General features: G+C 43.3%; 1 protein-coding gene across 2 annotated transcripts; it reads left to right on the top strand.

Moving 5' to 3' along the window:
* Positions 1-32702: 32702 nt before the first annotated feature.
* Positions 32703-115955, top strand: LOC144685740 (protein FAM53A-like). Of its 2 annotated transcripts, XM_078550569.1 has the most exons (4): positions 32703-32968; positions 48899-48956; positions 63268-64088; positions 114526-115955. In XM_078550569.1, exons 1-4 carry the CDS (start codon positions 32891-32893, stop codon positions 114784-114786), a joined length of 1218 nt encoding a protein of 405 aa, XP_078406695.1. In that variant the 5' UTR covers positions 32703-32890; the 3' UTR covers positions 114787-115955. The 2 variants fall into 2 exon arrangements, with proteins under 2 accessions (XP_078406695.1, XP_078406696.1); XM_078550570.1 differs by lacking the exon at positions 48899-48956.
* The last annotated feature ends 15606 nt before the right edge of the window (positions 115956-131561 follow it).

Genomic DNA, 131561 nt, shown 5'->3' with positions numbered 1-131561 from the left:
GCCTCTCCCTCTCTTTCTCTGTCACCCTCTCCCTCTCTTTCTCTGTCACCCTCTCCCTCTCTTTCTCTGTCACCCTCTCCCTCTCTTTCTCTGTCACCCTCTCTCTCTCTGTCACCCTCTCTCCCTCTCTGTCACTCTCCCTCTCTGTCACTCTCCCTCTCTGTCACTCTCCCTCTCTGTCACTCTCCCTCTCTGTCTCCCTCTTTCCCTCTCCCTCTCCCTCTCTCTCTGTCACCCTCTCCCTCTCTCTCTGTCACCCTCTCTCTCTGTCACCATCTCCCTCTCTCTCTCTGTCACCCTCTCCCTCCCTCTCTCCCTCTGTCACCCTCTCCCTCCCTCTCTCCCTCTGTCACCCTCTCCCTCCCTCTCTCCCTCTGTCACCCTCTCCCTCTCTCTCCGTCACCCTCTCCCTCTCTGTCACCCTCTCCCTCTCTCTCTCTGTCACCCTCTCCCTCTCTCTCTCTCTGTCACCCTCTCTCTTTCTGTCACCCTCTCTGTCACCCTCTCCCTCTTTCTGTCTCTGTCACCCTCTCCCCCTCTCTCTCTCTCTCTGTCACCCTCTCTCTTTCTGTCACCCTCTCTGTCACCCTCTCCCTCTCTCTGTCTCTGTCTCCCTCTCTCTCTCTCTCACCTTCTCCCTATCTCTCTCGCTGTCACCCTCTCCCTCTCTGTCACCTTCTCCCTCTCTCTCTCTGTCACCCTCTCGCTCTCTCTCTGTCACCCTCTCCCCCTCTCTCTGTCACCCTCTCCCTCTCTCACTGTCACCTTTTCCCTCCCTCTCTCTCTCTGTCACCTTTTCCCTCCCTCTCTCTCTCTGTCACCTTTTCCCTCCCTCTCTCCCTCTGTCACCCTCTCCCTCTCTCTCTCTGTCACCCTCTCTCTCTCTGTTACCCTCTCCCTCTCTCTCTCTCTGTCACCCTCTCCCTCACTATCTCTGTCACCCTCTCCCTCTCTCTCTCTGTCACCCTCCCTCTCTGTCACCCTCTCCCTCACCCTCTCCCTCTCCTTCACTGTCACCCTCTCCCTCTCCTTCACTGTCACCCTCTCCCTCTCCTCTCTCTGTCACCCTCTCCCTCTCTCTCTGTCTCCCTCTCCCTCTCTCCCCCTCTCCCCATCTCCCTCTCTCCCTCTCTTCCTTTCCCCCCTCTCTGTCTCTCCTTCCCCCCTCTCTGTCTCTCCTTCCCCCCTCTCTGTCTCTCCTTCCCCCCTCTCTGTCTCTCCTTCCCCCCTCTCTGTCTCTCCTTCCCCCATCTCTGTCTCTCCTTCCCCCATCTCTGTCTCTCCTTCCCCCATCTCTGTCTCTCCTTCCCCCATCTCTGTCTCTCCTTCCCCCATCTCTGTCTCTCCTTCCCCCATCTCTGTCTCTCCTTCCCCCATCTCTGTCTCTCCTTCCCCCATCTCTGTCTCTCCTTCCCCCATCTCTGTCTCTCCTTCCCCCATCTCTGTCTCTCCTTCCCCCATCTCTGTCTCTCCTTCCCCCATCTCTGTCTCTCCTTCCCCCATCTCTGTCTCTCCTTCCCCCATCTCTGTCTCTCCTTCCCCCATCTCTGTCTCTCCTTCCCCCATCTCTGTCTCTCCTTCCCCCATCTCTGTCTCTCCTTCCCCCATCTCTGTCTCTCCTTCCCCCATCTCTGTCTCTCCTTCCCCCATCTCTGTCTCTCCTTCCCCCATCTCTGTCTCTCCTTCCCCCATCTCTGTCTCTCCTTCCCCCATCTCTGTCTCTCCTTCCCCCATCTCTGTCTCTCCTTCCCCCATCTCTGTCTCTCCTTCCCCCATCTCTGTCTCTCCTTCCCCCATCTCTGTCTCTCCTTCCCCCATCTCTGTCTCTCCTTCCCCCATCTCTGTCTCTCCTTCCCCCATCTCTGTCTCTCCTTCCCCCATCTCTGTCTCTCCTTCCCCCATCTCTGTCTCTCCTTCCCCCATCTCTGTCTCTCCTTCCCCCCCCCGTCTCTCCTTCCCCGCCTCTATCTCTCCTCCCCCCCTCTCTGTCTCTCCTTTCCCACCTCTGTGTCTCCTTCCCCTCTCTCCATTCCTCCCTCCTCCCCTCCCCCCTCTCTGTCCCTCCCTCCCTGCTCCCCTCCCCCCTCCCTCTCTCCCGCCCTTTCCCCCCTCCCCCCTCTCCGTCTCCCCTCCCCCCTCGCCATCTCCCCCTCCCCTCCGTCTCTCCCTCCCCTCCCCGTGTCCCCCACTATCCACCTCCCCGTGTCTTCCTCTCCCCCGCTCTGTCACTGTCTCCCTTCCTCCCTCTCTGTCTCTCTCTTTGTTTCCCACTCCCCTTGTCTCTCTCCCCCTCCCCGTCCTCTCCCTCCCCCCTCCCTGTTCTCATTCTCTCTCTCCCTCTCTGTCGCCCCCTCCCCCTCTTCCATGTGAATGTAGCTTTTTTTACTGTTACAGTATTGACCAATATGGTGCAAAGGCAGTAATATGGCGAAATGCTTCAGCCATCATGTCTTTGAATTGTGGAACAGATGTGCGGCTAAGTTGCCTACCCTTGTTCTTCTGTCTTTCATTTATATTCTCCCTCACGCTCACTGGCTCATACACTTGTACTTGCTCGCGCTCTGTTGTTCTTTAAGGAGTGAAGTTAGGAAACACTTCTACATGCAATTGATTATAAAAGTTTGGAACTCTCTTCTGCAAGCACAAGTGGCTAAATGACCTCCTTCTGTTCATATTTTTGTTTGCTCACTCTCGTGCACTAGTTTTTGTTCTCTCATACTATCATTCTCATCTTCTTGCGCTCGTGCCTTCCCTTCATATTACCTAACTTAGCTCAGAAACTCATTGTGGGTAGAAACAGGTCATCTATTCTGTTCTGTGAAGGTGCCACTGGTATGCATCCCACCTTCAATATAGCGTATTTTGTGTGTTTTCTTTTATTTTACTTGGGAAAATTTAGAACGCTTTTCTAAATCTTGGAATCTGTTTACATTCAATTACATTTATTCCAGTCCTGAATGTTGTGCATATTGGGTATTGTCATGGATATCCACAGCAAACATTGTGCTTTGCTGATGATGGGGCATATTTTATTCAAGCTGATTCAACTCTTATTAAGGATCCTGTAAGAGGTGGAGGAATAAAACAATCGGTCTAATAAAGTGGTGGCATGCATTAGGCAAAAAATATGCTGTGAGATAGAAAGGCATGATGTAAGGTTCCTGATTATTTGTGTGATCTGTTCCCAACCTCATTTGTACAATGATGATATGTGAAGTGCTGGTACTTTGAGTGTGGAGTTGAAAGAAGTGATTGTTGAGGGAATCTCCATTTGGTTCCCATTTATCTACCTCATCTCCTGAAGGTGCTGAGTTGGTCTCTGATGCAGTTCCGCGTGAGTCCTCCCATATCTCTATGCCCATTCTTCATGTGCCAGTTTTAGTAGGCTATTCCAGCAAGGAAGGGGATGGACAAGAGAGGGAGTCATCTGAGCCTGATGTGTGGCAGGAGTCACAATGATGACCCTGGACAATTTTAGTTCTAACTTGAAGCTATAATTGTGCCATACCTGAGATCAGGTAACTTGGAACAGACCAGAAAGGGAAATTGGAATATTTCTGGACAGTGTAGCTCCAATTTAGGGGAGGCGGTTGTGTAGCGGTATTGTCACTGGACTGGTAATCAAAAGACCCAGGTTCGAATCCCACCACGACAGATGGTGAAATTTGAATTCAATAAACATCTGGAATTTTTAAAAAAGTCTAATGATGACCATAAAACCATTGCCGATTGTCGTAAAAACCCATCTGGTTCACTAATGTGTCATTCCTGGTCTGGCCCATGTGACACCAGACGCACAGCAATGTGGTTGACTCTTAAATGCTCTCTGAACAAGGGCAATTAGGGATGGGCAATAAATGCTGGCCTAGCCAGTGATGCCCACATCCCATGAATGAATTTTTTAAAAAATTCCGTACTGGGTGCCATGCTCTCCATGGATCCACGTATTGTGTTGGATGAGGCCTGAGAATGACTTGCCCACCTGTTGATGATGACTAAACCCCAATGAGAAAGGGAAAGTGGCAAGAAGGAAACTTAATGCCGGTATTATGAGAGGGGGAGAAAACTTTCTCTTTCTAATGCAATTAAATGCCCTAAGGAAAGGTTAAAAATCCAAAGGTGACCTTTATCAATGTTTTTAATATGTTATGATTATGCTTTGATCATCCTTGTTGGTGATATCGTTCTCCCATACTACTAAAGGGTGAATCACCTTTTCTGCTCCTGCTAGTCAATATGATAAATAGCACCATGGCTTTGTAAGTGAGGTTTCTGTGTAAGGTGCTATTGCATTGTGCCATGGATGCATATCTGCAGGGAGTATTTATTGTTATTTTATGGTCCAAGTCTTACTATGAGGGTGGTGTAATCCTTTCCCTGTAACAAGGACTTTAAAGGGTGTGTGGTGAGGGGACATTCAGGATCATAGGGCAGGGCATTCTTCAGCACCTCCTGGACACCATTCACAGAAGCTTGTTGGCAGCTGGCTAAGATGGGCAGGAAGGAAGTGGGCGGGAGATGCGTAGTTGTGAAAAAGCTAATTTTAAGAATAGAGCATTGTATCCCTTTCGTACATTGGCTAAAGGGAAACAATACATTCTATTCTTAAATCTTCCTCCTTCAGGTACCATGCTCTTAAGAGGGTGACCATGGACTTCCATTGGATTGGTCCATGTTTGTGCTTGGCAAAATACTGCAGTGGTTTGACATTGCCTTCTACAGTATGGCTGACCAGGAAACTCTGCTGCTCTGCCTGTGATCAGGTGCATTGGAAGGATTTATAGGCTGACTATCAACTTGTTTTGCCACATTACAAAAGCACCTTCTGTGGCCACCAAGTCCTGAGGTGGGATTTGAACCTGGAGCTCCTTGTCCAGGGGTAGGGACGCTACCAGCACAAGATCTGCAATTTTAAAATCAAAGCCAGATAATTCAAATTCCCAGATAATTGTCGTTTTTGGATGTAATAAATGACAGGTTTCAGGAGGTATCTTTTATTCAGGATTAGTTTATTGAGGCCCTGACCTCATGGATGAGAGGAATAGAAATGCACTTCAATAAACTGGCATATTAAAAGAAAAACTTGCATTTATATAGTGCCTTTCATGCCAACTGGGCATCCCAAAGCATTTACAGCCAATGGAGTATTTTTTTTTTGAAGTGCAGTCACTTTTAAGAAATGCAGCAGCCAGTTGTGCACAACAAGCTCTCACAAATAGCAGTGTGATAATGACCAGATAATCTGTTTTTGTGATGTTGATTGAGGAATCAATATTGGCCAGGACACCAGGGATAACTCCCCTGCTCTTCTTTGAATAATTCCATGGAATCTTGCATCCGCCCAAGAGGGCAGATAGGACTTCAGTTTAATGTCTCATCCGATTGACGGCCCCTCCGACAGTGCAGCACTACATTGGAGTCCCAGCCTTGATTTTTGTGCTCAAGCCCTGGAGTGGGACTTGAACCCATAACCTTCTGACTCAGGTGAGTGTGCTACCAACTGAGCCACAGCTAACACTGTTGAAGAGAACAATCTTATTTTCTGGAAGGAGGAAGCACTTTAGGTGATTTTCCCCACTGCACTCCCCCAGAAAAACAGGAAATATTAGAGACATTTTGAAAATCTGCAATGTGCCTGAAAATGCTATTTGTAATGCCACCCCTTCCATTGTGATCCAGTGACTCACTGAACCGTAAAGACCAGGGACGATGCAAATCCTGCTCATACTGAATTCACTGATCTTAGCCAGAGTAGGGAGGTATACAACAGTTGTTCTCAGCACCATTGGCTTAGGGAATTAAAGTTTGGTATGTGTTTTCCTGCTGGAAGACCACGTGCAGATGTGGGTGAGGACCTGATCGAGCTGAGGCTTGACATGCCCACGCTGTGTCAAATAGGTAGCTGCCATTCACTCTCGAGGCTCATGTGGATAATGGTCACTTTACAACATACCAGTGAGCACCTGAGTTCAGCGTGCTTAGTGCCAGGCAGGAGTTGGTCCTTGAGGAGCCTGCAAACTACTTGTATTGCCACAATGTAAAATAATTTTAGGGCTATGCTTTTCAGAAAGCCTTGACTTGGCTTGCACTGACTGGTTACCAATCAATCATAGGTGATCCAGCTAAGTTGCAGAAAGGGTAAAATTAGCTTTCATTCGAGGCAGTTTTCAAGAGTCGCTACGTTTTTCATTTTGTGGCAAGTTGATGGTTGAATATTTTTGACCTGTTCCATTCAGCCCATTGGTTCCTTGATTTGCCAATACTTCTCTTTTCTGTCCACCTTCCGTCTCCAGATTTGCTGGTCTGCTTTTAATTTGTGGCCCTGGCTCAATGCTGCATATGACAGCAGTGCCTGACGTTGTCAGTAATGGTCATATAGGTAGTAGGTGTAAAACGCGGCATGTATGTGAATCAAAGTTTTTTATTAAAATATGGATTTTCATAAACTTCATTTAACAGAAATTTATACTGTTCAACTGGCCTACTTAGAAACTTTTTATTTCGAATTTAGAATGATTCTCTGAGTCAACACGAGCACTTTAAGCTTCATTTGATAAAGAATTGCTGATACTTGTTTAGCTCTAAACTTTCCTTTTCACCACTTGCCCTCCCTCTCCCTTTCTTGCTCTTCTTCAGCCCACCCCACAATCAAAATGTATGGCTTAACTCTTCATGGCTGTGGTCAAATTCAAGGGTTCACATGAGGCCCTAATCCAGGGAAGTAAAATGCAATTGTTTGCATTTTTCAACTCAGCTTGGTCACTGCCTCATTAATTGTGCTCAGCTGTTGGTTATTTATGCAGCAAGTCCCTGTTTGAAGTTGTTCTGCTTTAATGTTGGTCAGCTAATGCAGTTCATATTCCTGTTTAGTGTTGGGGGTTTCATTTTAAAGTTGTTTCATGCCAGACTTGATGTAGGGCCACGTGACCCGATCGGCACCATTTTGCAGCGGCCTCTGCTGCTACTTGACCCACTGGTTCACAGCCTCTGACCCTCTGTCTCGCTGCCGACCCTCCAGTTTGCCGACTCTGCAGCTCCCTAACCCTCCCTCTTGTCACCTCTCCAGCTTGCGGCTTACCTCCTGCAAGTTGAAGCCGCTCTTCCTGCCTCTCGCTGCTCACCTCTAGAGTCCTTGCTCACAGCGAGGGTTCGGCAGAGGGAAGCCACGACCAGGGAGCGGCAGTGACCACAACTGTGAAGGTTGGTGCTAAGAGGGAGGGTCAGGAAGTGGACTGTGTGGTAAACAGGAGGTTCAATGAGCAGGATTGGTGACGAGCAGTGAACAGGAGCTATGTAGAAAGTTAGCATATTTTTATTTTAAAATTTATTTGTTGTATATTAAATTTATTGTTATTTCATTTACAAATATAATTTATAAATATAGTAATTTAGAAGTGTAGAGTATTTCAGCTTGCAGGGTATAATGTTTTAATTTTTTTCTGATTAGCAAGGCCCTTTGAATCTAACCAGTTCTTTTACATCAGTTTTAATGGGAAAATGTGATTCACTTAAAGTTGTTTCACTTAAAGTCGTACTTTTCAGGAAAGCAGCAACAACTTTAAGTGAGGACTTACTGTGCTGTAAACCAGTTGCTTTATGTGAGACTAGGTGAGGAAGGACATAGGGGAAGCGCCATTTTGTTTAGACTGAATGTGCACTGATCTTGTGATATGGTGACTGCCACTGGAAAGGGTGAGGACAGAAATGCTGCTTGCAATACACGTTCTAAATGGGACGAGTAGTATGTTGGGTGTTCCCTCTGTAAGCAAAGCATCAGTGGGTTAAAACAGAGTAGTAAAATGACAGCATTTAATTAGGACTAACAACATTGCTGTCCATATTTGAAAGTAATTTACAAAATATTGGAAGGAGAAAGATGAGCTAATGTTTTTTGAGTGGGTTTCTTAATCAGAAGCAGTATTTTCTGATTTTGATTTTCCAACATTAGCTGTTGCTAATTTAGATCTGTGATTTCTATGACACTGTAATTGGATGGGTTCTTTAACTACCTAACCACTTCATAACCCTATGGATTGCTTGAAACCTGGATCCTTATAATGAAGTTGAAGTGTTGCCTTGATCTGTGTTATGACCGAGAATCTTTGGTATATCACTTTAAACGTTACCGCAGTCCCAAAACTTGAGGCTGATACAAGATTCCACAGAACCACTGGTGCTCGATATTGGAGTGCAAGCGCTGCCTTCGCAAACTTTAAACTTGTGAAATATTCCCAGGTTGTATTTTTTAGGGTTGGATTTTCATTTTCTTTTCTTCCCTGGCGTGACTTCAACTGTAAATAGGACTGATTTTCCTGGGAACTGTATTTTTCCTCCTCGTTGTTCTAGCTCTGTGCCAATGACTATATGCAAGAGCAGCTTGTGAGTGCACAGCTCGAGTGTTGGGACTTGTTCACACAGCCTTTGCTCTCCGACAATCAATCTTTATGACTGCAACAGAAAGCTTGGACTTGAGCGCAGGAAAGATATGTGTATGCAGACATTTTTCAATCTGCCAGATTAGTAGTAATTGCCTTCGTACTATTTACTGTTGGACCCTGCTTTGTGCTTAGCAGGGCTGTGCATGTTGGAGATTGTTGACAGATTGTTTTTTCAGATTGCCTGTTTTATGGCACTCTCCTCTTTATACTGTACTTGGAATCATGGTCTAAAGTGCGTACAGTAATCAATGGGGTTAAAAGATAAATTCTCTAATTCTGGTTAAAGCCCTCTCTCTTTTTAATATTAAAAACAGTTTACTGTGACAGAAGTATGAAAGGATATATGTTTTTCTTCTTCCCACCTCCAAATAAGCATTCTCTCCAATTTAGATTAAACTTAACCCCGAAACTGTACCATTCAGTGTATTTGTAACCATTTTTCGGACAAGTGTTAAAATGTTATAGTTGTAATGCCTTAAACTGGCAAAAAGCCAGTTGCTGCATAATTTAGTCCAAAATCCTATTTGAATATTTGCTGTTTTTACTCATTCTCCCTCCTTTTAGCCCCCTTCTTCACCCCCTTACCCCCCCCCCCCGCCCCATCCCCCCACCTCAATCTGACAATGTACCCATGGAGGAGGGGTTTAGATGCATTCAGCAACGTATGATCAATTTAGGAAGCAATACGTTTCCTACTGTTGTGGCCTTCAGCCTTCAGAAGCAACCTGAATTGACTTTAAAACTGCACTGTGGCTGTTGAATGATCTGTTGGTCAGGCCTGGCATGTTCTGGTGATGTCTTGCAGCTACTGACCTGACTCTGACTTAGCCAAATAAACTCTGCCAGGCAATTGTCTTGCTATGGGTTCCAGAGAGTAGCATTTTCTGGCCATTTTGTCTGCTTGTCTGTTTTGGTTTGTTGATGGAAGAAATAGAGAACTGCTTAATGGCCAAAGGGCTACATTATAAGCAAGTTGTGCACTTTTGGACTTTCACTATAGCTGAATGTCTGTCAGTGCACTTCTATTGCTGCTGCAAAACCATATTCATATCTGTTGTCTAGTTTCCTGTTCATTACCACTAGTTGTTTGCATGTTAGCTTCTCTGGTGAGCTGGCTTGGGGGACTTAATGGTGCATTGAGCTGGGTTAGAATTCAACTACAATGGTGAGATCACAGTCTTCTCTATTTTTGGCTGTAAGTCAGTCCAAAGTGTAACGGGCAAGTGTACATGTGTGTGAGCATATGAAGAGCACTCTCTTCCCAGTTTTCTCATGGAGGCTATCTTGGGGAAAATTTGTCTTGTGAAACCACTTTGACTGGAAATAGTTGTGCCATATTGAAAGGCCCCTTGTATTCTGAAACCATCTTATTTACTTTGTGGTGACACTGAAGTGAATGTATGTTGTAACATTGTGCAGGTACATTTGCTTAAACTTTGCATTTGCAATTCAACTCTTTTTTGCCTACAGAGCATCCCTGTCATTGGTGGGGCTGGTGTGCGGGGAGAGAAAAGGCATTAGGATTTCTAAATTTGCTGGAAGATTTGTGTTCAGCCAATCCAAAACCAGAATAATGGAAGCCATCCATTGCAGTTGCATCCGTTTGTTTTTGTGTTGCTTTGTCTCCAGGGCACTCTTTAGAAAACCCGCTCAATAACCTTAGTGCCGAAAGCGACACCTATGCTGCCTCATTCACATTACAGGTCTGCTTTTTGAGATCTGTGAGATGGTTTTTCATGCCTCCAAAGACAGCAGCTTTCAGTCTGAGAAGACTAATGTTGGCTGGGTTGTGGGAAATAAGCACTAATTCACACAGCAACTGTTAGTTTTTAGAATGTCTTCTGTTGAGGTGCAGTCTAGAAAACTTTAGCTATCTAACCTTTGTTGTAACTCATCGTGGATGGAAGTGGACAATGTGGCAGATGCGGAATTTTATTTTTTTATTTGCTCATGGGATGTGGGTGGTGCTGGCACATCCTGCATTTATTACCTCCTTATTTCCCTTGAGAAGATGATGATGAGCTGGCATCTTGAGCTTCTGCAGTCTGTTTGGTGTATGTACATGCAAAATGTTTTTGATTAGGGAGTTCCAGGATGCAAGGCAATTAGGGATAGGCAATAAATGTTGGCCTAGCCAGTGACACCCACATCCTGTAAAAGAATTAAAAATTTTCATCTAGTTGCAACGAAGGACTTGTAGGTAGCGGTGTTCCCATGTACCGGCTGACCTCATCCTGGTTGGGAAGGTGCTGTCAAAGAAACCTTGGCAAATTGCTACAGTGAATCTTGTAGATGAAACACACTTTGTTTGTGTCAGTGGTGGATGTTTTAAGGTGGTGGATGTGGTGCCAATCAAGCATTTCCTATATGGTGTTGAGCTTCTTGTGTTGTTGGAGGATGCTGATGGTAGGGAGTTCAATGATGGTGATGAATGTTGGCAGTCATGGGGTGGTGATTAGGCACTCTCCTCTTTTGGGGATGGTCATTCCCTGGCACTTCTGTGGTATGGTTCTTGCTACTTCTCAGCTCAAGCCTGAATGTTGTCCAAGTCATGCTGCATGAGGATATGGTCTGCTTTGTTGTGGGGAGTTGCGAATAGAACTCCAATCGCCAGTGAACACCCTCACTTCTGACCTTATGATCGAGGGAATGTCATTGAATAAGCAGCTGAAGATGATTGAGATTAGGACATCACTTCCTGAGGAACTCCTGCGGCAGTCTCCCAGGATTGAACTGATTTGCCATAACCAACTTCCTTTGTGCTAAGTATGAGTCCAACAAGTGGAGAGTTTTCCCCCAATTAATTTTGATGATGACAATAGCAATGGGAAGCCAATGTGATTGGGTATGAGTTCAGCTCAGGATTGAATGTGATGTCAAAGCCCAATGCAGTAGCTCAAGTCCTGTGTGCCAAGCAGTCAGTTGAACTGAGATTTTGTTATTGATTTTAGATTGAATGTTAAGCGTCCAACAACAAGTTATACATTAGAAATAGCTGTCCCGTCGTAGGTTTGGAGTTTTGAAAGGATGTGGGTTATTGCTGCTGTTATCATTACCTTGGGATTGTGCTGATGTGACATTGCTGTCAGTACTTTAACTGAATATTGTACCATATAAACTTATTATTATATCCAGATATGACAAAATTACGCTCTAGTTGAATTAATTTCCTGCTTCATACCATTTGTCTAGTTTACTGTCATGTCTACTTCAGAGGCAGGAGTTGCTTTCTGTTAAGAGGAAATTTGCAGCTGAGACGGCCTTCTCTAGGCTAGATTATTAGGTTTGTCTTTATTCCTCCCAAACTAATCATCCTTCTGCAATCATTAATCTGGAATGGAGGCCTAGGCAGGAGGCTTTTGTGTTCAACTGAGGGGTTTCTGTATTGGGGAAAGGAACATTTTACACTCTGAATTCAATTATTGTGGTTGACTACTTCGAGTTTAGTATTGAGTTGGATATAGAATACAGCTGCAGGTATGCTTTCCAAGCAATGTTCTATAACCCCAAGCTCAAAACAGTCACCTTGCTGCCTCCCCCACCCCGCCACTCAACTGAAGTGATATTTCTATTTCCCACATATTAACCCTAAAGCTTTCCCAAGTGACACTTCCAGTTTGTGTTACGTTATAGGCAGTTGCAACCTCATTTCACCCGAATCTCCTTGACAAACTATCCCTTCAATCTGGACGGGATTCTGATTGAAGTGAGTGTGTGCCAACCCACTTCAGTGGCCAGTCCTGCTGTAATTGTAATTGAGTCTCGACTGGATTCATGAGGAGAATTGACTTTTGGCTCGGTTGTGTCACATGGGAGATGAGTTTTGGATGGGAATAAAACACAAAATGACCAAAATTGTACTACAGTTGGACTGTTTCTTTGTGGGGGTTGGGTGGAAAACTTACTTGCTAACACGACTCATGAGCTCACTCATTACAAATTGCTGTAGGCACTTTTATTTCCTTTCAGTTTAGTCTTTATTGCTATTTACAAAGCTGAGAAACTATTACTGAATTTAAGTGTAACTATGGTCATATTAGTCCATTGAGGATTTTTTTATAATTGGCTCCATGAGTAACTAAGCCAATGTAAATGTTAAGATAGCCAGGCTCCAGTTTATATATTCAAGTTTTCAGTGCCCATCACTTTCAGTTGTTTACAGTCTTATCCTTCTGGAGAGGTTTTTGAGGTGACAAGAATATTACCTGAGCTGTTGGCAATCTAGAGAGACATGTAAAAAAAAATGATTGACCTCTTGAGATGTTTAGACCACTTCTCCATAGGAAGAACTGAGCAATGGATTGAAGAAGATAAGCCAGGTTAGCAACTAAAAATTACAATCATTTTGCACATTACCTGTGAGCTACACCACAGGAAATCAGATAGTTAAAACTATAAAACTTACTTTTTGAAGGCAGTAAACCATTTTTGAAAAGAAGTGCTGCACTGTGGAAAAAGTTTCAATTTTCATGTGTAAAACAATCTCCACTACCTCTACTGGGAATCCTTTGTTTTTCAGCCGTCTGAGAAAGTTTACTCTGCACATTTGGCCGCAATCCATTCAGTAAAACGGCCACTAGTGAGGTTTGCATTTTCAAACTAAGGTCATTCAGTTAAATGGCAACTTGAGGGGTGAAAGTAGCAGGGCTTTTAATAACAAAATGTTGAAGGGTCGTGTGGACCCGAAACGTCGACTCTTCTCCACCGACGCTGCCAGACCTGCTGAGTTTTTCCAGGTAATTCTGTTTTTGTTTAGGGCTTTTAATATCTTTGTGAAAAAAAGTTTCTAAATGCTCATGGAACACATTCGGCCTGTTCGGACTGATCGCCAGGTGTTTTATTCCATTACTTGGTGTTATATTTATACTATGCTCTTGGGCAAATTCTGAATGTGTTAACTTGTGCTAGGACACAGTCACAGATTCCAGCAGTGCTTGGTTACCTTAAATCTAGTTAGTATGGCTTTTTATTATATGGGGCATTGTATTTACTGATTGAGACTTGAAAGAAGCTCCTGATAGCATGCATGATTTTGAAACAGTACTTTGCAGACATATTCCTATGGTGATTTCTTCCTTTTTTTGTGTTTTGTCAATGCCAGTATACTTGCATTTTCGAGCAGGAGCATCAGAATGGTAATTAGGAAAGGAACTCTATGCCTTGGTTTTCCTTTTGTCTAATTTGGGAATGTTGACCAATTGTAATACACTTTTCCCCCCACCCCACCACTGCTCCACCTGAAACTGATTGTATGCACGATTGTGAAATTTTTTTGCAAATTGCGGAATTGACTTTTTACTTGTGGCTGGGGTGGGGAATTTTTTGACTACTTTAAATCAAGGATTGACATTGAAATTCTTTTCTCTCTTTTTCTTTCTCTTTCCTTTCCCTTCCTTCCTTTCTTCCTTTCCCTTCCTTCCTTTCTTCCTTTCCCTTCCTTCCTTTCTCCCTTCCCTTCCTTTCTCCCTTCCCTTCCCTTCCTTTCTCCCTTCCCTTCCCCTCCTTTCTCCCTTCCCTTCCCTTCCTTTCTCCCTTCCCTTCCCTTGTCAGAAGAAAACCTCAAAATGATGAGCACAATTTTGACATTCTCAAATAGCTGCACTGCTATACACGTGACATCAGGTCAAGCATAGGCAAAGGAAACCTCCTTGATTACCACCCACTGTAGCTGGTAGCTGATTACCACCTACCACCGCGCTCCCCACTACCTCAGCTAATGAATCAGTACTCTTCCATGTTGAACGCCAATTGGAAGAAGCACTGAGGGTGGCAAGAGCACAGAATGTACTCTGGGTGGGGGACTTCAATGTCCTTCACCATGAGTGGCTCAGCAGCACCACTACTGACTGAGGTGGCCAAGTCCTAAAGGATATAGCTGCTAAACTGGGCCTGTGGCAGGTGGTGAGGGAACCAACAAGAGGGAAAAACCTACTTGAGCTTGTCCTCACCAATCTACTGTTGCAGATGCATCAGTCCCTGACGGTATTGGTAGGAGTGACCACCACATGGTCCTTGTGGAGACAAAGTCCCGTCTTCACATTGAGGATATCCTCCATCTTGTGTGGCACTACCACTGTGTTAAATAGGACAGGATATAATTCGAACAGATCTAGCAATTCAAAATTGGGCATCCATGTTGCACTCAGGGCCATCAGCAGCAGCAGATTTGTGTTTAGCCTCATGACTCGGCATATCCCCCACTCCACCATTACCATCAAGTTCACAGATCAACCCTGGTTCAGTGAATTGTGCAGGAGAGCATGCCAGGAGCAACACCAGGCATACCTAAAAATGAGATGTCAACCTGGTGAAGCTACAGTGCAGGTCTACTTGCATACCAAACAGCAGAAGTAGCATGCGATAGACAGCTAAGCGATCCCACAACTAATAGACCAGATCAAAGCTCTGCAGTCCTGCAACATCTAGTTGTGTATGGTAATGGATAATTGTACTTCTAACTGGAGGAGGAGGCTCCACAAATATTGCCATACTCAGTGGGGGAGCCCAGCACATCAGTGCAGAAGCTGAAGTATTTGCAGGCATCTTCAGCCAGAAATGCCGAGTGGATGATCCATCTTGGCCTCCTCCTGACATCCAAGTTACAGTTCCCAGTCTTCAACCAATTCGATTCACTCACGTGATATCAACAAACAGCTGAAAGCACTGGATACTGCAAAGTCTATGGGTCCTGACAACATTCCAGCAATAGTACTGAAGACCTGTGCTCCAGAACTAGCTGTGCCCTGAGCCAAGCTGTTCCAGTACAGCTACAACGCAGGCATCTATCTGGCAATGTGGAAAATTGCCCAGGTATGTCTATACACAAAAAGCAGGACAAATCCAGCCCGACCAATTACTGCCCCATCAGTCTACTCTCCATCATCTGTAAAGTGATGGAAGGAGTCATTGATATTGCTATGAAGATGCACTTAGCAATAACCTGCTCACTGACGCTCAGTTTGGGTTCCACCAGGGCCATTCAGCTCCTGACCTCATTACAGCCTTTGTTCAAACATGGACGAAAGATCTAAACTCCAGAGGGGAGGTGTGAGTGACTGCCCTTGACATCAAGGCAGCATTTGATGGTGTGGCATCAAACAGCCCCAACAAAACAAGTCAATAGGAATCAGGAATGCGCTTCTCAAGGACAATTAGGGATAGGCAATACATGCTGGCCTAGCAAGCGATGCCCACATCCCGTGAACTACTTTTTTTTAAAAAGGAGAAAACTCTCCGATGGCTGGAATCACACCTAGAAGAAAGAAAGATGGTCGTGATTCTTGGAGGTCAATCTTCTTAGTCCCAGGACACCGCTGCAGGAGTTCCTCAGGATAGTGTTCTAGGTCCAGCCATCTCCAGCTGTGTCATCAATGACCTTCCCTCCATCGTAAGGTCAGAAGTGGTGAGGTTCACTGCACAACATTCAGCGCGACGAATCAGACACTGTAGCAGTATGTGTCCATATGCAGTAAAACCTGGATGACATTCAGGCTTGGGCTGGTAAGTAGCAAGTAACATTTCATGCCACATAAGTGCCAGGCAATGATCATTTCCAAGAGAGGATCTAACCACTCATTCAATGGCATTGCCATTGCCAAATCCCCCACTATCAACATCCTGGGGGGTTACCATTGACCAGAAACTGAACTGGACCAGCCATATAAATACAAGAGCAGGTCAGAGGCTAGGAATCCTGCGGCAAGTAACTCACCTTTTGACTCCCCATCTATCAGGCACAAGTTGGGAGTGTGATGGAATACTCTCCACTTGCCCGGATGAGTGCAGCTCCAACAACACTCAAGAAGCTTGACACTATCCAGGACAAAGCAGCCCGCTTCATTGGCACCCCACCAACCATCTTAAACGTTCACTGCCTCCACCACCAATGTACAGTGGGAGCAATGTGTGCCATGTAAAAGATGCACTGCAGCAATTCAGTAAGGCTGCTTCAACAGCATCTTTCAAACCGATGACCTCTATAACCTAGAAGGACAAGGACAGCAGATGCATGGGAACACCACCAACTGCAACTTCCCCTCCAAGCTACTCACCATTCCTGACTTGGAACTACATAACTGTTCCTTAACAGTTGTTGGGTCAAATCCTGGAACTCCCTGTCAGCACTGTGGATGTACTTACACCACATGGACTACAGTGGTTCAAGGTGGCGGCTCACCACCACCTTTTTTGAGGGCAGTTAAGGATGGGCAATAAATGCTGGTCCAGCCAGTGGTGCTCATGCCCTGTGAAAGAATAAAAAAGAAAATTACAGAATGGAACTGTCCGGCACGAAAGGGGAGAAGACTACTTTAAGATCTTCCCCATCTTTTTTGAATTGACAACATACACTTGCAACCTTCAGAACCATAATAGTTTAGATTTACAGCAATGACTGCCATTTACTGTAAGACTTTTTTATTTGTTCTCTTGATTGTACCTGTTCTAGTTATCCTGGCTGAACTCTGGTACTACAGATAATCTGTCGTTCGTTTTGAGTCAGCAGTGTTGTAGGTGCTTTCTGCATTGCATTTATCCTGAAGAATTATATCTCTGACTGGTGCGTGTGTTCTGTATTTGTACAAACATACGTTCACCATAGAATCTCACTTATCAGCTGCAAATTGCTTTTTGATAAATTATCAGTCCTATAGTGGAAACATTGTCACAAGTCAAGACTGACTGTCTGCATCTACACTGGTTGGCAAGTGCACAAACAGGATAATGGAACATAAAACGTACTACATATCTGTGTCACTGCAGAGCTGTAGTGTTTAAACTACAGTTGTAAAGTTAGTTTTACTTTCTGTAGTTTGTACTTTTGAAACCTTTTAGAAGTGCATAGATGTCACAACAAGGAAACAGGCCATTCGGCCCAATCAGTCTGTGACTTTTACTGTTCTTTGTATTTTCTCTTAGTTACCAAGTGTAGTGTCCAGGCCTCGACAACGCTGAAGAAACCACGCATGTTGTTGCTGTCCACGAGTTGTTGGATTGCCTGCGCTCATTCTATCAACCATTTTTTTTATGTCGCAGGTTTTATACTGTACCACTGCTTTTTTCTTGAGTTTCCAGTCAATGAAAGCTCTGTGCTTATGCTCAACTGGCTTAAGCTTGAATCTCTTGGTCGGTTTCGTCAAAGTAGTCTCAATGTTTTTCGCGCAGGTGCTGGTAATGGTAGACTTTAGGTTTGACCAGGCACTCTGGAGGTTGAGAGGTTTGCAATGAGGTGCTGACTGAGAAGGGATCTTTGGTGGGATCTTTGAGGTATTCCAAGTTAATTTTCTTACGACATTGCGTCTGTTGCCTCTGCTGTTTGGGGCCAGGCTGATTGAGATGTTAGATCGGATAAGGTGGTGATCAGTCCAGGAGTTGTCAGTATCTATTGTGGCCTGGGTGATGTGGGCATCTCTGTGGTCTCTTGTTTTAACAATGACCTCAACAAGTGGCCATGTTTGGATTGTGGGTGTTGTCTTGAGGTCTTCTGCTTAGGGTGTGTGTTCTAGAATTTTATCAAGAGGTGGACTCATAAGCGCATGTGAATTAGGAGCAGGAGCAAGCCATTCAGCCCCTCGAGCCTGCTGTGCCATTCAGTAAGATCATGGCTGATCTGATTGTGGCCTCAGCTCCACATTCCACCTACCCCGATAATCTTTGACTCTCCTGTTAGTCAAGAATCTATCTACCTCTGCCTTAAAAATATTCATTGACCCTGCCTCCAATGCTCTCTGGGGAGGAGAGTCCCAAAGATTCACGACCCTCCGAGAAAAAATTCTTCTCCGTCGTAAATGGCAGACCCCTTATTTCTAAACTATGTTCCCACTTCTAGTCTGTCCCACAAGGGGAAACATTCTTTCAGCATCCATCCTGTCAAGTCCTCTCAGGATCTTATATCTTTCAATAAGATCACCTCATTTTTCTAGACTTCAATGTATAAAGGCTCAGTCTTTCCAACCTTTCCTCATAAGATAACTTCGCCCATTTCAGGTATCAGTTGAGTGAACCTTCTCTGAATGTCTTCTGATGCATGTGTATCCTTTCTTAAATGAGGAGACCAAAACTGTACACAGTACTCTAGATGTGATCTCACCAATGCCTTGTACAACTGTAGCAAAACATCCCTACTTTTATTTTCCAATCCTCTTGCAATAAATGATCACATTCCATTTGCCTTCCTAATCACTTGCTGCACCTGCATACTAAATTTCTGTGATTCATGTGCCAGGACACTCAGATCCCTCTGTACCATAGAGTTCTGCAATCTCTCTTCATTTAAATAATATGCTGCTTTTCTGTATTTCCTGCCAAAGTGGAAAAGTTCACGTTTTCCGAAATTATATTCCATCTGCCAATTTTTTGTCCACTGACTATCTATATCCCTTTGCAGGCTCCTGATGTCCTCTTCACAACATACTTCCCTGCCTGTCTTTGTGTCAGCAGCAAATTTAACAACCATACATTCGGTTCCTTCATCCAGGTCATTGGTATAGATTGTAAAAAGTTAAGGTCCCAACAATGATCCTTGTAGCATTCCACTCGTCACATCTTGCCAACCCGAAAAAGACCTATTTATCTCTACTTTCTGCTTCCTGTTAGCTAACCAATCCTCTATCCATGCTAATAGGTTACCCCTACACCATGAGCTCTTACTTTCCCATGGTAACCTTTTGACGTGGCACCTTGGCAACTTGATTGGAGTTTGCTTTCCTTACTCCTTCCTTGCCTATCACATCCTCCCAGAGATTCGTCTCTCCCCTGACTCTGTTATTGAAATCTCCGAGGAGGATCAGTTTGTTGCCTGTTGGGACTCTGGTTAGGAATTGCTCAAGGTTAGTGTAGAATCCTTCCTTGGTCTTGTCTGTTACCTCAAATGTAGGCGTGTATTCATTAGAGTGAACCAGGCAGTCATGAGGTGCTCGCTTATCCCACAAAGGTTCCAAGCACCTGAGGGCCCACCCCACCCCACTAAGATCCAAGCAAGGACAGCTCATTAAGAACAGGGAGGCTATCAGTGCTTACTAGAGAGAATGTTTTGAAGACCTCCTCAGCCAAGCCTGTCTTAAACTTGAACGTCCTCAACTCTATTCCACAATACCCTGTACAGCTCGATCTTTGCGCTACCCCAGTCAGAAGAAAAGTTGAAAAAGCGATTCGATAGCTGAACAAAATGAACCCCCTGGAGCAGATAAACATGCAGATATACAATCTCTCCAACTTCCCAGGATGAAGAACTGTAGCTATGAGGATAGGTTAGAGAGGTTGGGACTGTTTTCCTTGGAGGAAAAAAGGCTGAGAGGAGACTTGATAGAGATATTCAAGATCCTGAGGGGTATGGGCAAGGTACAGATTCAAAATAATTGGCAAAAGGAATAAATGTGATGTGAGGAAAATTTTTTTCACCCAGAGGGTAGTTGGAGTCTGGAACAAACTTCCAGAAAGGGTGCTGAAGGCAGGTTCGATTGAGTTATTCGAAAGGGAATTGGATTGCTACGTGGAAAGAGAGAATGTGCAAGATTACGGGGATAAGGCAGGGGGGTGCGACTAAGTGGAATGTTCTTTTAGGGAGCCAGTGCAGACTTAATGAGCTGAATGGCCTCCTGCACTGTAAAGATACTGTATTTGAGGACCAGAATCTGGAACCTGAGACTTAAGGTCCTGGTTTACCGGGCAGCAGTGATCACTGCGCTCCTATATGCTTTGGAGATTTTGCCAACCTACAGCAGGCACCTCAAAGCACTGGAGAAACAGCACCTGTGGTGTCTTCACAAGATTCTCCAAATCTGGTAGCAAGAAAGACAGTCCGACAACAGTGTCCTCTCCCAAGCCAACTTGCCCAGCATCAAGGTACTAATCACTCAAAACCAGCTCCGTTGGGTGGGACAGGTTCTTTTGCCTAACACCAGACTCCCAAAGCAACTATTCTACTCCGAGCTCGGTCACAGCAGGAGACTCCCAGGAGGACAGCAGAAATGCTTTAGGGATGTCCTCAAAACATTCCAGAAGAGGTCAAATATACCTTCCAATTCATGGGAGATCCTAGCTTGTGACTGGTCAAAATTGAGAAGGCTTAATTCAGGAAGACTGAGAGACTTCAGGAACGTTCAAAGGCGAAGACATGGCAATGGAGGGAGCACACACAATTGTTGCAGTGTAGAAGGAGGCCATTCAGCCCATCATGTCTGCACCAGGTCTCCGAATGAGCAATTCCCTTAGTGCCATTCTCCAGCCTTCTCCCCGTAACCCTGCACATTCTTCCTTTTCAGACAACAGTCTTAATTCCCTTTTGAATGCTTCAATTGAACCTGCCTCCACCACACTCTCAGACAGTGCGTTCCAGACCTTAAGCACTCACTGCATGAAATAGATTTTTCTCATATTGCTTTTTTGTTTCTTTTACCAGTTACTTTAAATCTGTGCCCCCTCGTTTTTGTTTCTATTCATGAGTGGGAACAGTTTCTCCTTATCTACCCTGTCCTGACCCCTCATTATTTTGAATACCTGTTTGAAATCTCTCAGCCATCTTCTCTCCAAGGAAACAGTCCCAACTTCTCCAATTTAACTTCATAACTAAAGTTCCTCATCTCTGGAACCATGCCCGTGAATCTTTTTTCTGCACTCTCTCCAGTGCCTTCACATCCTTCTTAAAGTGCAGCGCCCAGAACTGGATGCATAGCTGAGGCCAAGCTAGTGTTTTATACAAGTTCAACAACCTCCTTGCTCTTATACTGTATGCCCCTATTAATAAAACCTAGGATACTGTATGCTTTATTAACTGTGCTGTCAACCTGTTCTGCCATCTTCAATTACTTGTGCACGTATACACCCAGGTCTCTCTGCTCCTGCATCCCTTTTAGAGCTGTATCCTTTTTTATATTGTCTCTCCACGTTCTTACCAAAATGAATCATTTCATATTTTCCTGCATTGAACTTCATCTGCCACCTGTCTGCCCACACCACCAACCTGTCTATGTCCCTTTGAAGTTCTGCACTATCCTCCTCATTGTTCACAATGCTTCCAAGTTTTGTATCATCTGCAAACTTTGAAATTGTGCACTGTACACCAAGGTCTAGGTCGTTAACATGTATCAGAAAAAGCAAGACTCCCAACACTGACCCGTGGGGAACTCCACTACGAACTTTCCTCCAGTCTGGAAAAATGTCCCTTTAACCACCACTCTATGTTTCCTGTCACTCAGCCAATTTTGTATCCCTGTTGCTACTGTCTCTTTTATTCTATGAGCTATATCTTTGCTCGCAAGTCTGTTATGCGGCATCAACTTCCAAACAACCCACCCACTCTATCCTTCGAGCACTACCTGTCCCGCGTGTGGCAGAGTCTGCAGATCACACATTGGACTCATCAGCCATCCCTGACCCATCGAATCAGTGAAAGCAAGTCATTCTCAATCCTGAGGATTGCCTAAGAAGAAGTGGAGGTTAGAAGGCAGCAGATAATGTGGTCAGATTAGGGATTTAGGAACAGAGAAGAGTTGCAGTGCAAGAATGCCGCTGGATCAGACTGTAGAGCTAAAATGCAAAAGAGTGCCACTGTTGGTAGGAGTTGGTAAGTGCAACATAACTAATTTATGTGGGCAGTTTCAATTAAATGTGGATGTAAAAATTTATAATATGGGGGAAAAGGTTGACACAAGTGAGTCCAAAAAAAAACTGACAGTAGGAATTGATTTTGTAGACAGGAAATGCACCCAGCTGTATTTTCTCTCCCAGTCAATGCTGATATATCTAATTATCAATCAAATGAATATAACATTCCTAGCCATGAAGTGTTGAAACAGAAATTACACCATGTTGTATACTACACTGAGTAAAAACTCACCATGTGGATTTACTGTAAGCAGCCATTATTAAACTAACTTTAATTACACCTCTACAGCAGAAAGGGCAATATAACAAAATATTCAGATACACACCATAAATCGATCCAGAATCATTCACGCTGTCTTAAACATCATTTATTTGAATGGGCACTTGAGGGCTAGGTTTTTGGAGCAGGGAAATGAGAATTGCTCTACAGAAAACTGGCATGGACTGAATGGGCTGAATGGTCTCTTCCTGTGCATTACAACCTCAAGATGGCTATATTCTAGTGAAGGGGTTAAATGGCATCAGCCACATGCAATGCTTTTTAAAAAGTGTGGTAGTTGGAAAGATTAATTAGTTTTAAATCCGAATTGTTCTTTGCAAATACGATTCCCTCTTAGTCCAGTGAGAAGATGATAGGTAAGGATAGGGGGAGGGGGTGGTGGTGGTGTGCAGTTGGTAGAGAATGTTCTGAGAATGGGAAGCTCCTTCCTTCATGGTGAAACATTATTGAAAGGCCATTTTCCCCAGGCCACATTTGAACAGCTCTCAGCAGCACGTGTCTTATTAGCAGAGACTATGATGGGTCACCCATGGTCCCCTTAAATCAACATGTGTCATGTGCGGCAACCTCACTATTGTAAAGAGGGCAATTTTTTTTTTCAACTTGTCCATGCTGGCACACTGCATTTGAGCTTCATGAGTAAGTGGGTGTTAGGTTTGTACTACTGCTTTGCTCTCAGTGACCCAATGGTCTCAGCTGTTAGAGATACTGAGCAGAGCGATACAAGGAGGGGTGGGAAAATATGGATTGTGCAAGTCAATAGGGTGCCTTTGTCCACCCCTATTAACTAGTTTGAATGACATTGGTGGAAGGTTGGAGCAGATCTGCAGCTTGCCTGCTAGCGATGAAAGAGCTCTTTTTTGGGTCTTGAGGCAGAAGCAGTGTTTATAATATTTGGGCTTTGAAGGTTCAGTGGGTTGGCAGCCGTTGCTGAATCCAAACTTTTTTCAGTTTGGCCTCCTTGACAATGTAGTTTCCATACCACCCAATGTTCCACTATACGAGCACTTCATGGACTAGGCTAGATCAAATGTGGGGCTATAGGTCACTATCCTTTCAATTTGACAGTTCAACTGTTCGATATTGATGCAGGAGGAAGATAAAACTGGCTGTGCCATTCAGAATCTGAATGGGGTAATGTAATGAACTATTTATTTTTCTCCACTTCATGTTTGTATATTCTGCTATTTTATAATAAAGACCTAAGTTTTATCCACAGTGGCAAATAGTGGTTGCTTTTGATGTATTTCCAGTGTTGCTGGATAACCTGTAAAAGAACTCTCTCCACTGCAAGAGATAGCTAACCTCTTTTAGTGTGCAAGGTCAAAAAGATTCAAACGTACATCCTAATACAATTTGAAGAGCTTCCCCAATCCTTAAAATAGCATTACTGTGCTGCTTTTGGGCTGTCAAATTACAGCTTTATTTTGTCCATCTTCAGTATTGAGATGTGTCATTTGTGTTCTCCTGGTTTTTGCAGGGCATGTTGGGAGCAAAAGGACGTAGATGGAGACCTGTTATATTGTGACCTTAAAGCAATCAAATGTGTACTTGGACTGTAACTTGTACAGTATAACCAAGGATCCCTGTGGTACTTGTACTAGATGATTGGTTTTGGTAGGAGGCAGAAGTGACTGGCTATCTTTTGGCAGAGCAGCACACAGCTACAGCTCTGCATTGCTTGTCTCTGTGTCTTTCTCTTTCATTGGCAGGGGTGGGAACGAGCTCCCACAGCAGGAATCTTGAGTTTCATTTATTGGGCTTCTGAATTGCTTGCTACAATTGTAATCATTGTGTAATGTACCATGTTGTGTAATACAGAGGGTTTCAAACTTCCCTTGTATAGGAAAACCCCAGTTAAAATTTGACATACTCCTGGGGCACCCTATGGTAACTTTTAAAAGGCAAACTAACGAGAGGAAAATAGTGTTATTGCAGAAAATTTGCCCAATTGGTGTACTGGAACAGAGCTAACATTCAATAGAAGTTAACAAATACTTGGGGGGGGAAACAAAAGTCAGCATTTGATGACCAAAGGCTGACCCAAATCTGACAGGTTCAAGGATTCTCCTCCAGTTGTGAGTATAACATAGGTCATATAGGTAGATGGAGTCATCTTGTGATCCTTTGCTGAAACAATGGTCCTTACATTTTGCCTTTAAATCAATAAACAGCTTTAGTTGTGAAGTTTTATTGATTAAAAGTGAAATCATTCAAAATAGGAAGGTATGCCTTTATATTTTTCAATGTCCTGAACCCCTGGTTTTTCCATCCAGGTGAATGTCACTTGAATCCATGATGATGTGGATATTAAAACAAATTATTTTGTGAAGTATTCAATAAAATTCTCTTTTTAAAACTGTCAGGAAAATAACCTTCCATAGCAGGTAGGTAGACTGGCCTATAGTTAGGCGGTGGCACCTTGGTTATTCATTATACTATCCACCAGCTGAGCCACTTGTTCTAAATAATGACCAGTGAGGTACCGCACCAAGATTGATCTTTGTTTAACCAATTCTACCCACAACTTTGTCAGTGTGATAACTGGACTGTTTTGTTTGGTCAAAGAAGTTTTGTTGTATGACTGGCGACTACTTTGTGTACTCGCTGTAGGGTCCACCCATGCTTCTCCAGAATGGCTGATGAAAAGTGCATACATTTCTTCATGCAGTAGCTGTGAGAAAGGCTGTTGTACAAACTGTAGTTAACTTCACAACTGAAAATGGAACTGCAAGCAGCTTAGTGCTTCATTTGCCTGGCAAGCTGCTTGGAGTGTGTGGCTGTGGACTGGTTTTTAATATCTCCTTAGAATCTCAAGCCTTAGCAAAATTAACTTCTGGTCGTTGTTTGTTTACATCTGTGTATGTCTTGTTTTACTAAGTCCTGCGCAACATCAATCAAGTAGCTTTGTTATTTTTTTCAATTTTGATGTTTTTTTAGGTGGGGGATGTTGGTCCTGGTCAATGTATTTGCTATTTTAGGCATTTGGCATCAACCTTGTGCACACCAGATTAATTGTAGCACAGTCTGCTGCAGAATAAAGCTATTTTTCACACTGTCTTAGAAATGTGGATCAGACCTAATTTCAGGAGAGTATCCCCTACTGCAGTGATTGCCATTTCCATTTCCGACATCAGCCACATGTGTGGTGGTAGATGAAGGGCTAGTTTTGGGTCAATTTATACAAGGGCTAGGTCGGCACTACCTCCTCTCTTTATGTAGGAGCAAACAAAGAGAGAGAGAAGACTGCCATTTCACAGACTGCATTTGAACCCAGTACAGAAAGAGACCATTCTTCTCTGCTGGCTCTTTACTAGAGGAAACTGAATAATTCCTTTTCAATTCCCACAACTCTATTTTCCTCCGGTTCAAGAGTTTATCTACACTTCCTTTTCAAAGCTGTATTGGCCTCTGCCTCAACTGCTCCCAATAGTAAACCTTTACTTGCTCGAGCAACTCTTTGTGCAAAGACGTTTGTCCTAACCATTTTAATTTACTGATCACTTGTCATTGACTCTCTAGTTAGAGGAGATAATCCTTCCATATTGATCTTATCAGAACCCTTCATAATAAAATCTTCGTTATATCTCGATGACTTCCTCCGCTGCTGCGAGGGGCAGGAAGGGTAGGAACTCCAGGGCCAGAATTTTACATCCTGCGGGCGGGCAAGCCTCCCAACGTCATCACACACTTGCATGCTATTTTGCTCGGCGGGTGTGTGCAAAAGTTGGAAGAGCGTCCGCCGATAATTAAGCGAACAATTAAGCTCATTAATGGCCCGATTGTAAGCGTTTTTTTTTTGAGGCCCGTCCAACCTTATGGTTGGCAGATGGGCCAATTGGCCAGGCGGGCTTTGCATTTTTGATGAAACCTCATGCAAGGGTGGAATGAAATCTCCGTTAGGATTTAAAATAAAGAGAAATATCTGGGGACTTTTTTTCAGTGTTTGATAGTGCTGCATGGACATATTTTGCAGCATTATTTTATTATTTGAAGGTCTGCAGCTCCCTGAGGCATCTGTCTGTCTTCAAGGAGCTCAGGGGAAGTGCTCACCAGCACCCGCAGTGACAACGGTGCCCGCTCTCTTCCCGCCCCCACTGGCAGTCCTGAGCCTTTCTCTGGGTACGTTTCACACTGGATGGCTGTCAGTTGACCAGCCAGTGTGGAATCGGGGTCAGGGTACGGTTTCCCATCTGCTCCCAGGCCCACCAATTGTGTGCACCCGATGAGCGCAAAATTCAGGCCCAGATCTCAGGTTTATCATAACTATAGTTTCTCAACCCTGGCATCATCCTTGTGTAAATGCATTATTTTCCTTCTCAATGACTGATGATTTTAATGCCCTTCCTATAAGGTGGGGTACCCACAACTACATATAGCACTCTAACTTACCCATTGCGTAGTATATATTTAACATTGTCCTTTTGCTTTTATATCTTATTCCTATTTATAAAAACTGAAGATGATATTGTCATGACTTTATCTACCTGAACACTGGTTGCTAAAACCCTCCTTTCATTAAGAATAATGATGCATTATGCAGTGCCATACCTAAAATAACTAATGATGATTTGAATTAATTTCTTCAAATTATACTTCAAATTATAGCATATGTTCAGAACTGATTGCAGGGATGTTAGGGGCAAAGTTGCTTGCAGCAGAGCCATCATCTAATTAGCATGTGCCAAATTGGATAGCCCTATGTTAGCCCAGGGTACCATGCCCTTGTCCTCCTGTTTGGAAATTCTAGAACCCTTGAAAGAAGATCTCCCTTTGTGGAAAAAAGTTATGCCACATATGAAAGTTTTTTTTTGTGATTCCTTTTTTTAATCCTGACCCACTAACCACTGTTGAGGTGCCCTGGCAAGTATTTGAGCCTGGGCATATACATCCTCTGTTTAACATGTTAGTGCTTTGCTCTAACTGTTTTGAAAAAAAAAAAATCCCTACTTTTGGTCAAGCTTCTGGCCCTACAGCTCCAGCAGCACAAATGTTAACTTACCTGCTCCCAGCCCTTTGTGAATGCCATTTTTCAGCCAACTCCCAAAGGCTGCAACCGGAGTTCCAGTAACCACTCCTTCTTTCGCGCAGGTTTCAGTGCAGGCATGTGAGCACAAGCATGCATGACCATCTCTTAAGTGTAGGGTCAAGGGTTCGTGTCCTGAAAGATGCACGTCATTTCAGCACTAAGATTCAAACCTGTTTACCTACAGGACTGAGAGGATGATCCATTGAAGTAATAGTGCATCAAGAAAGCAAAACTGCTAAATGATTACAATATTATGCCTACACTTGATTGGTGCATGCACAATCCTGCTATTAGCTCTGTAACTGCATTGGATCTGCAAGTGATGTCAAGGTCATCAGTAATAAACTCCTCCAGGAGTAAGGCTGACTCTAGAGTGACAGTTACTTGTGTATGATTCCCTCAAGTTGAAATGTTTTATCTCGCTGCATGATGACCTGACCAATCATCACACTCAAAAAGGAGTTTTGTTTTTATCTCTCAGAACTGTTAGTTGTGACTGCCATTACATATATCTTTTTTAACTAATGCTGCATTTAAATGCTGCAATTGATACTATTTTTAATTGAAGGCACTTAGGTGAAGGACCATAGCCTATAGTATAAGGGCATCATGAGGATTTTAAAAATGTAGGTGATGAGATAAATCATCATTGGTCCGAGAGTGTATATTGACAAGAGAACCTGACATGTGTAGAATATGAACCACATGAATATAGACTATTTTGTGTACAGTCAGGATCAGCCTATTGGTTAAATAGTGTAGACAACCGTTTCCTGGATTGTGCTCAAGTTTTGAGCACCTTAGCACTGAAATAACAAGCAATCCCCTGAGCAACACCACTTCAGCCTTCCACAGTTAATGAGGTGCTGTGACTGTGCCTGTGTGCGAACTCTCAAAATGGAAGTTGTTGCTGGACTCCTGTTACATGCCTGTAGCAGCTGGCTGGAAATTGGCATTAGCTTAGGCTTGGGAGTAGGATGCCCAACAGATGCTAAACAATCTTCTACCTTTCAACATTTAAGAAAAAAGCAATAGCAGTAAAGTGTACTAAACTCCGTGATAGTAATATGGTGAATTGCCATTATAACCTGACTGATTTTAGAAGATTAAAAGCCGTTATTGGGCTTGTGGGTTAATATGTGAAGAAAATAGTTTAGCATCTCAAATTTGAGATGATGCATGGCAACTATCTCATGGATTGAGCAACACTGTGGTATTAATTGTGTTGTTGCATGATTCCTATTATCCAGTCCATTGAATATCATGGTTCAGGAACTATTTTGTTATACAAATATATGCTTGGCATTGACGCCAGCCTGCTTTCTCTTCGATCATGACTGGTAGTAACCTCTCAATACAATGATCTTTTAAATGCCCTTGGTGCACAGTACTCCATTTGCTAGGGACAAGTGGGTCTTATGTAATTATTCAGATCTTCACTGTGCGGTGTTACGCAGAAAGCGTAAAGAGCTTGGCGTAGCCGCACTCAGCTACGTGACTGAGTTAAATCTGGTCCTTTTTCTGCTTTGGACAGGCATGCTCTCCAGGTTGTAAAAGCAGTTTTACTATTTAAAGCAGCTTTTAATGCAACTGTGTAACTCTTTGCACTTCCAGATACTATTTAACCTGCCAGTTTGACCATTCTTATGTATCTCTTACTACTACTTAATGTGGCCGTTCCATAAATGAAATATGCAGTTTTAATTTGGAGGACAAGAAGAATTCATTGTGGTCCAACTGGTTAGCTGGCCTTGGTTTTAAAACATACCCTACTTCTGACTCCTATCCCTGTGAAAAACCCTGTCTCACTTTTCCAAAAAAAGCATAGTAGAGATGGTTAGTTAACAGCCATCACCCTGCTTGTCAGTTCACTTTGCTCCAACTGTTCAATTTTTCCTCTTCTAAGTTTGAGTCCATGTCCTCTTGTGGTTATGTCACTCAACTTATTGGACTTGTATGTTTTTTACACTAATAAACTTTAACCATGTTGCTGTTAAGCTTCCCTTCCTCCAGTATAACCAAGAGTGTGGTGGCGTTTCTAGATGATTACTAGGAGAGTTTACTGTCACATTTTCTAACCTTAGATCTGCAGTCTTGGTGAATGTTGATTGCCATTTCCATTATCTTGTTGAAGCTTTTGTGTCAGGTGTCTTTTGAGGGCCAGTTATTCAAAGGCCTCATTATACTCAAATAAAGACCACGTTCCAACAATACAGCGATATTTATTTAATTTTAAACATAAACTTCCTCTTGAATAGGAGAAGTTTTTTATTTGCTGGGATTTGGTACTGAAGTGCATTTTTACACTTGTTTGTTTTGCAGAATGCAGATGTCATCCTCTGTCTCTAACCCAGGTACAGTATTGCTGTGCATACTGCATACTGTTCTTGGAATGTTGGTGAGCTTGGCATTCACCGCCTATTCCTGCAGAACTGATAGGGCTCATTGGGCCACATCAGAGGGCATCAACAGTCATCACATTATGTGGACTAATCATGTGCAGGCCAGGCTGAGCCCCCTTCCCTGAAGAAAGTTACTGAGCTAGCTATGTTTTTACAGTAATCTTATGTTTTTTTTCTCTCTGTCTGCTGCTAGGTGACTTCAGTTCTGGTGTGCTTGAGCTTTCTGTTTGGGGAAGAATGTGGGTAACTGGGACAGATGGGGCTGAGATTTTTCGAACCGCATTTTGAAATTCCTAATTGACATCAGTGTTACTGCCTTCATTTCCTGGGCTCAAGTTTGAATTCAGTCCAGATTTGGTCTGATCTAGATGAAAGTGTGTACACTTTTGGGGATAGGGGAAAGGAATAATTAAAAACAAAACACAAATTATGATTCTGCCTTCTCCAACCAGAGCAGAAGATTTATTCATCCAGTTCAGCTGCTGGAGTTGATTTCATATTGCATTTAAGGGAGATTGGGCGATGAGGTGGGTTAAACACTGCCTTTTCAGTTTTGGAACCTGGGCTCCAATCCAGATCTATCTGACAGGTATGAGTTGTACTGTGAAATGTATTTGAGCAATCTTAACCGAGCTGATGATGGATATGGGCCCAGAGCACAGAACCTGACATTTATTGGCAATCTGCCTCAGGCCACTGGAAAGTTGGTGTGGAAAATGGAACAATTTCACACTTAATGCAATGAGGGTTTGGCCCTGTTGGGACTGGGGATGACTGTTAGAGTGCCAGGCACTTTGGACTGCATTTAACCATATTGTAGCTGCCATGGAAAACTAAATGCTGACACATGATACAACAAATGGGGATATGCTCCATTCTCCAGCACTAATATCCTTGAGCGGAGTAAAAAACATGCATTTAAAAAAATTAAGTTTTAAAAAAAAGGATAGCATTGGTAAACTGGTGCATTTGGCTAAATTATGGCCAGGATTGAACACTGAAGTCAGCCTCCTGCACCCTATGCATGAGAGCTTTGCTTTGAGGGCAATGTTAGGAAGCTGATTCCCAAAAAGGAACCTACTCCTCCTTGCTCTAAATACTCTAGCATCTACATTAAATTGAGGAAAATAAATTTGAGGGGTGAGCTAGCTGCACACATTATAAATTCAGTGCGGTTAGAAATTTTATTTTTTAATAAATGGAGTGGATCTTCAAAGTGCCTTCAATATGAGGTGTTTGCATTGATACTGTATTTATTCAGTTATATGTAACTTATAGCAAATTTTCAGAACATGATCCAAATAATCAAATAAAATGTAAATATGACCTATTTGAATAAAACTGGTTGAAAATTTAACTGGTTATTCAACTGTCACTTGAGATTTGAAAGAGCTGTCCCTCTGGTATGATTATTTTGGATTTATATTAGTTTGTTCTCTGTTTTACAAGTGCACAATAGAATTCATAGATTCAATATTTGTGGGAGAACAGTTGTGGCTTTCAGGCCAACCTGTGTTGCAACTTCTGGTTCTACTGTAGTCGGTGCCTCTTTGTTAAGAACACGGAAGGCTGCTGTAGCTGCACCTCTCGATTAAGCTAGACGCTCAATGGCACTCTGTTCCTTGGATGTGGAAGCACAAGTTCAGTGTAATGAGGGAGGGAAAAGCCAAGGGGAACTCAACCAGTTGTGTACACTGCATACCGTTCTTGGAATGTTCGTGAGCTTGGCATTTACTGCCTATTCCTGCAGAACTGATATGGTTCGTTGGGTCACATAAGAGGGCATTAAAAGATCACATTATGTGGACTAATCATGTGCAGGCCAGGCTGAGTTCCCTTCCCCGAAGGACGTTACTGAGCCAGTTGCGTTTCTACAGTAATCTTATTTTTTTTCCCTCTCTGTCTGCTGCTAAATGCATACAAATGAGCAGATTTCACAGCTTGCCACTGTAGGATTTCTAGTTCAGTACCGTAACCACTACACTTTTGTGTCCGTTGAACTCCTTTAGGTTAGGCAGTCTTAAATTAGTTCCTTTCCTGTTTGAAATACTGAACTCCATTTAAAGTAATAGAGTTGCTTCAGTATTCACTCAACCCCTTCTTGGTGTCAACAGTGGCTCAGCGATAGCACTCGTGAGTCAGAAGAACTTGGGTTCCAGTCCTATGGACACAAAAGTGTAGTGGTTATAGTACTGAACTAGAAATACCATGGTGGCAAGTTATGAACCCTGGCCATTTGTATGTGTCTAGCACCAGAGAGAGAGAAAAAATTACTGTAAAAACACAACTGACTCAGTAATGTCTAGTTACATGAGCATATAATCTAGATTGACACTAGAGTGTGGTGTTGGAAGTGCTGTCTTTCGGATTAATCCAAAGCTCTTTTTGCCCTCATGGGATATAAAAGATCCCAGGACACTAGTTGAAGAAGAACAGGGCAATTTTGGTGTCTTATTTATCTCTCAACCAATTTCACTAAAACAAGTTATCTGACCACATATCTTTGCTGTTTGCCACCATCCCATCTGATTTGGTGTCTAATAATTCTGTACAATTTCTTCAAGTCTTCATATGCTTCTGGCATCAGAGTGCGTGTCATGAGAGCTGAAGTGGCTTGGTTCCCACATTTCCCTGTGTGTAGCATTGATGGTTTTTTTATAATAAAATGTAATGCTTAAGGTGCTAAACAATGCAAGTTATTTGTTTCTGTAACTAATGCAGTTGGGAGTGGCTGGGAACCCAATGGCAGAACTCTGAAGGCACAATGTTTCAATAACCAGAAGGCCATATGGGATGAACCATCTGACTTTGTGTCTGTTGCTTTTCATCTTTCTACGCTCCTACCACCAAAGACCTGAAGAGACCTCAGAACTTATGATATTGTCAGTTGCTCTTTGAATGTTGTTTAAATTTTAGAAATTGATGTGAATATGTGCCCTCTCCTCCTTTACACAGGGCAATTGAGAGAATGGATTAAGAAAGTACCATTGTGTCTTGCATCACAAGTCTAAGATCACTACCTCCCAATGAACCCAGCCACACTGGAACAAGGAACATGGCAGAGTGAAGGGACGAGCGTTGTGAAGGGAAGAGCTTGGTCGCTTTTTCACAGCACAAGCGAAAAGGCAGGAAGGTTACCATGGTAACTGTCATCACGGAGCAGTTACAGAAACAGAGTTTGGACGACCTGGCTTGTAAGGTCTTTAATATTAACCTGGTAAGAGAACCAACAGCTCCAGCCTTGTATTTTGTCAATGTGATGTGTCCATTTTTTTCATTAGCGTTGCTTTAACCTGTAGTCAAACCTACCTGTTTTGAGAATCTTGTACCTCTCCATAGGTAAATACTGAGTATAAACCTTGACAGCAGACATCCAGACCATTGAACACAACCAGTTGATGCTGATAGTGTTCAGAGAGCTGCTTGCCTGTTCAACTTAAAATAGAAAACATTTTTTGAATTTACTTGCAATACAAAGTTACTAGAACTGAACCTGTGAACCGGTCTGTAATTGCCTATGGTGGAGAGCAGTGAAAGACCAGTCTCTCCAAAGTGATCTCATTTTGGAGTTCCTGTGCACCATTCTGCAGCCAGGCGAATCTGTTCACCTTTGGTAACTCCCATTGTCCATGGTGAGGCACATGGAAGACCTGTGTTTCTTACAGGCCTCTGAAGCTTGGTCTATTAGGTTGGAGAGGAGTGGAATTAATTTATCTGCCTTTTTGTTTTCTAAATTCCTCTCACTCTATGCATTCTATCCTGTTGTCTTGTCCTCTAGTATTCACACATTCTGTGTGTATTGCATGTGGTTTTCCACATACATGCATTCTTGTGTGTGCTGTGGTCCTAGATAATGAGTCAGCTTCCTTCTGGTAATCTTTACTTCTGAAGTAGTGAAATTGGGAGGCTTGAAGTATTTTAATATACAACAGTTATTTTGACAACTTGCTCTCTGTTTAGTAAAACTGGCAGGCAGTTGACCATGTATGGCAGTGGTTTTGACATTTCATCTGTGGGATATTTTTGGCATGGCCTACTACAGATATTGATGCCTAAAAGTACTCCTGGGGACGTTTGTCCTAACTTCTCTAGTGTTGACTATTCATCATAAAAGAGTGCCATTGTTGCAGAATGCATGTTCAAATTCATATAAGCAACATAAATTGAACTAGGACGTCAGTAATTAAATACAGAAATCTGATTGGTTCCTTTACAGTCCCTCTTTAAAACTAGCCTCGTTAAATCTTTCCTTCCTTCCTTCCATTAATAAGCTTTTCAATAATGGCAACTGTTTAACTTCTCACTGAGGCTTGAATTCTTGTCTTCAGTGCTTGGTGAAGCACTTTCACTGAGGAAAAATCTTGGCCTGGGCTGCAAGGTCCCATATGTAGTGATGATTTCTTATCCATGTGGTAAGTGTGTATTGGTTTAAACACCATGATTCTGCATTAGGCTTTTGCTGTTTGATTTTTTTTTAAGATGAATCTTGTGTTTATGAAGGTCAGTTTCTGGTAGTGAAACGCTTTTCCGCATCTTGCATTCAACATTTCATGGGTCTAAAGTGAGTTAACTGAAGATAATGCTTCCTTTGAACTGTTCCAGTGTGAATTTCTTTTGCAATTTAATGTTCATCAATATTCAACTGTAGGCAGTTATATCATGTGGATCTGCACCAATTAATTCAAACCTGGTTTGACACCACCTTGTTGCCACTTATTTATGACTAGAACTTTACTGTAAATAAACAAGTTAAATTCTCCATATTAGATGGTATTGAGTCAGTTTTACTGGCAGTTTGGGGATTGTATGTAGTGATTGCTTTCATCTTTGAGAAAAAATGCACCTGCCATATTGATGGGCAAAAGGGCAAAGATCCCCTACCTAGTGACTGACATGCTGTCTTTTGCCTTTATTACACAAGATTCTTAGATATTTTTATAATGACACCGTGTCAATTTTTCTATCTAAAAATGGTAAATTAGTCTTATAGTAAAATTTAGTACAGGAGACTTTTATCCTATTCTTGCCTACAGTGGAGCCTGGGTTATCCAATGCCTGATTACCGCTTGCTGTACAAATTTAAAGATAGGATTTCTTTGAAAGAATAGTAAAATGTTCAAGTTGTAGTGCTATTGTCATTTGATTTTTTATTGATTGGATCAACCAATTGCATGATTGCTGAAAATTGGGCATTGCAAAAAATAATCCTTAAATGCTGCTCCTCCATTCTCTTAACTGGAAGTGGAGAGTGGACAGTAGCAAGTGTCCTGACTCCCTTCCTTTTGTTCTGGCTGGCGGAAGAGAAGACTTCTTTAGACTGTCTCCACTTTCTGTAGTCAAAGGGTTAGTAGACTGCATAATGACATAACATTATTGCCCTGCCTTCTCTAGGCCTGAGGAAGGTGGATCAATGTTGTTCACCACCAAACTGTCTCCTCTTGCTGCACCACTTTCGCTTGCTGTGAAATAAGGTATCTTAACAATTCATATACGGCTTCATCTTACCATGGTGCCTTTGAAAAGGTCATAGCACTTAGGGGCGTGTGCAAAAGTTCAAATCAAAAGGGGGTACCGTTACACCCCGAGGTGATGCAATCAAAAGTGGCATGGGGTCCACCTTTGGAGCACCGCTAAACAGGAGAAGATGACATAGGCACGATAGAGTTTGCTACTATTGAACATGTGCATCAATGACTGACATGGACAAGAATAGCAATTTATGCTTTATTAGCAGCTCAAATATTTGGAAGTCGTTGTGTGCTCAGGGTAACAGCAGAGTTAAATGCTTTTGATGAGTTTCTACCAGCAAATAAACCTGCATTGATAAATGACAAACTGAGCAATCAGTGTCCATTGATGTTGGTATTTGGGACATCAAAAGCAGTGGATGTTAACCCCTTGAGGGTTTTTAATAATTTTTTTAAAATGAAAAAGCAGCCTGATTTTAAGTTAATGTTAATTTCCTATTCAAAATGCTGCAATTAAGATCTGTGCAAAAATGGTATTGCCTATTGTGGATTATAGTTTACTTATTTGTATCTTCTCTTCCTCTGTCAACTCGTTTTTTTTAAAAGCAAAGTAAAAACAAACCTAATTGTTTGACTGGGTGTAACCCTGTAATTAAACCCCCCCCACCCCGCCCCAGCCAAAGCCAAATTCCAAGATGTGGTTTAACTCAACTTGACTACTAAAAGCACACACATTGTCTTTTAACTGAGCAAAATTGTAAAAAAAAAAAATTTGTCTCTCATCCCCGTGTCAGATAGTATGATCCTCCCCTCTGAGCGAGAAATATTAAATCCAGTTAATTGATTTTAATTCATTTGGCCTGTCCATATAAGTGCGCTTTTTTTCTTTGACTTACTGAGTCTACCTCTGTTCCACCCCCTCAATGTTTGAGTCAGCCTTGTCTTTTGCACTGACTTGCTAGGCTCCATTGTCATTGAAGGTATGAATGATTGTTGACCCTCAGATTAGTTGTTTAATTGTTCACCATTCACGTCTGGTTGGGGCAGGACTGCAGAGCTTTGATCTGATCCCTTGGCTGAGGGATTGCTTAGCTCTGACTATAGCATGCTGCTTTTGCTGCTCCTGCTGTTTAGCATGCATGTAGTCATATGTTGTAGCTTGAACAGACTGGCATCTTATTTTTAGACATGCCTGGTGATGCTACTGGTTTGCTTTCTTACATTCCTCATTGAACCAGAGTTGATTCCCTAATACTAAAGTGAGAGATATGGCAGGCCATGAGGTTAAAGGTTGTGATTGAACACAACCCTGCTGCTGATGATGGTCCACAGCACCTCTTGGATGCCCAGTTTTGAGCTGCTAGATCTGTTCTGAATCTATCTCATTTAGCATAGTGACCCACTATGGAGGGTGTCCTTGGTGTGAAGACAGGATTTTATCTCTGCAAAGACTGTGTGCGGTGGTTACCCCTATCGTACTGTCAAGGACTGATGCATCTGCAACAGGTAGTTTGTGGAGGTGAGGTCAAGCACATTTTTCCCTCATTGGTTTTTTCAGTACCTGCTGCAGGTCCAGTCTGGAGACATCTCCTTCAGTACTTGGCCAGATAGGTCAGTTATGGTGCTGGGGAGACTTCAGAAGTTGTTAAACATATCTTGACAGCTACCTTTCTCAAAAGGTCACCGTCGAACAGGAGATTTAGCATGGAATCAGCTGCACCACTGCAGCCTTCAAAAAATTGCACAGCCGGGTCTTCAACAACAGAGATCTCCATAAAAGGGCAAAGACTTTAATCTACAAGACAGTCGTTGTCACTGCCCCCCTATATGGAAGTGAGGCTTGGGTCACTTACCAAAGGTACCACCGACGCTGAAAAATTTTTCCACCAGCAGGTCTCCGCAGAATAATCAAAGTCAAATGAAAAGACAGGTGAACAAACTCCAGCATCCTCACCAAAGCCAATTCCTCTAGCATCTCAACCATGACACTGCAACAACATGCCAAATAACCGGCTTTCGAAGCAGAAGCTTTTTTCACATCCTTTTTAAGGATGGCACCTTATTTCAAGGAGAACAGAGAATTCCTTTTAAGATCATTCAAAGCTTCATTGGAAAGGGGACAAATTAACATTGGTGCGTGATGGGAACTTGATACAAACTGCACCATGTGGCACCACCTCACCCACTAGGCCACAACACACTGAAAAACTGACTGCATAAACTTTGCTGTGGAGAAGTGACAAAAGCAGAAGGAGAGAGCACAGAACCCTGACTTGGGAAACTGTTGTCCTCTCTACCCAAAGACCTGTGGCTCCAGGATGGCTTTCTGAGTCACCTGAGAACACACAAATCATGAAGCCTGGCAGACGTTACCCTTGTTTCGAAGGACTGACAATGATGATGAGTGGTGCTACCGGTCAGTCTTGATGGTGAACATTGAAGTTCCCCACCCAGAGTACATTCTGTGCCCTTGCTCCTTTCTGCTTCATCCAAGTTGTGTTCAACATGGCAGAACACTGACTCATTCATTGAAGGAGGGTGGTCGGTGATAATCAGCAGGCAGTTTCCCTGCCCATGAGACCTTATCGAGCCTGGAGTCAATGTTAAAGTCTCGCCGAGCCACTCCCTCCTCACTGTACACCACTGTGTTGCTACCTCTGGTGGGTCTATCCTGCTGGTGGGACAGAACAATTCCAGGGCTAGCAATGAGTCTATGATATTAGCTGACTTCAAGGTATGATTCGCTGAGTATGACCACGTCGGGTTGCTGTTTGACTCAAGTGTGAGAGAGCTCCCCCAGTTTTGGCACAAGTCTCCAGATATTAATGAGGAGGACGCCACAAGATTGAATGGGCAGTGTGTGCTTTTGTTGTTTCCAGTGCCTAAAATGATGCTGGGTGACCTGTCCAATTTTGTTATTTGATACAATTGAGTTTGATATAACTGGCTTGCTAGACCATTTCAGAGGGCAGTTATTCCAGGACCTGTGCCACTAAGCTACCACTTTTATCCCACTGTTAAATGTTTTTCTTTGGTACTTACATAAATTTGATTCAAAGTCTCCAAGGTACAATACTGAATTGTATCCAACTATTAAGATATTTTGGTTGATCCGTTAATTTATCTGGCTTTTCCAGATCTCATTGTGGTCAACACCAGGCAACCAAGAAGCAACCTCAGAGGCTGTCTGTTTCAGGACAAACACAAATATAAATCTGTGACGTTTTCAGGTCGTACAGTTATACCAGTGGTCAATCCTACTACCATTGTGGCCTTATGATGTAAAGATAAGGGAGGCAAGAAAAGAGCTTCAGTACACAAGAGTTAAGGCAGTATTTGGAATTTTATTCTCTGCATGGAGACTATAGTTGTGAGGTGTGCCATAGGCACTGACCCATGGTATATCTTGCTTGTGTCAAAAGCAATCTTAAATGCTGCTGCAGTTGGGTCAGCTTGTCTGTGCCAAGGAATCAATTCACAATCACTGCTTTTGTTCATTGGTCAGTATACTTCTACCCCAACAGTACTGCTATTTGCTAAATTTACCTTGGGTTTAGAGAGCATTTCCATAAAGAATGGCTGCATTTGGCTTCCCATATTCAGAACACGATGAATAAATCTAGCAAGGTCAAGAAAGTTCAAGTCAGTCAGTGATGTATATGCACTTGTGCCTCTGGGTGTTGAGGAAATGCTGGCTTGCCGTAGTTCTGGCCTAGATTGGCTCAGAGAGCCCTTGGTGTTTAGCATTCATCAACACTAATTATTTGTAAAATGAGGGTAGATTACACCTGATCTCTCCCGAGCTATCTGGTGGTTTTTGACAGTGACCCCTAAGCTTATGGGTCCTTGGACAGTTCTGCACCCAACCTACTTCTCTGTTAGCTACCAGATTATACTCATTTGAGGGGCATTTGGAGGTGTCCAAAACCATTACAAAAAATAAGCACCTTGAAATAAGCTTGGATTTATACCCCCAGCAACCCCCCCCGCATTCCTAATTGGTTCTAGTCTATCATTTTCACTGGAAGTTCCTGTGTTGTAAGAGTGGCCGAGTTACTACTATTCTTGATAGAGTTGATTTGCAGACACTTATTGAGTGGAAACATTCAGGTTATTTACAATATACTGAGCAGCAACTACACCTGTGCTTTCAACTCCAACTCTATATTTACACTAACTGCTAGAGGTAGCCCGCACTACTCTCCTATTGGTTACTACAGATCATGTAATCTCTCCTTAACATATTCTTAAGGGTACTTTACACACTAAATTAAAACATAGTTACTACATTCCTCCCACTTTAACTCAGCTATACATATTATATTGACAAGTACAAATTTTTCAAGACAACATAATATTAACACTGGGTAAGGAATTTACAAGTTCAGTGTTTCAGGTGGTTTCCTGATACGTGTGGAACGTCACAGCTCCACAACTTCAGATTCTTTGTCAGGAACCTCTTTTTCCGGAGTGACCTGAACATCAGGTGCTTCAGTGGGCACTTACAGTCCTGTATCCTCAACTCTTACAGGAATATCAGACATGTCTGTCCTGGGTTGAGTATCCTCAACAGGGAACACAGACCAGGTCATGGCCACTGGCAGAACCAAATGTTGATGATTTGTCTCTCTCTCTTCCTTGTTTCCGGATGATCTGGTCTTCCACCTCCACGTGGTAAGATAGAGGTCCAGTCAACGCATTTATTTCATCCAGTAACCACTTTGGTCCTTCTTCGAAGTTTTTCTTGTGCTATGGTCTTCATTCAGGAAATTCCTGGATGGGCATTGTGTAGTTCAATTAAAAGCGGCTCTCCCACGATAAATTTCCTCTTGCGACTATGCCAGTTGTGTCTGGTTTTCTGGCTACTTTGACTCCTTTCCTCCTTCCCCACTAAATTCGGCATTATTAAGCTCAATCTCGAGATGGCATTTCAACAATAATTCCACAGGTGTGACACCTGTTGTTGTATGAGGGGTAGTCCTGTAAAAGAAAGTGTGCTAGCTTGGTTGCCAAGGAATCGCCAGTTAGCTTTTTCATGCCTGCCTTGAACGTTTGAACTGCCCTTTTGGCCAGTGCATTTGAGGAAGGGCGGTACGGTGCAGTTTTTACATGAGTAATATCGTAGAGGCTGATAAACCATTGAAACTCAGCACTCGTAAATGCTGTGCTGTTATTGGAAACGACTACTTCTGGTAGACTGTGAATGGCAAAACGTTGATGTAGTTTCTCAATTGTAGCAGCCGGCGTTGGTGACTTCACCTCATATATGTCCAGTCACTTTGAATGGGCATTGACAATGAGCAGAAACATTGACTACGTTGGATCTTTCCTGGGAACAATGTGTAACTGCACCCAGGATCTACCTGGCCACTCCCATGGGTGTAACGGAGCTGTCACTGGCAACTTTTGCAGTTGCTGACATTGCGCACAGTGATTTACTAAACTCTCTATTTCGCCATCCATTCCACACCATAGATAGTTGCGTGCTATGGTCTTCTTTCGGGAAATTCCTGGATGGGCACTGTGTAGTTCAATTAAAAGTGGCTCCCTTCCCTTTGGAGGAATTATCACTCGTGCTCCCCACAATAAGGTGCCACCCTGGCTGGCTATTTCATGTCTTCTGCTGAAGGACGGTTTCATTTCATCAGATACAGGCTCCTGTGACCAACCTTGCAGCACTTGTTCTTGTACTTGAGATAGGCCTGGGTCCCGACTTGTCCAGTCTCTGATCAGTTGAGCACATACCGGCGTGGAATCGGTAAGAAATTTGACAGTAAAACAAGTTCCTGTGGAACTGGGACGTGTTCATCCCTTCCTTGTAAAGGCAAATGACTAAGGGCATCAGCATTTGCGATTTGATTTCCAGACCTATGTACGAAGGTGTATTCATATGCTGCCAGAATTAAAACCCTATTAGTATTTCTGTATCTTCTTTCTAGCGCAGACTTTAATCTCAGCCTTCTTCTTGACTTCACTATTGACTAGACTTCTCTCAGATGCAAGCTCAACTTGTCTGAGCTCAGTGTCTGAGTCTCCCAAAATTTCATTATCTGTCTGCTTCTTGGAAAATTCTGAGACTTTTGCTTCCAAAGCCTCTTTGGCTTCATTTAACTGATTCTTCAGCTCTTCTGTCTCTTTTTTGTACTTGTTTGCTGCCTCCTGGAAAATTGAACATTGTTGTGTCTTCTCTGGCAACTCATTCTTCAGTTTGTTCAGAGAAGTGCTGAATTCTTTCTGTTTCTCTTCATGCTTCTCCAGACGCACAATCTCTGACCTGAGGGAACCTTGCAGACTATGAAGGTCTTTTAACAGGGTTTCTTTTTCCCTGCGAAGGTTGCTCACCTCGTCCCGAACTCTGTCATCAAGCAGGGTATCTTCGAGTTTCTTCTGCTGTTCTTCCAGTTTTTAGATTAAGACAGCCTGCATTTCTTCAGGTTGTTGAGTCCTTATACGCTTCTTTTTCAAAACAGGAATGCTCTCAGCTTCCTTTTGGAATCCCAGTTGCCAATCAAGGTTGATTTCCCTTACCAATTTTGCCCTAGAAGGCTTGGTCCTCTGCCTCTCAATACCAACACTGGTAACTTTGCCAATTGGCTTCCATAATGGACAGTTACTCTGCTTATGTCTTTTATTTGAATGTCTTCTCCCATTATACGCTTTATGCTTGGCAGCTGTTTCTTCTAAACTTAATTCATCATTATCTTGATATCTTAAGGTATGTTCCCCAATTACTGTAGTGGAAGCTCCTGTGTCCAATTCCATTCTAACAATGAAAGCCATTTACTTTCACTGTGACAAATATAGGTTTTGTCTTTTCAACTTTTAGATTAAACAATGAGTAACTGTCTGAATTTGTTGTTTCAGGCTCTTCTACATTGTAGATTTCATTGGGCTTCTTCTTTTGTTTACAAGCCTGTTTGAGTCTTTCCTTGCACTGCCTCAACATATGTCCATTTCTGTGACAGTAGTAGCATTCGATTTTTTTAAACTGCCAATCACTAAAAGACTGCTTGTTTCCGCCTCTATTAAAATTATTCTTCGATTTTGCTGCTGAGTTATTTTTCTTTATTTTTCGGCTAGCGGGGGCTGTTTCCCACTTCTCGGTGGGGGCTTTTGAATCTCTTACTGCGCTTTCCATGGACAGCGCTATCTTTAACGCCTTCCTGAAATCCAAATTCACTTCGAACAATGATCTTTTCTGAAAAGAGTCCTCATTCACACCACACGCTAAACAATCTCTGAGCACATTGTTCCGAGTCATACCAAACTCTCAAAGTTCCGTTAGCTGTTTCAAATTTGCCACGTAGGTTGCAATTGTCTCACCCGGGGCTCTATTTTGCGAATTAAGCCTGAACCTCTGCATTGTAACTGAGGGCTCTGGTTGAAAATGACCCTTAACAAGGCCCACCAATTCACCAAAATGTTTTGAATCTGAGGCGCTGGGTGCCATCAAACTTCGAATCAGGCTGTAGGTTTTGCTCCCGCAAGTACTTAAGAGGATCGCTCTCCTTCCCCCGTAACCTTGTTCGCTTGGAGAAAAAACATGAGGCGCTCTTTGTATTGAGACCAATCGCCTGTGGCTGGATCAAAAGGATCAATTTTCCCAAGTTGTGGCATTTTGAAAGGCGATTACTATTTCAGTTCTAACGGAGCTTGCTACTTACAATCACTGGGTGAGGTACAGTGCCAATTTCTTTCTAACTTGATTTATTTTCAATCCTGTTTTATCCTCGTCGCCAATAGTAAGGGTGGCCAAGTTGCTACTATCCTTGATAGAGTTGATCTGCAGACACTTCCTGGGTGGAAACATTAAGTTTGTTTACAATATACTCAGCAGCAACTACAAGTGTGCTTTCAACTCCAACTCTATCTCTACACTAACTGCTAGAGGTAGCTTGCGCTACACTCCTATTGGCTACTACAGACCATGTGACCTCCTTAATAAGTATTATTCTTAAAGGTACATTACACACTAAAAAACATAATTACTACATCCTGTCACTGAGATACCTTCAAGTTTTCTTCTGGGGAGTAATATTTGAGGAAAAGCTGCATCTTTCCCTAGTCTATATGCTGGGTAACCAAACAGAACAGTATTGCATGACCAACTGAACTGAGAGTAACCATTGCCTTGACAGAATCAGTAAATTTTACAATTCTGCTGATTCCTGTGCAGAATATAAGTCCATAAGCAAAGAGACAGTAAGGCAGGGGTGTAGTGCTGTCAGAGCGCACCGAACGCCACTCCGGCACCTCCTATTTAAGTCACTTTAACCCTGACTATCGCCTGGGTTTACAGCGATTTAATCAAATTTGGCTTGTAATCAAGGGATTCCGAAAATGTTCCCATTGTTTTGGACGTCACATTCTGTGATTCCTCTCATGAGAACTACAAAATCAGCAACCTCAGCCGTGACAATGACAGCAGCTCTGTGCTCTTCCTACTCACCCTAATCAGGAGTTATATGATGACACAAGACAGGCCAGACACTGAAGAAATAAATGACCATTTCCCCATGATACGAGTGCAGGCTTCTCTGGAATCCTTGGAGGATTTCTGGATTGAAGAATGGGAGGACATCTCCTAAATCATTTTTGCTTTTGGGGAGGTTTTGCATGGGATAAACCTTGCACTGGAGAGCAGAGCTATTTTGGAAGCCCATATCGAAATCAAGCACCCACTCTGCCATAGACAATGCATCTCAATTCAACCCCAGTTACAGAAGGTTGCATTTGTATTGCAGTTCTTCTCCGTTCCAAACTCTTGTAGTCACTCCGAGTGGGGATGTCAGGTTTAATCCCAAATTGGAAGTGGCTGAGTGCTGCAGGTGGATTACTACGTCCCAGACTTGGGGTTGCCTAAACTTAATCCACCTGGAACATTCAAGTCGCCAAAGACCTTCAAGGGAGGCCAATTCCTCCCTCCTAAACCAGGGCCGTGAGGCTAGTTGTGACTCCTCTTTTCTCTACCTGGCTGAGGTTGACTAACATACCTGACATTGATCTTTAGACCTTCCTGGCTTTGAACCCAGATGTTAGAAGTAAAAGACCTACTGTACTCAGCAATTGAGCCTCCATGTTTTAAGCCATTGCTTGGTGTGGACCTATTCTCTGATCTTATGACTTGGGAGCTAAGCCACTTTGCAGTGGAAGAGGCTCTATGAACAAATATGTCATTGCCAGTGTATCTAAGACCACTTTAATATGAGGATCCCTCTCTCCTTTGGCTTGCACTCTATATTCTTATGTTCTTATGCTGACCTTGTCACTTGCAGAGCATCTTTTCACTGCCAGTAACCAGTAGTCAATGGTATAGCCAAGGTTTCTAGGTAAGCACCATTTTGGTAAGTTAAGTTTTCTGGAATTCATGTTTTTAATAGGCTTGAATTAAACAATTCAAACTGTTGCATAATGAAATTTTAGCTATGCTAAAGACTAATGATTCAAAATAACGCATGGTTCGAACTAAAATGCCTACCTGCACTAATATTTTTCACTTTAAAAGCATAGTTTTACTGACTTTTGGTGACTCAAGTGATTATTACATAGGCAAACAACATAATAGTAGATTTAGAAATGATATGGCTAACACATTTTCTGAGAGCTCCGCCACCTCAAGATTAGACGCTACACCCCTGCAGTAAGGTGTGCTTTAGAATGTACCTATTTTCTTGCAGTGGTTGAAAACGGGACTGATCTAATATTGTGGGAGAAGCTGGAAAATCTGAATCAGTTGTCAGAAGATGTGCTGTTAAACTGATCTCAGATGGGAAGCTGTCTTCTGGATCTTGCATGGACAGAACAGATTTTTTAAGCCCAAGATTCTTTGATTGGATCCTTTTGGAATAGTAATTGAGCTAGGCAAATTATTAGCTCCAAAATGAGCAGGGTCCATGCAAGTGTACAGTGGGATGCTCATTTTTACGTTGATTTTGAATTGGTGTAGAAAGTACACGCATGGAAAATAAATCCAGATTCATCCAAGCAAGAGTGCAAACTAATGGACAGGTTGAATCTGTTAACTTATCAATAAGGATGTCATGATGCTACAATGAGATGCCACTGGCTTTGCCACTGCACAACTCCAAGCAGTTGCTAAAACAGTGAGAATATTTTTGATTCCAGTTATTGACTCTGAGCAAAGCTGAAATGAAGGATACTCCCACAGCAGGGAGCAACAATTCAGAACAGGAACTTGGCAGTGAGATTGCTGGCTTTTGGTCTATTTCCCTCCCCACTGGGCCCTATGGAGTTACAGCAACAATTGCTACAACTATGGTTGGCTATTAAAAGAAAAATCCTTCTTAAATTGCCCTCCCCCAACTTGGTCGTTTTGCTCAGTCAATAGACTATACCAAAGCAAGCCAAAAGATGGTGGAAATCTGAAATAAAAAGAAAAAGTCTGTACCCATGGTGAGAGAAGCAGAGTTGGTTTCAGGTTGATACCTTTCATCAGAATTATGTCAAGGGCCTGCTCATCTGCAGCCTTTTTGAGTTGTTGCCAGGTTCCCTAGGCATCATGTACTAAATTGTCCCCTTGCCCTTTGTAGACATTCACAGAACCCTATGTTATTGTACTCTCGCACAGAGCAAAGTCTCGGCAGTTATTCATTTTTTATGGTTCAAGAAGCCAGGACAAAGCAGCAGATAACTAACTGACTGGTTGAATAAATTCTACACTGCTAATGCCTTTCAGGACAGGAGCCCAGATGGGCAGATCAAGGACCGTTCTATGAATTCCATGGCTGCTTCCCGGCCATTTGTCAGGCAGGTTCCATTTGACCAGTTATGCTGCCAGATTAGAGCTGGATATACAATGTAGCATAAGCTTGTTCTCTAATGTGTGTAAGAACAGCACGATGTGCCAGCCTGCTCCAGACAGGCCCTATCTCAACCCTAAGGTTCCAGTCCATGTCCAGAACCTGCCAGCAGCAGATAAGTTCACTTATCTCAGTAGCAAGCTCCTTTGAGCTTTCTTTATCGATGACGAGACAAATGCAAGAATTGCCATAACAAGTGTAGCCTTTACCAGACTGATGTTCAAAGTCTGCCAATGAAGAGGGGTAAGTCTGTCTACCAAACAAAATCCATAAAACAAAAGTCCTGCTTATTCTGCTCTACATAAGCGAGACTTGGACTGTGTACCAGCGTCATGCCAGGAAGCTCAATCACTTTCACTTGAGCTGCCTTTGGAATCTGACAGTCAGCTGGCTGGACAAAATAAGAGACACTGAGGTGCTCACCCAACCTGGTATGCTAAATATCTATGCCATATTGAGACAATCACAACTGAGTTGGGTTGGTTATGTAGCCAGAATGCCTGACATTTGCTCACCAAGCGAATCTTCCATGGAGAGCTTGAGTTTCTGGTGAGCTATCATTGCAGTCAAAGGAAGCGCTTCACGTAGGAGTTTTGATATTGACCCCCAAGTCCTGGGAAAAGCTCGCCCAGGATCGCTGTACCTGGCAAAGCCAAATAAAAAGGTTGCGGCCTCCTTCGAAAGCAAGCGCATAACAGTGGCAGAAACAGGATGCAGGAGAGGAAACCCTAAGCCAGAAACCTGATCAAAACTCAATCGTCTGCAGTATCCTATCCTGTTTGCAGCAGAACCTTCCGGGTACAGATCGGCCTTGGCAGTCACCCACGTACCTGGAACCCTACCAACACCCCAGGTAACGGACATGGTCATCTTCGGCTTGAACAATGAACAACAATAGACATTCACAGAACCCTAAGCTATTGTATTCTCACATAGAGCAATGTAGGAAGTCTTGGCAGCTATTCATTTCTTATGGTGCAAGGAGCCAGGACAAAGCAGCAGATGACTGACTGACTGGTTAAATACATTCTACACTGCTACTACTATGCGAGAACAGAAGCCTAGGTGGGCAGATTAAGGATCATTCTATAAATTCCATGGCTGCTTCCTGGACATTCTCTGTGAGGTTACATTTCACCAGTTATGCTGCATAGGTCAATCCTTGCAGATTTATTAAATGTTACAGTCTATCATTATTACAGTAACATCAGTAGGTGGACATGGTACTTAGCGATTTTGATACTGATTGAGAGTTCAAATCCTACAATGGTAAATTGTGAGATTGAATTCATGTGGCTGGTAATTGGTTAGCTAACATCAGAAAATGAACTATGAATGTTGTTGGATTGTTGTAAAACATCAACTTGTTCACTAATGCTCTTCAGGGATGGAAAGCTGACACCTCCTACATGGCCTACATATGATTTGAGTTGTACACTGCTGGACTACCAATGCTCAGTAAATTTTGGATTGGGAGTATCAGCCTCATTTCAAAGACTCTGTTCAGCTAAGGGCCTCCTTCTAAATATGTACTACTTTGGGATTATGTGGAATACTTGCTCCAGTTGTTTTCGTTATTCAAATAATATGTATCCTCCGTACATTGCAGTTCCACACTTAAGCCCCTTGCAAGGGATTAGGTGGTTGTTTTTTTTGGTAGCAAAGATGGGGCAGAGAGATTCATGTAAAGTAATTAGTTTTAGTTCAGAATACAAGGATGTGTTGGTGTATTTCTTGCCCTTGGCATACAGTGGGAGTAGAAGACCACATACAACTTCTAAGCACCATCCTGACATTTTTTATGTGCATCCTCAGCACACGATTTTCCCAGAACCCATCTAGGCTACTTCTGTGTATTGTAGTGGATGCCAGTTATTTGAAAAACAGAGTTTTGGCTGGTTGTTAAGCTATCTCATCCTAGTCAGTAACTTTTTTTTTGATTCTTTACTACTCCCTTGTCACAAAATGGTTACAGCACAGGAGGCCATTCGGCCCGTTGTCTGTACTGGCTCTTTGAAGAAGCAATTCCCGTACCTTCTCCCCATAGTCCTGCACATTTTTCTTTTCAGATAATAATCCAATTCCCTTTTCAATGCCTCAATTGGACCTGCCTCCAACACCCTTTCTGGCAATGCATTCCCGATCCTAACCACTCACTGCGTGAAAAAGTTTTTCCTCATGTTGCTATTTCTTCTTTTGCCATTCACCTTAAACCTGTGCCCCCTTGTTCTTGATCCTTTGACCAATGGGAACAGGTTGCCCCTATCTACTCTGTCCAGATTCCTCATAATCTTGAATACCTCTGTCAACTTTCTTAACAGCACTGTGGGTGTACCTACAGCACATGGACTGCAGCAGTTCAAGAAGGCAGCTCACCACCACCTTCGCCTAGCCAGCAGAGCCTACATCCCATGAATGAATTTTTAAAAATCTCTTCTCAACCTCCTCTTCTCCAACAAGTCCCAATTTCTCCAACCTACCTATGTAACTGAAGTTGCTCATCCCTGGAACCATTCTAATGAATCCTTTCTGCACTCTCTCTAATGCCTTCACATCCTTCCTAAAATGTGGTCCCCAGAACTGGACACAATACTCCAATTGAGGGCGAACCAGCATTTTTAATGAGTTTAACATAACCGTCATTGCTTTTGTACTGTGTTTCTATTAATAAAGCCTCGGGTACTGTATGCTTTATTAACCACACTCAACCTGCCCTGTCACCTTCAATGGTTTTTGCACAAATACACCTCTGCTCCTGCACCCCCTTTAGAATTATACCCTTTATTTTATATTGATTTATATTTATTTTATATTGTAACAGATACTTAGATCTATCTACCTTCATCTTTGATCTTTCAGCCCCTGCCTGAGAATACAAACAAAGGTGGTTGCTGGAATCCGTACCGGTTCATACCAGGTAGGTGCACTAACTTGACTGTCTGCTACCTGGCCTATATTTGTAGAGCTACATGGTAATGCATGAAAAGGTTGTTCTTCAATGCTTCCTTTCAGAACTGAAACAGACATGTTACTTGAGTGAAGATGCTGTTTAATCTGAGGAACAGAATGGGCCACTATTGCATTGTGATCATAGGTGCATGTAATTATTTTCAGTTTACACCAGATTTGCTTCTCCTAATCTGGCTATGACTCACTTTACAGTACTTCAGTGTTGAAGCCTATGCGACTGGTTGAGGCCCATGGTAGTGCAAAGCAGCACTAATGTTAGAAACTGAAAAGAAATGAATAGGGAAGTAGTGATTAGATAATGCCAAGCTTCAGTCTTAAAAGCCTATTAGCTGTAAGAGAAAGCAAAGAGAAAAGCAGGGAGTTCCATGGTTTTAGATACTAGGAAAGAATTGGAGTGGGACAGGCTAGGCTGTGCATGTCTTGCATGTGCATGGTCTTTTTACAGGTGTCAACCGATGCCACTCTTCAGCTGGCATCAAGATGGCATACATCCATCTAGCACCACAGTGGTAGGGCCAAGATGAGGAATACTGGATGAAACCTGGTGGGGGTGTTGGGGGGAGGTGAAACTGAGGTCGCTGTTCCATTGTGCCATGGGCTAGTTTTGTCCAGTTCTGTCCAGTGGTGTGGAAAATTCTCCTCCCGTCCTTAACTGCCCCAATCCCCAACTACATACAAGGTTAAAGTGCAACATGAAAAAAATTCCGTAGAATTAGGCCCCTGGTTTCAATTCAAGCTGTGCTCCAAAATTAGGATAGGGGTTTTCTTTTTTAACCTGCTACCTCTTCATGGAAGACCAGTAGGCAGTGTTGCACTAGTTTGCTTGGTGAGCATGTCTTAATAATTTCCTTTCTTGAGTTGCAGAACTTATACAGGGAATAAAATATAACTTTTTAAAAATTCTTCATGGGATGTGGGTGTCACAGGCTAGGCCAGCTTTTATTGCCCATCACTAATCAATATTTATTGCCCATCCTCATCAAGCCTCCTTAGACAGCACCTTCCAAACCCATGACCGCTATCACCTAGAAGGACAAGGGCAGCAGACACCTGGGAATGCCACCACCTGGAAGTTCCCCTCCAAGTCACTCACCATCCTGACATGGAAATATATCGTTGTTCCTTCACTGTCGCTGGGTCAAAATCCTGGAACTCCCTCCCTAACAGCACTGTAGATGTACCTACACCACATAGACTGCAGCGGTTCAATAAGACAGCTCACCACCACCTTCTCAAGGGCAATTAGGGGATGGGCAATAAATGCTGGCCTAGTCAGTGACGCCCACGGCTCATGAATGATTTTTTTAAAATTGCACATGAGATTGCACATTATTTTTTAAATTGCACATGAGATTGCACATTATTGCCCATCAATATGTGGGCCTTCTTAAGCCGCTGCAGTCCATGTGGTGTACGAACACCCACAGTGCTGTTAGGGAGGATGTTCCAGGGTTGTGACCCAGCGACAATGAAGGAACAGCAATATAGGTGTGTGGCTTGGTGGGGAACTTGCAGGTGGTGTTCCCATGCAACTGCTGCCCTTGTCCTTTTAGGTGGTAGAGGTCGCAGGTTTGGACGGTGCTCTCCTAAGAACCTTGGTGAGTTGATGTAATGCACCTTGTAGATGGTACTCACAGCTGCCATTGTGCATGTGGAGGGAGTGAATGGAGTGAATTGTGGTGGATGGAATACCAATCAAGTGGGCTTGTTTGTCCTGGATGGTGTCGAGCTTCTTGATTGTGGGAGTTGCACTCATCCAGGCAAGTGTCAAGGATTCCACACTCCTGACTTGTGCTTTGTAGATGGTGGACAGGCTTTGGGGAGTCAGGATGCCGTAGCACACAATAGCTGACAAGTCATGGTCAGATTTTTAAAATTCTTTTGTCATAAACCTTTTACTTTTGTACCTTGTACATGCAGGGGTACGATGAAGGCTGCAGACTTTTAACATGGGGAAGGGAATTGTATCGTCTGTATATGTGTATTGACCTCTGAATTCAATGTAATGTCAGTCACAGTTGCTGATCTTGGCTCTGAAGAAGGGTCATACAGACTTGAAACGTTAACTCTGTTTCTCTCTCCACAGATGCTGTCAGACCTACTGAGTTTTTCCAGCATTTTCTGTTTTTATTGCTGATCTTGGCCTGGTTGACTAACATTGTGTTCTTGCTAGACACCAGGTTCCTTCATAGATTATCTGCAGAGTACACTATGCTTTGTTATGTAATAGTCTTTGCACACCTTAGTCTTTTGTTTCTGTTTCTCTTAATGCTTTAAAGTTGCTTCTAAGAGAAACCGTAGGAGCAGGCATCTTGTGCAGAATTCCTCAGGCAGTCATGTGTTAAATCGTAATGGAGTAGTAGGAGGGAATTGGAACTTATTATCCATGTGCTGAGTTATCAGCTTTGAACTTCCAAGCTTTAAAGTAGAAAATATGAAAACATTGGAATGAGAGTCCAGAGACATTATTACATATGCAGTTGTCTCCCTTTTAGGAAACTTCCATTTGAGATCCATATAAATTTCTCTTGCTGGCAAGGCAGATGGAAAGGGAGATGATGCTTTTTCTTCAGTCGCAGATGAACCTATTCAGCTGGCTCTTAAAATGACTGTCAGACTCTGTCTTTAGGTTATATTGAACCTTTTAATTTTTAAACCCTGTTCTTACGTTTTTTTTTGTCTTTTCCTAATATTTTGACTTTTTTAAATGTTACACCTTGATGATGATGGTATTGGGATATCAGATGGAGATAATTACTGGGCCCATCAATGGTTCTTGCAGGGTATCCTGGGAGTGTGTGTGTTGTTTCAGGTGCCTCATTGTTGGGTTTGTTAACTCTGCTTTATTCCCTAATTCTTGGCAGGATTTTTAGGTCGGCATGCGGGCGCAATCGGCAGGCTGGGGAACGGACCGCTGCCCATGATCGCCCGACCACGATTTTACACTGGCTGGCCAATCAATAGCCAGCCAGCATGAAGCACATGCAGAAATGCTCAGCGCTGCCGGGGTGGGGGCGGGAGGAGGGCGGGTGCTGACGAAGCGCAGGCGAGCGCTGATTGAAAGCTCCCTGAAGATTTTATAATTACAATAAAAATGTCCACGCATCAGAATCAGTCACCTGAACGTATACTTGATGAAAATTCTGCCCATACATTTTTATTTTTTTAATTTAAATTTTTTTTAATCCTGCCCTTAGATGAAGTTTCATCAAAAATACTGCCTGGCAAATTCGCCCGACCACCAACCGTGTGGTTGGACGGACCACAAAAATGCGGGGACAGTTGGAACCTTAACAACTTAAATAGTCGCGCGAGTGTCGGAAGCACGCCCGCTGACCAAAACATCGCACAAGCGCGGGATGATGTCGGGACACTCGCCCAATGTCATCACGTGTGATTTCACGTCTGATTGGGTGGGTGCGCACCCACATGCGGACCTGAATATTCTGCCCTTGGATGCGAGCAGCAGTTGCTATTTTAGCATTTTTAAAATTTAGGGTAATAGTTAATGCTATTTCTTCACTCCTGTGTATTCTTAAATCAAAAAGTGATTGTTGGGTGCTGATGGGCAGTGTACTAGGTTAGACAGTGGCCTTTCATCTCTGTTACTTTGACTTCAATCCAGCTAATATTAGATAGAATCAGCCTTGTTTATTTGCCTAGCTGTGAGGATCCAATGTCTCAATTTAGTTCTTGGTGGCCATAGTCTTTCAGTGCAAAACTGTCCCTGACTAGCCATACTTGCAATCTCTCAGTAAGGTTAGCAATATGAGGAATGGAAAATAACACACTGGTGCATTAGGGATTGCTTCTGAATTTGAGAATGGGGTACAGCATTGTTTACCTGACCTGAAAGTAGACAATGAGAAAACTCTGAAGCTATAAATAGACAGTGCTGTAAAGCATTGCTTGATCTCTAGGCAGCATGAATAAATTGTCATATAACTCCAACTGGGATATAGTGTTGGTCAGTAGTGTGGTCAGTCACTGATGGCAGTGCATTTGTGCATCTTAAGCTGAGTTATGTATGCTGCTTGGCAAAGTTGCTGGTAGCTACTGTCTGCTTGGATTTAACCCCGTGGTTGGGTTGTCTATTGACCAACTAATGATTCTACCTTCAGTTGTTTGTGGAGGGGTGGGGGGCAGGAGGGCGAGTGGTTGATGAAGCTAAGTAGGGTCAAGTTATTTTGTTCCAGATAACTCTACAGGCCAAAGCCCTAATCAGCAGTGTGACCCCAGTTGGATAAGCTGTAACAAGCTTCAGTGCCCTGTTTTGTAGTTTCCGCTGGCCAAACATTACAGACATGTTGGGTTCTTAATTCTTGGCTCTAGCCAACCTGTACCTGTTTTCTGGCCTTATCTGTGACTATGGGAAGAGAGAGTGTGTTCCTCATCAGGTCATCAGAAGCTACAATTTGTGAATTTCTCACTAATTTTGAATAGAAACTAATAAGAATGGTGATGGCTTCCAGAAGTAGCTAACAACTGGCTGCCACAACAAAGCATGGGTTACTGAATCTCATCCTTCACATCCTGTCCCGGATGTGTTGATATCCCAGCTAATATCAGTGGAAAGCCCTTGGTTCATTTTCCATTGTGTCGGAGTTAGCTGATCTTAGCTAGGCTAACAATATGTACATTACAATTACATCTGGGACGGGACAGGCTGAGAATCTGTAACCCCTGCTTTTTTGAGTCAACCAGTTGTTAGTTACTTCTGGAAGCCATCACCAGCTAAACCATTGGGAGAGCAATGGGAGAGTCTTATTAATTAAGATTTTCTTGACTTGTATTTGAGAAAACAAGCAAACACCTTTTATTACTTGTGAAATGCTGATTTACTATCCCATTCTTCTTTACCCCTATCCCTCAGAGCACAACAGGCCAGAGGATGCCAAACAAGTTATGCTGCGTTCCAGCATTTATGCTGATCCAATCACTGGTTTATGTTTATCTGATTAATCTGTGTGTTACAGACTTGTGTAAAGAAGGTGTAGCACCAGTGTGACTTCCTGTCTTTGGAGCAAGCAAGGTAGTTTTAGATTATGGAGACATTGGTGTTTAAAATTCACGGTCTGTCACTGTGCTGAATAATGTGAAGGAGGAGGGTGAACAGGCAGGGTTTTTTATCATCCCACGAGAAGAGGATTTCCCTCACCTTTATCCTAGCTCTTATTGAGGAATTCTAACTGGGAAACTATCCTACTAAAAGCCTGAATAATTGATATGAACATATAAAAGAGGAACAGAAACAGGCCATTCAGCCCCTCGTGCGAGCTATTCAATAAGATCATGGCCGATCTGTTTGTGTTTTGTATTCCACATTCCCCATCTACCCCAGATAATTTTAGATTCTTGTTAGGCAAGGGAATAATTCTACCTCTGTCTTAAAAATATTCAATGACTCCGCCTCCACCACTTTCTGAGGCAGAGAATTCCAAAGTTACATGACTGTGAGAGAAAAAAATTCTCCTCATCTATTCTAAAATTTTAAAACAATGCCCCCTAGTTCTGGACTCACGCACAAGAGGAAACATCCTTTCCACGCCCACCTTGTCAAGGCCATCCAGGATCTTAAATACTTCAATCAAGTCACCCCTCACTCCACTGGATACAAGCCCAGTCTGGCCAACCTTTCTTCATAAGACAACCCACTCATTCCAGCTATCAATGTAGTAAACCTCCTCTGAACTGCCTCCAATGCATTTACTTAAATAAAAAAATCAAAGCTGCACACAGTATTTGAGATGTGGTCTCATCAATGCCCTTTATAACTGAAGCATAACATCCTTACTTTTATGTTCAATTCCTCCCATAATAAAGGATAGCATTCCATTAACCTTCTTAATTACTTGCTGTACCTGCATGCTAACTTTTTGTGACTTATGCACTAGAACACCTAGATCCCTCTGCACCTTGGAACCCTGCAGTCATTCTCCATTTAATACTCTGCTTGTTTATTCTTCCTACCAATTTAGATGTGAAAACAAGTAGTCACATCAAGTGTTATCTATGGAAATGAATGCATATTGGATGAAGTGAAAGCTCTAACTTTGTGTAAAGTAATATACTTGCAAACATGTTTTTGATAGCAAGTGCACACATAGCAAAATTTTGAAGAACAATTAGCTTAAACTGAAAAGATCATCCACTCTAGTTTATGACCCCCCTCTGAATGGGTGATGCTAAACTGTAATTGCTGCTGTTGGGGCTGTTAAGACATTAAACCTGTGAAATATTGACTTGATCTTGCCATTGCACACACTCTTCAAACTCTTGGCTTTATTGGACAACTGGTTGGTAAAGATGCCTTGTGCAGAGGAAGTTTTCCTAGAACTGTAGACATGTTTAGAATTTGAGCTCAAGTGAGTGAAATCCCAATAGTACTGGATGTAAGGTCTGTCATTCAAAGAATAGAGAAACACATCATGTTCCTTCTGCTGAACAGATTAGCTGCAATTCAAGCAGAATGCTCCACAAATAGGTGGATTAAATAGTGTCAGACATCCTTGTAGTATCATACACATTGCTGATGTAACAACTTTGTGCACATTAACACTCTCCTTAAAGTCTTCAATAAGCAAATTTGCAGTCCTGCAGTAGGGGTGACTGTCTTTCCCATAATTTGCAATAAAGACATTGTACAGTGGAAAGCCTCACTTGAAAAGTCTGGGTGTACAGAAGGTAAAATCCTTCAGGTGATACCTAGCAGATACAATGTTCAAGGAGTCCCTGTTTATGCTTTGTCTTGTATTGTGAAAATTAAGACTGACAGCATGATTACCTGTTGTTAACAATGAGGCTTATTGGCCCTTCGCATGATTTATGGAATTCAATATGAGTCAACTAGCAGGGATGCAATAAGGTGGCTTGGCTATCTGCCTTCATAAGTTATCTCTTTCCTGCTGTCATACACCAGCTGAACTGAATGAAAATGATTTTTTACCAGGTTTCTGCTATCCTGCCAAAGTATAAAGAGAGGTAACCCTATTCTCATCTCTCCATCCCCTGAATACTGCATTAACCAAGAAGAAAGAGTAAACCTGAATTTGTAGAGGGCCTTTTCACGGCTAGAGGACATCCCAAAACACACTGCAGCCAATGAAGTATAATCGCTGTTGTAATGTAGGAAATGTGGCAGCCATTTTGCACATAGCAAGGTTCCACAAACAGCAGTCTGATACTGATCTTATCAACCTAGATAATTAGTCAAGTATCTGGACTGGGACATGCACTCAGAACCATAGTGCTACCACTAAGCCAAGACTTGACACCCTTACAGACCAGTAGGACAGACAAAGCAATCTTTAATTTCTATCTCTTTCCCACCTCCCTCCAACAAAAAGAGGCAATTGATCCTCCCCAACTACAATAGCTAATTAACCTGGCTCACTTGATAAGAGGTCAGTACCATATATTTTGCTCCTAAGTAGTCCCCAGTCCTCAGACTTTCTCCCTCTCTTTGGTTTCTCGAGGAATTGGCTGGAATTGCAATCCAAAATGTGTGTATGGATGGAGGTTGTGGAATTGGCAGGGACTGGGTTTTAATGGGACACAAACCCCAACAACGTTCTACTTTGTATACAATACTTTTTAAAAGGTGAAGAGCTCAAACAGCCAGACTTAGCAAATTCTACTTTTCAACTAATTGAAGCTTCCAGTATGACACATCACAAATTAAAACAAACTATACACCTGGATTGGATCACATTTCACTGCAACCTTTGCTCAGTATAAAAGTGAAAGTATAAAGTCAAATTTTTGATAAAGTTCCTTGGGAAGCTGTGCCAAGAGCAAATAGGTCTAGGCTTTCTTCATTTCAAGCTAATTAGAGCTTTGGAAGTGACTGTTGGAGGTATATAAAATGGCTTGGGGTGGGGGGTTGGCGGGGGGTGGGGGGGGGGGGCGGGGGTGCGCAACCCAATTATTTGTTCTGATTTTTCTCCCTTTCTTTCATGAAAGCAGCAACTCTTGTACTCTGGAGGAAGTGGACACCCACCTTCCATCCCACTTCAATTCCTAGTTTTTGTGCACACAGTGAGTTATGCAGAGTGAGTGCTGGGGTAACTTGAATCTGATCAATTTGGAAAGGGGTCATAATGGAAGAACCTGACTCACTATTTAAAAACTTTCAGCAATATAGTGATCAGGAATGGGAGCCATAATAATTTTTCTTCTTAAACTGGAGGTGCCGAAGCCAATTGTTTGCACCCAAAAAGTGACTAGCAATGAAACCTAAAGCTGTGCAAGAGCAATTTTACATTTTAGTCTTTTGAAATTATATAACAGATCTAGAAATTGATATATTGCCTCTTCAGGGAAACTAATATGGAATCGGGGAAAGGGACTAGCCAAAATTAATGTAAGCCAATTAGCAGTAGTGAAGAAAATAACGCCAATTGAGTCACAAAACCTCGGGCCAGATGGATCCCATCTCGGGGTTTTGAAGGAAATAGGTTAGAACATTACAGATTCCCTAGTTATGACCTTACAAAGTTCTCTTGATTCAGAAACTGCTCCATTAAGTTGGAAAATTGCACAGTTAAGAAAGGTGAGAGAAGGAAACAATGAATTCTAGAAATCAGTTGACAGAAAATTAGCTTCTATAATTAAGAGTGGAATGACTGAACACATTGAATTTTCAGCTGGTCAGAGAGAGCCAGTGTAGGTTTGTAAAGTGTAGGTCATGCCTGACAAACCTGATCGTTTTTGGAGAGAGGATTGAGGTATTGGGCAGAGGGGAATATCTATGGATGTTATTTATATGGACAACCAGAAGATTTTTGATAAAAGTACTCAAAAGGTCTAAAGTTGAAGCACATAAGATTGAGGGCAAATTATTGACTCAGAAGATTTGCTAAGCAGCAAGAGAGAGAATGAGGATAATGGGCAGATAGTTGGTGTAATTCTTGCTGCAGTCTCTAATTGCTGTTCAGAGGAATTTCAAAGTGAATCACAAGAAGTTAACATGCAGGTGCAGTAAGCAATTGGGAAGGTGAAGAGTATGTTAGCCTTTTATTGCAAGGGGATTGGAGTATAAGGATAAGGAAGACCTGCACAGTTGTATAGGACTTTGGTGAGACTGCACCTGGAGTAATATGTACAATTTTGGTCCAGCCTTTAGAGGGGATGTAACAGAGATTCACCATCTCGCTTTCAGATGGCTGTCCCATGAGGGGAAATAGTAGAAACTGAGTAGCTTCTTTAATAGTGACCTTCCCTCCGTCATAAGGTCAGAAGTGGGATGTGCAATCATCAGCGAACAATGTTCAGCACCATTCGTGACTCCTCGGATACTGAAACAGTCTATGTCCAAATGCAGTAAGACCTGGACAACATCCAGGCTTGGGCTGACAAGTGACAAGTAACATTTGGGCCATACAAGTTCCAGGCAATGACCATCTAAGACAAGAGAGAATCCAACAATCGCCCCTTGACATTCAATGGCATTACTATCGCTGAATCCCCCACTATCAACATCCTGGGGGTTACCATTGACCAGAAACTGAACTGGACTAGCCACATAAATACTGTGGCTACAAGAGCAGATCAGAGGCTAGGAATCCTGCGGCGAATAACTCACCTCCTGACTCCCCAAAGCCTATCCACCATCTACAAGGCACAAGCCAGGAGTGTGATGGAATACTCTCCACTTGCCTGGATGAGTGCAGCTCCAACAACACTCAAGTTTGACACCATCCAGAACAAAGCGACCCGCTTAATTAGCACCCCTTCCACAAACATTCACTCCCCCCACCACCGACTAACAGTGGCAGCAGTGTGTACCATCTACAAGATACACTGCAGAAACTCACCAAGGCTCCTTAGGCAGCATCTTACAAACCCATTACTGCTGCCATTTAGAAGGACAAGGGCAGCAGATACATGGGAACACTGCCACCAAATTCCCCTCCAAGCCACTCACCATCCTGACTTGGAAGTATATCATTGTACCTTCACTGTCACTGGGTCAAAATCCTGGAACTCCTTCCCTTACAGCACTGTGGGTGTACCTACACCATGTGGACTGCAGTGGTTCAAGAAGGCAGCTCACTACCATCTTCTCAAGGGCAATTAAGGATGGGCAATAAACGATGGCCTAGCCAGTGATGCTCACATCTCCAAAATGAATTTTAAATAAATTCTCTGCAACTTGGAGGAATGAGAGGTGATCTTTTAAAACATAACATTCTTAAGAGGGGTTTGCAGGGCGAGAGGTTTTTTTCTGCCTGCTGCAGAGTATGGAATTAGGAGTCATTGTCTCAGGTTAAGGGACCTCATCATTTAGGATTGAGATGAGGAGAAATTTCTTCACTGAGGCTTGTGAATCTTTGGAATTTTCCACTCCAGACGGCTTTGAATGCTTACTCCATGGGTATATTCAAGGCTGAGATCAACAGATTTTTGGGCAGTTAGGGAGCTGAGGGATATGGGGATTAGATGGGAAAGTGAAGTTGATATAAAAGCGGAGCCATAATCTTACTAGCTAGGGAGCAGGCCCATTGGGGTTTATGGTTTACTACTCCTATTTCTTACGTGCTTTAATTGGCAGGATGTGACTAGTACTGCCCACAGGGATCTGTTTTGAAGCCTCAACCATTCATTGTATTTATTAAGGACTTAAATGACGGAATAGCGATCCACATATCCAAGTTTCCTGATGACAGTAAGATGGGCAGTATTGTAAGCTGTGTAGGTGGAATCATAAAATTACAAAGAGCTATTAATAGATTAAGTGAATAGGCAAAACTATAGCAAATTGATTTCAATTTAGGCAAGTGTGAGATCACCACTTTTTTGGCTTAAAACAAAGATCAGAGTACTTTCTAAATGGTGTAAAGCTAGAAACTGGAGGTTCAAAAGAGACTTGGGAGTCCAGGTACATAAGTCTTTAAAATGTCATCAACAGGTACATAAGTTAATCAAAAAGACTAATGGAATGCTGGCCTTTATACCTAGAGAACTATAATACAAGGGGATACAAGTTATGTTATAGTTGTAGAAAGGCCTAGCTGAACAATACCGTGAGTTCTGTGAGTAGTTCTGAGCACCACACCTTAGGAAGGATATATTGTTCTTGGAGGGAGTGCAGTGTAGACGTACTAGAATGATACCTGGACTCCAAGGGTCAAATTACGAGAGATTACACAAACTAGGGTTGTATTCACTGGAATTTAGAAGATTAAGGGGTGATTTGATCAAACTTTTCAAGATATTAAGGAAAACCAATAGAGTAGATAGAAATTATGTCGGCTGTTGGGGAATCTAGGACCAAGGGACATAGCTTAAAAATTAGATCCAGGCCTTTCTGGAGTAAATTTAGGAAATACTTCTACATGCAAAGGATGGTAGAAGTTTGGAATTCTTCTGCAAATGGTGGTTGATGCTCGGTTGATTATTAATTCTAAATCTGAAACTAAAACTTTCTTTTAACCAATGGCATTAGAGTGGCGGATAACACAAAGTTTACTGTACTTGACTTTTAGTATTATGTTAATTGATTTCCCAAATTTTGTAATGCAATAGCAATCAGATTTTAATAGAATGGTTGCTAAAAACAAAGCATAAAAACACTGGGCGTGGGGGTGACTCAATAAAATTATACTGCATTCTTTCATTCATGAAAACGTCAAATGTCATTGGAAGCTTTGAAACATAAGATGGTGGCAGTGAATACTTTCCCATAGCATTGATCACAAATCAGTCCCAACCTTCATGCATATATTTGGCATTGGAGCACTTCCAAATTGGGTGTGTTGAGATTAGCTGACATTTATTAACCAATTCATCACTAAGTGGTTGTCGTCAATGGGACTAAATGAGGATTAGCTTCCTGCAGGCCAAAGTGTCTTTATTCAAAAATGAATCTGCTTTGGTTTTCTTCTCTCCTTTCTTGAAGCCACTGACAACTTATTGGGATTTGGCTCCACAGGCAGTCAGCACCCACCAGTACCTCACCCAAGTGGTCAGTCTTCATATGTGAAGTGTTTGTGAGCTTTTTAACCACAGTGGCATCACAAGAGTCCAACCCTGCCCTTGTCAGATGTCCACATGAATCCAGTTTCCAATGAGATTCCCTGTTTAGCCATCGGGAGAAGAAATCCTAGTTATTTTATATTTGTGAGCTTAGAGGCTAATTGCATTGGAGGGAGCAAGCAGTTTGATGCATTATAACCTGTTTCCCTTTGTAAGTTAAAGGCCAAGAATAGTTTGGGGTGAAAATTATTTTCAGACAGCAGTGCTGTAAGACAGTGCTCTTCAGAGCAAGTGTTCTAGTGGGAAGAGGCCACTTGTGGGCATCCTACATATCAGCTGAGGTTCCTGCACAAATGACACAGCACAGAAAACAGATATTGTGTTTCACAACCTGTGGTTTGTTGTTTGTTTCCTTTCAATATCTACAAACAATGAAATAATTCTCTAATTTTGTCCTCTTGCCATAAATATGCATTTTCCTTTGCATTTTTAAAATCAGTTAGGATATCATAAAACATGTTTCTGCAATGCAATCAAATTTGCTGTCTTAAAATTCCATGGGTGGGCTTATTCTCTGTTGAGATGCTGTGGATTGTTCATGAATGATTGCTACTTTTCTTTCATCTGTTCTGTTACCTTGCCCTCCCATCCATCCATACAGGATGCCACGGCCAGGTTGGCAGAATGGTGAAGATATTTAAGAGAACCCCACCCCCCCCCCCCCCCCCCCCCCCCTGCCAAATACATAACTCAGCTCCCCAATCTGTCATGTTCCTGCACACAGTGGTGATGGCTGCTGGAGAAAGAGTGGAGTCGATTTGAAAGTCAATTTCTATGGCACCTGGCAACCAGGGTGGCCATTGGTCTGGTTTTCAGTTGGTCTGTCCCCTGCCCAGTACTGGATGCCTTTATGCCTGGTATTTTTATTCTTGGATCGCTACCAATGCCCAGATCCATGGACACTTGGTCCTGGACCTTGTTACTGGCCCACAAGCAGTGAGCTTGCCTCACCGGCTGCCATTCCAATCCCAGCCCCCTGTCTGACCTGCATAATATCCTGAACGTGGACTCTCCATGATGACGAGCTGCATGCTCCCTCGATGCTGAAGAGCAAGGCAGCAAGTCAGGACAACAAGGGCGGTCAGCACAGAAGGGGAACCCAAGGCACACAGATTTGGGTTGTAGGATGCCAACCATGTTTTGTCCTAGAGAATTTAACCTGGGACGACAACTGGCTTTAATTCGCTACCTCCATAGATAGACTGGTTTAGGGTAAAGAGAACTTTGCAACTGCATGGTACCTCTATTGGACATTAAGTCCCCCAAAAATACCCCAACGTAGAAAATTAATACACTCTCTAACTGATCTATAGCCCAACACTGCAATTTACCGAAACTTCTCAGTAGTTGGATTTGTAGTTTTTTAAAAAAATTTTGAATTGCCTGAGCTTGCATCAGTCATGTGACTGGTGTGTTTCCGACACTTTATTTATAATAGTATTCTTGAGCTCTGTCAGTGGCCATCCTACTGGCGACCACTTCCCCCGATGATACCATTCACTCCCAGCCACCTTACTCATTTCCTACCATTCACTTAGTTATCAAAGTCAACGCACTGACCAAATTCTCAAACACAACGATTCCCTTCTGCATGACTACATCATTTCAGTGGGAGGACTGTTTGATTATCAATTGCTATTGCTACATGGCTATCACTGTAATGTTTCATATTAATTTCCTAGCTTAGTTACAAAACATGCTTACACATTCTTCCAAAACTTACTGCAGTTATGTTTTCAGCACAATTTATTAGTGCTATGTTAATTTCCTGAAAGTTGATCTTTGCTGGGCAGTCCAGGAAAATGGGAGAGGGGGGAGGATGATGGTGAGAGGTGAATTAAAATGCTCCCTCAACCACTCTCATCCAGTTTGTACACAGTAAGTCAAACAGACAATGTGGCTCCAGGTTCTTTTCCCAGTCCAAGCTGCATGAACTGAGTTCAACTGGAAAAGTAGTTGAGATGCTACAGTTGGTCACAGTGTTGGGTAAAGGAAAACTTAGCTTCGGTTTCTGCTCCCAACTGCTGTCCAGTGATCCTTGCCCAGCAATATGGATGTTTGATCATGATGTGATTCAACTTGGTCATCTTTTATTGATGCAACTCCCATGGAAACATTAGCCCACTAAGTCTTCAGGAGAAGTCAATGCTGAAATGTTTTTTTGATGCTTTAATGCTATATTTGTATTACTGAATGTCTTTTCCTTCTCTATGCCTTTGCAGAAGAAAGGAAGTGGAATGTATTTGACACTTCAAATGCTGAATTACCAATGAATATGGGTTTCCCTTCACTCACAAGCTACAACCTAAACAGCATCAACTCCTCCAGTCAGAACAAATCCTTGTGGACAGGTCAGACAACAAGTACATGGATGGGTCATGTGACGAGCACGTCGGTGGGGAATTTAAGTGACTTGCAGTTCTCTGAGAGTTTTGCCTCACTGCCAGATCCACCCACCAAAAGGCACTGTCGATCACTCTCTGTGCCAGAAGATCTGTCACGTTGCAGGTCTCTGTGGAAGCCAGTGGGCTCCAAGGTGTGGACTCCTGTTAAACGGCGCTGCAACAGTGGTGGTAATGCAAGTGCACAGCTCGGTAACTCGACTCAGCGCCCCACCAGCCTTGGCCTCCAGCAGCTTCCCAACTCCGGCCATTATTCAAACACCAGCAGCTTCACATTTTCCAGTCTCACGACATCTCCCGAATCCCCATTGCCATGGATGCTGTCGCCAAACAACCATTCCACAGATATTGGTGAGAGAACTTTTTTGGGCGTGCAGTGCATTTTGCCTGAGCAATGCACGTTCATCCCTCAAAGGCGCTTCTCGCTCTCACCGGTGCACATTCGGGAGGCAGCAAGATGTCTGCTGTCAGCCAAAAGCACACCCTCCTCCACTCCAGAGATGAACCGACGGCAGCAGGGCCTGTTACGGAGTCATTCCCAGCCCTGCGACTTAAACGAACGCAAGTGTGGTGTAAAACGGAGGCATGATGAGGATGTCCGATGGACAAGGCCTACCTTGGACTTCTTCAAAATGAGTCAGGTATGTGCTAGTGGTTAGGAACCAATTGATCTGTTAATCCACAGTAAAGCAACACACAATGTGACTACACCCCACAGTGTTAAGGACCTGGGTTCAGGCCTGGAATAAGTAAATTTAAAAATGAGAAAATTACCTCCGCCCTGATATTATATAGCAAATTTCTAATAGCAACGGTCAAAATCAAGATTTCAGAGTCATCGTGCCACTCAACAACTTCTGATCTTAATGGATTCTGGTGATTTTGAACATTATCGATTATATGTCACCAAACTGACAACGCTAAAGCTTATACATTTTGTAAACTGCCTTCAAAAGATGCTTCCTGCGCATCTAAGTTGAGAAAGTAAAGGAGGAGGGAGGTGAAATAGATTCAGTAGTCCATCTCCTATTCCGTCCATTATTAATTTTGGTCAAAGTGGCTGGTGTTAATTTTAAGCACTGTAATAGGAAAGCTGGTTGCAAACTGAATCTATCAAAGCCTCACATCAGCCTGCCTAAAGCAAAGTGCTTGTAGAGTTTGAATACTAACAAGTAGATCTTCCAAAGTGTTATTCACTGGTAGTTTAGAGCCTGGAGTAGCTCAGATGTCTTTTCACAGTTTTCATTTCTTCCCCTGTCTTTCTCTCCATCCTTTTCCATATTGTAGAGACTTAACTGTTCCCCTATTCTTCTTTGCTTTCCATTATGTGCAGGAAGTGCCAAGCGGATGCTGGAAAGCCCTACAGGGGAAGGTGATGGCGTAGTGGTATTGTTGCTGGACTAATAATCCAGAGACCCAGGGTAATACTCTGGGGACCCGGGTTCAAATCCCTCCATGGCAGATGGTGGAATTTGAATTCAATAAACATTGGAATTAAAAACCTATAATGACCATGAAACCATTGTCAATTGTAAAAACCCATCTGTCGTCCTTACCAGGTCTCTAGACACACAATGTGGTTGACTCTTAAATGCCATCTGAAGTGGCCAAAATTGGGAGAGCTGTTTCACAGACATAGTCATCCTCACGGAATCATACCTTACAGATAATGTCCCAGACACCATCCCTGGATATGACGGCACAGTCAGGAGGGAGTTGACTGTACAATATTGACACTGGACCCCATGAAGTCTCATGGCATCAGGTCAAACGTGGGCAAGGAAACCTCCTGCTGATTACCACTTACTGCCTTCCCTCAGCTGATGAATCAGAGACCTCAATGCTCATCACCACCAATAGTGGTTCGGTAGCACCACTACTGAATGAGTCCTAAAGGACATAGCTGCTAGACTGGCTCTGCGGCAAGAGGCAAGAAAGAAAAATATACTTGATCTCATCCTCACCAACCTGCCTGCCACAGGCCATGCCTGCCATGACAGTCTCGGTAGGAGTGACCACCGCACTGCCTTTGTGGAGATGAAGTCACGCCTTCATATTGAAGATACCCTACATTATGTTATGTGATACTACCACAGTGCTAAATGAGTGCTAATTTCGAACAGATCTAGCAACTCAAGACTGGGCATCCATTAGGCGCTGTGGGCCATCAGCAGCAGCAGAATTGTACTCGAACACAACCTGTAACCTCATGGCCCAGCATATCCCCCACTCTACCATTACCATTAAGCCAGGGGATCAACCTTGGTTCAATGAAGAGTGCAGGAGGGCATGACAGGAGCAGTACCAGGCATACCTAAAAATGAGGTGAAAACCTGGTGAAGCTATAAAACAGGACTACTTGCGTGCCAAACAGTATAAGCAGCAAGTGATCAACAGAGCTAAGCGATCCAACAGACCAAATCTAAGCTCTGCAGTCCTGCCACATTCAGTCATGAATGGTGTTGGCCAATTAAACAACTCACTGGAGGAGGAGGCTCCACAAATATCCCCATCTTCAATGATGGAGGAACCCAGCACGTTAAAAGATAAGGCTGAAGGATTTGCTACAATCTTCAGCCAGAAAGTGACGAGTGGATGATCCAGCTTGCCTCCTCTGGAGGCCCCCAACGTCACGGATGCCAGTCTTCAGCCAATTTGGTTTATTCCATGTGATATCAAGAAACAGCTGAAGGCACTGGATACTGCAAAGGCTATGGGCCCTGACAATATTCCGGCAATAGTACTGAAGACTTGTGCCCCAGAACTTGCCATACCCCTAGCCAAGCGGTTCCAGTACAGCTACAACACTGGCATCTGCTCGGCTATGTGGAAAATTGCCCAGGTATGTCCTGTACACAAAAAGCAGGACAAATCGAACCTGGCCAATTACTGCCCCATCAGTCTACTCTCGATCATCAGTAAAGTAATGGAAGGGGTCATCAACAGTGCTATCAAGCACTTGCTTAGCAATAACCTGCTCACCGACACCCAGAGCTGACATCATTACAGCCTTGATTCAAACATGGACAAAAGAGCTGAACTCGTGAGGTGAGAGTGAGTGCCCTTGACATCAAGGCCGCATTTGACGGTGTGTGGCATCAAGGAGCCCTAGCAAAACTGGAGTCAATGGGAATTGGGGAAAACTCTCTGCTGGTCGGAGTCATACTTAGCACAATGGAAGATGGTTGTGGTTGTTGGAGGTCAGTCGTCTCAGCTCCAGGATATAATGCAGGAGTTCCTCAGGGTAGTGTCCTCGGCCTAACCGTCTTCAGCTGCTTCATCAGTAACCTTCCTTCCATCATAAGGTCAGAAGTGGGGATGTTCGCTGATGATTGCACAATGCTCAGCACCATTCGCAACGACTCAGGTACTGAAACAGTCCATGTCCAAATGCAGCAACACCTGGACAATATTCAGGCTTGGGCTGACAAGTGACAAATAACATTGGCGCAACACAAGTTCTGGCAATAACTACCTCCAACAAGAGAGAATCTAACCATCACCCCTTGACGTTCAATGGCATTACCATTGCTGAATTCCCCACTATCAACATCCTGGGTGTTACTATTGACCAGAAACTGAACTGGACTAGCCATACAAATACTGTGGCTACAAGAGCAGGTCAGAGGCTAGGAATCGTGCGACATGTAACTCACCACCTGACTCCCTGAAGCCTGTCCACCATCTACAAGGCACAAGTCAGAGGTGTGATGGAATACTCCCCACTTGCCTGGATAAGTGCAACTCCCACAACACTCAAGAAACTTGACACCATCCAGGACAAAGCAGCCCACTTGATTGGCACCGCATCTGCAAACATTCGCTCCCTCCACCTCTGATGCACAGTAGCAGCAGTGTGTACCATCTACAAGATGCACTGCAGAAATTCACCAAGGCTCCTTCAACAGCACCTTCCAAACCCATGACCACTACCATCTAGAAGGACATTGGCAGCAGATTGATGGGAACACCACCACCTGTAAGTTGCCCTCCAAGTAGCTCACCATCCTGACTTGGAAATATATCGCCGTTCCTTCATAGATCGCTGGGTCAAAATCCTGGAACTCTCTTCTCAACAGCACTGTGAGTGTACCTACACCACATAGACTGCAGCGGTTCAAGAAGGCAGTTCACTACCACCTTCTCAAGGGCAACTAGGGATGGGCAATAAATGCTGGCCCAGCCAGCGAACCCCACATCCTGTGAATGAATAAAAAAAAGTGTACCTTGAATTCCAGAAAGTTTTTGAGTGCCATCTAAAAAGGCTACTACTGTACACAAGCTCAAGACAATGTGTATCCTAGGTTTTGAGTTAGAGGTGAATATGAAATTAGCTCAGAGATAGGAAGCAGTGGGTACTGGCAGAAGGGGTGATGTTCAGATGGGGAGATGTACTCAGTGGTGTACCTTGAGGATTGCTGCTGGAGTTGCTGCTGTTGATCTACATAAATGACAAACAAATCTCAAAATTCTATCCATTGCTTAGAAAGTGAACTTGCGGCATTGTGAAAATGAAGAAGTCAATGTGTTTTAAGTACTTGAAATGCATTTAGAATTGTGCCCAATAATTTTAAGCATTGTAATCTTGGGTTGTTTCTATGTAGATTGTGAGCAGTGGTTTACTTCGGCTGAATCTGCGCTTTCAACAGGGAAATAAATTGTTGCTGTAATATGATGCTCATGTGGTTTTGTTTGCAAGGGAATATGCTATATAAAGATTACCTTGACCAATACAAAACCATACTAAGCAGCAAACAAATTCCTCCATTTATGTTTGCAATGAAGAAGCTCCATTCCTTTAAGCCAATTCTAGCAGTATGTCTAAATACACAAGTGACTTGCATTTATATAGAGATCACCACAGATTAGCTTTATAAATCTCTAATTGCCATTTGAAACTTGTTTTTAAAAAGAAACAGAAAATCCTTTGCAGATAATGTATAATAAAGTGTGTAAGTGGTATTTTTAAGACACTGGCACAGTTAAGTCATGAAATTAAACCATGAAGCTTCTGCGAGAGCTCTTGAGGATCTGTATCGGTTAGTGGTGCAATTACAATTAATTTCCTTTTAGAACAACAAACAAGTCCTCCAAAATAGCTTGTGTGATGCATGGCTACGGAAATGAGGATGCTGTGGTGTTATGGTGGATATCCTGTACTACATGCCCTGTTTGGTAGTGTTTGGTTCTATGGTACTGGTAGTAATGCCAGGGCTGACAAAATAATTGTACAACCAAGCCTTAGTTCTAACTTACCCAAACCCAGGTTTACTTGGCATGGATAACACATTGTCAGAAACCAAGACCTTGCTGCCTGACTCCTTACTTATAACTCCAGTCACTCTTATGCCTCTTCTTCCACCAATCCTGTCCACAGTCTTATTGTAGTTCAGCTACTTAATGGATTAGCACTTAATAAAAGCTTTGAACTGTTGCACAATACTCGACGTGTCCTGACTTGGGCCATTACTTTTCATAAGTAATGGTAAAGTAGTTTGTATATAAAATGTTGCCATGGACATTGATTCATAACTACTTATTTGTATAGAATGTTGCCGCTGGGTCTCCAGTAGTGGTTCCTGGTTTAATTTACTTCACAGTACTTCTCAGTAAGTTCAGTCAACTTATGTAGGTGGGCTATTACAACTTGATCTTCCCATGCACCAGCTGCCCTTGTCCTTCCCTCAGTGAATTGCATCATCTCCCAAGTTCTCTAAATCATACACCATCCAACTTAGGAATATACCCCTGGCCCTTCATCGTATCGTCACTTGGTCAAAATCCTGAAACTCGCTAGTTAACAGCAGTATTATGGGTGTACCTTCATTACACAGAATGCAGGAGTTCAAGAAAAGGGCTCACCACCATCTTCTCATGGACCATTAGGGATAGGCAGTTAATACTGGCCTTGCCTTTGATGCCCACGCCCTGAAGAATTTCTTTTAAAATACGATTCTTGGGATAATGATTCAGATTCCCAATCTCAACAACTTGCATTTATATAGCACGTTTAACATAGTAAAGCATCCCAAGGCACTTCACAGGAGCATTGACAAACAAAATATATCAAGCCACATAAGGAAATATTAGGGCAAATGATTTGTCAGCTGTTGCTCAGCTCTCTTGCCTCTGAGTCATAAGATATGGATTCAAGCCCATTCCAGGGCTGGAGCACAAAAATCAAGGCTAATACTCTAGTGTGGTACTGAGGGAATGCTGCACTGCTAGTGATGATGACTTTAAACCAAGTCCCCATCTGCCTGCTGCAGTGGACGTAAAAGGACCCATGGCACTATTTTGAAGAAGAGCAGGGGAGTTATCCCCAGTGTCCTGGCCAATATTTATCCCTCAATCAATGTCACAAAAACAGATCATCATCTGATCGCGAACTGAGAATTCGCACAAGTAGACCATTTGGCCCCTCAGTGGTCATTAACACATTGCTGCTTGTGAGAGTTTGATGCATATTGGCTGCTGGGTTTCCTACCTTACAATGATGATGACAACGCTTCAAAAAGTACTTCTTTGGCTGTAAAGCACTTTGAGATGCCCAGTGATTGTGAAAAGTGCTATATAATACAAGATTTCCTTTTCTTTCCTTTTTATAACCAAAAGCTTGGTCAAAGAGGTAGGCTGTAAAGAGTGGCTTAAAGAGGAAATGGAGGCAGAGTTTAGGGAGGGAATTCCAGAGCTTAAGAGTCTTGCCAGCTGAAGGCACCATTAAGATCAGGGATGCTTCAGAGGTGAGAATTGTAGGAGTGCAGATATCTCTGAAGGTTGTACGGCTGGAGGAGATTGCAGAGAGGGGGAGTGGTGAGGACATCAAGGAATTCTCTGTATAATCATTGAAAAGGCTAATGGATGACCATCACACAAGCAACTTATTGTGATTATTCATTTCATGAAATGTTGCTGTTCACTCAGAGTCTGAGTTGCTGTGGCAACATGCATTTTTACATTTTGTAGTCTGGAGCTATGGACAATGATGGTAGAGGCTCCAACTTTCTTTCCACATAGCTGACCAGGAACCTCTCCTGCTCTTACCGCCTGCCATTGGCTTGTGTTGGGTTTGATTTGCAGGTGGATTATCAACCTGTTTGGCCATGTTACGAATGCACCTTCCTTGGCCATCAAGTCCTGAGGTGGGGCTTGAACCTGGAGCTTCTGGTTCAAAGGCAGGGATGCTACCCACTGCGCCACAAGACCACCTCATTATTAAATGGGAGATACTGAAAATGTAAAGTGTGCAGATGGGGATGCATATTAAAGGGGCAGCCTACTTACAAAAGTAGGAGCACCCTGGACTTCAGTGCATGAGGTGAAATGAATCAGGGGTCCAAGGGTACCTGGCCAACTTTGCCCTCTAATTTGAGAAAATGACTTGCACCTGGAAAATCTGCTGATTTGGTCCAGTGCAAAGGCATGCCACTACTTTTGGAGGAGGAAATGGAAATACCAGCATACCACAGCACCTGTCTCCTAGCCTACATGTGGACAGCCACTACTTGCATGTCTAATCATAGTGCTGTGATCATCTGTGATTGAGGCTTGGTGCTCTCCCAGCTGGAAGTAGGTAAATGGCAAGTATTACCAATGGTGAGTAGCCGTAGCCAGAAGAACCATTCACATTCTTGTTGAAAGGAAGTGTGTACCCAGTCTATGTTTTTAAATTGAGATGAGTTTTCTCATTCAGCCACATTATTAATTCTTTGAATATTTTTGTAATCTCTTTTTAACCTAATTTTATAAGTGGTTCTTTGCATGCTATTTCCACCCACCCTCTCTGATAATGCCAAATATATTTAAAAGTTACAAACAGGAAGCCAATGCCTCTCTGTTTCATGCACCCACTTCCCTTAATTAGAAGAGAACTTATTCTACTCGTCACTTTTTTTTTCCATTATCATAAATTTTGACTTGTACATTATGTAAGGTACCAGAATTGCAGTGTGAAAAGCCAGCAGCTTGGAGACAACTGAGCTGAAACCACAGGTCTTCAACGCTTGTGTGAAAGCGATGAGCTTCACTGAGTTATTCACAAACCCACAGACTTGAGTCTTCTGAGTTGAAGCTCACTTCCGAACCATTTTGTCGTATGAGAGGCTGTGTTTAGGCAATTCTGTATGATCATACTGGCTCATGTAGGTATATTCAAAACTCTATTAATGAGAAGAAAACTTCTGTCTATGTAGATGTTGAGAGCAGAATGCCACCTGTATCGCCGGTCACACATGATGATTAATGTGCTGTGTTCCGTTATGTAAACAGCTTTGAACTAAACACAGGTTGTTTAAAAGATATCACATTCCTTCTCAAACCCCACCATCTTTTTCCCTCCCACCACACCAAAAAAACCCGGTTTCTGATGTGTTATTATTATCCTGAGGGGTCTTGACAGGGTGGATGTGGAGAGTGTTTCCTCTTGTGGGAGAATCTAGAACTAAGGGTCACTGTTTAAAAATAAGGGCTCGCCCATTTAAGACAGAGATTGGAGAATTTTTTCTGAGAGTTGTGAGTCTTTAGAACTCTTTCGCAAAAGGTGGTTGAGGCAGAGTCTTTGAATATCTTTAAGGTAGAGGTAGATAGATTCTTGATAAGCAAGGGGTGAAAGGTTATCGGGGTAAACAGGAATGTGGAGTTGAGGTTAAAATTAGATTAGCCATGATCTTATTGAATGGTGGAGCGGGCTTGAGGGACCAAGTGGCCAACTTATGCAGCTAATTCGCATGTTTGTATTATTGTAGCTGAATCGGGGTGGAGATTTTTATTTTGAAGTATAAAAGATAAACTAAAAGCAATATTTTCTCTTTGTTGATTTTTTTTTCATTTTAACTCTGACAAAACACCAAATCTGTGCCTAGTGCACAAAGCTTCAAATTGAAGCTAAGTCTTAATGCTGAACATGAGTTGAAGTAGGGGAGTGCTGAATTATACAGGACTGAAAGGTGCTCAAGAGAAGAGGCATAGAGTTTGTTTGCAAAGACACGTTCCTTTCAAAAACAGCTAAAAAATGGTCAAGAGGCGAAAGAAATTGGGAAACTGCATTTTTTTTTTGATTTGGACACCTTGTTAAAAAAAAAACTTCAGGAATGCAGCCATCTGCTTAAAAAGCCCAAATTATTATTGTGTCTGTCCTGACTGGAACAATTTATTTCAGTCTGAACCTGATCTGAACAAACATCACAAAATCCTTGGCCAATAATTGAAGGATACCAATCCAAAGAATGAAGACTGCACAAGGTGGATAATCTGTTTTCCCTATCATGGGAGTGAGTGGGAGGTGATTTGCTTCAACTGCTTTGCACAGTACTTGATTTAGTAACTAAGTTCTGATAAGGGCTTTGGCATTATTTAGCTTGGAAGAAACCAGATTCCTTCATAATTGATGTGGTTGTGGTTCACTGTTCTTAAACTTCTGATTCAGTCTGCAGTAATGACTCTAAAGACAAAATTACTTGTACTAATTATTCCAAAAATATACAAACAGTTTTGGAACCTGGCCTGAATCTTGGTGTGACATGCTTGGCTGTAGTACGGTTTCTATAGGGTAGACTTTCTTGCTTTTCTTGAGATATTAGTAAAGTGTCACCCTCTCATTAACCCATGGATGCTTTGAAATCTGGTGATGCACCAATGTGCAGAATTCAGCCCTCCTTTCAGAAACACAAGTTCACGATTCCACATATTGCAAGGTGGGTGAATGTGGTGGATAACTGGAACTTAGGTGTGCTTGTACTCTTACTGGCTCCTGTGATTTCCTGAAAGTTGCTGATTTTAGTTATGCCAGCAGGAGGGGGCAAAATGGAAGAAGAAACTTGGGTGAATGCTGCGGTGAATGCCTTGATACTGTATGTCTATTGCTTGCACTTTGGGCTGTGTGTGGCTCCAGAAAGAAAGGGAGAAAATTAACTGATCCGTCTTTGGGCAGTGTGCCTGTTAATAAATACCATTGTTGTTCTTCATTCTTCCCTGAAGAATCCTCTGTCTTCGCTGCTCTTTCTGAATCAGCACTTTGACACTCTTGTATGAGGAAAAAAATTAGAAATGGTACTCTCAAGTCTCTGATGGGCCAGATCAATTTACTGTATTCTCTGTTTTGCATGCTCTCTCGCGCGCTGTCTCACACACACATTCACACGTATACATACGTACGTTCTCATTTCATTCGTGCTTTTTGGTTATTTTGAGTTGCTAAAAGAATTTACATTAAAGGATTAAATTCAAAGAGTCAGGAGTGGCCTTTCCTCAGTGAGCCATACTGTCTCAACTTGGCTCTGGTCTCTGAGTTTAATGCTAATCGAATGTCTTGACAGTAGAAGTACCACAGTTAGCTTCTGTCCCTGGTTTGGTAAGGAAAAATCTGCCAGGGTTTCCAATGGATGGAAAATTTCACTGACACTGTCCTCTTTTGTGTCATCATAACTTTGAGAGCTGGTCATTCAGGCTAATGAACCAAGTGGAAGTGTGATGTCACGAAGACCACATTTTCAGGTGTGCTGCAATGGAGTCAGACCAAATTAAATAACATACTAGAACGAGAGTCATACGGACTCGAAACGTTAACTGTATTCCTCTCCGCTGAGTTTTTCCAGGTATTTTTGTTTTTATTTCAGATTTCCAGCATCCGCAGTTTTTTGCTTTTAAATAACATACTATATTGACTGTGATCTCTTCAATTTAGGTGCTTGTTATAAATAGCCTTGCCTTTGTAGTTTCTCGAATATCAAGTGATTCATGAGTAATTCATTTCCTTAGTATTTTCATGTTTGGAACTGGCCAAGTGAGGTGACCAGGAAGAGTTGCAATAAATATCATCCTTTTTGTGTGTCTGTTCCCCCCCCCCCCCCCCCCCAGCACCGTTTGTCTGACAAGCGACACAGTTCAGCTAATCTACAATCCAGTCCAATGTTGCTCTGTGTTGCTGATGTACTGTGAGTAGCACAGGCAAGGCCATCATTTATTGCTCATCTCTAATTGTGCTTGAGAAGGTGCTGGTGAGACTCTTCCTTGAAGCGCTGCAGTCTATATGGCGTAACTACACCCACAGCGCTGTTAGAGAGGGAGTTCCAGGATTTTGACCCAGTGATAATCATTCCAAAGCAGGATGGCATGTGACTTGGAAGAGAACTTGAAGCTGCCCTTATTCTTCTCGGTGTAGAGGTTGCAGGTTTGACAGATGCTGTCGAAGGAGCCTTGGAGTTGCTGCAGTGCATTTTATAGATTTTGTTGATGGGGTACACTGCTGGCACTGTGTCGGTGATGGAGGGAGCAAATGTTTAAAGTGGTGGATGGGGTGCCAATCAGGTGTGCTGCTTTGTCCTGGACAGTGTCGACCTCGAGTGTTGTTAAAGCTGCAGTCGTCCAGGCAAGAGGCTGGATGCACCTGCTGACACCTTGCAGAATGTTGGACGGACTCTGAGGAGTCAGAAGCTGAGTTCCTCAAAACAGCATTCCAATCCTCTGACCAGCTCTTGTAGCTAGTCCATTTAATGGTGACTTCCCAGGATGGCGATGGTAAATTTGTTGAATGTTGAGGGGAAGGTGGTTAGACTCACTCATTTCATTGTCTGGCTCTGATGTAGTGCAAATGTTACTTGTTATTTATCAACCCAAGCCTGAATGTTATTTGCCATTTATCAACCCAAGCCCGAATGTTGTCAAGTCTTGCTGCGTGTGAACACAGACGCTTCATTATGTGAGAAATTGCAAATGGAACTGAACTCTGCAATCATCAGCAAACATTCCCACTTAGGACCTTATGATGAAGGCAACATCATTGATGAAGTATCTGAAGATGGTTGAGCCTAGGACACTGCCCTGAGGAACTCCTGCAACGATATCCTGGGGCTGAGATGATTGGCCTCCAACAACTGGGTATAACTCCAACCAGTGAAGAGTATTCCCCTAATTTCTGCTGACTTCAAATTTATGATGGCTCCTTGATGCCACACTTCATCAAATATCAAATGCTGTCTTGAGTCATGGGCAGTCATTGGCACCATACCTCACTTAGGCCGTGCCACTGGAATTCCTGTCCTAAACCTCTCCGTCTCTCAACTTCCCCTTCTTCTTTAAGACACCCCTTAAAACTTATCTATTTGTCCAAAGTTTTTGGTCATCTGTTCTAATATCTCATTATGTAGGTCGGTGAGGAATTTTGTTTTATAATGTTCCTGTGAATCATCTTGGGAAATTTTATTATGTTAAAATACAAATTGATGTTGTTGAATTCAGCTCATTAGTCCATGTTTGGACCAAGGCTGGCATAAGGCCTGGAGCCTAGTAGTCCTGACGGAACCCAAACTTAGCAACTTTAAATCTGTGTCCTCTGGTTCTCTTCTGCAAATGGAAAAAGTTTCTCTCTAGTCTGTCTAAATCCCTCATGATTTTGGACGCCTCTATCAAATCTCCTTCCAACCTTCTCAGCTCTAAGGAAAATGGCCGCAGCTTCTCCAATCTATCCAAATAACTCAAGTCTCCCATTCCTGGAGCCATTCCAGTAAATTTCTCCTGCACCCCCTCTAGAAGCCTTTACATGCTTCCTGTTGGTTCAACATTCCATTTGTTGCCGAACCAGTTTTGTAAAAATTCATCATAACTCCCTTGCTTTTGTACTTTGCACCTCTATTTATAAAGTCTGGAATTCTATATGCTTTTTTAGGGGGAGGTGATGGTGTAGTGGTATTGTCGCTGGGCTAGTAATCCAGAGACCCGGGGTAATGCTCTGGCGACCTGAGTTTGAATCCCGCCCCAGCAGATGGTGGAATTTGAATTCAATAAAAATCTGGAATTAAATGTCTAATGATGACCATGAAACCATTGTCAATTGTTGCAACAACCCATCTGGTTCACTAATGTCCTTTAGGGAAGGAAATCTGTCGTCCTTACCTGGCCTGGCCAACATGTAACTCCAGGCCCACAGCAATGTGGTTGACTCTTAAATGCCCTCTGAAATGGCCTAGCAAGCCACTCAGTTGTAACAAACCGCTACTGACAAAAAAGACCACCCAACAATGACCGGGGCAGCAGAAACGACAATGGCAATCTCAGCCCTGTTGACCCTGTAAAGTCCTCCTTCCTAACATCTGGGGGCTAGTGCCAAAATTGGGAGAGCTGTCTCACAGACAAGTCAAGCAACAGCCTGACATAGTCATCCTCACAGAATCATACCTTACAGTCAGGAGGGAGTTGCTCAGAGAGTCCTCAACATCAACTCTGGAGCCCATGAAGTCTCATGGCATCAGGTCAAACATGGGCAAGGAAACCTCCTGCTGATTACCACGTACCGCCCTCCCTCAGCTGATGAATCAGTGCTCCTCCATGTTGAACATCACTTGGAGGAAGCACTAAGGGTGGCAAGGGCGCAGAATGTACTTGGCTCGGTAGCACCACTACTGACCGAGCTGGCCGAGTCCTAAATGACATAGCTGCTAGGCGGGGTCTGCAGCAGGTGGTGAGGGAACCAACAAGAGGGAAAAACATACTTGACTTCATCCTCACCAACCTGCCTGCCGCAGATGCACCTGTCTGTGACAGTAGGAGTGACCACCGCACAGTCATTGTGGAGATGAAATCCTGCTTTCACATTGAGGATACCCTGCATCGTGTTTTGTGGCACTACCACAGTGCTAAATGGGATAGATTTCGAACAGATCTAGCAACTCAAGTCTGGGCATCCATGAGGCGCTGTGGGCCAACAGCAGCAGCAGAATTGTACTCGAACGCAATCTGTAACCTCATGGCCTGGCATATCCCTCACTACCATCACAATCAAACCAGGTGATCAACCTTGGTTCAATGAAGAGTGCAGGAGGGCATGCCAGGAGTAGCACAAGGCATACCAAAAAATTAGCTGTCAACCTGGTGAAGCTATGACACAGGACTACTTGTGTGCCAAACAGCGTAAGCAACAAGTGATAGACAGAGCTAAGCAATCCCACAACCAACAGATCAGGTCTAAGCTCTGCAGTCCTGCCACATCCAGTCATGAATGGTGGTGGACAATTAAACAACTCACTGGAGGAGGAGGCTCCACAAATATCCCCATCCTCAATGACGGAGGAGCCCAGAACATCAGTGCAAAAGATAAGGCTGAAGCATACGCAACAATCTTCAGCCAGAAGTGCCGAGTGGATGATCCATCTCTGCCTCCTCCAGAGGTCCCCAGCATCACAGATGCCAGTCCACTCTTCAGCCAATTCAATTCACTCCATGTGATATCAAGAAACGGCTGTAGGCACTGGATACTGCAAAGGTTAATATTCCGGCAATAGCACTGAAGATTTGTGCTCCAGAACTTGCCGCGGCCCTAGCCAAGCTGTCCCAGCACAGCTACAACACTGGCATCTACCCAGCTATGTGGAAAATTGCCCAGGTATGTCCTGTACACAAAAAGCAGGACAAATCCAACTTGGCCAATTACCGCCCCATCAGTCTACTCTCGATCATCAGTAAAGAAATGGATGGGGTCATCAACAATGCTATCAAGCGGCACTTGCTTAGCAATAACCTAATGATGCCCAGTTTTGGTTCTGCCAGGGCCATTCAGCTCCTGACCTCATTACAGCCTTGGTACAAAAGAACTGAACTCCCGAGGTGAGGTGAGAATGACTGGCCTTGACATCAAGGCAGCATTTGACCGAGTGTGGCATCAAGGAGCCCTAGCAAAACTGGAGTCAATGGGAATCAGGGGGAAGACTCTGCTGGTTGGAGTCATACCTAGCACAAAGGAAGATGGTTGTGATTATTGGAGGTCAGTCATCTCAGCTCTAGGACGTCACTGCAGGAGTTCCTCAGGGTAGTGTCCTAGGCCCAACCATCTTCAGCTACTTCATCAATGACCTTCCTTCCATAATAAGGTCAGAAGTGGGGATATTCGCTGATGATTGCACGATGTTCAGCACCACTTGCAACTCCTCAGATACTGAAGCAGTCCATGTCCGAATGCAGCAAGGCCTGGACAATATCCAAGCTTGGGCTGACAAGTGGCAAGTAATATTCGTGCAACACAAGTGTCAGGCAATGACCATCTCCAACAAGAGAGAATCCAACCATCGCCCCTTGATGTTCAGTGGCATTACCATCAGTGAATTCCCCCACTATCGACATCCTGGGGGTTACCATTGACCAGAAACTGAACTGGACTAGCCACAAAACTACTGTGGCTACAAGAACAGGTCAGAGGCTAGGAATCGTGTGACAAGTAACTCAACTCCTGACTCCCCAAAGCCGGTCCATCATCTACAAGGCACAAGTCAGGAGTGTGATGGAATACTCCCCACTTGCCTGGATGAGTGCAGCTCCCACAACACTGAAGAAGCTGGGCACCGTCCAGGAAAAAGCAGTCTGCTTGATTGGCACCACATCCACAAACATTCTCTCCCTCCACTACCGACACACAGTAGCAGCAGTGTGTACCATCTACAAGATGCACTGCAGGAATTCACCAAGGCTCCTTAGACAGCACTTTCCAAACCCACGACCACTACCACCGAGAAGGACAAGGGCAGCAGATAGATGGGAATGCCACCGCCTGGAAGTTCCCCTCCAAGTCACTCACCATCCTGACTTGGAAATATATCACCGTTCCTTCACTGTCGCTGGGTCTAAATCCTGGAACTCCCTTCCTAACAGCATCGTGGGTGTACCTACACCGTATGGACTGCAGCGGTTCAAGAAGGCAGCTCACCACCACCACCTCAAGGGCAACTAGGGATGGGCAATAAATGCTGGCCCAGCCAGCGAAGCCCACATCCCATCAATGAATTTTTTTTTAAAAACTGCTTTCTCAACCTACCCTACCACCTTCATTGACTTGTGCACATATACCCCCACATCTGTCTGTTCCTGTATATAATGCGCTGTATAGCCAAATCAGTTATTAATATATATCACAAAAAGCTGTGGTTCTAGCACCGACCCCTGGGGGACCCCACTGCTTATTCATCCAGTCTGAAAACAACTGTCCGCCACTACCCTCTGTTTCCTGTCACCCAATTTTGTATCCAAGGTCCGGTTGTCTCTTTTATTCCATGGGCTTCAACTTTGCTGACAAGCCTGTTATATGGTGTTTTATCAAACATTTTTTGGAAGTCCACATGCACCACATCAACCACATTGCTCTCATCAACCCCTTTTGCCTCAGCAAAAAACTCAAGCTGGTTAACTACTATTTGCATTCAATGAATCCTTGCTGACCTCCCTTAATCCACATTTGTCCCAGATTATCATTTCCAAAAGCCTTCCCAGGAACAAGGTTAAATTATAAAGTGTCTGTAGTTGCTGAATTTATCTTATTCCCTTTTTTGAACAAGGGCATAACCTTTCTAATTTTCCAATCCTCTGGCATTACTCTTGTAATTTAACGGGATTGGATGATTATGGCCAGTACCTCTGCAATTTCCAACCTTCCCCCAGCAACCTTGCATGCACCCCATCTGGACCTAGTGACTTATCTACTTTTAAGTACAGGTAGTCTCTCCAATATCTCATCAATTTTTAGCCCATGTGGTATCTCAACTACCTCCTTGAACTTTGACTTTGGCAGCATGTTCCTTGGAAAAGACAGATGTGAAGCGCTCATTTATTATCTCAGCAATGCCTCCATGCGAAGGTCTTTTTGGCTCCTAATTAACTCACTCTCCTCTTACTAATCATCTCCTACCCGTATGCCCATTAATAGTTCTGTATCCCATGCACCCAGCTGTTCCTTGATGTCACATGGAACTGCATGAAAACTGGCTTCTTTAATGGTGGGCATCTCAGGTGGAGATAGATCATCCACTTGATACTTGTGACTGATGATAGTTGTGAACCTTTCAGTCTTGTCTACTGCATTCAAGTGCTGTACTCTAAACCCACCTGCCCCCACCCCCCGCCACATCCTCATTGATTGCAATGAGCTTCCTCCTCAGATTACTTGGTTAATTGTCCTCCACCATTCATGTCTGGATGTGGTATGGTTGCAGACTTTGATCTGATGATTGTGGAATCACTTAGCTCTTGTGCATAGCATGCTGCTTCTGCTGTTTAGCATCCATATTGTCCTGTGTTGTAGCTTCATCTGGTTGGCACCTCATTTTTCAGTGTGCCTGGTGTAACTTCTGACATGATCTTCTGCAACCCCTGCATTAAACCAGGGTTGATTTACTGGCTTGATGGTAATGGTAGAGTGAGGGATATGCTGGGCCATGAGATTACAGATTGTGGTTGAATACAGTTCTACTATTGATAGTCCACAGTACCTCATGGGTGTCCAGATTTGAGCTTTTAGGTCTATAGTTGGGTTAAAATCCAAAAGGACTGCCATTAGAGTGCAGGCAGATATAAAGTGAAATTTCAATTTCACTCCACACAAGCTTTGGTTCATCACTCCATGAGAGGCAGTAATAGTTAGCTCAGTGAAATTTGGGATTTTTTGATAGTATTTTGGTACTTGGTATTTGGCACTTTTTGGAAACTCCCAGTATTTTCCCCCCTCGTCCCCTGAAGCAATTGACTGGCTGGGTTGCAGAATCGTAGGCACCAATAGTCCTTAATCTCTTACTCCAAGTTGCTATTGTATGCAGACCCAGACACTGAATGTCAGTGAACTGATTCATCATGAGCGACAGCACAACAAAACTTGTCCTCGCCTGATTTAGGCAAAGCACTCTCACAGGGCAACAATCAGAAGTGGTGACCTTGGCTATTCCATGATTTTCCATTCTAGGCTCTACCACTAAATTGTAGCACTTCAGTTGGTGCATCCTGAATGAGATCAGCTATCACGGTCCAGTGATATCCAGCATGATCTTATTTTTTTTAACAGCCCAGGGGGTCTAGTATTTAGGTTGAAGAGTTGTTGGGTGAGATTGGATAAGCAATGGAACTGCTCTCAGGCTCTCATTTGGTCTGTTTTCTAATCGAAATGGAAAGCAATGTGACAACCAAACAGTCGGGATTGTTTGAGGACAAGATGCGGAGAAACAGCAGGAGACTGTGCAGGGCTTCTCATGCCATCACAGCATTTGTGATAAATGGTAAAATGAACAGAAGAACTGGAAATGCATAGCATCAGTGAAGAGCAAAGACAAAGTGTGATGTTTTGACTGTGTAACCTTGAACAGTACACAGCTGTCAGAACATGCCTTTGTCTTTATCGATACTGACTGACCTGTTATGTATTTCCAGCTTTCTTGTTTTTACAGCTTTCTTGTTTTTACATAAGATGATAACATCAGTAGTCTACCAGGTTTCACATTCTGGCTCAATTCTCTTTGCAAATTGCTCTGTCTTGTGCTTCCCTTTCCAGTTCTCCTCATGATCTCCCATTCTTCAGGGAGTCTGGAAGCCTCGTTCTTTTTCTCTATCATTTTCTTCCAGAAAATCTAAGATATATGGTCCTCATCTAGCCAACTTGGTGGGGTAACCTCTACTGGCATTCAAATATAGCACTGTCCAGCTGAGCTACCCATAGCAGAAATCCCATGTTTACTGTGTTAAGTGCATTCTGCCCCACAAGCCTACTATACTTACCTCTCAAGTCAATCTGAGCATTATATTTTTTAATCTGAGGACCAGCAATTGAAGGACTATTTGAATGAAATCCATTATCACAGTTCCTGTCCGAGCACAAATCCAGAAAGGCCTGATGAGTGAGCAACTCTAGTTTTTGAAAGTTACTTTGCTGATCCTGGTTTAATATTCAACTGGCTGCACTGAAGAAAACAGGTTTCCTGACATCTTGTTTCAGTGATAGCTGTATGCGGTTTTTTTGGCAGCCCTTTCAGTTTGCCCACAATCAACATGCAGTGTGCATGCAACACACTGGACGAGTTACATAAGCTTTTGGTGCTGCTGGGCTGCTGCCATGGATGGAATATGCTTGAAAAATCAGGCAGCAAGTAACAATCTACTAGCCTCATTCTTCAAGGATATTTGGGACAGCACAGCTGTTTTAGTCTGTTACCAATGTACTGGCACCACAATAAAGGACTGATTGCAAAATGCCTATGCAGCCCCACAAGTTTGCAGAAAGTAATTGATTCCTGTTTGTGGAAATTTGGATGCAAGCAGAAGATTACGCAAGTGGCTATCAGTGTGAATGCCTGTGGCATGTTAGTTTACTGAAACTATGTAGCACAAGTTTTCATTTATAGTGACCGAGGATCAAACTGAGGCATAATTTTGGGATGAATGACCTTGAGCCATTCTTTGGCCACCATTTTTATCTTCCATATACCACGTAGATTCCTTAACAATGGCACCTTACCCAGCATGGGGAATCAAACCATTGATGGTGTGCAGCACATTGGTACTGCATTTGTAGCATATCATCCTTAATTCGCCAACTCCTTCACTCCATTAGGTAGAAGCCTCGGAAGCAATTATCTCCTTGGAGCAGACGTTCTCAGGAAGACACTTGATCCTCATGCATCACTTTGCACAGCAACAAAAGCTGGGCATCATTTAGACAGAGGATCCTCCATGACGTCCTGTTCCATTAAGCAATATGTCGACTCATATGCAGTGGTTCAAGAAGGCAACTCACCACCACCTTCTCAAGGGCAACTAGGGATGGGCAATAAATGCTGGCCTAGCCAACAAAGCCCACATCCCGTGAATGAATTAAAAAAAAAAATTTCCCCAAACCAAATATTAAAATTTGCATGAAAGCTAGTTGTCTCCTCCTCAAATTCCTTTCATTCTGAACCCTTTTACTAATGATAATGGAAAATCTTCCACATGCTTACTTTCAAAAACCAAAATGGTGTTTAAAATCTCAAGCAGATAAAATTTTAACCTTTGATCAGCTCAGCTAATTTGAATTGCTTACCACAAAGATCTTTGACAAGCACTTCTGTTGTATTCAGCCTGTATATAAAGTTTCATTGAAATATTCTTCGTGTGTCTGTCTTTTCCCTCCTCTCCCTCCCCCTCCCCACCACCAAGACTCTTTCTTTCCATAGTTATCATTTCAGCATTGAACAACCCCTTTGTAATATAGGACACTAATTACAGATTTTTTTGATGCTGCTTTCTCTGGAGAAACAGCAGGCTAATTATCGGTCCCTCTCACTAAGAACGTTGCTTTTGTAAAGCTTCGAGTATCTGGAGTCTTTTGGAGACATCTGCTTGCAATGCTTAAGTTGAAAAGCCTTATGAATTCAGCGAGTCTGTTTCTGCACCATGTGTAATTAGAATTTGAAAACTTGCCACAGAAGCAACGAGCCAAGAGATATTTCTACACAACGCAAGATTCCTCCTTGTGAACAGGTTCTGGGATCCTATTCAGATGCTTATTTATATTGTAGCAATCGGGCCTGAAGATATGCACTTTTCTTTATGTTCAATTTTACTTTCCAGCTGGTCTTCATATACATAGGAATATTGACTGAAAGTGTTGGTACCCTTACTGTCTTACTGTACCCCACTCGATGTTAATACTAAAACAGCTACGTTGAGTTTAAAGCTACTCTTTTCCTTTCAAACACAGTAATGTTTTGGGGCCATGAAAGTTGTAAAATGCGCCTACTCTGATACTCATTCTTTCTTCCTTGCCCAGTTTGAATCTTTTGAATCTAAAGATCAGTCTTTTTTGATGATCTCATTTACAATTTTCCCCATTTAACCAGGAGCAACAGTGTACTGCTGTGGAGAGATCATCAGCAGCCTACTCCTGTACTCTGCTTAAAGTTGAGGGGATGGCAGTTCCATTGGGAGGTGCTTCCCTTGCTATGATGCCAGTTACTTTGGATCTGCAGCCCTTGTTTTGAGAGAAGTCCTCCTTTTTAAGCATTACCCAATATGTGTTCAATTAGTTTGAAGGTGTGCATTTTGATATCAAAGAATAAATTGAAGGCTTGTGATCTCCTTAGTTTTCATCAGACTGGCAGGTTTAGATCTAGACTCTATCTAAAGACTCTGGGGAGAGCCTTTCCTCTGGGTGCCAGATGTTGTGATATTGTGCCATGTCATCTGGGGTTCCTTTACTGTGTAGCAGTATGTTTTGAATGCGCCATTCAAGTCCTGGAATTTACCATGAGCCCAAGTAAGATCTGTCTGTGTACAGAATATGTGCACATCCAGACTTAGATAGTCATACAACCATAAAAATTTCAGCACAGGAGGAGGCGATTAGCCCATTGTGTTGCTGCCAGTACGTATTTTCATAAAATATGTTATACTGTTCAAAATTGGGATGGAAAATCATTTCTAACGTGAACATCAGTTAATCTGTTTCTCGTGACACATTCTGTGTGAATGTAAACCTCTGTATGCATTTTATTTAAACAGTTTCTAACCTTTACATGGTGGTTCAGACTAAGTGATTTTTCTGAAGTGAAACTACTTTATCTGTACTGCTGCAACCAGGTGGGCTATGTACCTGAAGGAAATTGTATCCCCTCTACAGCAAATCATTTCTATCTAAAAAGCAGCAGCGACTGTCATGCAGATTTTCTCATCCCAAGGCAGTGCTTGACTGAATGTTTCTCCCTCCAGCACTCAAAGCATTCATTTTCATTATTTTTGAATACTTTTATCTATTATTTTTTTCCCAATATGTATTTTTTAATCAGGTAATAGGAAGATGGTCTGTGCTGCCTAAATGCTTGTAGCATTTGAGTTTCAGATCAAGCCCATGAATTAATTAATAGGTTATGTTCTGAATTTGCTTAGCTTCAGTTAGCAGGCTGAGCAATAGATGTTGTTAAAGTGCACTGCTGCAACTCCTAACTGGAATGAGAGGGGGACATTGCCGTTAAAATCTATTTTGCATATTGTGATTTAATGTCAGCTTTCACTGTGGTAATGAACTTGTGTAAATGCCTGCCTGAAATAATCCTGTACTTGGCAAATGCGCATAATGTCATTAGATAGTGAAAGTTTCACAAAGGGTCCCCCACCCCCCACAACCACCATCTTGGAGCTTGTTAGCCAGGGATTTTTACAGTTAAATGGACTCTGGTTGAGTAGAGAAGAGCTTTGCTACATCTCTAAGCGCTCAGTGTGTGTGTGTGTGTGTAAAACCCTTGACCTTCTGAGTTGCAAAGAGCAGCCTTCTCCTCATGAGATCCATGGGAGCAATGACCCAGTCCCAGCCTGCTGTCAAACCACATTCAAAGGGTTCAAAGAGCTCATCAAAGCTCAGGCGCTGCTGGTTTAATGGTTTGAAGTGCAAATTTTTTTACGTTGTATTCAGGCTAACAGCCATGTTGCTGTAGCTGAGTCTCTCTGATTGAATGCTAACTATGTCTGGCAATTATTCGACAGGAGTACCAAAACATTGGAGCCCTACACCAGTTGGCTATGTTGCCAAACGATTTACATGCTGCTTTCATTCTATGTTTGTGCATTACAGTGGGGGAGAATGAGGAGATGTAGGAGGTGGGGGTTGCAGCAAGAAAGCAATATCTTGTTCACTCACTTATTGCCTCCTTTTTTTCTCTTGATCATTCGTTCTCTTTCTCATTTTATTTATTTTTTTAGCCTGTGCATTGCCATGTTAGGGATTGCCAAAGTTCAGAGATGGACTCCTCTTCGACATGTACCGGAGATATTAATCTTGCATTTCTATCTGCTGGACAAAATGGTGGGAAGGAGTAATAGTTGGAATCATTCCCTGTACTCCTGAGGCAGTTACAGATTAAAATTGTAAGGCAGTTAATAGAAAAAATAAATACTTGCATTTTAAGGACATAGGAACACAGCCATTTAACCCCGCAAACCTGTTCCACTATTCAATTAGATCATGGTTGATCTGTGGCTTAACTCCATTTACTTTCCTTTGCCCCACATCCCTTAATACTTTTAACAAATTATCAGTCTCATTTACCATTAACAATTGGTCTAACTGCAGAAAAGAGTCCCAAACTTCTAGCACCCTTCATGTGTAGAAGTGTTTCCTAATTTTACTCCCGAACGGTCTGGCCCTAATTTTTAGATAGGCGGCACTGTAGGCAATCTTTGTGTCATTGGCAACTTCGGATACGTGGTTTTCCATCCCATCATCCAAGTCATTAATAGATGACTAAGTAAGTCCCCAACACAGACCCTTGCGGGACACCAGTAGTCACATCCTGCCAATTAAAGTACCTGCCCATTGTCCCATAGAAACACAGAAAATAGGAGCAGGAGTAGGCCATTCGGCCCTTCAAGCCTGCTCCGCCATTCATTATGATCATGGCTGATCATCCAACTCAATAGCCTGCTCCCGCTTTCTCCCCATATCCTTTGATCCCTTTCTCCCCTAGAGCTTTATCTAATTCCTTCTTGAAAACATACAATGTTTTGGCCTCGACTACTTTCTGTGGTAGCGAATTCCACGGGCTCACCACGCTCTGGGTGAAGAAATTTCTCCTCAACTCAGTCCAAAATGGGCTACCCTGTATCCTCAGACTGTGACCCCTGGTTCTGGACTCCCACCATCGGGAACATTCTTCCTGCATCTACCCCGTCTAGTCCTGTTAGAATTTTATAGGTTTCTTTGAGATCCCCTCTCATTCTTCTGAACTCCAACGAATATAATCCTAACCGACTCAATCTCCCCTCATATGTCAGTCCTGCCATCCCAGGAACCAATCTGATAAACCTTCGCTGCACTCCCTCTATGGCTCTTTCTTTCCTGTCTGCCAACCAGTTTTCTATCCATTTCAATACACTACCCCCAATCCCATGCACTTTTATTTTACACACTAATCTCTTACGTGGGACTTTGTCGAAGGCCTTCTGAAAGATCAAATAAACCACATCCACTGGCTCCCCCTCATCAACTCTACCAGTTACATTCTCTCAAAATTCCAGTCGATTTGTCAAGCATGATTTCCTTTTCGTAAAGCCATGCTGACTCTGTCCGATTCTGCCACTGTTTTCCAAGTGCTCAGCTATTAAATCTTTTATAATGGACTGTAGAATTTTCCCCACTACCGACGTCAGGCTGACTGGTCTATAATTCCCTGTTTTCTCTCTACCTCCCTTTTTAAATAGTGGGGTGACATTAGGTACCCTCCAATCTGTAGGACCTGTTCCAGAGTCTTTAGAATCTCGGAAGATGACCACCAATGCATCCACTATTTCTAGGGCCACTTCCTTAAGCACTCTGGGATGTAGATTATCAGGCCCTGGGTATTTATCGGCCATCAATTTCTCCAACACCATTTCCCTACTAATACTGATTTCTTTCAGTTCCTCCCTCTCACTAAATCCAGTGTTCCCCAACATTTCTGGTACGTTATTTGTGTCCTCCTTTGTGAAGACAGAACCAAAGTATGTATTTAGTTGGTCAGCCACTTCTTTGTTCCCCATTATAAATTCCCCTGTTTCAGACTGTAAGGCACCTATATTTGTCTTCACCACTCTTTTTCTCTTCACATACCCATAGAAATTTTTAGTCAGTTTTTATGTTCCCCACAAGCTTACTCTTGTACTCTATTTTCCCCTTCTTAATCAATCCCTTGGTCCTCCTTTGCTGAATTCTAAAGTGCTCCCAATCCTCAGGTCTGTTGTTTTTCTGGCCAATTTGTATGCCTCTTCCTTGGATCTAATACTATCTCTAATTTCTCTTGTAAGCCATGGTTTGGCCGCCTTTCATATTTTACTTTTACGCCAGACAGGAATAAACATATTTGTTGCAGTTCACCCATGCGCTCTTTGAACTTTTGCCATTGCCTCTCCACCATCATCCCTTTAAGTAACGTTTCCAATCCATCATAGCCAACTCGCGTCTCATACCATCGTAGTTTCCTTTATTAAGATTCAGGACCCTAGTCTCAGAATCAACTACGTCACTATCCATCTTGATGAAGATGAAGAGTCCCTACTCTCTGTCTCCTGCTGTTCAGCCAAATTCCTAACAAGGTCAATAATTTCTTTTCAATTCCATGGTCTCTAACTTTGGCTGTTATGATGGACTGATTTATATAGCACCTTTCACTATCTCAGGGCTTCCCACAGTGCTTTACAGCCAATTAAGTACTTTATTTTGAAGAGTAGTCATTGGTGTAATGTCGGTAACCCAGTAGCCAATCCTGCACAAGGCAAGGACCCACAAACAACAATGAAATCTAGGTGTTGGTCGAGGGATAAACATTGGTCAGGACATCAGGAGAACTCCTGTGCTAATACAGGATGTCTACGCTTAAGGTTGTCCTGCGCAATGTTGTTTTGCATCAATTTCGCTGTCCACTTAAAACCCTGCATATGCATTACATTGCTGCTGTTTTGCGTTAACGTAGCATACACCTGGACGTTCCTGCGTAACTCCTACATTGAGCCTGCAAGAGCCGGGACTCTGGTAAGGTGGGGAGCAAACAGTCTTGTGGGGGCTTATGAGCCTAAGATAAGCAACGTTATGTGAAACAGTCTCTTCCAGGAACCAATTAATAAGGTTAAACAAGGACTTTCCCACAGTGCCAAGGCATTTTTTTAAGTCCACTCGAGAGGACAGATGGGACCTCGATATAATGATTTTCCCAAAAGGAGACACCTCCAACAGGTGCGGCACTGAGGGAGTGCTGCATTGAATCACAGAATTGTTACAGCACAGAAGGAAGTCACTCGGTCCATCGTGTCTGCACAGGCTCCCTGAATGACCAATTTACCTACTGCCATTCCCCACCTTCTCTCCATAACACTGCGCATTCTTCCTTTTCAGATGACAATCTAACTTCCTTTTGAATGCCTCAATGGAACTTGCCTCCACCACGCTCTCAGGCATTGCATTCCAGGCCTTAGTGCGAGCTTGGATAATGCAGTCAAGCCAGGTTGTATAAATTGAAAATGCCTTGCAGAGGTGGATTCACCTTCCAGTTTTTATTGCTCACACTGATATGTCATTTTGCATTGAACTTCCACATTATCTAGAAATGAAATAGTAGCGATGGAATTACTACAAGTACATCTTGGGTAAATGTTCAAATAAAATGATCAGAGGAATAGGATTTAGCAATATCATTGTGCTCTCCATAAAGGTGCTTTGCAAGCCTCTTATTCAAGGGAGGATGTAGAAAAAGGGATGGGAGTTGCTGGTCATGGTGAAATGTATCTTTTACTGCAGATGGTCAAGAGAAAAATGACAGTGCGCTTCATCTTCAAAGAGGTTTGTTGTTGCAAAGACCTTTGCAAGACGATTGTCTTTTGAAATAATAGAACAGCTTAGAATGCCCCTGCATCAGGCAAATAACAGGTGATGTAGTTTAGCATAATTTTTGCTGTTTCAAGAAAACCAACCTTTGTCCCTGTCCTGGTTAGGTACTAACCAGAGCATGTAAAACTCTTCCTTCCCCCTTTAGGATCACATGGAAGTCCCTCTGTAATCTATTCTGATGTTGTCATTTCAAAAGACAGTGGTCTTGAAAAGGACCTTGCCAAACAGCTTTGTGAAGATGAAAGGTGCTGTGCTATTTTTCTACTACTAGTAGTAGAAGTACCTACTACTTCTGCAGGTAGTAAACTGATGCATTTCAACATGACCAGCATCTCTCACCCCTTATTCTACAGTAAGAAGGTTACCAAGCATCTTCTGAAAGCTTCTGTGCTTTCCCATGTTGAAGGAGAAATGAAGGCCTGATTCTGCCCCTTTTTTAAAACTGAAGAGAGCTGTTTCCATATCCCACAACATCCCTTACTACGAAGGTGATGCTTTATTCTGAAATACAACCACGGGCAATTAATGGGGAGAGCAACAGACTTAACATTTCGGTTTAATGACCTTGCTTCAGAGCTCTGGTGAAAGGCCGTAATTGTTGGGAGAATCGTCCCAGATTTGCACTAAGTGGTGTAGTTGGCATGAAAAAAGACGTTTTACTTGCCAGCCGCAATGGCCAGATTTTCGCGCCGTACCATCCCCTTCCTGCCTCATAAATTATGCAGTCATGGGAAACACACCGGATTGTTGATGGCCGGCCTCCAATTTGCCCACCACGCTGTTACATCGGCACTTCCTCACTCTGGGCACCAAATTTAAACTGCAGCTGCGTGTACGCTTCTCAATGCTTGCAGCCCAGGACTGTTCCAGTGAAGACATGGTACCAAAAGCCAAGAAGAGTGCAACCCTCCGATTCAGTGACACATCCCTGTGCCGTGGAGCCCGCCGCGATGTCCTCTACCCTTGCTCTATCTGCAGGATGCATCAGTTTCACCACTCCGGCTTGGGAGGCGGTGGCAGAGGTGGTCAGTGCCAACACTGCACACAAGAGGTCGGCCATCCAGTACAGAAAAAGAATGAATGATCTCATCCGTGCCATCAGGGTAAGTCAACCATCTCATCGCACTCAACTCTCCCACTCACAAGCACATCACACATTCACTAGCATGTCACTCACTGTCAGTTCAAGGGACATCACCACTTACTTCTCTTACACACACCCTGGCCTCAGCTCCTCTGGAGACTGCCACCTCAACCCGTCCATGGCTCCCAATCAGCACACAAGCACGCCTGGCATCCTCCTCATTTATCCTGGCATGTGCCTTGCTCACACACTCCATCTGTCTTTATGCAGGACTAGATCACGCACAATCAACGGGAGAGATCGCAGACTGGGGGTGGAGTGCCACACATCAAGGTCCTCACTGCATTCGAGAGTCGCGTGTGGAGCTGGCCAGAGAGGGCGTAGACTGTTCCTGCAGCGACGGTGAGGCGGGCGGCAAGCATTCACGTGAGGATCCTGCACCACGTCATCCCTCTCTCAACACTACTCTTGAGTCCACTTCTGTGTTCAATGCAGCTGCCAAGCACTAACAATCTCCACTTTCACTCCTGGGCACATCATCCTTCGATGACCTCCATCACCGTCATCCCCTTCGATGCCCTCATCGGAGGAGGTGTGCAGCTCTTCCATTTCCTCTTTAGCAAAGTCCTTCTCCCGTTGCAGCGCCAGGTTGTGTAGTGTGCAGCAAACTATTATGATGCATGGCACCTTCTGGGAATTGTATTGCAGTGCTCCACCAGACCTGTTGAGGCACAGGAACCTTGTTTGCAAAATGCCTATCGTTTGCTTCACAAGTCTGGGTTGCGGCATGAGCCTGATTATACTGTTGTTCAGCTGCAGCCTGAGGCCATCGCACGGGTATCATCAGCCATGTCCTCCGAGGGTAGCCCTTGTCCCCAAGGAGCCAACCCTGCAGACTCTATGGACCCTGGAAGATGTCAGAGATCTGAGACCTGCTAAGGATGTAGGAGTCCTGGATGCTCCCTGGGAATCGTGCGCAGGCAGGATGCATTTGTGGTGGTCGCGGACCAGCTGAACATCAGCAAGTGGAAGTTCTTGCAGTTGACATAGTTGACTGTTTGTCGCCACATGAGCACCACATGAGTGCAGTCGATGGCACCATGCTCCTGTGGAAAACCTGAGATCTGTGCAAATTCCAGCACTCTTGCTTCCTGGCTTTCCTGATCCTGGCAAAATACACAAAATTCTGTGCCTTCGTGTATATGGCATCCGTAACCTCCTAGATGCACTTGTGCATGAAAGCTTGCGAGATCCTGGAAGGAGCCACTGGCGTAAAAATTGAGCTTCACGGTCACTTTCACGGCCACTGGCAATGGATGCCCTCCATGTCCCTGTGGTGCCAAATCCTGCAGCAGGTGGCAGATGTGACTGACCAGTTGCCTAGACATGCACAGTCTTCAGTGACACTGGTTCTCAGTCATCTGCAGGAATGACAGGCATCATCTATAGACCCTGGTCTAGTGAAGCGCCTACGAGTGACGACTCTGTGGATCTTCTGCGTGCGCAGCAGGCCCTGCCTCTCCTTCATCTTGTAGGTGATGGTGCTTCCTTTCCTGAGCCTGGCACCTCTGCCGCACTCTTCTTTTTCTCTGCTCCCTGTAAGCCCTGAGGAATACTGCTAAATCACCAGGCTCCATGATCCTCATGTTCTGCTCCTGCAGGGATTAAAGAGAGAGATGCATGGGTTAGCATATGTGTCCTAAGGAGCTCTCTTGGTTAAGTCTGAAGGCCCCTTCACGCACGCCGGAGAGTGCCGGCCACCACTTGGATGGCCAGTGTGTAGTGCGCTTCGTGGCTGTCTGAAACCCTGCCCATCTCTGCCTCACTCGACTTGACGATTGGCAGCAGCTTTGGCCACTGGACTGCATGCTGTGATCTCAGCTCAGGCACAGGCATTCTCCTAACCTGCAGTGCAAGGCTGCACTGTTAGCTTGAATCATGAGGGTTACTGGTCAAAAGCTGAATAAAGACAATGCAAGGAGGTCTGGTTGCCTCCTCCAGTGACTGCACCATGGCTACCTTTCACAAGGGCATTCTACAACTTGCCCAGTCGTCCAATTGTTCTGTCCCCTAAAATGCACATTAATTTGCAGTCTGCGCCCGAGGGGTGAAATGTTCTGGAGCATTTGGTGGCACATTTATGCTTTTGCATTGCTTGAGTGGGCAGAACAGCTTCAGAGGCCCGACTCTAGGCATGTCATTGGAGCTGCTGCTCAACAGCCTCAGCTGTGGAAGAATGCTCACTTTTTGACAAGCGTTTTCCTTTACCCTCCCGCTCACCCGTCCCCCCCGTCGTCCCTCACCAAATCACAACCGCCAGCATATGATCGTGCACTTCCTTCGGTCTGTGCTGCCTTGCCCCCTTCCCCGCGCCCCCCAGCCCCAGCCCCACCCACACCGGAGCCCCTGCTCTGGCACTGCACTGAAAGCCAGCCGGGAAAAAGTGACTTGCCTGTACCCCGCCCACCCACACCAGGGGGTGCACAGTGCCTCTTGATGTCCAATGGGCGATTCTCACAAGCGTTGCGCAAGGTTGTGTGCACTCACCACTGAGTTCCCCTCGAAGTTCAACTTGCCCGGTGCACACCTTTTAAAGACAGTCATGAATCACGCTGTTCTAAAGTCACGCTGACAGGGGCGGTGAATTTGATGTGGGGGGATAATTCCGGAGGCCACATTAATGAGATGCAAGTGCATTAAATTAAGTTCCCAACGTTGGACCGCCGTTGACTGGCAGAGCAGACATGAAGGTGTAAAACCGATTTATAGCCTTCTCGCCATATTGTCCGCTCACGCGTGCCATGACACCTGCCGCCAATGGGAGTGGACGATTCTGGCCATTAACTCTGTTTCACACTCCACAGCTGCTACCTGACCTGAGTATTTCTAGAATTTTCTGTTTTTATTTCAGATTTCCAGCATCTTTGCCCTTGTATGAGGTGCTAGTAGCCATCTTCAACATTGTTTCAAGCAGAGCTTCAGCTCATGCAAAGTAGACAGTGATTGTCAGGAATAATTTTAATTGTGGTGGTAGGGGAGGAAGATCCTTTGGGAATTCTGATTTGCTGTGTGTGCACTTTTTTCAGTAGAGGCTCTTGGACAGCAATCTGTAATGACTTTTTATCATCCCTAGCCTAGTGGTGCTGAAACGACTTACGCTCCACTCTCCTTGGCTGAGCTCTGTTCTACGTTAGCACAGGAACTAGGCCCATTTCTGCTCTGCACTGTGTGGTTCTATTCACTGATTTCAATCCTAGTTTATCATCTTGCTGTGTTCAGTGTTGGTCTGTTCTGCTCCTGTTAATAGTTAACTGTTTGAAGAGTTAGCAGTGAGCACTTGGAGAAGGGAGAATACACAGTACCATTACTGTAACATGGACTGTGAGGTTCATTCCACCTGAAACTGTTCCCAATTTGGGCTTTGTAGAAAATACACCTAGTTTTACTGACTGATATTGCTAATTCCCACATGCAGGAGAAAATCCCACACCAAGTGCCAAATGCTGCCCTGAGAAGCCCCACAAATCTCTCGATGTACTTGGGAGGTTTGTGCAGCATTGTGGTTGGTTTGTCCAACAGCTATGCAGGCAGACCTTTTTTTCCCCTTGCATAGCTACTGAACTATGAAGCCTGGAGTTTTGGGGTCAGGAACATCACAGGTGATTCACAATAGCTGGTAGCTACAAAATTAGCAGGTTAAAACACTTATTGCAGCCACAGCAAATGACGGCTGAACCATGACTTTGTTGTTTTTTTAATATTTCTCTGCTACATTACCTTAATTGTCAATAATTCCATATCATTTCATTCCCATTCTAAACTACTTGGATATTCAATATCATGTAGTTTTGGGAATCCATTGGAACTCCTGTCAATTCATTTTTTTTTTTGAAAAATATACTTTATTCATAAAATATCTGAAAGAACATTATGAAACATTTCAACATGGCCATCACAAGAAGTGCAATTATATTCAAGTTTTCCACATAGATCATGAGGTGCTTCAATACAATCAATGAACATTATAGACATTTCAACAAAGTCATTACAGACAGTCAGACAGTGGTATTGAAGTTATCTACATAGATCATGTTGCATCCTGAGAAGCTTCAATACAATTGTGATACATGTAGTATTCGCTGCATACATTCAATGTGAGTCATACAGCCCGAGGGGCCAATACAATTCCCAGCCCTTCAGTGCACTATGGCTGAATGGTCTTAGACAGTGACCTTTCCCCATTGCGCCTTTGTGGCAACTGCCCCAAGCTTTAGTGCGTCCCTCAGCACGTGGTCCTGGACCTTGGAATGTGCCAGTCTGCAACACTCGGGGACAACTCTTTGCGCTGGAAGACCAACAAGTTTCGGGCAAACCAGAGCGCGTCTTTCACCGAGTTGATGATCCTCCAGTTGCAGTTGATGTTTGTCTCAGTGTGCGTCCCTGGGAACAGCCCGTAGAGCACAGAGTCCTGTGTCACAGAACTGCTCGGGATGAACCTCAACAAAAACCAGTGCATCTTTCTCCAGACCTTCTTTGCAAAGACATATTCCACAAAGAGGTGAACAAGGGTCTCATCCCTACCACACCACCTCAAGGGCAATGTGCAGAGAGGGTGAGACTCCTGGCGTGTAGGAAAGTTCTGACTGGGAGGGCCTTTCTCACCACCAGCCAAGCTACATCTTGGTGCTTGTTGGAAAATTCTGGCGATGAGGCATTCTGCCTAGTGATTTTGACAGTCTGCTTGGGGAGCCATCCGACAGGATCTTCATCTCCTTTTCCCTCAGGGCTTCTAGGGCGATAAGTAATGACCGCTGCCTGATGGACTTGTGGTCAAAGGCGTTTCTCTGCATAAATTTTTCCACAAGGGACAGGTGGTACGGCACGGTCCAACTACTTGGAGCGTTCCGCGGCAGCACGACCAGACCTATCCTTTGCAACACCGGGGACAGGTAGAACCTCAGCACGGAGTGACACTTGGTGTTTGTGTACCAAGGGTCTCTTGATGCAGCCACACAGAAAAGTGGCCATCAGGATGAAGGCGATGTTGGGCACGTTTTTTCTCCTTTTATCTAGAGGCTTGTACATCGTATCCCTGCGAACACGATCCATTTTCGGCCTCCAGATAAAGCGAAAGATGGCTCAGGTGATCACCACCGCGCAGGAGTGAGGAATGAGCTAGACCTACGCCAGGTACAGCAACACAGAGTGCCTCACACCTGATGACCAGAGACCCACAATGGACAGGAAGCGTCACTCTCACATGCCCACTTTCCTTTTCACCATAGCCAGTTGCCCTTCCAATTTCTAACACATGCCCTGGTCCCTCCAAATCATATTCCCAGCACCTTCAGGCAGTCTGACCCATCAATCCAATTGGCATACCAAGCTTTATGGAGTGAACCTGATGAATAAACATTGACTTTGATCAGCTTTTGTCATGTGCCCACTGTGGACCCCTGTGATAGTGCACCTAGACCTGATTGAATTTGGGACGTGGTTCAGATCAAAATGACCAACCATTCCGATTTTATTTCCCTTCAGAAGGCAATTCTGTCTGCAAAATATTCAGCATTTTGATCTCTGATTTTATAGATTCAAACCTGACCTGGAATTGTTTCAACTGGAGTTTCTTAACCTTATTTGGGTCATTGGCTCAATCATGGGTCAGGAGGTTCAAAGCATACTGACCACACTCCTGCTGGGCCTAAATAAGTCACTGTTTCTTTCAAGCTGTGTCAGTAGGAAGTGGTTTGGATTTTTATCCATTACAAACAAGGTTTGTCTTCCAAAGGCGCTTTTAATGTGCCCTAGTTTTGCACAAGCTCCAGACTTGCCTGCCAACTTTCAAAAAATACGTTCCTGTACATATTTCTTTTAAAATTGGCAGGAAAGGCTGATGGGATGGAAAAATGCTCACTAAAGCCCAGGGACGCTCCTCTCTTGCTCTACAGTAATATCATTGTCAGCCATCCCTCTTTGTGGTGTGTAACGGCAGTAGGGGTGGTTTCGTTAGAGTTTTATTTCAATCTTCTTTCCTGAAAAGTTTCAATCCTGAAAGCTTGACTGAGCAAGCCGTAGGTCAGTTGCCATCAGTAGGAATGTTTTAATTTATTTCACCCTTCCCTGCTTAATCTGATGGCAGCATGTGCTAAGCTGAAGCTTATTTGTTGTTTTTGTTTTTGATGCTCTTTAGATGCAAGTATTTTTTTTTAAATACCATCTCCTACAGTAAAATATATCACTGGGTTGAGATGAGAGTGGACTGGGTGGTGGAGGATTCAGGAGCTGAGTTTTAAAAGCAAGCAGAGTAAACTATTCGGATCTGAGCCTGAAATTCCAATGTGCTAAACAGCTTCCTGTTAACTCCTATTTAATTTTTCTGCTTCAAGTACAGCATTTAAATGCAAAATCTCAATCCAGGCATAAAACACTTCCCAATTATTTGGTTATTAACGCTTGCCACATTAAAGGCCATCATCTTGCTGCCAGGCTTCACCTGGAGGCAGCTGCACATTTTCAGAAGCGAGGTTTTGTTCAGTGGTTTTCACTTGTTTCAGTGCAAGTTGAATTACGGAATGAATAGGCTGTCGGACAAAGATCTGTTAATTGGCACATTTAAATCTACACTTTATGGTAATCCTTAATAGACACAACTAGTTTAACAAGAACTGTACTTTGTGAATAAGGGTTCAGCTGCTTCTGTGCCCAGACGTGAACTTTCTCTCTTTTGGGTGGGAGGAGGAAGAGGGGTGCAAGAAAACATAATCTTGATCACCTTTTAGGCCCTTCCTTTCATTATCTTTCTGTGTTGCTCTCACGCTCTCTCTCTTCTAGCACTTGTGTGCTCGCTCTCATTCCCCCTGCCCCCTTCCCTCACCTCTTAATTCTTTTTCTGTATTTTTTTATTCTCTGGATGCAGCCATCACTGGCAAGGCCAGCTTCTATTGCCCATCCTTGTTGCCCTTGAGAATGTGGGTGAATCCTCTTGAACTGCTGCAGTCTATGCGGTGAAGGTGCTCAGACAGTGTTGGTAAGTAGGGAGCTCTAGGACTTCACGTTTCAGAATTACTTTGGGCAGTTTTAATGCAGTTCCTAATAGGTGTGAGTTCACAACATAAATTACCAAAATTTGATCCATTTGGTGGCAGCTGCAGAACTGATGTCTCCCTAGAACAGAAGGGGGTTGCTCTTTGAGATAGTAGTTAAGGCATATTGTCAGGGAACCATAGAGGGAGCTTCACTCTGCACCTAACTAGCGTTGCGCCTATCCTGGAGTACTTGAAAGGCCAGCATGGTGGCAGCCGCTGCTGTACCTTATCTTGGAGCTTATCACTGAACATCACTGACATTCCTCATTGTGTGACGTGCACAGAAATTCAACAGATACAATCAGTGAAAACTTTGAATGTTAGGTTGGGCAATAAACCCTTAATGTAAAGGGCTAACTTTCATAGTTCAAATTGAGGGCTCATGGGGTAGATTTTCTAATTAAATGTAATTCAGATTTGTGTTATTAACTCATGCACAAGCCATCTGTTCACTGATACAACCTGGTGTCTCTCCCATTCCCCCCGCCCCCCCTTCCAAAAAGGCATGGAGAACTCGTCGTCCAGTAGCACAGACATAGTGAAAAGTAGCAATGGCTAAACACCTTGGCACAATCACTATGATCATCTAAGCAAAAATGGGGGCAGGAGGAGGGGGAACGGCAACAAAGAATGGCTCAAAACACTGTTGCAAATCTACCAGGGCACTCCTGTAATCCACTTCCATAAACAAATAAACAATAAAATCACAAACAACCCTCCCTTTAGACCCCCCTCCCCACCAAACGGGCTGGTAATTCTATACCAGCACAGAACCATTCGGGAAGTTGAAAGGGCTGTGAAGTGAGTGGACATCCATCACAACAAACATAACTCTTTTTTCTCCCCAGTTGGTTGTGGCCATTTATCAGGTTTAAGCAAGTTGAATGTGTATTCTAATTCTCATTCAATGCCTGTTCTAGTTTGTTTTTAAAGGTCTCTAGGTAATGCACAAGCATGGTCACACCTGTGTTAAATCAGCCCCTTGCTACGAGAGGAAGACCTGTCATCTCCAGCAGCTGTTAAACTTATTGTCTGTTTGTGGTTGTGACTGTCTGCTGCCTGCTTCTTTTGATGACTTGTGCATGCAGTTAGTATGAGCTGAATTTGGGGATGGGGGGTTGGTGGGGGGAATAGAGTGAAACATGTGTGGTGGTTGAACCTCTGAATTGAAAGGCTGATCTCTGAGCTTGTGGTCAACCCAGCTTTTGCTCAAGTTTGCCACAAGCACTAAGCTTGTGACCAGTGAGATTGCTGCTGTCCGTGACATTGCTGGAGTTCAGTTGCTGCAGCCAACAGCATTTTGAGTGCTGTTCCATTGCAACTGGAGGGTAAATACATACTGTGAAACGTATATTGGAACCTGGACACTGTTGAATACTTCCTTGCTTTTACTTCAGCTTTTTTTTTGTCTCTTTTTCCTCTCCCTCCAATGCAGGGTATCCTCACTAATCTTCTCCTTAGTGCACTTGCACGGCTGGGCTTGGCAACCTTTTCTCCAGTAAGTTTATAAACTCTTTCATACACATAGGCCAAACCCAGACTTCAGAAGCTGTGTACTGCATCAGACTGTTTTGTGTCTTTTTTTTTTGTCTCTGCCCTTACTGGTGTTAAAGAGGAAACTTCTATCATAACAGCCGGGATTGATTTGAATGCTGCTTCAGAGGAATGTTACATTTTGAATAGGGAGGAAGCTAGGTGAAACAGAGCTTTAAAGCCCAGCCCTTTCAATAGTTTAAAAAAACATTCTTTGTTTCTCATGCCAACCTCACTGAAAAGGAAAATTGTGAACATCATGGACCTAGATCAATTATCAAGCCAACTCACAGGAAAGGCTCAGACAAGGGGCCAAATACAGTTGGACTTTGTTAAAATGTTGCTTCAAAATTGTATGGATGATAAGACATTGCTCACAATAAGGTGAAGTCAATACCTACACGTGAGAAAGTGAACTAGTAACTAGTGGATAACTTGTGGTCAGCACTGTAGTTGCAAAAGTTTGCAATGGATCCTGATGGCCGTGACCTATCCCTTACACTTGGTCAGATTCTATTGTGTCAAAAGTATTGAAAAGGAAAGAAAAATGGAAAAACTTGTATTGACCATAGCAGAAACCTCTCAAAGCACTTGACCTACTATGAGTTACTTTGAAGTGTGTTATTGTGCAGCCAAGCCAAACACTATACTCATTTTAACTAGATTGTACTAGCAACAATTAGAAGATGATGTGTAATTTTGAGATTAGTTGAGGAGTGGGAGAACTCCCTGCACTTTCAATCGTGCCACAGTTTCAATTTGCATGCCACTCAACTATTAGAAATTACCTCTGGAACCTTAATTCAATATCGCACTTTAGGGATAGTACCTCCAACAATGCAATACTCCCTCAGCACTGCCATGAGATATCTGCATGTTGATGCATTCGACTCTTGACTTGGGGCTTGAACCTGCAACTTTTTGACTTGAGAATTGAGACTCAACCAACCAGAGAGAAAATGCAGAAATCCTGTATGTATTTTAAACCAAATTGCAATGTGACACAATGTGTGTTTCTCATTCTTTATTGAAATAGATGTGTGAAGAGGTAGGTAACTAGTTAAGCACAGATGATGAGAGAGGGGTCCTCCTGAACATGTTTTTTCCTGAACTGGCACGTTTTACGTGAAAATGTTTCACTGTGGCTGCATTTGTAGTGTAATATTTCCTGTTAAATTACATAAGCTGTCAGTCTCTTAACTTTTTGTAAATCCAAACTGCCTAATGGACCCTTTTATTTGCATGAGACTTTGCTCTGGAGTTGGATTTCCTCCCTCCCTGAACACTGTTTTCCTCTTTCTGATAAAATTTCTTTATATTTACTAGCTATTGTAGGCAGTGTACAAGCTACCTTACACTGTGCACTGGGTGTGCCAACTTGTTATATACTAAAAAGTCTGCAAATAAATCTTTAATTTATAGTGTTTATTTCTCATTTAGTGGCTGTCCAAACTCAAAACTGTTGGCTTTAGAAAGCAGTAGCACTGTGTGTCTGTCTGTGTGTGCAGTCACTTACTGTCATTGCTGGTTTCTGCTCAGTAAAGTACTGCTCTGAGATCTGTTGTATATCTTAACAATTGTAATATTTAACTGCGACAAATGAGGACATATTATAATTAACATACAAGCTTATGAATTTGGGTGGGGGAGCAGAGAAAGATCTCTTTTAAGTGGTTGTCACTATTATGTCTGCTTTTCCTGTGATACAGGATTCAAAATGCCCAGTGGCGAAACATCGTGGGAAAGTGAATTCAGGGGAATCAGAGCAAGAATTCCCTTAAATAAACAGCATCTTGCACTGCAGAGTGTATTATACTTGTCTGGACATGCTGAGAAAATTCAACTAGCATTGCAGTATAAAGAAAGCTGCTTTATTATGACAGTGTAATGGCTAAATATAAGTAGGACATGTTGCATCAACATGGTTTGTGAATATTAAGTTATCAATCCAGACCATTTTGTGTTATGATGTCTCCTGTTCAGAACACACTCAGTACTGGTTTTCTACCTAATGGTTTCTATGTTTTCCACAAAAAAACTGCACCACAAAATATATATATACAAAACAAATATGAAATTGGTGTGCAAAATTTCTTTCCGATCAAGCTATTTTCTTTTTTATAAATATTAATCTTGTTGAAATAACAGTTATGTTATGTACTTGCAGACTGAACCTGGGTTATAGAGTAATATTTCAAGGTAAAGGCTGAACAGGCTGCTGTAGCAAATGTTACATTATTTTGTGATCAACTCAACAACAACTTGCATTTATAAAGCACCTTTAATGTAGAGCCATCTGAAGGCATCTTGAAGCCAAAAATAGGTCAAGACAAAGAAGATATGTGAGGAGGGAGTGATCAAAAGCTTGGACGAAGAGCTGGGTTTAAAAAAGGAGAGGATAATGGAAATACAGAAAGCTGTAGAGAGGGATAGTCAAAATATAGGACCTCGACACTTAAAGGCACAGCCACCAATGGCAACAGTTAGGGAGGGTGTATGCACAAAAGGTCAGTGTCAGAGAAGAACAGAAACATAGCGAGGGGTTAGATCATAAAGAGATTTAAACATCAGGATAAAATTTGAGGCTTTGGGGAAGCCAGAACCAACACCAGCCAGAAAGACGGGAATTAATGTGGGATAAGATATAGGAAGGAGTGATTTGAATGAACTGAAGTTCACAGTGTATGATAGAATGGCCAGGAGAAAATTGGAATTATTGTTTCTGGTGACAATGACATGGATAGGGGTTTCAGCAGCAGACAAGCTGTGTTCATAATGCTGTGTTCATGTACTGTACTGTGGGCTTGTGTGAAATTCCAGTGTGCTGTGTTGGAGGTTGGCAGAAATATACATTCAACCTGCAGGTACCCCACAGTGGTGTCTTTTATCAGAGACAGCTTCAAGCAGAGGCAAAGTGCTCCACCAACATGGTTTGAAGCAGAAACTGAGAATTGTTGATTCCTTTGTATCACCCTACTATCAGCGCAGCGTGACACCAGTTGAGTGCTGGGGACCATGGCATCTGCCCACCCTTGTGGATAAAGGTTAACAGCCTAAGATGGTGATGTCTGATCTTTCCCTTTCCTGGTGAATCTGACCCAATTGTCTTGTTCTAAGCTGGTCTGGTGTTGTCCTTGGGTGATAGCCTTGAGCTATCGTCCTTTAAGAACGTATTGGCAGTAGTTCATTGTGCATTTTCTAAATACTCATGGTGCGTGTGTGAGAAAGGGAGGACAGACAGTGAAGACTTCAGTGGCATTGACAAGTCAACATGTTGCCCAAAACTGGACTCTCAAGAGGTCTGATAGCAAAAACTACCAATCTGCTCCTCTCGGACTCCATGTCCAATAGAAGTATTATTGTCAGCTTGCAGACAGAACATCCCCTGACTGCTGACCTTTTCGCGATGACCATGCCCTTAATATTCGTGTAATCTTCCCCCACTCTCATGTGTGTAGGCTATTGTTCTGTGTCACAACCTCCTCAACAGATCTGCCTCAGACAGCAGAGAAAGTTTAAAATTGCAACTGATCACTGTTGGTTAGAAATCTGCTCTCATTCGTCTCTGGGCCGAGGACACAATTAGAGCGAAAGGTGTTCTCTGGTTTACCAGAAGGTATTTTGTAAGTTTGCCATTTTTGCCTCTGTACCTCCATTTGACTGAGTTTTGATGACGTTTTCTTTTGCTGTTAAGTAAAGTGAAGCATAGGAAAGTAATTAGAAAAGACTATTCCAGCTTCCATACAGCGAGTGAGAGGGACTTATTGATAGGATTATTGGTCCTATTGCTTCTTTTTTCCCTGTGAGGAAGTACCTGGCTTCCACTTGGCAGTTTATCCACAGTGGTGCCTTTGAAACCAGAGGCTCGCTGTGTAGGGAATCTCAGGCCTAAACTACAACGTCATGGCCAAGCTTGATTCCCTTCTCACCCAACATCCATGAATGCAGCAGCTACTGGAGAGAGAGCCCTAGTTGTTATTTCTCTTCCCTCCCTCTTACTTTACCTCTTTAGCCCAGAGAGACTGCAGCCACTAATTGTTAGATGGACTGAGATTAGCTAACTATTGATTACTTTCACAAGGTGAGGAAAACTATCACGGCAGCAGATAAAACAGCTCTTTATTTAAAATGCATTACCCTAGGGCTGTAGATGCTAAGCTTGCCCACAACGTATTAGCAGACACTGCATCATTATGATGAAGCTGTTCAAAATGCCAATGTTGTGCCCCATTGGTTACGTCCTTTGTCATGCAATGATAGCAGTTTCATACTGCGACTGATGTTGAAACTGATACCCAAAGGTATCCATATGAATGGAAACTTTACCAACTATTCTTCATATTGTTGCAACAACTACTCCAGTGTTAAATCAACTTATACTAAAGGAGCTATAACCAGAAATTTTTGAAGGGCTGAAGACACCAGGGAGGAGAAGTGATGCCTCAAGGCACCTGTGGTGCTCAGTGGGGCCCTGGTCCAGGAGAGATCCACCTTAATTTTGGAATTGTCGATTCTGGTGTCGCAGTCTGCCAAGATATTAGCATGTTCCAAACTTTGGAGTCTGGGTGGTGAGACTGGGTTTGACACCAATCCTTAGCTGAGGCCTGCACTTGCATGCTTTCCAGTAGGTGTCACTGTATAGCAGAAGTGGGGAACCCTTAATGGCCTTTTCTTTCTCTATCCTCTGAATGCTCAAGGGGTCCTGAGACTAGCTGTAGTACACAAACTGCTGTCCTGTCTGAGATCTACCAACTCAGTTCAGATCCAGTATAGAATCAGTGGATGACTTGGAGATGGATCTAGCAACCAGCTATAGAACTCTCCTTTCTCCTGCCCTCCTTAAGAATACGTGAGTGTTGCTAGCAATTGACTGTGCACTAGTATCTTAGTTCCCAGTGTACCTGTGATCTATTCAGCTCCAATACTTTGGTGTGGAGAGAAAATACTAATACAGTGAATGGTGGTGGGCAATTAAACAACTAATCAGAGGAGGAGGCTCCACAAATATCCTCATCCTCAATGATGGAGGAGTTCAGTATGTCAGTGTAAAAGACAAGGCTGAAGCATTTGTATTCACCTTCAGCCAGAGGTGCTGAGTGGATGATACATCTCATCTCCCCCTAAGGTCCCCAGCATTACAGATGTCAGTCTCAGCCAATTCAATTCACTTCATGTGATATCAAGAAACTGTTGAAGGCATGGGATACTGCAAAGGCTATCGGCCCTGACAACATTGGCAGTAGGACTGAAGACATGCTCCAGACTTAGCTGTGCCCCTAGCTTAGCTGTTCCAGTACAGCTACAACACTGGCATCTACACAACAGTGTGGAAACAAGATAAATTCAATCCAGCCAATTACTGCCCCATCAGTGTACTCTTAGTCATCAGCAAAGCGATGGAAAGCGTCATTCACAGTGTTATCAAGTGGCACTTGTTCATCAGAAATTTGCTCACTGGTGCTCAGCTTGGGTTACACCAGGGCCAGCTGACTCCTGACCTCATTACAATCCTAATCCAAATATGCACAAAAGAGCTGAATTCCAGAGGTGAGATGAGAGTGACTGCCCTTGACAACATGGCAGCAATTGACCAAGTGTGGCTTCAGGGAGCCTTATCAAAATTGAAGTTAATAGGAACCGGGGGAAATTTCTCTATTGATTGTGACCGAGCACAAAGGAAGATCGTTGTGGCTGTTGGAGGTCAATCATCTCAGTTCCAAGACATCGCTGCAGGAGTTCCTCAGGGTAGTGTCCTAGGCTCAGCCATCTTCAGCTGCTTCATCAGTGACCTTCCTTCTATCAAAAGGTCAGAAGTGGGGATGTTCACCATTGATTGGGCAATGTCCAGTATCATTCACAATTCCTCAGATACTGAAACAGTTCGTGTCCATATGCAGCAGGACCTGGACAACAGTTAAGCTTGGGCTGATAAGTGGCAAGTAACATTTGTGTCACACAAGAGCCAGACATGACCATCTCCAACAAGAAAGCATCTAACCGCCTCCCCATGACATTCAATGTCATTACCATCACTAAATCTCCCACCATCAACACCCTGGCTTTACCATTGATCAGAAACTTAACTGAAGCAGCCATATAAATACTGTGGCTACAAGAGCTCGTCAGAGGCTGGGAATTCTGTGGCAAGTAAATCACCTCCTGACTCTCAAGCCAGTCCACCACCTACAAGGTACAAGTCAGGAATGTGATGGAATACTGTCCATTTTCCTGGATGAGTGCAGCTCCAACAATACTCCAGAATCTTTAAACAATCCAGGATAAAGCAGCCTGCTCGATCGATATCCCAACCACCACCTTAAATATTCAATCCCTGTACCACCATTGCACCATGTATGCAGTGAGTACCATCTACAAGGTACACTACAGCACTCGCTAAGGCTCCTTCAACAGCACCTTTCAAACCCACAACCTCTACCATGCTGAAGGACAAAGGCAGCAGATGCAAGTTCCTCTCCAAGCATCCTGACTTGGAACTAAATCGCCGTTCCTTCGCTGCCACTGCATCAATATCTTGGAACTCGCTCCCTAACAACACTGTGGGAGTACCTAAAGCAGATGGATTCAGTGGTTCAGGAAGGCGGCTTACTGCCACCACCCCAAGGGCAATTAGGGATGGGGAACAAATGCTGGCCTTACCTGCAACATTCACATCCCATGAACAAGTAAAACTTTTGTTTCATTATTGACCTGTTGTAGGCTGGAATTAGAGGCTCTCGTTAACCAAAGCGGACTTGGTTTCTTTACTGATTTGCTGGGATGGATGCAGTACGATGCTGAAGCTGTTTACTCAATGTTTTGTAGAAATGTCAAGCCAAGGAGGGCAATTATGGGCATTTGTGCAGGCTGAGGCTGATGCCCAAGCTGGGATCAGAGCAGAAGCTTGTTTTTATTTATGAGTGATCAGGAAATGACTTTTTTTTTCCTCTTCTCTCCTTGTTCTGGGACCAATTGTGATGGTCAGCTTAATTCAGTGCTGACAGGGTTCAGTCCCAAGACCTTCCTGGTCACTTCACATAAAGGTGGACTGTTTACCTCTGGGCTATGGGGACAAGCTAAACAGAGCAGCGTTGGATAGTGAAATACTGAGTCGTACTCCATGTACCATAAAACCTAGTGTGCGCTATCTGGTATATTTTGAGCTTACATGAAGGGTTGCTGATTTTAGCTTATTTGTGTGATTTGTATTTCCCACTGAAGTGCCATTTTCCTGTTCCTATCCTTGTCCTATCAAATATATTAGTTTTGACTGCTGTAATAGCCCACCCTTCCTGTTATGGGATGTAAATACAGGAACAGTAACTTCAAACACCACAGTGACCTCTATGCACATAGTCATTGGGCGGGCTTCCAGATAATCCATTGTTAGGATGCCTATTCTGAATGAGTGGGCGTCTGTTATGGACTGTAACAGTCCATAACAAACTTTGGATCATCTCCTAAACTGCTCAAGCTTTGCCCAAGAGGGTTTATGTAAAGGAAGACTTTTGACGGTTTTTGGATGATAAAAGATGAAGGACATCAGTGTTGCGAAACACAGCACCGTTTCTATTTTTAGCGCCCAGTCCTAGGTTGGGTACAACACAAGTCAGATGCGGAGTATAGCTTTTTCTGTGCTGTCCTGGCAACACAGGTTTGACATGGTTGGGGAGGTAGGTGCATAGTGGTATTGTCACTGGACTGATAATCCAGAAGACCCAGGGTAAAGCTTTGGGGATCTGAGTTCGAATCCCACCACGGCAGATGGTAGAATTTGAATTCAATAAAAAAAATCAAATTAAAAGTCTAATGATGACCATGAAACCATTGTCGATCATTGTAAAAACCCATCTGGTTCACTAATGTCCTTTAGGGAAGGAAGTCTGCAATCCTTACCTGGTCTGGCCTACATATGACTCCAGACCCAGAGCAATGTGGTTGACTCTTAAATGCCCTCTGAAGAAGGGCAATTAGAGATGGACAATAAATGCTAGCCAGTGATGCCCACATCTCGTGATCAAACTAAAAAAACTTAAAACCATTGAGCATTCCCAGATCAGCCATAGCACTGGTTTTATGTAAAGTCTCTCTTGGGTTAACCCAAGAAAGTAAAGTGGACCCTCGTCAGCTGTGCAAAACCTAGTCTGTGGCAGAGGAGGAATCCATGCCAATTAACACCTGGAGCATAGTTCACAGTTATAATCTCAGGACATTTCATAGCAAGTACAATCAAACTTGTGTATGCTTAAATCAGCCTATTGCCTGTGTGCGTGTGTGTGAAATTGGTGGTCTTTTGCTAACCCTGCTAGGTGTGACATGGCCCAATCTCCTGTTCTAGTATAGAACCACAGAGAATGTTTCGTGATTATTTGGCTGATGGGGTCGAAGGTAAGGGCTGGTGAATGGTTCTACAACTCTCATCATAAATGATCCATTATAATGCCAGATAAAATGGTCGAATGGGTAACCATCCATGTTCCATGTCATGTGCTCTCAATGTAGTGTATTGTGTTTTTTTAAAATTTAGGCTTCATGTCTGCCTATCGAGTTGCAGCATTTCTGTAAAATGAAAACAGCAGGGAACTAATTTAGGTTCCGGTGTATTTTCACCTCTTGTTAGATTGGCTGGTTGTTTTTCAATTCCATTTTGAAGGTTCCCGTGATTGGTAGAAAACCAGCTGGAGGCAGATGTGTTTAGTTTACAAAAGAAAGTCTCTCCAGTTTGAAAAAAAAGCCCTGGAGATGAGCCAGTGCTGCTGCGAGGGGTCGCTGTGCATCTTTGTGTGGTTTAGTCCGGTCTTGGGAGAAAGGGTTTAAAATAGCACGTTCTATTAGTCAAGGTCCTGATAATCTTCAAAAATGGCTGTGTTTGAGGTTTCTCTGGAGTGCTGTGGTGCCTTTGGCGTTGAATTTCTGCTGTTATCACTTCCTGTTCAACTTGTGGAAGATTTAATCTGGTTATGCCTTTTATTGACCTCTGCTGGTATCAGAAGATTTATTTTTTGACAAGTATAACCTGTATTCTTTCATGTTTGTTGAGAGTGTTGGCACAGTGGCTGTTTCTTTTTAAATAAGAGGCCAGTGCGATGTTCCATTGATTGAAATGTGGGTTAGGGGACAGGTGGATTGATTTAAACGGGCACTATACCAAGTCAGTTGCAACAAAAATGGAGGGAAGTAGAAGGGATGTGTCTTTCGAATCAGTGTGAGAATCTGCTGCCTTGTTGTCACGCGACCCATTTCCTCTCATTTCCTGACTGCCCGGTTAAATCATGTGGAATTGTGTGTTTTGTGCCTGTACTGGAGATTCGGGTAGAGTATGGGATTGTAATGTTCCGTTGACATGCTCAGTGTGCCTCCTGTTACAAAAGTTATCCTTCGCCCTTCACATTGATCCAAAAGTAGCAGAAGTGCTCAACTATTCACCCTTGTTCAATCCATAGCAGTCTTACTCGGGTTGTTCCACAGCAAAGGTCAGTTTCTTTGGGAACAAGTTGCTTTGTGCTGCTGGACCTCGTTCTGCCCTTCACTTTGGATTGGATTTTGTACCAGAGCAGAAAACTAGGGCAAGGCATCTGGGGTTACAAGCTCCCGGTTACCCATTAAGGTAACCAGTGTAAAATTGCTTTCATGTGACTGGAACCACACCCCACAGCCAGTCCAGCACAGTTCAAAGCTCCAGTGGCAACTGCAGGAAATCAGCATTCAAAGTACTGAGAGTTCAGTCACTATTCAATTTGTGGGGTTTTTCTTATTTTAGCCCTTAATTGTCTCCTTTCCCTCTGTCTTTCTTGAAAGTGGACTAGTATTTCGCCTAAATTGCTATTTTTCCCAGATGAGGATGCCTGGCTCGTCCCCCATGGGCAGAATCAGAATTGAGCCTGGGGCCATGCACAGCCGGTGTCCATGTGTGTAGGGGTCAGTAAATGAATGACCTTCAGGAGCAGATCCTTTCTAACGAGGAGTCTGTAAAGCTGTGCTCAACCAGTTGAGGGGGTGGCCGGGAGGCGTCTAAGTTTGTAAGGGCCAGCAGGCAGCTACAGGTCTCTCTTTCTGTCTGTCTGTCTGTCTCCAGTGACCTGAGCTGAGATTTGTTTCACTGCATAGTTACTCTTTCTGGGCTGGCAGCTCAAGCTGTGACGCGGGTGGTGCTTTCCAACCAAAGGTTCTGAGGGCCTCTGTATTTAAAATAAAAGGCATACATATGAACGTAACAAAGCATCAAACTAGCTGCTCTTTGTATCACTAGACAGGCTATTAAGCTGTGGGAGAATCACATTTGAGCCCCATCTTGTCCTCATCTGATATCCACATATGTACTTTTGGTAGTGATCACTGGATAGCATTCAAGAGCCGCATTGTTCCCTAGCTCTGTAGTGCTGGGTCAGTTGCAACACCTGTTCTGCCTTCCCAGCTGAGGTGACCATGTTCAGTATAGACTGAGAGCACGGCCTCAGCTCACTGAATAAACTTGCTGAGCCACATGGTCAGAAAAAGTACAACTGATGATTTTCATGGGTGACCCCCTTGGCTCAGCTGTTTTAATGGCAGTGCTTATTTGAAATAGGTCTCTGTTAAAGTAATGGACGATACAATACCATAAAGTATTGGTCCACTAATATTGGCAACCAAATACATTTCGGACTCTTGTTGTCTTAGCTTAGGTTGGTGGTGGTGAGAGATGGGATTAGTGTGGTTGTGTTTCACAGTAATTGATTGGGGCATGGTTATCTTAATGGTAGAGCTCCTGTGTAACAGTAAATATTTATAGAATAACACATATATGATGGATGGTGCTGAGCCCAAGCTAAGCAGGAGGACTTTCTGAGCAGTTACTTCCCTGTTAAGTAGATTTGCTGAAATGGGTAAAACTTTATCATGTACTATTCAGATGAGATAAAGAAATGTGTTTTGTTTTGTGCTCTGGCAACCTCAGTTGGGTTCAGAGCACTGAAGGTTGTGGCTAATGCAAGCACTTCCCTTCCAGAGCCCCAGTGTTGTATCATTGTGAACATTGAGAGTGTATATCAGAAATTGGCAGCTGATAATCTGCAAAGCAGCAAATGCATTATGCTTGGGCCTACTGTACCACTCTGCTCTGCTGAGGCCACAGGCTCCACCTGGGATTCGGGTTTATGCACTGACTGCCTCCCACACTCTCAGTAGCAGGTACTGGGTAACAATCAAGTAGAACCCTAGCAGATTTCCTCCTCCCAATACCCAGCATCACTGCAACACCCCAGCTGCTGGCTTGCCTGAGACCTGCACACTGCCATTTCCCATTAGGCCATGTAGGAATATATGACCAGGCGCTACTTGTGTGTTTTCCCTTCCTCACTCCCATTTCCTGTTAATCGGGTGCCTTTGGCAACTGTTCAGGTCAGTAGTTATTTCTTTGTTTATTCATATGTTAGTTACTGTGTTTTAAGGCATCCTGAATCTCTTGCATCTAGTTTCTTACCCTGAGGTATTCCCAATGTTTTATTATGCAGCTCATGTGAGTGAGTGCAACACTCCCAAGATGTTTTGCTATGTAAAGGTGCTGTATAAATGCAGCTAGTTGTTGGTGAATATTGTTGGCGTGCAGACCCCAGCCTAACTAGCCTATCTCAGCTGCTATCGGCAATGGACATGTCCACACAAACTAGCTTGTATATAATTTCAGACAGAGTTTTGTGAACTTTTTATTCCTAAATTTGTCTGTTTTCTAATGTTATGGAGTGGCCATCTTAGAATGGAAACTCCGAACATTTCTGTTATTCCAGTATGATTTGGCTGCAACACCACAGTAAGTTCTTGTTTAAATCACAAGAGTTGCCAGAAAATACTAAGGATTTACATTCTAGTGTTGTCTAAGGTTTCAAAAAACCTTAGCTGGGTCCAAATTGAAATTCCCTACTCCTTGAACAGCCCAGTTTGAGTTGAAGGGATGAGGTGAGGGCAGTTGAATTTCACTCATCCCAAGTCTAGACTTGTATACCACCATCTTCAATGGGGCTGCTTGTTCAGTGACCAGAATCCTTGTGCCTGACATGTTTAAACAGCAGCTTCTTGCCTGTAAACACAGTATTCCTAAGTGCATGACATGAAGCCTTTAAAAATGCTGACTTGGTTTCCCTGGACCAGTGGGCAAGTATCAGCCTCATGCTGCCAAAAACCAGGAAAACCCCTTTTGTCCATCGGCATTGTAACTCTGGGCATTATTCCCACACTTAGCCTCTCAATGACTCCACGTTTCAAAGCAGCTCTTTGCTCTCCCTGTAGGTAGTTTAATGGGAGTGTGCTGATAAATGGTTCCTTCGCAGCAGGGACAGGACAGCCTGAAACAATGCAACGGTTGGTGTTGTTAAAAATGGATGCAGGGCCTGCTCTTTGTTGAGGGACGTAAAGGGGTTGATTGCATAATTTATTGGGGATATGGCGCTTGCACCATGTCATCCTTAATGCTGGGAATCCGTCACAATGTCTTTGTTAATGAGTGTGAATTTATGGCTTCCTTGGAGTTTTTATCTTCCTAGAAAGCAGATATTTTTTCCCCTTTGCCTTCTCATTGCCTTGCCACTAATGTCTCTGCTTTTCTGAAAAAGCGACAAGATTTGCTTTTACATATTAATTTTGGGAAGAGCTGGTTTAAAGATGAACTATATGGAAACAATAAGGTGACATCTGACCTGAGGATCATGGAGGTCGGGGGAGGGGAAGGGGCAGGCGGAAGATAATCTTTTTGTAACGCCACAGACGTACCTAGGTAGGAGACTAATCTTTACTTACTTACTTATTGGGCCCAGCATGGTGGGGTAAGGGGGTTGGTGGAGAGAACCAGTTGAGAGAGGATTTAACTTGTCATCCATGGTAATCAGCTGCAGCCTGTGAAATTCCTCTTCTCTTGCAAAACTAAATGAGGTGATTACTATACTAAAGCAAAATGTGTATCCTTCTTTCCATTCCTCAAAAAAAAAACACTGGGATTTTTAAATAACATTTGGAGCTGTTGGTCATTCTCTCTATCGCACAAATATGTTTGGGACTAATATATATATGAAGTCTTGAGATGCACCAAATTAATGCATGTTCCTTTAAGTGTCCATGTGCAGTATTATTATTCTGCCAGGAGGACCGCAATCTGCCCTGCTCTCAGTTCAGCTTCTCTTCAACTACTTATTATCAGAAGGTTTGTTTTACCCTTGCCCACTTTCTTCTGTATTACGTTTTTTTAAAGAAACCTTGCCCCCTCCAGATGGCTTCAACAGTTTCATGCAGAGAGAAGCAATGTCATTAAAAGAAAGACTTGCATTTATAGAGCACCTTTCACAGCTCTGAGATTCTCAAAATATAGCCAATGAAGTAATTTTTGAAGTGTGTAATCGCTCCCCACGCGCACCCCCCTGCCCTTGCCCCCATCTCTGAGTTAGCTCAACTCTGCTAGTAAGCCTCTACATTTCCCCAACACTGCCCTAGGATACAGGGGTGGCTCGGGGGGAGGGAGGGTGGTATTTGTTATTCGTGAGCCCCCCCCCACAACTAGAGATGCAGACGTTAACCTACATAAGTCACTGCATTTTATGGTGGTTAGTTGTATATGAAGTAGCTTAGTGCTTTCTGAGACACCTGATGAGGAACTTTGTAAACTCAAGACTCTCTTCCTTTGGGATTAAAATGGAAAATACTGGAAATACTCAGCAGGTCTGGCAGAATTTGTGGGGAGAGAAACAGCTGATATTCCAGAACTGCGACCTCTCCTCAGAACCCTTTTCTTTTAGATGTTGGATAGGGACTGGATCAGACTTCATTGTGTTCCCCTCTGTTGACAGACTATTTTGGCCATGATAAGTTATGAAGTATGGTTGCTTGCAATTAGCACAAGGCACCAGGTGCCCATAAAAGAGCACACCTTTGTGAAAATGGAAAATTCCTTCATCCTACACCCCCTTTTCATCCATCTCCTCTTCATCTAACTGGTCCCTGCTCCCATAGCCATTACAGTCACAGGTTGCCAGCCCCTCTTTCTGTACAGCACTACCCAGTGGGTGAATTGGCTATTGCAATGGTATAGTTATATAGCACCACCCAGTGGTAGTGACTGGCTACTCAGTGATTTGTGCTTTGTTAACATTTGACTCTCCTGTACACCTGAACAAAATTACCAGTCCTGGACTTCACTAGCGATATTTTCATCTCTGAAGGAATCTTCTATTTGATCTAGAAAATAGAATAATGCATAGCAAGATAACATGCTGTAAATAACATGAGTGTGTTACTATGACCTCCTTTTATCAGAAATTGGGATCTCTGTTAATTTCCCCTGATGATGAAGGTGATGTGTGTATGAAAAATGAAATAATGCTCAGACTAGTGCAGAAGTAGAATGGCTCACAAAGTTTGACCTGTATGCTTCCCCGGTTCTGTTTTTGCCCACTCTTCTCTGTAAGACACTGCCTGTGTTGTGAAGATAAATCCTCTCTCAGCAATACTTAGCATAGTGTTATATTAAAGATCTGCCATAGAAGAAGCATAATGTACAGGACCCCTGCTGAGCTAGCTTCCTTATTAGAGGTCCTTCATTGTCTGCTCTTTGTGTAAGTGCAATGCAGCTTATTGATAAGTCGCTCCCCAGTGCATGTGTCTGTAGCGGTGTGGCGAGGCACACAGGCCAGGAAGGTCACAGACTCAATCCCTGGGCACTGCTGAGTTAGTTGATTTCAGCAGAAATAATGAGAGCACTTGTGTCCCTGGGCTGAGCGGAGGGGTGAGAAATGAGAATTAGTCAGGATTTCTTCTGATAATCCAGTAACCCCCCTCCTCCTGGAAATACACATGTGGATATTGAATGAGAACAGAATTTGGTTAAAATAGACTGTCAGACTCTTCAAATCTGGAAAGAGACCAGAAATGCCTGTGAAACTGCATCCTACAAGCATCCTTCAGCAGAGAGTGGCAGAAAATGTGGGAGTGGTGGGGTGGGTGGATTTGATGGAGAGATGGCTTGACCACTAGATGAATTCTTGATGGTATCTGGAATTCCCCACTTTTACAATACAGCTCAAGCTCAGCATAGACTCCCCCTCCCACCACCCCCCCACCCCTCTGAAGTAGATGAACATCACTTGCTGTACAGTCCAAATTTTAACATGGTTTTGGTCTGCTGGATTACTGCACCATAATTTAGAATGGTTGATGGCATTAGCTTGTAAATTTACATTTAGACTCCTTGTTCCAATCAGGGTTCTCACTTTGTTTTCATTTGGTTACAGAGGAGAAACCTCAGCAGTCCTGCTTGCCTTGAGCTGGAGGAGAGGAAACCCCCAAAGGACCAGTCTCCCGTCCCCACTCCGGACACTGCAGCCTTCAAACTGGACTCGTCGCATAACTGCCCAGCAAGAAGCTGCCGGATTGAAACACTGAGTGAAAGTGACGAAGAGGAGGATCCCAAGAATTATTGTGACAGCACGGAAGCCATTCCATTCCAACGTACCTGTGAGGATCTGGATTTGGAAATGATTGAGGAAAACTGAGCCAACTCAGTTAAGCAAATATCAGGACAATTTTTTTAAAAACCCCATCGGATTACGCCTTAAAATGCATCCCATGTGCACAAAGTACAAAGGACACAAACTGTTATCCCTACCAGATTCCGTCTTTACACTACTTTCCCAGTTGCACAATTTTGTGGGGGGGGGCATTTGTGCTGCGAGCTGTGAGCCCCCTTACCCAGGACAGTGGGGTGAAGAGTTTAAATCTTGGCAGACAGGTTGTGTCATTTCTTTTGCTCTCCGTTCTCCCTCCTGCTTGTCAAATGTTGAACTGTTTAGACTTCACTACACTCCGTAACTTGCTAAAGCCCATGTACATATTGTGCATCAGCAGTAAACGCCATATGGCGTCTTCCTGGAACCAGTTGGGAGTGACAACCAAATGGTGCCTTCAGAAATGAATGAGTCAGAGAGGGACCGATGAGCAGAAGCAAAGGGCCCTTGACCTCCACAGACAACATTGTAGTTTTCAGGGGCCCTGAAATTGAGACCCCTGTCTCCAACTTCACGTTATTTACAACTCAATGAGGCTATGATTATTAATAGGTTAGTTGGCTTCTCTTTCTTTCCTTTCTTCTCTCTTCCCACAACCCCCCCCTCCCCAGCAGAAGGTGGAAGTGAAAAACGGAATAAAAAGTAGAGTGCTATATCTGAGTAGATTTGGCCATTTACTGACTTTTGAAGGGTTTTAGTGCTCCCCAGCTGCACAAGACAGGAGTTGTGGTTTTATTTAATGTACTTGGCTGAGAAAATCTGCCAAGGTAAAATAATCATCCTGTGTACAGCAGCCTAGATCTCAGCTCAGCAAAGGAAAGCATGGGGGTGGAGGAGAGGGAGAAGCAAGTTGGACAAGAGCAGCCAATTGAGTTTACAGATGGTCTGGAAGATGTATAGTGATTGTGTGAGACGGTATCTGTTTTGTTATCTTGTGTAGACTGTACTTGAAGAGACTCTATATTTTTGTTGTATTTTAGCCCTTGCACCAAATTTCTGAACCAAGATCAAAGATTCGCAACTTCCTGCCAATTTCCTTGGTCCTCTTGAAGAGTTCCTAGTGTTTCTAATAAATTTAATCAAAGATTGTGATAATATAACGACCACCTGCTCTCTTTATTGATTGCCTTATAAATAAAAGAGAAACACTTTTTTTTTGAATACTTTGCGTACTTGTGTTTTAAATTTGACCTCAGTGGATTGAACCTGTCGAACAACATTGTGGCTAAGCAGCTGAGCATCCAGACCGTGTTCAGTTCTCATGCTGTGTTGGGTTAGCCAGGCAGCAGCAGGGCAATGCAATTGGCTTCGGTGTCAATAGTCGGAGGTGGGGGGGGTGGGGGGAGGTGAAATTGCTCTGTCCCAGTGCCTTGAATGAAACTGTAAGGTGAGGACTGGATTAGACTCTGTTGGAATTGATCCATGATCAAATATTCTGCAGACACTCCTTGCAAGACTTGTACATGAATAAAAACGACTTGGGCAGAGGAGAACCCCACCACATCTCAGCCCAGCCTTCAGGGGAGAAGTTGTGGGGCGGGTGGGTGAGAGTGTGTGGGGGGTGGTGGGGATCAGAGATGAGCTCACAACATCAGCAGCAGAAAGCAGCTGCCTCTCTCCTCACAGCTTGCTGAGTAATTAGTTTGGCCTGCCTTGACCCCATTTTAGTGTTCCATAAATATCCCTGTGGCCCAGTACACAGTGAGCCTGTTGCATCTCACTAGGTATGACTGTTAATGGGGAGGTTACGCTGCAGCAATTAAACAGTCAAACATTTTCCAGAGGTTTTTCTTCTTGTATTTGCTCAAGTTTTGCTGACCATCTGAGGTTCGGCTACTTGAAGCAGTTTCTGGTGTGGTGGCACCACAGTGAAAGGGCAGAAGGTTTTAATGATGCTCAGGTCAAATGTTACCACTGTGTCCAATAGAAACAACAACAAAAATCGATATTTTCAATGGGACTGTCTGGGAAAACAGCTGACGTCACTTTGCAATAATTGGTCAGTTTTCCAGAAATTTTAATAGCCTGAATGTTGGCTTTGAACATCCTTGGTTCCACTTGTGCTTTCTCGACTGGACTGAGACTTCCTGCCCCCTCCTCTCACCAGGCTGCTGACTCACGATGGCATATGTCAAAACGTACCCTGTTTGCTGCACACAAGTGTCCAGTCGCACAAACTTGGACCCGAGTGTGAGTGAGCTAATTGACTGTCGGAGGCTGTAGGAGCCAAACCTAGTGTTCCCTGTGCGCCCACAAATGTTTCTAGAAGGAGTCATTTGATAGAAATAGTATCTGGAGACCCTGTGTGGCAAAGGAGGGGCTTTTTCTCTTCTCCCTTCTAAGCAATAAAGATTATTCTATCTGATGGTGGCTACCGGAGTTGAATTTGTGACTCAAACTGACTCATTCAGCTGCATTACCACCACATTGGGGCAGGGGTGAGCAAAAAAAAGTCAATACTTTTATTAATGCAAACATCCAACAAAAGACACAACCTGTCTCTTATTCTCTTATTACTCACAATGGCTGTAGCTTTCTGCTTGAAATCTTTAGTCTCTCGTCATGGATGACCTTCATTAATAAATAACAGTCTATTCTGCTGTACCGACTGATATCCAAGGTGTAATAATGTCATTAACGTCCCAGTGTAAAGTTTTATTGATTTTATTTTTAAATTTACCTACAAATTGTTCTCATTTGAGACGTGACTGTACATTTCAATTGTAGGTTCTGGTGGGAGCACTCTGCAGTTGTGTTTCTGAGAGTTGTAGGTATTGATTTGGTTTTGAACTTGGTCTTCTGGGAGTTTTAATGGGTAAAGGGTAGTGGAACAGTTGGGCATAGTGCATATTATAAATCTATCTCAAGACTTATACCTCCATTTGGGTACTACTGCCAATTACAGTGTGTCTATAAGACAGAAGCAGGCCTTTTGGTCCAACTTGTCCATGCCAGTGTTTACACTCCACGTGAACCATCCTTTTTCATCTAACCTCATCAATACATCCTCCTACTCTTTTCATCTGCTCGTCCAGATTCCCGTGAATGCAGTTATGCTATTTTCCCCATTTACTCCCTGTGGTAGTGAGTTCCACATTCTAGGTTAAGGAAGTTTCTCCTGCATTTCCTAGGTTATTAGTGCCTTATATTTATGGCCCCGGTTCTGGTCTCATCTGCAACTAGAAACATCTTCTCTACCAAAACAATTTCATAATCTTGACCCATATCAGGTCATCCCTCAGTCTTTTTTCTAGTGAAAAGATCCCCAGCCTGTTCAATCTTTCCTGATAGGTACATCTTGGTAGGAAGAATTAGGCGGTCAGCTTTAGTATCATTATCATGAATCTTTTTTGCACCTTCTCAAGTACCTCTATAACCTTCTCATAATATGGAGAGCAGAACTATTCAGTTTCCAAAATGTGGTTTGAATAAGGTTCAATACAAATTTAAATAACTTCCCTGTTTTCTAATTCTACCCCTCTGGAAATGAACCTCCTGACGTGTTTGTGTTTTTATTACCTTATTAACCTGTATTGCTACTTTGTGATCTGTGTATTTGTACTCTGTTCTTTTATTGCATTTAGATGCTTAATTTTTAAGGAGTATGTGACTGCCTAATCCTTCCTACCAAGATACATTGCCATGCACTTTTCTATACTGAAGTTCATTTGCCAGTTACACACCCATTCTTCAAGTTGATTAATGCCTTACTGCATTTTGCCGCAGTCCTTCTCTGTATTTAGTACACCCCAAAATTTGGTGTCATCCACAAATTTTGAAATCCTACTTCCCAATAGCCGAGTCCAAATAATTTATGTAAATGGTGAACAAGAGTGGTGCCAGTAATCAATCCTTGTGGAATGCCACTTCCCACCATTTGCCACTCTGAGCAACTACCTTTAACCCCTTACTGTCTGCATTCTGCTTCATAGCCAGCTTGCTATCCATTCTGCTACTTGTCCGTTGATGCCACATGCTTTGGCAAACAGTTTGAGTTTCACTCCTGTGTAAAGCAAGCTGAACCCCTCAACTAGATTCCAGCCTGTAGCTCACCCCTGGGTCTTCATTATTAAAAACCGTATATTAAAAAAAAGGAAGATTTGAATTTATATAGTGCCTTTCATGACCTCAGGGCATCCTGAAATACTTTACAGCCAGTGAAATACTTCTTGAAGCGTAGTCAATGTTGTAATGTAGGAACCCCTTAATTAGATTCCAGTCTGTAACTCACTCTTGGGTATTCATTCTTCTTTTTATAATAACCATCTGAATCATTCGAATAGATTCCAGCCTGTAACTCAGTCCTATGTATTTGACTGGAGAGGATACTCCGATAATGTCTGGCTCATAAGCACGGATTGTGTACACACAAACATGCACTTCCTTCTTGGATGATGGTGGGCAGCCGAAACACTGGATTATTTTCCCCTCCTCTAGCCCATGATTGATGAGGCTAGCTGGAGCTTCCCCATATTACTGCCTGGTGGAAATAAGCTGAGAAGGAGACCACAGCCCGTGTCGATCCAAAGAAAATCGAGTCAACTTCTTTTAATTTTTCAAGAACATGTTGCGCCCCTTTCTTCAGTGGCATTCAGTCATTTTCGGGTTGATTTCAGTTTGCCTTCTCCACTGTAGGACCATGACAGGACCTACACTTACTCTCAGCAGATGTAGGTCCTGCTGTACTTAACAGGGGTACCAAGTGCAAAATTTCCCCTCAGGAATGCCCCTAACTGGCTGTGCAATGAAGTGCCTTCTCCCACCACAGCAATTTGGTTAGCATAGTTAATGTGTGGTGAAAAGTTATAAGATCTGGATTGCTCTCCAAATTACATCCCACAGAGTTGGACTGAGCTGCAGAAACATTAACCAACATTTCCCCTCCCCTCACCAGCCACCAAGATCATGCAATTTAGGAGCTCATGTATTGCAGGCTGGAACACTTGTTCTCATAACAGCAAATTGTTTGACTTCATTGTGACCCCACCTTAGTATTAAAATACTGGCATTCTGTGCATTTCCTGCTAGACCCTTGAAGAGAAAGACATACTTTATAGGCCTGTCCTTTGGAGTTCCCAGTATTTCAGATTTACAGGGATTTTTAAAAGATATTTATCCGTCTTGAGGTTATGCCATTATCCATTCAGTTTTATCATATGCTCCAAGATTAAATTAGCTCTTCACATCGTTGGGAGTATCTCAGCTGTTTCTGCTTGTCCCAATGCACCACAGATGTTCCAGCTACTTGCTCCCATTGCATTGAAGACAGAATTGGACTGATATTATTATTACAGCTGACCATAAGACATAGGAGTAGAAGTAGGCCATTCGGCCCATCGAATCTGCTTTGCCATTTAATGAGATCATGGCTGATCTGATAATCCTCAACTCCACTTTCCAGCCTTTTCCCCATAACCCATGATTCCCTTACTGATTAAAAATCTGTCTATCTCAGCCTTGAATATACTTAACAACCCAGCCTCTACAGCCCTCTGTGGTAAAGAATTCCACAGATTCACCACCCTCTGAGAGAAGAAATTCCTCCTCATCTCTGTCTTAAATGGGTGACCCCTTACTCTGAGATTATGCCCTCTGGTCCTAGACTCTCCCACAAAGGGAAACAACTTCTCAGCATCTACCCTGCCAAGCCCCCTAAGTATTATATGTTTCAATAAGGTCACCTCTCATTCTCCTAAACTCCAATGAGTACAGGCCCAACCTACTCAGCCTCTCCTCATAAGAAAATCCCTCCATACCTGGGATCAACCTAGTGTACCTTATCTGGACTGCCTCCAATGCCAGTATATTGTTCCTTAGATAAGGGGACCAAAAATGTTCAAACAATTCTATGTGTGTCTAACTAGTGCCTTGTATAGTTTTAGCAAGACTTCCCTATTTTTATACTTCATTCCCTTTGAAATAAAGGCCAACATTCCATTTGCCTTCCCTATTACCTGCTGAACTTGTATGTCAGTTTTTTGGGATTCATGCACAAGGGCTCCAAATCCCTCTGTGCTGCAGCTTTCTGCAGTCTTTCTCTATTTAAATAATATTCAGCTCCTCTATTCTTCCTACCAAAATGCATAACTTCACATTTACCACATTATATTCCATCTGCCAAGTTTTTTGCTCACTCACTTAACCTGTCCATATCCCTCTGTAGACTCTTTGTGTCATCCTCACCACTTGCCTTCCCACCTATTAGGCTTGGCAGCTGAAAGCATAGCCACCAATGGTGGAGCGATGAAATGGGGATGCGCAAGACACCAAAATCAGAGGAGTGCAGAGATCCTGGAGGGTTGTAGGGAGGGAGAATGCTACAGAGACAGGGAATTAACATAAAGTTCTCTCAAACTGCACATCATGAAAGAACAGTAGGCACCAAAAATGGGAAACAGGGAAAGTAGAGAGTTTTGGATAGCAATCAAAATTCAGAACTTAGAGAATAAATTTTTCCAAGATAATTTTTTAAATGATGGAAGGAATTTTGCATTTATGTAGCACCTTTCACAACTTCAGAGGTAGTATTTTTCTTTGGGTCCTATGCGTTTATACAGTATTCTGCAGCAACACCACAGGGAACAGATATTCAAATCTATTTTGTCCTGTCCTTTTTCCATTTTCTTTACTATGTTAGTGATTTCTCGAAGAAACATCCAGCAGGTTGCAGTACTGAAGGAGCGGTGCACTAAGATCTGTCAGATGAGATGTTAAACCCAGGCACTGTCTGCTCTGTGGATGTAAAAGGTCCCATGGCCATATTTCAAAGAAAAGCAACAGAATTCCCTCCAGTGTCCCAGGCAATATTTATCCAACACCTAAAAACAGACATTATCTGGTCATTATCTCACTGTTGTTTGTGGGAGATCGCTGTGTTCAAATTGGCTACACTTCAAAAGTTCTTCATTGATGGTAAAGCACTTTGGGACATCCTGAGGTAGTGAAAGGTGTTATATAAATACAAATTCATTACTGCGTTTTGTGTTCTTGGCCAAGGCAGCAGCTGGGGTGGGTTAATAAAAACAAAATGCTGGAAACACTCAACAGGTCTGGCAGCATCTGTGGAGAGAGAAACAGAGTTAACGTTTCAGGTCGGTGACTTCTCAGTGTTTCTATTTCAGATTTCTGGCATCGACTGTATTTTGCTTCTGGTTTTGGTTGTTACAAATGGTCTCAATAGAGTTAGAGAAAATTAGTCTAAGATCTTTCTACTCTCAGATTTACAGCCACCGGGAAGAAGTATTTGTACTCTGCCTGTCACTGGAATAGGAAAATTCTCAGCATCCACCTATTGATGTTGATTTCTGACCAGAAAATTGCAAGTTCAGCTCCTTGTACAAATGCCACTCAGCCTATAAGTGATTCAGAAGAAAGAAGAAGGGTTTAAAACAAAATCAAATTCACAACCAATCTTGCTCAGGAAGGTTCCAGTAGTTTATGTAACTTGCCAGTACATGAAATAAGCAAGTGTGGATTCGTGTCCATCTGGGAAGGTGAAGAGTCAGAATGTGATCACTGTTACTGCAAGATGAAACATGTGTTTTTATTTCTCCAGTGGGATGCTCTGCTATTTCCCATGATGGTGAATTACTCAACGTGCAGTGAGCTCAGTCATTAACTGAGTACATTGGCGCCACTCAGTGCCTTAGTCAATGATGTAACTCCATATCAATGACATGGAATGCACTGTCATTGTCTCTAACTCCTTCAAAAAAAAACTTACGTTTATAAGTTGCCTTTGACATAATAAAATATCCCAAGGCGCTTCACAAGAATGTTATCAAGCAAAATTGATATTGAACAACCTAAGGAGTTATTAGGACAGATGACAAAAAACTTGGTCAAAGAGGTAAGTTTTAAGGAACATCTTAAAGGATAGAGGCAGAAAGCTTTGGAGGCAAGAACCAGAGTTGAGGTCCTAGGCAGCTGAAGGCATGGTTGCCAATGGCGGAGTAATTAAAATCAGTAATACTCAAGAGGACAGAACTGGAGGAGTACAGAAAAGTCAGAGGATTGTAGAGCTGGTAGAGCTTACAGATATAGGGAGGGAGCAATATAGGGAGGGTCCTCCAAAGTAGAGTGAGGATGGGATAGAAATTCCATAACGCAAAAGTAACTTAGAAAAACATATCATAAAGTAGGCTTAGATGAAAAAGAATTAAGCCCAATCATGCCATCCTTCCCAAATCCCAACCCTACCATCTTCCTTTTACCATATCTAATTCTTTCCTAAATGAGTCCAATGTCTTGGCCTCAACCACCCAATAGTAAATCTACAGCAGGGATCTTAAAGCTGTAGTCATGCCTTTGGTTTCAGATGTCTGTTTAAGTGAGTTGAGTAGGTTGTATTTGTTGATAGGAGTAAACTCAACAGGCTAAATAATGTGCATTCATTCCAGATTTAATTTCCTTAACTTGTTTTACTTGTTGGGCAAGATTCAGCAAGTCTTGGGCTGGATGCCACATGGTAGGGAAAGTATTTTCACTTTGTGCAGAGGAATAATAAACTGATGTTGTCGATCTCCCGCTAGCTGCAACCCCCATACTGGCATACTAGACTCATCTAAAATTTCTTATCAAGTAACATCGCCTCCTCTGAGAAAAACGAGAGGTGTCATGATGGCCCAGGGGAGTGATTGCAGCCTGGAGTGTTGAAAAGGTGGTAGATCCAGATTCAATAGTTGCTTTCAGGCAATTGGAAAATACTTGTGGTTGTGGGGGGTGGTGGTCAGGGGGAGGGCAAGGGAGGGTTGGGAATAAAAAATCTGCAGAGCTACGTGGAAAGTCAAAGAGAATGAGATAATTGGATAGCTCTTTCAAAGAGCTGGCATGGCACTGTGGACTGAATGGCCTTCTATGCTGTATGATTCTGAGTTGGCCAATTAAAGCAGGGCATCCCATTTGCCTCAGCACCCCAGGTTAAAGTGTGGAGGAAAGAATCAGCAGAGATTCCTGGCATTGATTGTTAGCTCATGATCCTACTATGGGGATCAGGTGAGTTCCAAGGTCAGGCCAGCCTGGTAAGAGTGGCAGGTGATAACTGCCCAACCCCCAAGAGAAGATGTAAACCATTGAGAGCCACTACTGCCAACTTTGAAATCAGACCGCAGCCTTTAAGAGAAGCGGGTTACAGGAAGAAAATTGAAAGGACACATAGAACAGCGGAATAAATAAAAAGGAACAACACTGAGAGCAAGAAAAATTCAAAGAAAATGGTTAAAGCTGGAAATCTTCCTTTAAAAAAAAGTCTGTTCATGCATACAGTACTTCCGCGTTTGAACTGATAGGAAACATTATGGGAATCATACGTAAACAGTGCAAAATATGGTCTTGTTAAACTGTGGGCCACACAACCTAAGATCTACCATTCTGGGGCATGAAGGATGCACCCTGCTCATGCAGAGTTCAGTACAACAAGTGTAAGAGAAACGGCAATGATCTCTAATCCATCAGCAAGCGTCACATGAATACAAGCCACACACACATGAACAGAGAGACACAGATGCACACACACTGTTAGGGGTGTTTGGCACTGGGACCTTATGCTCTGAATGGTTTGCTATTATGTATCACTATCTGCGCAGGCTTGTTTCTGTTCTATGTGATATATTTTTATATATCTTTATATATTCTATCTTTATACACGTTTTAATTATGCTTGGTTACTTGGCTGTAAGCTTGCCATATTGTCTCTTTTGTCAATTTGCTGTAATGGATTGAGGTACCTCTGATCCACCCAATTCTCTCTCAATAAATGTAGATGCCTATCAATCTGTTTAAAACACTGTAATTATGTATTACACAGAACTGCCATGTCTACTCTCACAACTCTGTGAAGCTGGCCTGCTGGTGCTCTTTGGTATCTGAAGCATGCACTGTACAGTAATCACTGCCTTGCAGAAGTTTCGAATACTTTGAAGCTGAATTGTTGCCAGCTCCCAGGAATGTGTTCGATGTTTTCCAATACCAACTTGCAATAAGTCATCTCGGCCTTTCGATGATGCAGCGTGTGTGTTAGAGTTGTAAACAGGGCAATTTTGACCAATTTAAGAGACAACTTTGGACTTCCACGAGTTGAATAGACCAGCATCAGAAAGTACAGCCATTTTTGAAGGGCGAACTCCGTAATTTCAATGTGAATAATAGTTGCACTGCTGCATAAATGGTTGGTTTTGTATTAAGTATTTTTCACTATATTTTATGAGGTGTTTAATAGTAGATACAGTTTACTTGTTTAATATTCTATTATTATTACACATATAAAAATCCTACATCAAATTCATAACCTTCACATTTCAAGTATTATACAATACTTCAAATGCCTCACTTTATTCTAGATGTAAAGCAATCATAAAAAAGAGGCATTTCATGCTCAGCTTTTATGATTTACAGCCTGAAACTCACAAGTAACATAAATTTCTTGGATTCCCACAGGGATTGCTTGAACACTAGCCTTAAAGGGACAGGCAGCTCAGCACCTAAACACCACAGCCGTGCTCCTAATCCTAATCCCAGATTGTTCGTGCAAAATGCCATGGGTGAGCTACTAGTTTAAGCCTGATTTGTACTGAAATTAGTTCCAACCATTGAAAGCTCAAATAAGTTAAATGGTTTAACAAATATCTCTTGACCTGTGCGCCTAGCTCTTGAGATATTAGTGAGGCCAGCAAGCTTGCATTTATTGCCCACTCCTATCTGTCCTAAAAATATGCTGGTGGAGCTTCTTCTTGAAGCTAAATTAATGGTTTTTCAGGCTGTGCCTTCTCTTGAGTTTTGATTAGTTTCAATATTCTGCAGATCTGAATGTTTTAGTATATACAAACTCTACACCTGCCAGTTGGCCTATTTCTCCCTGGTTTTCTCCCCTGCTATGCTGACATTAACACTCCTGCATCCACTGGCGCCTGCAGTCCTCCAGTTCAGTAGCCGTTCTTCATATATGAGTATGGACAGTGAGTCTCTGGGGCCCAGTGTGGGGGGAGGGTGGGGCTGGGGCCAGGGACAGGAAGGGGGGTGAGGGCAGGTGTGTGGTTTGCTGTTTGATTGTGTAAGCCATCACTACTAGCCTGGTTCTATTTTTGCCTGAATTTCATCCATACTCACATTCCAGAGTCACTGAGCATCAAACAGGAATGAAGGCCTTGGTAGTTTTTCCATCTCCCTAGCCAACCGTCTGCTAAAACCAGTCAGATCTCAAATCTTCTGGGCTATGCAGCTAAGTGCCACACCATATTCTGTGATTCTGGGAGTTGATAACTAATTTTTAAAAATATATTTGTTCATGGGATGTGGGCTTCGCTGGCTGGGCCAGCATTTTATTGCCCATCCCTAATTGCCCTTGAGAAGGTGGCGGTGAGCTGCCTTCTTGAACCGCTGCAGTCCCTGCCGTGTAGGTACACCCATAGTGCTGTTAGGGAGGGAGTTCCAGGATTTTGACCCAGTAGCAGTGAAGGAATGGTGATATATTTCCCACTCACCATTCTGACTTGGAAATATATCGCTGTTCCTACACTGTCTCCACCTATCGCTGGCCTTCTATCCAGCTTCACCTGTTCCACCCCCCTTAATCAGTATATAGTTCACCACATCTCTACCTCCCTTTAGATCTGAAGAGTCATACGGACTCAAAACGTTATCTCTGTCTCTCTCTCTCTACAGACGCTGTCAGACCTGCTGAGTTTTTCCAGCATTTTTTGTTTTTGTTTCGTATCATTTGTAAGTGTCAATGTAATGTGTAACAGAACCAGTTCAAACAGGTCCTTTTTGTGTACAAGGCAGCATGGCAAGTTAAAGATAAAGAGTTCTGCTTTTTCTAAGCTTAAAGTGTGATTATTAGCAACACCTGGGAACCGAAAACACATAGCAAATACAAGTGTATGGCAAATACAAGTTCTTTCCAAAGTGAAGTATTTGATCTTTGTGCTCAATTAATGAGATGAAGCCTCCAGTTGCTCAGTGGTGAAGTGTAGCTGTCAGGAACAGGGAAATGACCAAGTCCCCACCTCTCCCCTCCCCAACTCTGGGCATCCATACTGTAGCGCTGACTGAGATCAACCAGCAGAGCACAGACCAGAGTTAGAATTTTGGACCATTCTTGTCACTATAGGTTCAGCTACTTGCTGGACAAATTCACAAGCCCCTCGAGGACTCTCATACATGAAGATCACAGAAGAAAGCAGGTTCTGTCCTATTGGTAAGAGTGAACACGCAGTCAGGCAGAGAATAGTTTGTGTCACATGGAGGGCAGAAATGGGGAAGAAAAACTATTTTAAAAATGGAAAGTAAATGTTAATTGTTCGAGGAACCATGACCAAAGCAAGGAAATCTCAGCTCAGCCCCTTACTCCAGTTTATCAAATTCTCTGTGATCATGAAAACTCATTTTTCTCAACTAAAGAATTAGTTGACAAAATGTGAAGTGCGGTGACAGCAGGATGTTTTCACAAAATGCTCTTGAAAAACCCAACAGGAAAAATCCTTTACAAACCGCAACCCCCCCTCCCCCCCCCTACACCCACCACCACCACCACCACCCACCCAAAGCCATAGAGAGCTGGAAAGTCCCAGTTTATTTGCGTTTATTTGATCAGCAGGTTAGCTGACCTCAGCAGTTGAAACGCCACAATTAGCCACAGTGCTGCTCGGGTGGGAAGGAGAGAAAAATACATACAGACACAATCCCATTGCTGATTTCTCCAATAGTCCTTGCTGATTGTGTAGGGTAACATTAGCTGAAATATTCCAGATGAGCACAATGCCCCTGCCCTCCGTCCCATCATCACCTACCCTCCCACCGCACCCCCCCCCCACCCACCTCCCCCAACCCCGCCAACAAACCCCTTGCTGCTTGCCATGCCTGTTCCTGGGGCATTGTGTAAAATTCTGGCCATTGTATTCAAATGTACTGCCTGCATGACTGGGGAGTGAGTCAATGCTTGGTTGCAATTTGGGAGAAGGCCTTAGGCTTATTCATGCATGGGGATCATGCAGTTCAATTTTCAGATACTGCTGGAGTCTCTTGCTGCGACATTTGAGAACCTGGAAAATGCAGACATTGCTCTGCCCCAGCAAATAATTGGCACAGTCTAACATGATTCCAGTTCTTTTGATATTTTTTAAACTGTGTTGTGCTCGTTGAAGATTCTTTTTGCACTTAATTGCACTTTTATTTTCTGGCTCCATTTTTCTAGAGTACATTAAAAAAACATTTGCTGTTTTCACTTTGCATTTTTTTGGCTGCTTTTTAGTTCACTTATTTTTCCAAATTGCAACATTTCAGAGCTGCTAAATCATTTTCAGCGTGCTAAAGTGTGACTACTGCCTTCCTTTGGTAAAAGCAAAATGTTGCAGATGTTGGAAAAACTCAGCAAGTCTAACAGCTTCTGTGGAGAGAAAAACAGAGTCAACGTTTTGAGTCCATATGACTCTTCTTCAGAGCTAAAGAGAAGTAAAATGTGATGAAATTTATACTGTTTTGGGGGGGTGGGGGTGGGGTTGGAGCAGGTGAAGTTGGATAGAAGGCCAGCGATAGGTGGGGGCAAAGGAGAGATTGACAAAGATGTCAAGAACAAAATGACAAGGGGGTGTTAATGGTAGTGGGAAGGGCTAAAGGAGATGCTGATAGTGGCATAAAGGTAAGAAAGCAGAATGTGATAATAGCAGGACAAGGGTAAGCATTCTGAAAAGAACAACATGAACAAGTGACAGATGGCCCTTGTGGGATTGGGGTGGGGAGAGGGGGCTATGGTGGGGATAAAACAATGAATAAATGAATAAAAATGAAAATAATTAAAAATAAAAATAAGTGGATAAAAATAAAAAATAAAAATTAAGAAATAAAAATAAATATGGAAAAAGGGATTTAAAAAAAGGGTGAGGATAGAGGAGGCAGTTCATGGTCTGAAGTTGTTGAACTCAATATTAAGTCTGGAAGTCTGTAAAGTGCTTAATCGGAAGATGAGGTGCTGTTCCTCCAGTTTGTGTTGAGCTTCACTGGGACATTGCAGCAGGCCAAGGATGGACATGTGGGCATGAGAGCAGGGTGGTGTGTTGAAATGGCAAGCAACAAGAAGGTCTGGGTCATGGTTGCGGACAGACCGGAGGTGTTCCGCCAAGCAGTCACCCAGTCTGCGTTTGGTCTCTCCAATGTAGAGGAGACTGCATTGGGAGCAGCGAATGCAGTAGACCAAATCGAAGGAAGTGCAAGTGAAGCACTGCTTCACCTGAAAAGAGTGTTTAGGTCCTTGGATGGTGAGGAGGGAAGAGGTAAAGGGGCAGGTGTTGCACCTTCTGTGATTGCATGGGAAGGTGTCGTGGGAGGGGGATGAGGTTTTGGGAGTTATGGAGGAGTGGACCAGTGCCTCCCAGAGGGAACACTCCCCACGGAATGCCAACAGGGGGCGGTGGTGAGGGGAAGATGTGTTTGGTGGTGGCATCATACTGGAGTTGGTAGAAATGGCGGAGGATGATCCTTTGAATGCAGAGGCTGGTGGGGTGAAAAGTGAGGACAAGGGGGATCTATCATGCCTCTGGGAAGGAGAGGAAGGTGTGAGGGCAGAGGCGCGGGAGATGGGTCGGACACGGTTGAGGGTCCTGTTAACCACAGTGGGTGGGAAACCTTGGTTAAGAAAGAAGGAAGACATATCAGAAGCGCCGTTTTGGAAAGTGGCATCATTGGAACAGATGTGACGGAGGCGAAGGAACTGAGAGAATGGGAAGGGGTGGAGGGTCCTGGATGGGTGTTGGTGTCGATGAGTTGTTGGAGCTTGCATTTCTTAGCACCTGAAAGAAATAGACAAAGTTTCTTGTTAAGGCGTCGGATGGGACGAAGAATAAAATGAAACTGGGGACAAGGACAGCTTTGAGATAGAGTGAGTTGGTGCTGTTGGAGGGAGAAGTCGAGTGTGTTCATATGGCGGCATGTGGCACTGAGCGTGGATCTCAGGAGGTGGCGAGAACAGCACCCCCTTTTCCATATTCATTTTTATTTTTTAATTTTTATTTTTCATCCACTTATTTTAATTTTTATTTATTTTCATTTTTGTTCATTTATTCATTGCTTTATCCCCACCTTTTTATCTTTTTTTGATCTTTTTTCCCCACCACAGTCCCCTCCCCCCACTCCACCCTCACAAGGGCCATCTGTCACTTGTTCATGTTGTTCTTTTCAGAATGCTTACTCTTGTCCTGCTATTATCACATTCTGCTTTCTTATCTTAATGCCATTGTCAGCACCTCCTTTAGCCCTTACCACTACCATTAACACCCCTTTGTCCTTTAGTTCATGACGTCTTTGTCAATCTCTCCTTTGCCCCCACCTATCGCTGGCCTTCTATCCAGCTTCACCTGCTCCACTCTCCACCCAGACAGTATAAATTTCATCACATTTTACTTCTCTTTAGCTCTGAAGAAGTCATATGGACTCGCAACGTTAACTCTGTTTTTCTCTCCAAAGATGCTTTTAGACCTGCTGAGTTTTTCCAGCATTTACTGCCATTCCTTTGGTGCTTGCTCTTGCCCTCAAGAAGGGCGAGAAGGGGATGAAAAAGCATTCGTACGCTCAGAGCACCATCTTGTACAGGCAAAATCAAATCAAGATGTCGGATGTTGAGGCAACACAGGCATAACGAGTGACTGTGTGACATGTAGTTAGGGGGCAGGGAGAAATTTGTTTGCGTAGCACCGCTTAGACAGCGTTGATTCCCCGGGGGGCAGGCAGAGACCACAACCCCCACAGGTTTCTTCCTTGATATTTATGAGGAATGCTACGCAGATGCCGCAGGTAGTGGCTCCCAGGTAATCAATGTAAAAGCAGTGCTAGGCAAATAAATTTCTCCCCAGGTTGTATCATATGCCTTGAGATGCAGTGGTGGGAGTGTGTAAGGCTTTCAGCTGGATGTTGCATCTTAAAGGTGTGCCCTATCGAGGCTGGCTAGGGTGAGCAGTAAATGTGGAGCAGATTTACAGGCAACACTATGCAGCATGAAATCAGTGATCATCCACCTGATTGATATGTTCATACTGTCTTCCAGTCTTATCTTGCCAGATTGTTTAAGGTGTGCCGTCTTCCTCCGCTTCTGCTTCCAGGTAAGATTCTGTCATAAACAGTGCTGTGGGGAGGGTGAGCTGAACTGCCAAACGGGTTCACACTCCTCTCGCCTACCTCATGTAGCAGCATGTGCAGGGAGGTCAGATATTTTACCAGTCTGTCATTTGCCCACAGAGTCCATTTTGTACCTTCACACATTGTTTCACCTAATTTATGTCTGGAACTTTCTTCATCCCTCAACCTCAGTCATGACAAATGCTGGCAAATATTTTATTTAATTTTGAAGCTCTACAGATGGTATTTGTTCTCGTATGCAGCACTTATCTTTAACTGTCTACATTACCTCCCCAAATTAGGGTGCCTTTTGCAGAAGCCCAAAGCTATGTGAGTAGGAATGAGTAGTTATTCAAATGAACCACACAGTCATTACGGTACAGAAGGAAGCCATTTGACCCATTGACTCAATGCTGGCTCTCAGCAGAGCAATCCAGTCAGTTCAGTTCCCCTGCTCTATATCCATTGCCCTGCAAGTTTGTTTCCTTCAGGTGCCCAAACAATTTCCTTTTGGAGCTGGCAGCAGAAACTGAGGGCATTGCACTGTTGGCCAGCTTTGCAGCTGACACAGAAGCAGAGAATTTGCCTTCATATGGGAACACAATTGGCTTTTATAATCTCCAACAACCACTCCCTCCCCAACCCTACCATCCTTTCCACCA

This window comes from Cetorhinus maximus, chromosome 10, assembly GCF_964194155.1.
Source record: "Cetorhinus maximus chromosome 10, sCetMax3.hap1.1, whole genome shotgun sequence".
Taxonomy (NCBI): domain Eukaryota; kingdom Metazoa; phylum Chordata; class Chondrichthyes; order Lamniformes; family Cetorhinidae; genus Cetorhinus; species Cetorhinus maximus.
This window is presented reverse-complemented; position numbering and strand designations above follow the sequence as displayed.

Excerpts from the sequence above, each read along its gene's own strand:
- LOC144685740 (XM_078550569.1), top strand. The coding sequence starts at position 32,891 with ATGGTAACTGTCATCACGGAGCAGTTACAGAAACAGAGTTTGGACGAC. Across the intron at positions 32,969-48,898 it reads AGGTCTTTAATATTAACCTG|CCCCTGCCTGAGAATACAAA; the intron begins GTAAGAGAACCA and ends TTGATCTTTCAG. Across the intron at positions 48,957-63,267 it reads TCCGTACCGGTTCATACCAG|AAGAAAGGAAGTGGAATGTA; the intron begins GTAGGTGCACTA and ends ATGCCTTTGCAG.